This window comes from Xiphophorus hellerii, chromosome 21, assembly GCF_003331165.1.
Source record: "Xiphophorus hellerii strain 12219 chromosome 21, Xiphophorus_hellerii-4.1, whole genome shotgun sequence".
NCBI lineage: Eukaryota > Metazoa > Chordata > Actinopteri > Cyprinodontiformes > Poeciliidae > Xiphophorus > Xiphophorus hellerii.
The window spans coordinates 8,041,308-8,185,486 of NC_045692.1; the positions used below are offsets into that span (position 1 = coordinate 8,041,308).

The following is a 144,179-nucleotide window of genomic DNA, read 5'->3' on the forward strand; positions in this document are numbered from 1 at the left end:
ATACTACCAGCTCAGACAAAAACGTATTATGATAAGAAAATTACACTTTCTGGGTAAACTTCATTTCTATGTACTATTCGATGGGGCTTATTACGGTCTAAATTAAACCACTAAAACTCTTGAACCAAGGCAGAAATCAGAATGGTAATTTGCTGCAGAGGAAAATGTAATAATAATGTTGCCATTTTTTATTTATTTATTTTTTCTTTTCTCCGCTGCCTAACAGCAATAAGTCCCTCGTGAACGTAATGAAGCCCCCTTCGCTGAGCACTCCAGTGGATTAATGCGAGCCACTTTTGTCTGGCCCCCAACAGACGATGAGCTTTCTAACAACCCCCATACCAGCATCCTTACACTAAACCTTTATCAGGCACAACCCCATTTGATTTGCAGAACAGTTTGTCGCCCTGGCTCACATGTTGGAAGGGAGATTCAATAATGGGGACTTTACACATTATACTTAAATGGGGTCATTTGGCAGCCGGTATCTGCTCCACATGCTGTGTGCCTCCGACATGGATCTATAGGGCTCATTCTGTTCCATTGACTTTCAATCACGTTCCTCTTAGTCCCTCAGTTCCCAACGACTGCCAACCAGTGACTCATTACAGTGATGGGTAAGGGTAACCAGGGTTTCACAACCAGAGCATTATGGTGTGTACCGGGGTGTGTGTTTTCTTTGTCAGCCTTGTTCTCAAAAGTAACTTTCCTTTTCAGATAGAAAAGTCCAGATTATAAATTCAAGATTATGAATACCCCAACTGCCAAATGAGAAGAAATTATTCCGATAACCCCATCAATGCCATTCCACACAAAATGACTTTCTTTTGAGTATTTCAAGAAAGAATAGAAATATTATTTGTTGTCCCTCAATGGGGAAATTCAGACGCACTAGCAGCAGGCTAATGGTGAATGAAATCATGCATTCTTTAAAATTAAGGTAGAAAATACAAAGCAGAAATGTATAAATAAAAGACTCTGTGTAGTAAGAGTAATTTAAAAGATAGATAAAATAATACTGTACAGTAATTAGAAATAGCTTACTCTGATTAAACAAAATGTGAAACGGAGTAGGGTCATTTAAAAACCTTTTGATGCCTAGAGTCTCTTGGAGAATGGTACAAGATTGTCATATCTGATCAAAATATTAACAAATTAAGAAAAACATAAACAAAAAAACAAAATCAAAATGGAAATATCAAAATGGAAGGTGGCCCTCCTCATGAGTTGAACAAATCGTATCAAAAAAATATGAGATCATGATGCATTTACTTGAAATCTATTTATGTTTCCTGATAACTTAAGGAATGTTTGGTTATGGCAATTTTCATTAAAATAGGTAAAGAATTTCCGTTAGAGAGTTAAGTAAATCACAAGACAAAAATCAATTTAAAAATGAATGACAAAATTATATGTTGTTCAGCTTTCTGATTAACCTCGTGGACCATCCGGTTATCCACGAAAATCCCTGACTTGTAAGATGGAGTGGTAACCAAATGGGAAGCCGCTGTGGGAAGCTCATTTTAACAACACCCATCCCATCCATTCCAATCTTTCAGCAAAGAACATTCGGGTCCATTTGAGACGAAAAAGAAAAACTGATTCATCTCCTTTGGAAAATATTATGAGGCCTCCCTGACTATATGTACATAAGGTCCATCTGGTGCCAAGCACACAAACACAGATGAGATTTTATTGTTTCTCTGGCCTCTAATGTCGGATCAGCTGGGAACATTCCCACGTCCTACTCTTTCCTTCTTACTGTCTGTAATACTAAAAGAAAGGGGAAAAAAAGGTGACCGTTATTGATTGCACCGTTGTAGTTCTCCAAAACCATTATATGTACGATGCTTGGAGACATATTTTAGAATTCAGACTAAACGATTTACATTAAATTATGCTACGAATTTGAGATTTTAAAGCAGAAAAATGCAGCAGTGAAATTTGTTAAATCAGGTGCAGTTAAAGGGTTGTAAAAAAAAGTTTATTGGGTTTTTTTTTTAATCCAGGAAAGATTAATCTGAAATTCACAAAATTCCTATAATCTTCTAAATAACAACAGCCTTTAATGAGAAATGTCATCATATGCAAAATGGGAATTCATTTCTTCCCAGTGCTTATTGAGCAACCCAAGTCTGTTTTTCTGCCTTAGTTTTTGTATTAGTTTCCCAACCAATGCAAATGCAAATGGCTTCCTTCGAAGTCCACAATGTAGGCCCTTAGTGGGACCAGGATGGACATCAAACATTGGAGGACAAAGTACCAGTATAAAACATGAGAAATCTGCGGGCTCCATAAGCTTTGATGTCTGACCATGAAACTCCAGATTATATTAATCTATCAGGGTGGTAAGTGGAAGAAGGATGTTTTCCACTTGGGCTGTTAAAAATCAAATAAAACTGTAAAAAATATGTTTCATGTTCATAAATGTTAGCGACCATCATTTGTCTCATTTTGTTAAGTACTGTAGTTTCATGTTCCTACAACAGCGCAAACACGTGATCTGTAGCTGCAAACTTTGACCACAAGAAGGCAGTGTTGCAAATTTGACTCAGGGATTTTCAAGGGTTTTAGTAGTTTCTTAGTATTTCCTGTATTTGTGATAATAAGCAAACACAGATATTAGACTCAAATCATGGTGACAGGGATTTTTAAAGGGAACTTTTTCTGCAAATAATTTGTTAAATATGTTTGTGAAATAAGATCTAAGCGTTAATTTCATGTATTTCTAAAATTGATTGTACAGGCGGCTCGTACTTGCTCTGTGAGTTGGCAGAAATTGTTGTCTGTGTTCTGAAAACTGCACCAACGTGTGTTCTCAGTGTTTAAAGTGAATAGTAAACACTCCCACTGCTTTTGAACTAGTTGCCAAAGATTTTGTCCAAGTCAGTTTTCTTACTGCTTAGATAAAACTAAAGCAAAAAGGACGATTTTGTCCAATGTTGCCCCCACAGGCTATTAAGAAAACTGCGACTCACAAACACAAGTAATTGTGTACTGGGGCGCAACTCATCTCCAGTTTAGCTTAAAGCGAGAAAAGACACACACATAACAGCCTGAGCAACGGCCATGTGTCGGCAAGCAGACATATTATGTATTGTTCCTGTTGATCCACTGCGGGCGCAACTGCCCAAACTCAAACTATGTTGTGGGCAAGCAAACGCAGGGCTGTAGTCCAACGTCGTATAATAGTTAGTGGTTCCTCTTTGGGGGAACATCTGTGGACTAGGTCATTTGCCGCACAGTGAGACCACATGTGCCCAGCTGGCTGGTTTGTGCTACAGTATGATGTCATGGTGAAAAAAAGTGAGCTCTGAGCAGGACACAGTCACTTAGATAAAACTGAGACTGTTTACACTACCAGGAGTTTTTGCAAACAAAAACTTCTTGATTAACATTAATGTCATTAATCAACAATTAATTAAAGCCTGAAACAAAGCACATTTTCGAGTCAAATTTAGCTCCTATTTAATAACAAAGACAGGATGTAATTAAGAATAATTCAAACTCAAAGGAAAAATGTCAGTTCAGATGCGAGGATGCAACTCAAGAGAATCAAACTGGAGAAAATGGTGAACCGTTTCCCAAAAGAGAAACAGTTTTGGGAAACCGTGTGGTGTGAGACTCTCTGGAAAGGTCACAAGTTCATCACACAAAAAGAAGCATGTGCACGCCTACAGGTCATGTAAGCTAACATGCATGTCATTTAATGCAAATATCCGTGTTGCCATCCAGCTGGTAAAGACGGTACATGGATGGATGTTGCCCAACATAAGAGATTTGAAATAACTACATTTCTTAAAAGATACACACATATGAAGGGATTTTTCCAGGTATTACTCTGTAAACATGCAATACAAATTTGAAAAGAAAAAAGAGGAAACAGAAGGAGATGATGACAATATATCCTTGGCGTCAAGGATGTAAACATGAAGACAAGAGGAAGCTTCATAATCAGCTTCAGAATCAAAGCCTGTGGAAGAGGACAAAGCGGCAATAATCTGTTGAGGCAGTTTGCGAAGGATCCCAGCGCATGTGCTCATGCACGTTTTGCCTGTGAAGTTGATGAAGATTGAGCCATTAAAAGCATCATCGTCGTTCTGCTCAAGGGAACAATTGATGACGACTCAAAACAGCAACAGAACTGTTTTAACCTGTCTCTTCGCCATTCATCATCGTTAGGACAACAGCTGCAGCACTCTCCGTATCCCCATAAAAATCCCCCTCCGAACGTGTCGGCGTGTGTGTGTGTGCGCGAATGTGTTACTAAGAATCCCTGTCTCGCACTGTATGTTACACAAAGGAGGTAATTTACGGTGATGTGAGGGAGAGAGGGAAAAAAAAGAAAGAAAAAAGAAAAGAAAACCCTCAGTGACAGAGAGGCAAGCACAAGAAGCTGTTGGAAGCAAATTTGATCTTGGCCGGAAATGGGTAACCAGAGGGTTGATGGTGTTTTTGTGTTCCATATGCCCGCTGGAAAATGGGCTGTCATCTAGATTTCTCTGTGAACATAAGAGGAGACGGCAGGCTGGTCACAGCACATGGTTGATTCTCCCAGTGTACATTCACGTGCGTATGCTCTTGAAGATTTAGGAGTGTCCGGAGACCGGAGTCCAATTGCATCTTGCGTTTGTTTATGATCGGACGCAGTTGTCGGTGTGCAAAGTTGATTTCCCGGGGTCCGCGCGTGCTTGTTCTGGGGCCGCCACGTAGAGCGCCGAGTCAGTACATTTGTGTCACGCCAGATGTATCCTCCGCCCCGTCCCCAGGCTCTCGCTGCAGGCCCGCAGAGAGGAATTCAGTTGCAGCCAGCGGCACTTTGCATGATGAGCCTGGCCGATAGCCCCGATGAGGACTGATCGCACTACTTGGAGAGAAACGGGGAAGGACACGGAGGGAGGGAGGGAGGGAGAGAGGGATGGAAAACAGATGGGAAGGAAAAGCAGAGGAAGGAGGACTGTGGAAGAGATATAGATGGGGTGGATTGATGTAGGGGAGAGTAATGATGGGGAATGATAGGTTTAAGAAGAGTAATGTTGGTGTGTACAGAGTTCTCTTAAATTGGCAAATGGCCAGCCATCACTGACAGTTATCTTCTCCGACTTACAGCAGGCTCCAACACCTATCGTTACCCCGCTGAATTTATTATAAAGTTCAGAGGAAAATCGTCGTCTTCACAGTTCCAGTAAATCTTTGACTGTGGCTTCAGTGGCAGCTGAGTCCATGACATGTGCCATCCCAGAGCACGCTTAAAAAAAACACAAAACAAAAAAAAAACACTCAGTGAAGCAAGCTGCTGCAGGCAGGGGAGGAAGGGGCAAAGCAGGGGGTGCATCACATTAGCACTTCAGATCCATAATGCTGAGACTTATAAATAATTAGCAGTGTGGCACTATAGGGAACCAAGCTGGCTGTTAGTTAAAAAGCAAAAACAGGGGATTTCATTTACATCGGGCTCACTGATGTTGCGCACTATTCAGTCCCGTTTCAGAAAGTTGTCTTTTGATCAAAACAGCATGTGTAAGCTTGCTTAACATCAGAGGATTTTTTTATATTCTTTGCAAAGAATATAAAAAAAAAAACCATTTTGTTGTTGGTGTTTATGTCAGAAGGGGCAAGGCGCGTCGCAGAATGTGCCAGAATTGGCTCTTTTTTATGTTTTGTTCCCTTTGTCTTTAATTTACCGAGTTTGACGCTTGCACAGTTGCAACTTTCGGTTGAACTGTGCAAATGTTTTAAAGACTGCAGCTCATTGTTATGCATTCAAGTGTAATGAAGTAGTGTGAAAAAGTGTTTGCCCCCTTCCTGACTTCCTTGTTTTTCCTTTGCGTGTTCGTCACATTTCAGTGTTTCAGAACACCACTCTGATTTAAATAATAGTCAAACGCAGCATAAGTACGCACAAGATGCAGTTTCTAGATGAAAGTGTTTATTATTAAGCACAAAAAGAAGTCAAAACCTAGGTGTGGAAAAAGTGATTTCTAACCTACATCTACTCTACATACAACTAAAATCTGTGAATACATATGAGCTTCGATGAAAATGCTTATAAATGTCTATATTAAAAGTTCAAACACCAAAAATACCACAATATTCATTAATACGCAGCCGCTAACACTTAGTCTTATCAGTTTTTCTCTCTGCTAATGGGGCAACAGCCAATCAGCACCAAGGAAAGTGAATGGCATTACTGGATTGGCAGTCAATAGTGTGTCTAGGTATTTCAGCTTCCTATATATATTTCAGATATGCTCTACTAAAGTATTAAAGGCAAGTTGTATGCAAATAATCTGTGCAGTAAAGAGTGAAGGTTTAAGACAAGTGAGTTGGTCGTTCAAAACTCTAGTTAAACTGAGTAAAAATCTAACATTTATCAGACGTTTCCTGGTTTCAGACTTGATTAAAGGAAAAGGTTTGTGACCAGATGTTGAGTTTTGATCAGTGAGGGGACAGAAGGCAAGCAAAGGAAGAGGAATTTAGCTTCACGCCGCCTGGACCCGGAATCGGCAGCAGTTTCACCGATCACTGAGCCGACTTGACTTTGCAGCCCCACAGTTGTGTCTGTCAGCTCAGCTGATGGGGGAATCTCAGCAAAACAGCTGCTTTCCTCTGCGGAAAGTTCACCAGAAAGGACTGGCAGCTGTCCATTCTGGCCCCGTTCTTGTACGTTTTGGTGGTTCCCCAAATGAAAATCCTCCTAAAAAAATTTACTGACTGCTCCCGAGCAAATGTCAAACACAAATCACAGACAGCCTTAAACAAAACAGAGAGAAACGTAAGCATGATGCAAAAAAAAAAGAAAAAAAAAAACACATCACAAAGTAATCCTGGCAGCACAAGAAATCTTCATAGATTTTTCCCTTAGCAAGTTCTGAGATGGATTTAAGCAAAACATGTTGAGGTGGTTAAAGCATTTATATTTTGGAGATCGCAGGACACCAATTGTGTGGATATAAAAGATCTGGAACAGAAATTTTAAATAGATAAAGCATGGTGAAATGTCTAATTTGAGGTATTTTGTGCACTAAACACAATGCACAGCTATGTCACTTTTAACAGTGTTCTATAACAATAAATAAAGCCCATTGATGCTGAATATATGGAGAAGGGCTTGAATTGTGAAAATAAAAAGAATATCACTTTGTAAAAAATGCTTCTTTAGACAACGTAGTCACTGTCGCCTTTTTATCACTTTCCATCTGCTGCGCTTGTTAGCAGCCATTTTCATGTGCTTGAAGTTGTTCATCAGCCCTAATAATTTCTTTGATACCCGAGTCTGACGATGAACTTTTCACTGAGGGCAGATTGAGTCAGAGCTCGCTAATCAGGAGCTGAACACCCACTGACCTGTTACATCCACCTCCACAGAGGTTTGATTGTCTCACCCTCGCGCCGCTACTTGACATCAGGGACTGCTGCTGATGCGAGCAACTGCTGATGAAGGGAGAGGAAGTGCGGATGAGCAACAGGAAATCGTCGAGAGGAGACAACGGTAATGACAAAATTGTTTAGTTAGGGTTTAAGTCCCACCTGCCCCCTTTTTGCCACATCGCAACCTCAGTGGGTATTTTCTAAGGATGTTATGTCATTGTACGCAAACAGGAAGCACATAATCGCAAAGTGGCCCGTGGTTTTGTAAAGCTCATCTGAGTCAGTAGTCTGCGCAGCAGTCTTTCACTGCAATTAGCAGCAAGTTTATGGCAACTTTTCATGAGCTTTGAAACTCAAGGAATGCTAATAAATGTCCACTTTTTTGTAAAATGGCTTAGATTACAGGGTTGGCATCTGTGAGCACCACCTTTCAAGTCTAGCCACATGATTCTCAACTGGATTTGGGTCTCGACTCAAAACTGGAGTGAAGTTGGCCGTGCCTCTCTTTTTCAAATTACACAAAATTGGTGTCAAACGTTTGTGCAACAAAATTTCTTTGTTTGTGCCGCTGTCATTTTAAAGACATTAATCAACGTTTCCATTTTCTCCACATTTTGTTAGCCGCATAATTGCATAAGTCCTATCTTGAAATATAGTGTTACATTTTTGCAGCAAACACTTTTGTTTGTGCCGTTATAATTTTTAACCTCCCCGCAAAATCAAACTAAATTTGTGTTTAATTAATTGTGCTATTGCACTGTTCGTGATGGTTTGTGCAGCAAAAAGTTTTGCTGCTGATTGACTCTAAATTCGTTTGATTTTGAATTTTTTTTATTTTGTTTTATTTGGGGGCCCTCGGGTGGACAACTGGTTGACCTTTGATGACCTCTGGAAACATTTTTGAATATCTTTAAAGTGATAGTGGCACAAACAATCAGGTTTTGCTGCATAATTCAGGTTTGACACCAGTTTTTTCATTCAGGTCTCCCTAGTTTCAACTCTTCTCTATCCCCACTGGAGGAAATTCTCCCCACAGCATGATACAGCCACCACCTTGTTTCATGAGTAATATACGCCGACCGTTTTCCGACAAATGTAGCATTTTTCTGTGTAGGCCAAACAGTTTCATTTGATCTCATTTGATCATGAAGGTGAATATTTACCCCCAATAAAGCAGTGTTATAACTTTACTTTGTGCCCACATTCCTCCTAATTTGATTTAAAAATATATATATTCTGGAGCACAAGCCTAATCAGAGCTCTTCTGCGAACAAAGCCTCCGTCATCACACCTGTCATCAGACGTGGTCTGTGCCTCTCCAAATATCGCCACGCTCAGTTGCTCATGTTATGACCGCCGTTATGGGTTCCCGTTTTTGGAAATACCCACCACCGGAGACCTCGTTCCACTTCCCTCCCTGCCGCGAAGCAAATCAAAAACCGCTTCGGCCGATCGTCTTCGAATGCCATCTGTGCCACCTCATGATGACTGTGATATTAACCGTCGACGTGAGCTGGCCTCCCGAACTACCAACCGGGGTCCACTTCTGAGCGTGAGTCAGTCAGTGCAGAGGATGACTTCCTCAGCTGTCGCATTATCATCCGCGCACTTGCAAACCAGTGTGAATGCGTATGTGTTGTCGTTCAGTTGCTCAGAGACGGTTTGTGCGCCTCGCCTTGCGTAATAGTTATTTGTCTTCAGAGTTTGCTTTGCAGCGGCCGTGACAAGATTTTTGCGGCCAAAATGAATGCTGCTGTGGAGTTTTACAGTGGAAGCCAGCTTTCAATTTCTCTTCTTTTCATGTTTTGTCAGTTTTTTTTTAGCAATCATGTCTTTAAACTGCAGTATGTTGTGAATGATGGCTATTGATGGATAAGAAGCCAGCAAGGGCAATCTTACCAAAAATAATGGCAACAATTTACTAAAATATAATAGTTATTTTCTGTAAAAGAAGCTGAGTTAAGAGTGTGTCCAGCATTCACAGGTGCCAAGTGTGCATTAACCGCATTTAATGCCCAACTTTAACAGAGAAATGCAAAGTTTGAATTGTGTTGCTCAAGTAACACAACAATCATCATGGACTTTTATTTTGAAAAGTGAATAAATTAAACCGTGTGGGTTTAAAAAGACAAAACTAGATTGTTTTTACATTGCTCCAACTTAGTCCTGTGATTGGCAGGCCAACTATTGAAAATCTATTTTTTATTTTTAAATTGAGGCATCACATCAAGAGGAAATAGCACATTTTTGGCCCAATTTATTTAGGGTTTGTCAAAAAAAAAAAAAAGACATTGGGAAATTATTACAGATATGTGACATGAAAATTGCATTTCTATCTAAAATGATGAATCTATGCAACGTATATGACTGGCAAGAACTATTTCACTTTCATAGAATTTTTTTTTATTTTTTAGATGTACTTGTACTGATGTGTGTGCAGTGGCCCAGTCAAAGTCCATATCTCAGTCTAATAGAGAATTTGTGAAGATACTTGAGACTTGTTTCTCACAGATGCTTTCCTGGAACCAAACTTTTGCGTCTAACACAGAGTTGCTGCAAAATCTGTACTAGAAGACATTTTGTTTTGGCACATGTGAGGAAGATCAAGAAAATGTTTAAGTCTAAGTTTCAGAAACATAAAAGAGAAGTGATTGCTCTGATGCGTGCATCAGAGCAGAGTCTAATCAGTGCCTTGGTGTGCATTCTGCAGGGGGTTCTTCAAATCCGCCATTCTACACCGCAAACACTCGCCAGTCGTCGGTGAAATGTGCCGTCATCTCTCTTACATCATCATCTTAGCGGCTGTCTGGAAATCCCCCCTCTCTCTCTCTCTCTCTCTTCTCCCATTTCCTCAATGTCCTGCTTTAACTCCTCCGTGATGTCACACGGACAGACCTGGAGCGCTCTCCGCACCCTCGTTTGGTCAGCAGTAATTGGAGAGGCATGACATAAATAAAACACAGCTGGATTGGATTTTCACTCCAAATGCAAATTCGAATTATTTGAGGAAAGCATGAACCTTTTTTTTTGTAATTCTTTTTTTTTTTGTTTGTTTTTTTGCTCCAGGCATCAAACCTGTTTCCCGCTAATTCTCTTTCGTGATGTCAGTGAATTAATTGGAGCGGGGCTGTAGGGCACTTCGACCTGGTGATGCCTGCAGGTGAACACACATTAACAATGTGTTCCAATTATTACATTTATATACAATTGAGCATTTGTGGGGGGTTTTTAACTCTAGAAACGTAATTAAACTGCAGAAAAGTGGATCTTCTTGGACTTTGACTCACATGTGTCAAACTTAAGGACCTGGAGCCAAATCTGGCCCGCCTTAGCTTTTTATACGGCCCTCTAGACTCCAGAGGGACTCATAAATAGAATCTTCTACATAACAGATGTATGTTTACACATTACTTGTTCAAGTAGTTTTTGTCTATATCGTGCCAAATGACATCAGTCTCTGAAGTTTATAGAAGTTCACGCAAAATCAACAGGCTCCTGGATTTTTTGGGCGCTAACGCACAATTTTGATTTCACTGCAAGTTTTCCGTACAAACTGTCAAACCAATTGTGTTTAAGAGACTACTAACCCCCACCTGAAGGTGGCAGTGTTTCTTACCTCTCCACTTGCTTTATCTCAGGTTAGCGGTTCCTCAGACCCAAGAGGACCGGTGCGGATGTGACGTAAATGTGGATTCACATTTACTTCATTTAAAGCCAAGTTTCGCTGAAGTGCACCAAATACACTGTGAAAACTAAAGGGGAAAAACAAAAAATAAATCTGCTTAAGTTTGACACAGAACATTACATAAAAATGCTAATTTCATAAACTGACACAGCTCTAAACGTGTACCTCGCTCCTCTGTCCGAGGCCTGCACAGTTTTTATGACGGTAAAGTCCGTGTTGTGTTGCTTGGAAGCTTTGAACGGTGTTCTGAAGAATATCCTCCTCTTCCTCTAGTCCGTGGGATATTTCAGCCCGAAGTACTGACTGACAGGAGACGCAGCAAAACATCCTAGCGCCTGTTTTCTGGTTTTAATGAAGGCCCATCTCATCACAAACTAAGCTACAGCACCCCTACTGGACACTGTTGGTAACAGCTAATAATTAGCTTATAAAACGGAAATCTACACTGCCAGAAGCAAAATATCACATTTGCAAAATTTCTTGCAAATATTTCTCAATTAGCGCCACAAAATCTGTCATTTGAATTGCAAAGAAAATCCCCCCCTCCAAAAAAAAAGGGAAATCCTGTTGAGACTGATCAATGTGAAATAAATGCTCAATAACATTTAATCTTAAGATGTACTTATTGACTGCAGAGATGTGTATTTGTTAATATTAAGCAGTTTGTTATGGGGTTTTATCACTACCTCCTGGAACAACCGACCCCTGAGAACATCCATGATTTTGCTATGAACCAAAATGAAAATTAGTCTCGACACTCCTGCTTTGGTTTATTAAATCCGCATCTGAGACGAAGTAGCGAAGCACAAAATTGCATCCAAAAACCTGAAAACAACATGATCTTCTTCTCGTCTCTCTGCACTGGCGATCACCTGCAGCCGTCTGATTCGAGTCCTACGTTGACATTTGGGGTTTTTTTATCCTGCAGCCGAACTCCTGTTGGTGTTGCCTGCCCGCTGACTAATTGCAATAATAATTGCAGCTCCGGCTAAACTTGGCCGGAGCTGTGACCCGAGCCTGCTGTGAGCGGATCGGAGATAATGAAATAATTGCCCCTAATGCTGTTCCCCCCCCCCCCCCCCCCCCCCCCCCACCGAGCCGCCGCTGAAAAACCTCCAGCCTCAGACGGAGAGGCATCAACATTCATTTGGTCTCCATCAGCAGCGTTTTCCGCTTTAATTGAAATTTAGATTGTTGTTGACCCCCTGGGTGAGGTTTGGTGGACCGAGCCAGGGGGAGGCTGGATCTTGTGCAACACTAATGGGGTGGGCTGGCCAGAGAATGCCATTTATCTGTCATTGTGTGTCTGTGTGTGTTTGTTTGTGGGGGTTTTTTTTCATAAAAAGACAAATTTCAGGCCATTTATCTTCTCCCAGCTCTGCAGCCGCTTCTGCATATGTGTGTTTGTGATGATTAAATGTGAACATGCACACACACGCCCCCCTCCCCCTGGACACACACACACATGTTTATATATATATATATACAGTATATGCCTTAGATGTATGTGTGTGTGTGTGTTTTTAGTGTCGCTGCTTGGGAAAGCGTGCTCTGATGGGGATTTTTTTCTTCTTCTTTTTTTAAAGCTGTTCTTGAAAACAACCTCCGGGATGTTAGTGGAAGAAGTTCCTCTGGCGACGCCGCCTGCCTGCGCCGGCTGCCTGTCCTACACATCTGCCTCCCCGGCTAACGAGAGAGGAGGAATCGCCCCCAGCCATAGATGTAGAAAATAAAATCCAGCCTGTCACAAGTCTCTTTAAAGAGAAGCTCTTTAGGCATTTAGGACTTCTGAGTCGAGTTTGGCTGCATAAGGCGCACGGTTTCTATGCAGTCGTAAAATGTGTGGAGTCTAATTTCAGTCAATTCCAGGTTTGGATAAGTACAGACAAAAATAAAAGTGTGGATAAATATTTGTATTTCCAAACTTCTAGACAAATAGAATAGAAAGTCAAGTCATCTTCTTATGTCCATCCTTACGTTTTTCATGCCTAGCTTGTTTCATTCGTCTCCTCTTTGCATCCCTATGACCTTTGATTGTTCCTTAGTTTCTCCCTTTCTTGGGTTCTTCTTTCCTGTCTCTCGGTCCATTCGTTCTTCCCTTTTATCCTCGCTTCCTTTCTGTCTTTCACATGTCCCAACCTCCTTCCTTGTTTTCTACTTTTCTATACTTTTGTCTTTCTTTGATTCATTCCTACATTGATGCTTTGACCCTTTCTTCTTTCTTTCACTCTTTCTTCTATCCTACCTTTTGTTGTCTTCTGCCTTTCTCCCTTGTTTCATTCTCACTCCCTTGCATCCCTTCGTACTTGACTTCATCCTTTCATGCCTCTTTCCTACCTACATGTGTCCATTCTTGTGTCCTTCCATGAAATCATTATGCAGGAGCCCTGAACGTGCTTTGGGGCAAATTGGTCAAAGAGACTAAATTCATGTTACGTAGTCGGGCTAAATGATCCGCTCTGGTCGTAGCTACATTTCCTGGCATCTTTCAGGTTAATTTCCGAGTAAAGAGTCTACTATTTCCCTCTGCGCCTGTAGAAATAAGCCTCCTGCTTTAAACTTTTTTATTATTTCATTAACTTTCCAAGAATTCGTGCAGCAGCAGAGTGCAGTTTGTTGTAAAGAGAGCGGGGGCATTGTGGTCCTTATGTTAGTTCCCCCAAAATGTGCCACTTTGTTACAAGCTTCTGTCTTTTTCAGCAAAAATTCCACGCGTGGCTGAGTAATTACGCAGCTTGGAAGCTTTCACGACCAGAAGCTGAAGGAACAAAGTCATTCTGGAAAATGTCAGCCATTTCTTGTGTCTGCTGTCAACAGTGGCGGTTCTTGTTCGAACGGCACGCGGCCCCACGGTCCCTCCTTTCCCGTAAGACGCTCGTTACCGATACCGATAAAAGAAAAAAAAAAAAGAAAAACATTCATGGGATTTATTTTCTGTTCTCACAGCCAAAACACGACCGTGACAACGTGCTGCATCCAAGGGGAACTCTGCTCTGTTACGAGTTCAGTCGTTATTGAGCGGAATCACTGAGCTGGGATTGCGTAAACCGCAGAGAGGTTTCCACAGAGCTGGACCCACTTCAGACTCGCATCACATGGAAACCAATCCGGCGCTTGGGTCGGGATCAATATTTCTGGAGAAAAGAGACGCCTTTGAGGCGTGCGCTCCCTCACTCTCTCTCTCTCTCTCTGGAACAGACGCTGGTTGTGCCACAATTACAGTTATGAAAGCTGTCAACGCAGCATGGGCATTAGTGGACATGAATTCTCATCTGGGGGACTGCACCAGAACCAGCAGGCCTTAATTATTCACAACGTGAACTTATGGGACCGAAAATAAAACTAAAATAGCACTATGAAAACATAATATGGATGGGATGCAGGCTCTGATCTCTTATGCTATTTATTCAAAAATAATCATCTGTGTGACTCAAGTTAAACAGATAAAGTTGTCTTCTTCGGCTGGACATGTCACACGCTAATTTACAACAGCTTAGGTTTGTTTCTGTGATGAATTTATGTGTAATATATGGCCCCAATGCGGCCAGCAAGCAAAACATCCTCAAAAAAATAATTCACATTGTTTCAAATAAAGGAAAGAGACACAGAGTTTCTGTTCCTACTCCACAAAAAAAAAACAAAAAAAAAAAACGCTCCTCAGCCTTTGTCCTTAAGTTTTTTTTGCTGAACTGCATTTAGAGTCGTGGTCGCTACACTCTTCATCGCATGAATTAGCCTAACTGAGGAACAAAAGACAACTCAGCCCGGTCTGTTTTCTTAATTGCTTTTCGACGGCAAGCGCAGATCCTCAAAGATACGACCTGAAGTCGGTTGTTAGCGCGGCTACAGTTTTTAATTAGCCCCCTTTCACAGCGCCGCTTCCGTGACAGCTGAAAGCGCGAGCCTTCGACGAGCACAAACCGGATCCTTGGGTTGTTTAACGTGTCTTAACAGGAAGTAGCTGATGGCAACCGAGATGTTTAATCACCCACAGGTGATATTCATGGTTGGTAGGTGGCCTGAATGAGTGGCGCGAGCCTGGCAACATTTAAAAACAGCAAAAATGTAGGAACGAGAAGAAACTGACGATATCGTGTATTATTTGCATCCGAAGAGGTTAAATGACTGAGGGAAATGAAATCTACTTTTCGCTGAAGCAAACCAAGAAGAAGGGGCATACCAAAATATTGATAACTCCTCAACTTTTTCACAGTTTGTCACGATACAACCACAAATATGTTAAGAAAGGTTTTTGAGGCACTAATGGAGTTTATTCAACAGTAAATGAGTAGAGAGGGAAGGGGTAGCCTACATCAATTGGTTCAGGGCCAGGAATCAAAGTGTCATTTTATATATATATAAAATTAAAGACATCAAATTTGTATCCTCTTTTTATTCAATGCTTGCTCATGTATTTTTACAATGACCATTTTCATTCGAAACAGTTTTTTTGTAATCTGCTCTTACATCACTGAGGACTGAAATCCCAAGCACAGGGGGGAATTAACCAGTCAGCTGGATAATCATCTCCCGAATTTGGAAGGGATCCACCGTGCTGTGGGATTAGCAGAGAGATTAAAATGAGAGCAGGATCCGAGCCGCCTTCAGTCAGCAGACGCGAGGAATGATGGACGGGGAGTTCGCGTCTTCGGCTGCGTCGACTGTGAAAACACATCTCGCCTACTGATGGTTACAAGTCTGGGAGAATTGAGTGCCAATGTGTGTTTCATATTTTGGGGGAAAGACAAGAAAAAGAAAAAAAGCGCTTTGCCGGAGTTGTTTTAAACCAAACGTTTCGGCCCGTGCTCTTTGAGAGGTTGGGAAATGAGATTCTGCTGTCGTGTTTAATCCACCTCTGTAATGACTTCCTCGTAAGAAGGAATAGATAGTCTGAGCCCAGAGGGGGTTTGCTAAGTAACTCCGTCAGAGAGCAATGGCTACTCAACGCTAACGTAGCCCAACACCATAAACACAACCCATCGGGCATTTCACAGCTCCTCTCCAAGCTGTAAAAAGTAATTTTTCTTGTCACAGGTGAACACTTTTTTTTTTTTTTTTTTTACACTCAGCATAGATACAGGAACAAGTCAGAAAGTGACTTTTTTTTGTGTGTGTGATAAAACACATTAATGGTTTCTCATAAAGAGCCATCAGTTCCACGCAGCCACCGTTTTATCAAACCTGGCATGTAATAAAACTTTTCATAACGGACTCCTATATCAATTCATAAAGTCGGGCCGCAGTTTGGGGATGAAAATCTAATATTTCAACACTGATTATGTCACAATGAGTGCATGAGTGTTTTACACCTGGACCTCATTCTGTCCGATTTAATCTTCAGAAGAAAGTATTTATCTTTTGCAAAGGGAGTAAAGGAAAAGCAAAGAGAGAAAAGTGTAAGTCAGGAGGCGTTATGTAGTTACAAATGTTCACGAAATGTAAAATGGATTCGTCATAATTCAAAGTTGAATGTTAGGTGTATAATTTACAGAGGAGCCCGGTATTTGTGGAGCAGCTCTCTTGAAGCATCATCTAATTACAGATCCTTAAAGATTATTAGTATATTTGCATGAAAAGCCTTTCAAATGAAATTAACTTTAACACAAAAAGTTGAAAAAGAGAGAAAAAGAAAGTTTTTTTTTTCATACTTTGCTTTTATTTTTGATCAGATTGCCGAGGACATTTTATATGCAGACTTTTCAGTGTGAGGAATGGTTTCTACGACAAAAGAAGAAATTACTTTTAGGCCATTGAGCGACATTATTCACAGATAGAAAATAGGAAACATTTTCTTTCACATATATACACTTGCTAACAACAACAAAAAACTATCATGCTAAAATGACCCCCCCCCAAAAAAAAAGTGTGATAAAACAAGGTGGCTAATGTTCAGTCAGTGTGAAAGTATTACAGTTTCCTCATGTAACCTTTAATACTTCACAATTAGCCTCGGAGTTGAATTCAGCATCAATGACGGCGCTAAAACGACTGAGCATAGACGGGTGCTGATCCTTTCATCACACTGTCGATGGCTTTTACTGTCAAACTTTGTGGAATTGAAGACACAGCATTTATTATTGCTGCTCCGGAAAACGGTCTAAAACGTACTTTGTCTTTTTTTTTAGGTTACAGGAATAAGACAAAACTTGAACTTTGACCATTGTATGTGTTGCAGATTTTCAACCGAGTGGCTGAACCCTGAGGGCTTCTGTTCCATTTAGTCAAGACGACGCTATGAAGCAGATTCCAACTTTAGCGCATTAGCAGCTGGCGTTTAGCCAGTCGCGGAGTCTTTTTTTACAGTGCTTACAAATCACTCTACCCATAATCCCCTCTTTCCAAAATAGCTTTTACCTCATTTACCAGACGACGTCCTTCGCTGGCAAAACCTGGATAACATTTCATGGGTCAGACGTATACACTTATGGTGTGTATAACACTTGGTGTGTTTTAGCTCGTCGTTGGAGCCCATCGTGGTCTGCAGGTTGAACCGGTTTAGAGTTGGCCTTTATGCTGCCTTGGCACGTACAGATGAGGAGCAAGAAAGCTCAGGCGGTTTCCCGGCCCTTTAAAAGGGCTCCCCGATGGATGTCAAACTTTAGTCCACGGCAATGTCTCAAAATGTCACCGCAACCCACACGCGTCCAGGTGCATAAAACGATAACGGGGAGAGAGTTTTTCCCTCCAGAGTCCGCGATCACCACCGAGCAGAGAGATATAAATTGGAAAGTAAATAACCCAGTTGTACTCCATGCTGCAGGACGGACAAAAAACATACACTAGCAAACAATCGACATTGCCTTGGGACATGACTGAGTCACACTGAAGCACACAGTGGTCTCACACACACACACCCCCGCACACACACACACCCCCACACACCCACCCACACCCACACACCCACACACACCCACACACCCCCACACCCGCACGCCTGCGCACACTTGGAAGCATATTTCAGGATTTTCAGGCCACTGACCATACATCCCCTAACCAGAACACCATGTAGCTCTGCTCATCGCTGCTCCTGGTCAGCTGCTTTGTGATCATACAGTGCAACATGCGTAACATGCACTTTTGCATTTGACGGCCAAGGCCTGGATTCACACGCGGCTGACTGCTTTGTGGTGCTCCCTCACTTTCCCACAGTCCTTTTGTGTCTCTCTTTCCTCCGTCGCCCCGTTCGAACCCACACTTCCTTTCCTTATGTATTCCCTCGAGTCTCATGTCTACTTGGGAAGTTAAGCTGTTTGCGTTAGATAGGGAAGATTGCGGCTCTGTTGGACCGAGGCTCATAAAATCCCACAGATCTTATCCTAATTGCCTGAGATTTGAGGGGCAAAGTCTGCCGAGCAGAGCGGGGGGGGAAGCATGTCATTTGAAACAAACAGGGATCCAGACACCTCTTGTTTTCATCGCAGCAGGACTCAAGAGAAAACCTCGCACAAGCAAGCAGGACAGCGATGCCAGCAGGTGGACATGCAACCGACTTTCCCCAAACCAGTGGAAAACCCAAGCTTCCACTCGCCGGAAATAATTACAAAAAAGCACAAGAGACGAAGAAGCGACAGCAAAACATCTGGGCTGTGGCTTTAACGTTTTGGTGATTCCCTGAAATAGTCTACATTGCGTCTAAGTCTCTTGCTCCATCTGTATCTCCGTGAGCTGCGGAATCAGTGCGGGAAATAATGAACTTGTTTCATTTATTTATTTATCTTCTTTTCATTTGGCTCATTCTCATTCTGCTCACGCGTCTGTAAGAGTAAAAGGTCAAAATGAACATCTCGGCAATCAAAGCAAAAGAGCCACTCTACCCAGCGCAATATGCATTTCAGTAAAATCAGTTATAAACAGTCTGCTTCGGATCTGTAGCGGCGTGTTCCCCGTGTCTGGGTGGAAAACGGGGAATTCACAAGGCTTTACAAAGAGAAAATTGTACATATTGGCCACAAGAATGAGTGAATAGTGTATCTTTCTTGATAGTGATTTTCTTTTTGATATATAAATCGTTTAACATACCTGTATCTTAGCTAATAATATGTCAGTTTATCAAGTTGGACTAAAATTGGACATTTTCTCTCATCAGGAACCACTACAGACACTTATAGAAAAAGAAATAACTTGGAACAGCATTGAAACAAGGAAATGACAAGAAAACAGAAATATATTCTCTATGCTGCTATCCCACTGTTTTGTTTTATTTTGCCATGTACGTTGACAAACATATAAACTTCTCTGATGTGAGTCTAAATGTAAAGAAATGAAGGACTTTCTGAGAAACATTAAGTCTTATGATTTCACTTTTTGTAAGATAAGTCTCATTAGTTTAAGCAATTGGGCCAACTTCCTTTCAACAGTCACAGTTTTACTTTTAACAATGACTTAAAAACTTTGGTAAGACTTTATTTGAAGGGGTGTGGAGCTGAGGTTCTACAGTACGTCAAAGCCTCTTTTTTTCCTCAAGTATGCACTCAAGTACAAGCATTCCTTCAGAGGCTGAGATGTGGCGTTCCTCTATAGTTGGAATATATAATTTGCACCACCCTGTCTTAAACACAGGGACCGTCGTGTCAAACCAGTGGTACACCAGTCCTACATGCGACAACAAAGAGGCGTATCAACCACAGTATCCATAACCTTCCACCATCTAAGAATGCATTCTGCCCATTAACCTACTGCAGAACCAGTTATTGCTGGAGACCTTTTTTTTTTTTTTTTGTCTTTGGATTTGGAGATTTTCAAAGACGGCCTGCATTTAAAAAAAATTAAAAGGTCAGAAATCTGTACGGCGGTGAAGGTAAAATTGAGTCATGCATTGTCAACGTCTCTCTAGCAGATCCTTTCTCTCGCCTGCTTCTCACGTTATCCAGTTTTGAAAGGGAATCAAGAGCTTTGTTTTGTCACCAGTCAGCTATAAAACTTGACATAACGGCAGAGAGAACCTTTAAAGTAAAATGTCTCCTTCTGCATTTCCTACACAGCCCAAGTCATTTCTTGCAGACAGTAAAGTCTGGCGTTATGGTCTCGCTTAACAACCTTTCGAGCAATTTGCCCGGAAGACACAGAGGCTCCGTTGCTTGGTCCGTTAAAAGAAGATCATCATCAGAATGTCTTTAGGAAAATCAGGAATTAGCTGAAGTTCTTCATATGTGAAAGAGAAACCAAACTTTTTTTTTTTTCTTTTTTTTTGCACTGCTACTGTAATTTTCACAATGGCTAAAATTAAACTGACCTACATTTCTAAAAAGAAATGTTGTACGTGTGCGGTTAAGAGAACGCCATCTTTTACAGACTCGGAAAATAGTTGACTTTTCTTCGTGGTTGACAGCCGACTCATAGCGATGACTTATTAGCTTATCCGCATCGAACATCTCATACATCTTTCAGGGAGGTGGATAACAGTCAAGGGGAACGCTCCTTGGAATGCGGCCTCCCCAAAAAAAATGAGAAAAAAAATGAGAAAAGCGCATAATGTCTGGGTCAAGAAGCCAAGAGAAAATCTATTGGCGGGAAGGGAGTGAGGGGAGAACAAAGTTGGTTGAGAGAGAGCGAGGTCTTAAAAGTTTCCAGGCAAATTGCTTCTGAGTCTCCCTTCCCTGAAGGAGCAGGGGATGGAGGACATTTTCAAGCCCAATTCTTCTTAATCTACAAGGAGACAGATATTGATTATTTCTCTGAAGAAAAAAAACAAACAGCATGAGAAAACGAGCCTCTGGGTGAACCAAGACTATTCCGTCACAATCAAAACGTATCATTTATAGTTAGCTGGAGAGCCATGTTGGTTATCCCGAACTTCATAAGTGCCTGCTGTGAAGGAGACGAGGGGGTGGCGGGGAGGGCCAAATGCATTTTGCAGGCTGACCTAATCAATGGTGTGATTAATGGAGCTAATTTTACCTGGACACTGCGGGTCATTACTTCCTGTTTTCCATCTCGTCCTTCCTTGTGTCTATATAGAGGCCAGTGTGGATAATATGTTTGCCTCGCTAATGAGAGTCACGCATAGGCAGAGAGGACGGCCGAGGGTTGAAGTCACGCACGACAAGTCATCTGGGACCGCAGCCCCGCCGCTCAGAGATGCTATCCGCTGCAGCCGCTGACAGCGCCGACGTGGCCCCTGCATACCTGTCCGCTAACATAATTTCATTATTCCAGCTGGAGTTTGATTGACTGGATAGGCTGGAGTGCTGTCCCACGACGGATGAATGTTGGCTTTAGTTTCATTCCTTTCAGCAGCAGGCTCACTATAATGTGTTTCTGTTGCTTTGCGAGGCAACGTAGGCAAATCGTCAAAACGGGCGAAACCCCCCACCCCAGCCCACCCCAAAAAACAGCATCAGTTCCATGTACTTCTGGTGAATTTTATTGCTTGACTTTTTTTTTATTTCTTTTTTTAGGCTCTGATATCCATGTCTGGCATCTGAAATCTTACTGCTCTTGTACCACATTGGCAACACGCCTGCCATAATGGAACAGGTCAAGACAAACGACACAATTTAAACAGAGAAACAGGAATAAGCTTAAAATCTACCTTACAAACTCATCTACATAAGTTTGTATGTAGATGCTAACATTTGTTCAAGGAAATAATAAACATTTTACATTTAAAACACACTGAGGTCTAATATGAGCTTTCAAAGTGAATGAAGCCTCTCGCCGTTGGCTTTAAACGATGTAGGTTACGCCAGCTGGGTTTGCTGTTTCTGCTGCTTAGCTAACGTTTGTTGCGTTGGGTAAAGCAGACGTTACAAGAAGATACGTACATTGTCTTTTTAAAGACACTGTGTTTTTGCTCTTCATTATTTTTTTGCTTTTAGAGCCTCTGAGAAGTATGAAGCCCCTTAAAACATTAAAAAAGTGTGAGGAGACTCGCATTTGAAATCAGCAGAAGGTCAAATCCATTTTCCCCGAAGCCTTGCAAATGTGACATTTTGGAAAATTTTATCTGAGAGCTGCTGAAAGTAAATCACCTTTAGTTGACCTTGGTTGTGAATTCAGTTTCAGCAACTTTGCCTGTTGAATGATGCTTCTTAGGCTGAGATGGATTATAGTGTCATATGTGGATCCCTTTAGCTACTTGTGAAGCTAATCAGATCTATACATTTTGAAGTGTACTCTTTCAGAATGGTGCACCGTGGGTCGGTGGGCTTACCATGTAGCTAATGTTTGTAGCTTCAGTTAAAGCAGACGTTGCAAGATATGAGCTCATATGGCCTCATAAGGTACTTTTCTGGTATTCTGCTTTTAAATATTACATGTTTCTGTAAAGGGTTACTTTTGTAGCCTTTGGGAATGTGAAGTCCTTTAAAATGGCAAAAAAAAAAAAAAAAAGTGCAAAAGCACTTTGGTTAAGGAGGTCAGCAGAAGGTCAGGTCCACTTTTCTGGAGCCGTCGCTAACTTGACATTTCGGAAAATTTTATCCGACAGCAGCTGCAAGTAAAGCACCTTTAGTTGACCTTAGCCGTGAGATCAGTTTCAGCAGCGGGGGGCCATTTTTTTATTTATTTATTTTTTGTGATGTTGTTTCGTGCGAATTTTAGCTGCATGGCTGCGGAAGCCACTTGAGGCTTCGGCTTGAATAATGCCTAAAGACAAGGAACCTCCTGGAGGTTTTCTCCAGACGCCCACCACAAAGTTTGAACTTCTGACCCTTTGTGCGCCGAAGGAAAACATAACCTCCATTTGTTCAGGAGGTGAAGAGAGGGCGAGGGTAGAATTCATCTGAGCTCCATGAGTCTACCAAGCATTGAACAACCTCTTCTAGTCGCCTCACAAAGAGGACGCTGCTGCACGGTTCCTCGTTTAGCAACGTCGCACTTTCAGCAAGGCAGAGAAAAACGCAGCTGATCTTTTGCAGCCTATTGAAACGAGCTTATCTCGAGTGCGAGAAGTGTCTGCATTAAAGGAGATAGGTAATGTTAGCGATAAAGTGTTTTCTACTCATACAGTCGGTTAGTCTTTGAATGTTAGCTTTGAAGGCCGTCTGAACAAACAGCTAACATCTCTGAACTGCTGCCTGAAATGGTCTTCAGTTGGGAAAGTAAGTCAAACCGCAGGGCTGTCCTAAGTTTGATGAGTTTTAATTTTCGCTCTTCCTTCACTTGAGATGCCCTAAATGCCAACAGAGCCGTAGTTTAGGAAAACAAACAGCACAAGGGAGCAGGAGAAAGTACAGTAAAGAATTATTCCCTTACTTTCGTTGAGCTCTTTTCTTAGCTAAACCAATTTCCTTTTGTGAGTCAGTCCATTAGCCCCATACCACTGAAGTTAATGACGCGAGCGCCGGTATCTAACACAGCGGAGCAAGAGACAGCTGGAGAACGGAAAAAACCACAACGACTAGAAGGAACATGGTGGGGAGGCTAAACAAAAATGTCACCAACTACGACAAAAAAAAAAAAAAATCCTGTCAAAACAATGTTGAGATTCTTTCTACTAAACCGTAATGCGTCTCATTTGACTGTCTGGGGAATGTGCAGTCTGGCCTGGGTGTGTTTTCATAATGCCTGTAGGTGTTTTCCTTAGCGGAGTTCTCCGACACACAAAACAACATTTGGAACCAACGACGAAAATGATCGAGATCGGAAAGCAGATTATTAGCTCGTCTGGTGGAAAAAAAAACAAACAACAACAAAAAAACAAGCCGCGGTCTGAAAGCGCCATGATTTCGCTGTTCGTGTAATACAGCCCGGCGGAGTCAGTGATTCTTTCACTCGACGGACGGCGCTTCCGGCACCTTCAGAGGTTATTTTACCGCTCACAGATAAGAAGATAGTCTATGGCAGGGGTCTCAAACTCCAGGCCTCGAGGGCCGCAGTCCTGCAGTTTTCAGATGTGCCACAGGTACAAAACACTGGAATGAAATGACTTAATTACCTCCTCCTTGTGTAGATCAGTTCTCCAGAGCCTTAATGACCTAATTATTCTATTCAGGTGTGGCGCAGCAGAGGCACATCTAAAAGTTGCAGGACTGCGGCCCTCGAGGACTGGAGTTTGAGACCCCTGGTCTATGGAGAGACAGAGGGAGAGAGACTCTCTCCGCCTCTGAATGGACATGAGGGAGACTGGTAGATGTCTTTCATCTGTCACGCTTCATATGGTGACATTAACTTTTCTGTTTCATTTTCAAAAAGTGAAAAATCACAGCAGGGCCCCCCCCTCCCCCTCCCCCTCCCCCTTGCTCTTTGAAGGAGTGAAGCTCTGAATGGAGGCGCCCACATGAAAGCCTGGCATGCGATCAAACGGTGAATATAATACGCTGGACAGAGAGAAAAGTGCATGTTACATCCCAGGTATGGCTGGTTCAGACGCGTGGAGGGGGCTGAAGCGCTCCCCCTTGATTACCCGTAACCTTTGCCCCTCACCCCGTCAAACTAAAAGTAAAAGCTTGACTGTAGGGATTGCGGGGAACGAGGGCGCGTCACGGTCATGAACGCAACAGTCTCTGGCAGGAGCGAGGCGGCGACGCGTGACGTTTTCAAGCGCCTTCAATCGGTTGGTGGAGCGACGCTTTCAAGCGGAGAGACCGCTTGGTGGTTTCAAAAGGACGGCGCGTTTCCTCCAAGTTCACATGATCAAACTGTTTGTTTTGAGGCTCAGAGTCTCACCTGCTCGACCGCCGTCTACAGGGTCTCCGGTACAAAAAACCACGTGTCGTTAATATCGGTAACCAGCAGCGAGGGTTCCTTTAGAAAACCGCCGCCTTTCTCTATTTGCCTCGAGTCTTTTCAGGTTGTCTCGTGTCGTTTTGTTTTGTTACAGTCACATACATTTTCATCTCTTGCCACAGTTTTTCAGCAGATACGAGTCTGAACTTAGACTGGGCCAAACACGCGTCGGTAGACTCTGTTTAGGCGTCATTGTCCTGCTAGAAGGTCTTAAGTCATTCGCAGGATCATTCAACTCCGAGCAGCTTCCCTAACCGTGAAGAGATGTTCCTAATATGGTGCTACCGTCACCGAATACGCAGCAAACGTACAGGTTGGAAAAATGGAAGAAGGGGATGATGGGAAAGAAAGAGGGAAGAACACATTGAATCAAGGAAGGAGTGAAGAAGTACACTTGGAGGGAAGGAAGGACAAATGGAAGAACAGTAAGCATTTGACAAAGTAAGAAAGGAGGGACGTAATTGGAAAATTGGAAATACAGATATTTTTCCGTACTCTTATAAAATTCCCAACTTTCCCGTATTGTGTGGGACACTTTGGTCTTTTCATATCTTAAATTAGCTGCTAACGTAAGCTTCAGCGTCCAACTAATACAAACTTAGAAAAATCGAGTCTATATTTGTTTCATATATGAAATCCTTTTTTTCCAAAATATTTTCACAGGTTTTCTGAATGCGACTCCAAATGATTTGTGGAAAACTCGCCTGTTTTCGTAAAGCATTTTAAGATTTTTTGAAATGAAGTGCAGTTTGGAAAGATGAAATACCTTGGCACAATGCGACTTTCAATGCTGACGTTTGGAAAATCTGTGAGCCAGACAATGGTGGTGATTGGCGGTACCCCAAAGAGTGGCAATAAGGAAGACCGTAATTATTAACTTGTGTTGTGGAGCAAAGAAGGTTTTCCACTGTGCGTACGAATGCATACTGTGGCACGTTTTGTGTGTTGACTGTTAAAATGAACAGCGTGAGAGCAGGGCCCCTATCCTCCGGGGTCCACTGTACAATCATTGCATCCAGAGTGCATCTAACAAAACAAGATTATGGTTCATCCTTTTAAGATTTCTTCTATTTATTTGCCTACTTTTTTTTTTTCCAACTTACGCTACCACACATTTTTATTTCACAATTTCTGATGGGACAGTTTTTGCGTTGGACATGTGCGCTGTGTATTTACGGTAAAATACCTCTGAGGGACGGACATGGCGCCCGGCCGTCTTCTGAATGGCACAAAGATCAAAGAAACACACCGAGTATGTTTGAAACTGATAATGTGGCTTTTACGGACGATGCGTTTTGATGGACCTCTCTTCTCGGGCTATATATAGATATATATATGTATAGATATACTGTATATATCTATAGATAGATAGATAGATAGATGGGCTTCCATTTCATAAGCAGAGCACCGTAAAGAGTCAGGTTAAAGGAAAATGCATGACTTATGGTCCCGTGTTAATCATTCAAGCTCTGAGCCAACGACAGCAGGAAGAGGAGGAAGAATTGCTGACGAAAATAGCAGCACTGTAGAAAAAAAAAAAGGGAGAAGAGAGAGAGAGAGAGAGCTCTCTCCGAAGCCGGTCAGTTTGGTACCACAGAGAGAAGCACAATGGCAGCTGGGAGCACAGAGTTTACCCCAGCCTCTGTTTTTTGGGATGCTTACATGATATGCAAAAACTCTCGCTTGTTCAAAACGCGAGAAAAGATTCGTAAACTCTTTTTTCAGTGCAGATTTTAGAACTTCATATTCCTTCAACTGCAAGCCGCCCACCGAGGGCTGTTCAAGCAAACGAGCGCCTTCGCTACATACGCTGACGAGTGAGCCCGGAAACAGTGGCTGTAATGAGTACACAAACACCCGCTGCAGGGATGAGGGGAGGACACACAATGGGGAAAATCCTCGACAAAAAGCAGCGATCTAAACTTAGCTGAGCACATAATAGGTTAGAAAGAGGCAATTTTACTGCCAAACAATGCCGTGATGAGACCCAATCAACTGTTATCCCCAAGAGTGCAGTTCCACATCACGCACACACGCGCAGACCACAGTCAGTAACTGTAGCTTGACCTCACGCACCGTGTTGTCAGTAACTGTATGTCAACCGTGTCCCCGCAAAGCCAGAATCCACACTCTGCAGCTCCCGTTCCACATTCGGCCCACAATAAATAAATGCCACTGCCGCACCGCCGGGATCACACATCTAGAGCCCAGTTTTTTCTATTTATTTATTTATTTTTAAATCACGCCATTCCAAAATAAAACACAGTGCCACACAGCAACAAAAGAGGGGCCGCTGAACTCTCGGAGCCCGACGGCAACGCAATTCTCTGAATCAAACTCTGCTTTTTTTTTTTTTTTCTCCTTTTTTTCCGCGCCGACTAAAGTTAATCTCTGGAGTTGGGAGTGTACGTGGCGGTTCGAGGCAACGGCCTTTATTTACAGTGAGCCTGGGCTGAGGGAGGGCAGAGTTCAACGGGATCCCGCTCATGCTTTAGCAAAAACAAGGATTTTATTGCACGTCCGAGTGAACAGAGCTGCACATTTCCAGATATTTGTCTTAAGATGATGTTTGTCGCCGACGATGTCGCAATCCTCAACCGCTCCGTTGGGAGGAGGGATAGTTTGTTTCCGGTAGTTGTCTTGCAATTGGAAGGTTGCTGGTTCAGTTACAGCTTCCACATATCGATGCACAAAGGCACTAACCAGCCTGCCGGTGTATCAATATGTCTCTAGGGTAAGGCACTTCCAGTGGTCAGTATAACTGCAAAAGCCCAACAAACGTTCAATCCATTGAAGCACTGTTTGGCTGCACCAAAGTTGTACCCAATTGGATTAAAGTCTGAACTTTGACTGGGCCATTTTAACAAATTCGTACGCCTCGATGTGAACCAACTGTTGACGGATTTTATTCCAGAATTGGATGGTCGTGTTTTGGTAAGACTTGCTATGCTCTTTCCTATTTCATTTTTTTTGATGATCATTTAGAATCTCCTTCATTTCTAAAACATCTAATAATTTTTCTGCTGTATTTTCTCTTGGTCATCATGATACTGATCCTCCAACCTCTAAGTATTAAATAGACACAGATGCATTGTATTTTATAATTGGGTAACTTCTGAAGGGAATCTAATCAGAGTTTTGACTTCTGGATGACCCTTGTAGCAGGTCGAGCTAATCAAGCTGGAAATCGTCCGATTCCGAGCGATCGGTGCATTCCTCTACATGAACAGGTCTCCTATCATAAACACAGATTACTCAGCTGCCCTCCTGCTGCACAAACGGTGAGATTGGAGGCAAGTTTTCATCATATATTGATCAGTTTATTCATTCAGTCAGAACATGATTTCTTTTTTTCGAGATGTCCCACAGTCTTACACAAAGAAACCGTTGTGAGACATCCAACTGGACCATAAAAAAACTAAGGAAAAAACAAGAAGAAAAAAAAAAGAACAGAATGTGAGCATGAAGATGGACACACATTCAAAGACTGCTCGCCGACTAAAGAGGCCAATTCGACTTGCCGATCATCCGATTTCCTGATTATATCCCAAAAGGTACCACTTGAATATTTTTTTTTCCTTTTTTTTTTATATATATATCTCATTGTACCTAGAAAAGGGGGTAGGCATGGGAATTGGGACACACTGAAAAGGTACAAAAATAACAGCATTTTCAAGAGAAAAAGTTCCTTCAAAGACGACGGGTTCTGAAGCCACACGGAGCAGAACCGGCCGTTTGTACAGTAAATGCTTGCATGCACGTTGACACAGGCACTGATCTCGACTTGTCTCGCTTCGCGGGGCCCTACGCTACGAGACAAAAAAAAAAAAAAGCATTCTGGGAACTCTGAGCTCTCGTAAAACAAGGCAGTCAACTTTTTTAGAATTTTTTTTTGTTTCTTTTTTGTGTGTGTGTGTGTTTTCTGTTCACACATGACCTCACAGAACAACCACTGAGAAAGAAACACTTCATCGAACTGAAAGGGACAAATTCAGTGAGACGGAGGCTGCCGTTCAGCCTGTTTTTGTCATATGGAAGAAATTAAAAAAAACAAAACAAAAACAGTAACAAATATCTTAACACACAGAAATAGTGGCTTTACTCCATAACCTTCCAACAATACATTACTTGCAATACAGGGTGAACCTACTGTATATTGTAGTACAGAATAGCTCAGCAAACCAGTGCCGATTATTCTGTGTAGTGTAATAAAATCCAGAAAATACCAATCACGAGAAGCACTTATTTCAGCTTCTTTACAAAGAAACAAACCAAAAAATTTTAAAATAAAAGCAACATACAAATAAAAGAGGAAAAAAACAGATAAAAACCAAGGAACAGTAAAACCAAGCACAAGTTGTATGCTTTATATTTAAGGCGAGTTAAAATATTGCAGAGTAATTTGGCCCCTGTGTCTCAAAACAGACTGCCACAACAGTCAGAGCTCCCCGACTCTCAATCGCTGCAAGGATCCAGAGAAGGGAAATGAGGACGAAAAAAAGTAAAATGAAAACAAAACCAAAAAAAAAAAAAATAATAAAAATGTGATCCTCTTTGGAAAGAAATTAACTTGTTTTGGTTTAGTTTGGTCTCAGGAGTTTGTTAAAGGGACAGCTGAGGACTTTCATTCTTGGATTAAATCTATTTTCCTTCAATTACAAATTAAGAAACGGAAACAAAGCAAGGCGTTTGATGATTGGTAATAAGGTGATAAAGTCCTTGAAGGGGGGATGATTTGAGTGGGCCATCATGAGAATAAAAAATAGCTGTTTTTTCCCCCAACAACTCGATATGAGAGATGACGATGAAGTCCCGCCGTAAAAGTCCTCCCTCTGCCTGAAAGCAGAGAGGTCAGCAAAATTAAACAAAAAGGGACGGGGCAGGAAGTCAAGTTTCAGAAATACAAAGTGATGCTGACCCTCTAGCGTTTTCTTGTTTGTTTGTTTTTTTTTAAGTCTGAGGACCAAAGGTCTGTTCTGGCAAAGATCCCTCTCCCGCTCCCCGTGTTGTTAAAAAGGCCGGGGGCTAACAAAGTCAGCGTTAGGCTCTGGGATCTCCTGAATCGCAGTCAGAATGTCTTGGCCGTTTCCGCAGGTCTGAACAAAAGAATCAGACCGCCAGAGAGACGGAGGGAGGCATGGCTGTGGTTTGTAATAAAGCGCTCCAGAGTCAGCTGTCCTCCTTTTTGGAAAAGTGACGGCTGTTGTCCTGTTTCCGTTGTTTTTATTTTTTGTTGTTGTTTTTTTTTTTGTTTGTTTGTTTTCTCCCGCCAAGCGTCTCATCACCTCGCCCGCCCCCGGCTCCCTATAGTCTCTCTCGGCGGCTCAGACCCATTCCTGCATGGAGCGTTTGCAGTACAGTATGTGGCGCGGCGTGCCCTTCCTTTTGAACTGCACCACAGTGTAGACCAGCACCAGCAGGCACAGCGCGAGCACGCACGGGATGACGATGGCTATGGCCTTCACCGTGCTGGCCTCGTTGTCCAGCTCGATCACCACGTCCGAGTTGCCGTCGTCGGCCGGCTGGCGCCCGGGGTCCCTGGGCATCCGGTCGCAGCCCATGAAGTCCTTGACGAATGAGCGCGGGTATCCCGGCTCCACCCGCAGTAACTGGTTGTTGAACTTCCAGTACTCCTTTCCTTTATAGAAGTAGGTGAAACCTGACGGGGAAAGAATAAAAAAAATAAAAAAACATATCTATATACACAAAAAAACATGAGTACCAAGTCACCAATAAATCAATCTGATATGCATCACTTGCTGCTTCTTTAAAAACATCTCAACAGACAGACAATATGGCTGACACTACATGCTTGATAGGAAAAACTCGAATGGATTCACTAAAAGGTCACAGATTGCATATTTGAAATCGAGTGACTATTCTGATATCAAAAATCGGATTGTTTTCCTGATCTGTGAACATATCATGTTTACATGCCTCCAGGTGGAGGAAGAAAGAAAAAAAAACACTCTTCAGTATGGAGTTTATTACTGTAGGAAGTACACTCAGATTTAGATATGGACATTTATGAACTTTAAGAAAAAAATAAGATGTAGCTAGCAATTTAAAGTGAAACTGTCTTTATGTGTGCAGTTAATTAACGAGTGAGAGAGAGCAAGACTTGAAGCAAGAAGGCGAGAAGTTACTCCGTAACACCCTTTGTGTGTCAACATGCTATATTTCACAAATGTTGGCAGCCTTGTAATGATCTATTATCTGTAATGTAGGATGCTAAACACAATTTAAAATGTCAACGCTACAGTGTCCCTGGTTTTGTGTTAAATTTGACTGCTCTCTCTCGCAGTGGAGAGATGTCGCCTCTTGTAGCATTATTAACAATTGATGACCGCTCACAGCTGGGAGGATTGAAAAAACAATTCTTCAAAAGAAACCAGAATCGGCTAAAATTGCAATAGAAATGCAAGCTTTCCAAAAAACTGATCGGTGGATCTTCAGCCTTACCTCTCTCTCTGTATATATATATTATAACCAAGGTAAACTTGACAAAGCATACGGCTAAAACAGTTTCCAACACATTGTGCCCTCCTGCTTTGTAAAGCGGTCCTTACTGTCCCTCAGGATTAATTATTTTGGTCATAAATGCTAATACATAGTCAAGCTGAAGCCAGAACCGTCAGGAAGAAACACATAACACAGCATAAAATGTTACTTTTTTACCTTTGGTGATCAAAAAAAAAATGCATAATCTACAGTTGAAAATTTCAAGACTTCAACATTGCTACTGTTACGTATCAACATTTGATGAAAGGTTCTGGGTTTTGGGCTGACACTGAATTAAGTCTCTAAAATGCTTGTTTGTTGTTTATTAAAGCTGAGTCCAAAAGCATGGCTGAAACTTGAAGTTCGCCCACGTTCTCTCTGGCCTCCTTTACACTTTTTGCTTGGTCATTTATTATTCATGCACACAATTTCTTGGGGAAGATGAGGGGAGAAATGGCCTAAATTTCAGGCAAGGAAGGGCCTGGGCTTATTTAATCGCTTGTTAGATGGAGGTGTTCCTGGTGAAGCAGTGACGAAGCATGGGGTGAGTTTTTTAAAGATTGATTTCGGAGCGAGACAAAAATGATCAAACGCGCAAAGAAGAGAAAGAGCTGGAGATATAACATCAAACATGTCTTATTTAACCAGCACAATGCCTGTCCGCTAACCACGGTAACGCTGATAAAACTTCCACTGAACTGCTGAAACTTCCTGAGTGGAACTGAAGCTCCAAACTTTTCACAAATCAACCTCTGACAGTCATTGTCTGGCACACACGGTAGAATTACTCTGTAATTCCACCGACTCTCATTGTCCTTCCATACTCTGTCTGGGATTTCTCCCATAGAGCTCGATTTTTCCGGTTGAATTTCAAAACAGCTGCTCGGCTAATTGGCCCGAAATTCAACCCAATTTTGGGCCAACTAGCAAACAAAAGGAGGAGTTGTAAACAAAAACTTTGATTTTGTAATCTCTCTGTGGCTATAGAGTTGCAGTTTGGCAAAGTAAACAAAGGCATTCAGTCCATGTTGGCCACACTTTCAAATACAGACGTCTCGTTTGGTTCAGCGCTGGTTGTTGGATGGTTGTTTATAACACTCCAAGCTTCATACCGTCAAACTGGTGGATTACAGTTTGACTTCAAGGCCAAAAGTTAGCAATGCTGAGTCCACGCTTCCAGCGTGTAGTCGTTTCTCAATACGCAAGAGTCCAGACCCTCTGTATGAAGCAAAGCATAGAACAAGGGACTGATTTTTACAAGAGTGGGTTCTCAGTATAAAATTGAAGTATTGCCAAAATGACAGATAAGCACTTTGAGTAAATCTTGACTAGCTAGCTAATAGCCGCTAACAATGCTAACGTTTTGCTTCACAGCTTCCTATAACTAAAGGGTTTCATTCTTTCTGATCTGTTCAGGAATTTGGTGGCCTCAATAAAAAAAAATAAGAGACTGGTAAAATCTGTACTCAATAATTCTACATTCAACAAAGATTTTTTTTGACAGTTTGAGATCCGGGGAACATTTGTTCCTTCGGTGAAAATCTTAAGTCCAGCTTAGATGCAAAAAGTTTGAAAACACTTTGAGAATACCATACTTGGCTAACCATTTGTCACTAAAATTATTACAATTAACAACGCAGCTTCCTGGTGGTGCTAAACTTTCATTTCATTTTTAAAAAATTGGGTCTAAAAATACCTAAACTCAATATCTCTACACTGAACAGAAGGTCTTTAAAATATTTATGAAGCCATTATTTTATTCATGAAATCCCATTAACTGAGAATTTCAGTGTTTTATCATTAGGTCCATCTTAGAGTTAGTCAAACATAAAAACTCCAAGGTATAGACAGATTCCCTGACAGACCTGCCAGTTTTTCATTTGTAAAATTATCTCTGTTTACAAAAAATGATGATTCAAAGTTTTTCTAAAAAAATAAAATAAAATAACATCACTTTGTTCTAGGACAGTAGCTACCAAGGACTGCACAAGTGCATCTCACATGAATGCTGTTTGGTATTCATGCAAGATGTAATCTGTGGAATATAGCTAGGTCAACAATGACCTCAAGCCCTGAAAGCCTGCTGCCTCACTCATGTTGTCAATGGCTCCAGGATAGACATTATGCCTATTTGGGTCAACTGCGTCAACGTGATCCTTGACACACGGTATCCACAATCAGCCAGACGGGCTAATAAACGCACGTCGGCACAAAGGCGAGCAAAAACGCGCGCACGGATATGTCTGCTGGATACAAATCCACCCTTCACGCTCCGATAGATACCTGCTACATGACCTCGCTAGGACACACACACGGCCAAAGATCTGGCGGCAGATCCTCGCCGCAGATGGACCGAGGTTTCAACACCACCTGCTCTGCTTTTTCCAACTGTGCCGCTGCCAACGCCACACACCAAACCCACCTGGCATAATATCTACAGCAAAAGCTTTCCCCTTTTCCTAAGGTTATTTTACGGGCCTAGAGGTGAGCTCAGTGAGAGTTAAGACATTCCACCTCCACACCGCTGAAGAGGGCCAGGTGGCTCAAACCAGTGCCCAGCGGGGATCTTGTCCTTTCTACTTTCCATAGCTCTGCTCCAACTGGGTCTCGCTACAGTATGGGCCGATTATGAAACGATTTCCCTTTGACGCCATCAACAAACAAAGGCAGGCTTTTTGTGCGATAAAGTTATGTTAAACTGTTTGCCATGTGCAAACACTGTCTAGCTCTACTGATGTTACATGGAAGTGTGCCACCAGCTAAAAATCAGCGGGTAACTGGGGCAAATTTCAATCAATCCTAGCCTGGTTTAGCTCCCATGCACCATGTGCCGGTGATCAGCCAGAATCGATGTCGCCTGGCACATGACTGGTATTGTTATTGCTACCGAACCGTATTAGGCATGACAGAGATCGTACCATGGGCTTTGTCGACGAAGGCCCCCTGTGGTGAAGCGGGGACCCCCTTCCACACTGAGATGGGCTTTGGATAGCCAGGGTCCATGGTTCTCTTCTCCTCGTTGTAGCGCCAGTACCTAAACAGAAACAAATGATGAGCCACAGGAGGACAAAGCACAAGCTGGCAAATATACAGTTTAAACTGACAACAGATGGTGGAATATTGTCCTAACACATGTTGGGTTAAGGAGTTATTCCACCCGAATGCATTTCAAAGCCAGTTTTGAATATTCTCCGTCTTTACAAACACATCTATTCTTGATCTTTTTTTTTTCTGCTTTCTCCATCGTTCCCCACCTGTCTCCTTTGAAGAAATAGGTCTTGGCCACGTCCTCCCACCACACGGCCGCCTCGATGCTCTGGGACGGCATGCCGTGGCTAAACTGGGTGATGTCCCTTGGGTAATCAGGCTCCAACTTCGTGTCCTTGTATACCCAGAATTGCTTTCCTGCGTATCAGGAACAAACAGAAGGAATGAATAATTAAAACGAGGCAGACGGGCAGCAGCAAAACAATAGCCAAAAGCTAATAGCAAACTTTAGGGAATAATCTGCTGCTTTGAGTTACTCTTTTGGATCTGGACTTTTACCCGATCTTTAACAGGTGCTACTCTGGATTATACACAAAAGAATGTGAATAATGAGTAAAATTGCTTTGCTTTCACTATCCTATCAAGTATACTGTCGTCCCTGTTGGTCGAACGCCTTTTTCCACCACACTTTGCCCTTCTTCCTGTTAAGTAACTGGGTTAAGCAGCACATTTTTGACACAGTGTGACCCCAGGAAATGCATTTCTGTATCACTGGAGGAGTTGAAGGCCGGGCCGGGAAGAGGCTCTAGTGGGAGGAGGTGGACGTCCCAGAGAAAAAGAAAAGCACATTCCTGTCAACACTGGGAGTAAAAATGTGATAATATCGAAAACCTTTACACATCTATTGGTCTTTCTCCTCACAGTTTTGTTTCATCTCAGGTCAAGAGAAGTCCAAATGGAATGTTTTTGTATTTTTTTCCCCCCTCCACGTTTTATCACTTCACCCTGCTTCTTGAGGAGTAATTAGGTTGAAGCGCACACGTTCCGACAGCTCAGCAGTTGTTTGTGGTTTTTACAGTTTGATTAATATTTCAAGGCATAACACGTCTAAGCCAAAGAAAACAGAAATGTGTGTTCAGAAGAAAAATAGGAGTGTGAAAACTGAGGTTATTGCACCTTGCTAGTTTCTAAATAAACACCAGTGACTGAGTGAGATTAGTGGACATCCTAAACTCTTGCAAGCTCAGCATTAAAATTGCCTGAGCACCTTTACTTAGACATGCAGAAAGTCAGGCAAAATCCTGCTACTCAGAACTTTTCACTGTTATTATAAAGACTACAAAAATGTGGATTCATCCTGGAAAAACTGAATTTGCACTTAGAGGGTTTAAATGGAAGGAGATGTAGGACAGGGTGTTGCTTGAATATTAACGGGGAAGAATAGACTTCTATTGGAAAGGAAATTCCTGTCATTTCATGTTTTTCTCATACGGTTCGACGCTTATTGTGGGTCACGCTTCCCCTGACACTAACACACCACACCCTGAGATTAATGGAGTCTCCCCCCTTTACCTCCCAAAAGCAATGAGTTCAAGCTGATTCAAGCACCCCTGAAAACATGCCAGATTCTTTTTCTCTCTCTCTCAATAAATTCAATGTGAAATATGAGTTTCCTCTTTAGTTTTGGTAATTTTTTAAAAATGGGAGCTGACTTGAATCAGCCAGAGTACAGTCGAGATTCGTCTTCGAAGTTGTGAGGGTTGCTTTGTTGTGTTGACTCAGGCCAGTGACTAATTTCCCCTGCTCGACCTTAGCTTTGAATGGAGAGTGTAATGCGTAATGAAGATGTCTTACAAAGTCATTAACACTCCTTGAATCGTCCCATGTTACAACCACAAAGTTCTTTCGTGTTTTATTGGGTTTATTATAAGAAAACATAATAAAACATTTATTCACCAATCACCTCCGGGCAGACAGGAAGTTGGAGAAGTTTAAGGATGTTTTCTGGGGAAAATCTCAATGTACTATTTAATTGAGGCAAAAATAGAAAGAGTATGGCAAACCTACCGAAATATTGATGTCAAGTCAAATATGGGGAAGGAAAAAATTAATCACAATATCAAAACTGTGTTCAATATTTACATAGGATGGACTTTTATTTCCTAGACTTAGAAATGTTTTTGGCTAAAGTTTAATTCCCGAAGCTGACGTACATTTTTGTTCTACTGTAAGAAAAGAAGCTCCTTCTTATCATGTTTTCATTGCCAACACAACCACTATGTGACACAGTGCTGAATAACAGCAGCTAAGACGTATCAGAAAACACTTCTTATCCCAAAGGCAAAGAACTGTCGTTTGTACGGGGCTGCAAGTAAGCGGGAAGAGTACTCTGAATGTTTCTGCTATCTAAAGTTTAGCAGTTTCCAATCTTAGTCTTTACAAGAAATAAAGTAGAGGAAGTAGTAAAAAAAACAACTGAGGAAGCACGAGTTGTGATTTTGTGCTTTCAGGATTATTACTAGCGATTATTAGCCAGCTAAAGCTTGGTCATGATCACAACATGTGCCTCTGCCTTTAGTAACATGAACAAATGCTAAGTTCTTTGTGACTAATATGTGCCACAGTGTTTATTTTATTTCATACAAACTATTTCACAGTAGTATATGGCCTGGTAGACATGAAGGGGAGTAAATAAGTCCAATGGTGTTCTCTCTCTCTCCACTTTGGGGGATTTATAATGTAATGTGTGTGCTGTATAGCAGTTTTTGGAAGTCACAGATGCAACATTTCTTTTCAGCAGGTTAGGAATAAATGATATAAAACTACTTCATCTCATCAATTGTAGAAGTTGGAAGGAAAAGTCCAACTTTGGGTGTTAAAGTTTGGTAACAAGAGGGACTAGACGATGTTTCCTCAGCCCTCAGTCACACTGTTTCTTATTTTGCAATCAATTTAGGGATATCTAAATCTGCCTGCATAGTTGTAAGGTAATATATTTGGGTTATTGGTATAGCACTTGTCATGATTCTTCAGCAGTGTCACATAAATGTACTACACAGCTCAGGATTTTTTATGCTTATTCTGCAGCGTCTTTCAATGTGTCCAGAAAATCCATGGCAACCTGAATTAGACAATGACCAAGACGTACCTGCTACAAAAGCAAGTTGCATATGTATGCAAAGGCGCACTTATGCAAGGCCTGTTTCTGCTGTATTGCATCAAGTACAACAGAAAAGAAAAATAGAAACAGGGAAGCAATGACTAAACAAATGGCAGAGCATTTCCCTGTAGCAAAGAGCAACACATGCTGTTTCTAGGTTTAGACCAGTGGTGTTAACTGGGATGTTTTTAATGCACAAGGACATCCAGGATCTCAGTGAAACCCAGACTTCAATGACCCCATTGATGTCTGGGTTTTTGGGGAGAATTTATGAGACTTAAGAGCTGCATTTTATCTTTTTTTTTCTGAATTCTCCAAAATGTGGACAGAATAAGATTGTGTGTTGCATGACTTTAAATGAGAAATGGCATACTGTTAATTTGTATTTACTAAATCCATCCAGTCAGGCAGTGCGCAGAGTGAAGGAAAAGGCAGTGAAGTCCACGTTGCAGGGATTGTAGCACACGCGTGAGCCGTAGTCTTGCATTTCCAGGAATTGCTTGGGATTGAAAATAGAAATCCCGCCGAGAGAGGATTTGTAGTTTTCATCCCAGCAAACTTTAATGGCTTGTCTGCATCTCCTTGCATCACACCACCACCCTTCTTTTTTTCTTTCTTTTTATCCTTCCTATCTTCTTCTGTGAAGTGTGTGCAAATACACAGACTGCCAAGTTTGTTTGACGTATCTTTCAAGTGTCGTCTAGGCTCTTGACATAATTGGCTTCAAAGCTCTTTTACTGCTTGGTCTACATTTAAATATGTTAAAAAAAATCACACAAGCACAAAAAAACCCCACTCAAATCATGCATCATTAAAACGTAGCTTGCAGTAAAGATTCTTGGAATCAACAGCGATTTCCTAAAGCAATCCAAACGGGAGGATTTTTAGCTACGGTTGATGATTTTTACTGAATATACAGTTTATTTCCACAAGCAACACCAGAGCATAAGCATTATTTACAATCAGATGTGTAGGATTATGTTGGAATATTCCAACTAAGCTAAACAATCTTTTAATCTTCCCCAGATTTACAATAAAATCTTGTAGCGATTTGAGAGAGCGGATAAAAACGTCTTTCTTCTTGCAAATGTAAGCGCTCATAGAAAATTCTTGCAGAATATCGAAAGATAGGGGTGTACGAGCTTAGAACAAAAGAAAATGAACACAACACTCCCATGTAAACAGATCTTGAGGTAAAGCTCGCTGTTGCTAAACGACACACAAGAGAGATCTCATAAACCAGGATTACACAGACACAATATTTGCGTCGAAGTTTAGGATCAAAGCTTTCTGAGAAAGGCTCCCCACGGGAGAGGAGCGGTGAGGAAATACATGATGAAGGCAGAGATGAGTGGTGATGGAGAGTGAACGATGCCTCACCTTTGAAAAAGACGAACTTGCCCTCGCTGTTCTCGTAGACGGCGTCTATCTTTGATGGCAGCCCCTTCCAGAACACGCTGATGAGCATGGGGAATCCCGGCAATACAGAGTTGTCTCTCATCCGCCAAACCCAGTGGTCCTGAGATGGAAGTAGAAGATGTCGTTAGAGTATTAGAGTGATATTTTTAGGAATACTGTCTTTATATTCAAAGGTAGAAAAGGTAACAATTGTATGACTAAGGTTCTTTGTTTTTCTGCCCGTTTAGCGAAAGGTAATACATCACATCTCTAAGACTTTAAGACTCCCTAAGCAGGTAGTTTTGTGGATATTTTTGGCTCATTTTTCTACATGAGACACTTATTTAGGCGTGGATTCACACAAGCTCTTTTTAGTCCGCTTGGGGAAGTGGAAATGCACAATCAAAATCTGATGCAAACTGAGGTTTACATGTTGTTTCCTTCAGTGGTTCTTGGTGTAGCACCACCACTGGCGAGGAGGTGAACAGGTTTTCTTAAAGGGTTGGCTCCATTTCACACATTGTGGTGTGAACATGAACCGCACTAGCTGAAGAATCAATCAGATCCAGCTTTAACATACATTTTTAGCATGCGTTTGCATCATTCAATATTTGAACTAGAGATTTACAGTTGCGGTTCAGATTCTTTAAGAAAAATTGCTTTCACCAATAAGAGGCAAGTTAGCAGGCTGCTAACTTTAGCATCTTTAGTGGTAACTGTTAGCCAGTCACAGTTTTACAGCCATACTATTAAATGGTTACTGTTTCTTTTTTCTGCTGGCTATGCTGAGAATAAAGGCCTCTTCTTAGGCCTTTCACAACCACCTCTTGGTCAGTCTACCTGCTAATTTTACAAGCCTGCTTCATCAAACAACTCAAAAACTCTTTCCTCCTTTATTTCAAAATAGGAGCTTCAAACACAGACACGATATGTTAATTTTAAAACACCTGCCTCCACATCTGTGGTCAATATTTACAGCTAAGACAGCAACTATACCTACTTTACTTTGAAAAAAAAAGTAGCGATTTTAATGCTTGCACCACAATAAACTATAAAGATATTCACTGCCTCTCAGCTGCGACCAGGTTTTACTCTCTTATACTTGATCTGTCACTAAAAACTCATGCATGTGAAGTTGGCATGCTGAATTTCATCTGAGAAATATAGAAAAATCAATTATTAATCCAGTTTCTGTTACAGATTCTTGATTTCACTGTCCACACTGCTGTGATGCAAGAATAACTCAATAAACAGGAGCTTTGTAACCTATTTGGCGCTGAATCCTTTGCTTTGCACTGCTTAAACAACAGAACCTGCTGTCACTGATCAACTCTGGCTTGCCTGCTTTGACAGCTGTTATGCCTCAAAAGACACACTTCCTCAGGTTTCCTGGGAATGCCTCCTTTACACACGCAGACGTTGAAGAACACGCTGGGAAAACCATCACGTATCTGGGGGCGAAACAATAGCCGGGGCCTTTATGAGGGTCTGATTTCCTCTGGGGGCGGCAGGGGGACATGAGTAGCCAAGTGGAAGGTGTGTCCTTTTGATGTTGGGCGAAACGTGATGACAGAGGGCGCCGGGGGAGACCCAGCTGCGAAAGCCATTAGAGCCCGGCGAGATGTCCCACCCCTTTGGCGATGAACGGCCAATTGAACGTGCTCCGCGCTCGGCCCCAGCAGCCTGACCTCGTACATGCCGAGAGACACAGCGAGGGAGAGGAGACGACTCATCCTCGCAGCCTGCCTCTTTCACAGTCAAAGCTGAACTGACTATTCATGAAACGCGCCTTGCCCCGCTCTCTTTCTCTCTTCGTCTAATCCAATTGTTTCACTGGGACTGCACTCTCCCTGGACTCTGTCTCCTTTTTCTTTTTCATTTCCCCTTTGTCTCTCGATTCCGCCTATCTCCCCCTTGCTATGCCTGCTGCCTCCATAGATTTTTAACAGTGCAGCATTTTTCCTCTGTGCGAGGTTTGCCCGGTAATTGAAAACAGTTCAAACTGAGAAATCTAACCCCTTTGAATGCTTCTGACTGTAGAAAGGGCACACTCCCTCTCTGAAAATAAAGCTCGAGCAAGCAGACATCCCTTGCAGAAAAGTTTCTGCAGGCGCTTTGCGATTATTTGAAATATAATCAGGAAATTTCAGCTTTAGGTTCGTCTATGTTTTGTGAAAGTGCTTTCACCTGGGCTAGATTACCACATGTTCTCTATCAGGCTTTGAATTCTGCACTGATCAGTGAGATAAATTAACTATATCCGCCAACAAGGAAAAAAATCTACACAAACTGCAAAAAGCGTTATCAGACTGCAGATGACTTCAGCGCTTTGTAAAGCCAAAATCAATACAGCACAGCGCATTATTGCACAAAATGAGGTGCAGCGCATTTCTGATTACCAGAGCTGTGCTTAGAAGCCGTAACAGTGACATAAAGCCCCGTTACGACCACCATTGAAATCGATCCCAACGTGCGTCCTCGCCTGGCATGAATGTGTCTGAGGAAAGAAGTGAAAACGTCATTCATCGTTGTGTCAGAACTATAACGGTTTAATGCTGCTTTGTCCTTCAGCACAACATAAATGCTTAAAAAAACAATTCAAACAGATGAAGATAAAATTTTAAACCAAGGATAATATATCTACCACCTTTTTTGACCCAAATCAACTGAAGATGTACTGAAATGTCAAATGGTAACTGCACTGGCTGTGACTGATGCTACCAGCTGGAGGATGAGAGAGAGCAAATGTTTTAGCTGATAACGGGAAGGTTGTAACAACTACAGCAAATTCATAGCCTGGTAAAACTGCACTTTGTTTTTTTACAAGGCTATTGAGAGTGTACTGAAGTTTTAAATTTTACCCAATCGCTAATGTTCGTCTGTGACGTATGTAATGGTCCCGTTCGATGCTATGAACACTGTGACCATCTGTACTGCGAAGAGAGAATTAGCGAGCCAATTGAGATGGCTGTTGATGTTAATTCAATGCTTGGAAGCGTGGCAGACGTGGACTGAATAACTTTGTTCACTTCCTGCGATGTCATTGCTAAAACTACAGGCAAACAACAATTCAAGAACAGCACAGAAAATCAACATTGTCGTTTACAACTTCTTCTGTTCGCTGATTGGCTGGGTAAAATGGAGCTACTTAGCTCAACGGTAGAAATCCCAGACAGGAAGGCAATGACCAGTTTTGCTCTGTTTTATCTTTTTGAGCTTTCATCTTATGTAACATACCATTGGCAGACTTTTGAAAATTTCAGAGATAAGGATCTACATTTTCTGATGCTCTTTCTGTAGTAATAAGTCTGCTTAAGGCCTGGCTTGTTAATATTAGATGATAAACCATGGAAGGATAGAAAATTATATTTTCAATACAGTACAAATAATAACGCAAATGAGTAACTCACCTACTGGCCATGAATTCCTATGAAGCTTTCAGCAATGAAAGCTTTGTTACATCTAATGTCCTTTCTATTTAGACTCTAACCAAACCTGTAAAAGTGTCTGGGTCTAAGTTGTCACACCTTAATCAGAAACAGCTACACTTTTAGATTGTTGATAATGAAGCTGGGGCACACATGTTATAGATACTGTTTCAAAAAAACCCTAATGGGATGACTTCCTATATCGTGGCTTTCCATCTCCGTCTTTGCAGAGCCGGGAAAAGAGGAAAACACTACAAAGACGTGGCTACTGTGTTCTCATTATTGGACGTGGGAGTCAGAGCATGTCTCAGACATCACCAATCCTAAGCTGCAAGGGACCCCCCTGGCCTCCCACAATCCCCTGCTCTATAATTGTCCTTATAAATGACTGCTGAGAATATATAATGTATGTCCTGATCTAGTCTACGGGTCTCATTTAAGAGATTTTATGCTTGATTGAGATCTGGGTCATTGAGTGCAACCGCAACTCAATCTCTACTGGTTTGTGTAAGAAGCAACAGCAGCCTAAGGTTATTACAACATGCATCGATGGATGAATATTACAAAAGCTATCTATAAGCTACTGAACCTGTAGATTTTATTTCCTTTGCTTTCTTTTTAATATAACCACATCCCAATATGTGGTTATATGTTGGAATATAATCAACATCCCCTTATCGGCAGGAAATTTGGCATATTATACATTTTGTCAAGAAATTACATTTTGGCTAACATTACATGCACTTGCTGATCAAGACCAGTACTGGTGTCAGAAAAAAATAGACCTATTTTATAAAAAAAAAATAAAAAAATTTCAACTTTAAACTTGAGACTGAAAGTGATGGTTGAATTGTTTATGCATTTCAGCAATAAAATCTTATTAAAAGAAGGAACTGAATTGTTTGTATTAGCAATTTCTCTTCCAAATATTTCTTTCACTAGCATTAGTACCTACTACAGAAAGGGACAATTTTTATTCAATTACCCAAATAATCGTTTGAATAATTAATAGATAACATGATAGTTTACAGATTTAGTAACATTTTTAGGACATATACTGTGGTGATAATTCTGTCATTTTGTGTTCTACTAAGAACTACTGCCTCTATTGAGGAACGTCTGACACATTTAATTGTTAAAAAAAAGCTAAGTTTACAATATTGGGTGGCATGTTTGTGTTGAAGTCCTTAAAAAACAATAACTGGGCAAAATTGGAAATGGAAATAAATATCAGTCTATGAAAGCCTGAGTGTTACATCACTACTTATTTCAAAGTTTTGTATCTGCAAATGTAATTTGGAAATATTTCCATAATTATATAAAAAGAAAACAGCTGGTTCATTTGGTTTGTAGCGCAAATACATTAATGTAATCAAATAGCACGAGATAATGGTTGATTTTAAAATAAATGTTAAAATTATTTTTATGCATCACTTTGGAGAATTTACAACATTTTATTTCATTATAAAATCATTAAAATTGTCAAAATATGTGTGATGACCCATGGAAGCAAAGTACTGGCACATTTGCATTTTTATGTTTAGCCATATTTGACAAGATAAACTTGTGTTTATTACCAAACGATAATCTGCTGATTATTGAGAGCAAAGATTAATAGGGCAAAACGTGAGAAGCTGTCAACCATCATTTTTGATAAATAATTACATTTGAGAATATAACAAAATCAATAAGTACTGTAATGTATCGGAGCAATGTCACTTTCTGCTAGGTTTCATTCATCTTGTCGGCTTTTTGTTCCATCAAGAAAATATTAAAGCTTAGAGGAAAGTATGTTGTAGCAAATGTTTGACCTAAATCTCCAAATCCCCTGTATGGATTTTCTGGCTCTACGAACTGACAAGATATCAGTGAGCCATAAACCCAAAATCCAAACTTCAATAATAATGTCTGAGACTCTACATCCAAGTTTTACAGCAGCAAAAAAAAAAAATAAAGAAGAAAAAAAAAAACCCTGATGGAGTCCTGGAAACTTTTGCGTCTGGTTGGAGTCAGACGGCGTGGCACGGCGGTGCAGCACATCTGTGGAACAGCTGCAGGGAGCTTGGTTGCAATTAATGCAGAAGAAAAGAACTGGTCATGTATGAATCCATGCATATGGATGAAAGTGTGTCCTACCCCCCTAATTCCGCTGGGAAACCATATGGTTTGGGAGTTCATTGGGAGTGGGAACGGGAATAGCTGAAGAGATAAAGCTGGTGCCTCCGCAGTTTTCATGGGACATTAACTAGAGACGCCAAATCCAGACCGTCATCGGTGAACCTTCTCTGACCCCTTGTCGCCTCGCTCCAAAGAAAAATAGCCGACCATAAAACTACCGCCCACGCAGGCGTGACGGCCGGCCTGTAGGTTCAGATTAACGCGCCTCGTGTAAATTAGGCCTGAGCACGACTAGGTGGAAGAGCTGGACCCACATTTCATCCAGCTACACACTTATTACACACCTTGTGAGTGTGCTGGCACACTATGAATATTTCCCTTATTTGTCAGCTTACAACCACATGTTGGGGAGCCTGGCTATTTGGCACTGTAAACAGAGATACATGACATATCGGCAATAACATCGGGTGATTATGTGAACTTATGGGGGCTAAATACAAATCCGAAAAATTGAACAATGTATAAATTCCTCTACTTTTAAATTGGTGTGTCACAAATTTGACTGTTTGTGTGATTTGTGAAAAAGTTTTGCAAGCAACGATTTCCACATGGCTGTATTTACAAAATCTTGGGATATGTTGATCTTATCCTGGAAAATCAATGATAAGATCAAGATCAAGACAAGACATACTAACATAATTAACACCAAGAGGATCAACCTTTGGTAGGGATTGTGCGTGTGTACGTTTTTAGCTAATCCTTAGCTTTTCATGCTGTCGCTGCTTATCCTGATCGCCTACTGAGGCCCATCGCAGTAAAGTTTATGACCTTCGTGTTGCGTCTGCATGCGGAGCTGCTTCTGCTACGCTTCCACATGTGGATCATTTGAGTATTTAGGCAAAAATGTTGCCTAAATATTTTTTAGGCAAAAAATATTTGTTTCCTCCAGTATCCCTATCTCAGTACCTGAGGCGGCTGAGGGGCCGCCTCAGCTGCGGGTATAGTGTGCCGATACCTGCACCTGAGGCAGTATAGTGCGCTGATATAGTGCGCAGGTATAGTGCACTGATATTTCTAACTCTGCGAGGTTCAAATGTTGGAGCAGAGGGAAAACTGGCTCATCATTCTAAAGTACATACAGCTATTATCCTGGCACATTAAGAGGAAATGTTCTATTTATGTGTAAATGACTGTAATGTTAATAGGCTCTGATGTGCGTTCAAAGAGAGAAAACAATCAAGTGAAAATAACACCCACAGTTACGAGTCAATACGGCTGTGTTCATTAGAGCTACACTGCGAACGAAGCTCTTCTTTAAGCGTGGGGGAAATTTTCATTTTTTTATTTTTGCCTAGTTTGTTCTTCTCAAAATGCAGTTGTGCACATTTAAATGAAGCTGCAACTCATACATCCTCCTAATAAAACATGTCCGACATGACTTATACATGCAGAAGGTAAGAGTGGAAGTAAAAGCACAACACATGTCAACTTGAGTGAAAAAGTTGCATTTTTTTCCTACAAAAAGCAGTTTTTTTGCCTATAAAAAAAAACTTTGCAGCTTTCAGAGTATTTGCACCGATGAACTCTGAAAGTTCCCAAGCATCTGCAGTCTGCACCTACTGCTAAGATCTCTGCTGTAATGACTTGGCGGAGACCGCAATCCAGTCTTATAAAACAATCAAGTAGGATGGTGAGTAAAGCCGAGTGGCGCAGGCCAAATGGCTCGCAAAACCAACGAAACCAAGCGTATAATTCATGGACCCGACCAAGCACTGAGGAAATTGCTGTTATAAATGACAGCAAAGCAACACAGGATAAGCAGACACGAGACTGCACATCATTTCTGAAATGTAAGCCATCAGTTTAAGCTGGTCTTTATGTCTCATTTGTAGGCTTTGGCGAGTTCTGAAGGGAAATTTATCAGGGTCTGGAGTAATGCAAACAACTCTAATTATGAATCCAGATAAACTTCTTTATAGTTGGACCGCTTCCTGTGCGAGGGGGGAAAAAAGGTGTTAACACGATACGTCAGTCATTTCGGAGAAACCTGGCCACGCTTTCACCGAGGAAGGAGAAATATAAGAACCACCTGCTCCTCCGGGGGGGAACGAACTAACATTTTGAATCCAAGTCAAACTCCTTTGCCGGTTTTTGTGCTTCGAAATATCGCTCGACATTCTGAGACGGGGATTACGCTAAACAGGTGAGCAAATGACCGAGTCTTAATGTTGTTGGTGGTCCTAATGAGGTAAAGGTGGCAGAGCTTTACAGCTTCGTTTACGAGAGTCCTGCAACAAATCATCGCCGTCTTCCAGCGTTTTCGCGAGGATTTTGTTTGGACCTTTGGGAAAACGTGAGCTGGTGCTGCGGAAGCATTTGGAGCTGTGAGAAACGTGAGCCAAGCAGTTTCGACAACTCGGTCCGAAACTGGTTTGCTGACATTTGCAGCTGTAAATGCCTGAAGGGCGGGGGGGGGGGGGGGTTTCGGCACTTTCCACATCCACATGCCCCTTTCATCCATACGGTAAAGGTTGCGCTTCTGTACAACATTCACGTTGAGATCTTTTACACACAAAAAAATCTTATTTTTAAATACTTGGGTTACTATTTGAAACACAAATCAAGGTTTTTCTGGCCTGAAAATAACTTTTGTATTCAAATATAAAAAGGTGTTTCTTCTGCCAATCACTGATCCAAGACAATCAAGAAAATATTGGCCAACTTCAGTCCTTGGCTGATTGAATGGTGAATTTCCAGTTTACTGTATAATAAAGAAAGTCTTAAAAAATTGTGATACTACAATTGTGGGTAGGTAAAAAGGTTGAGAACCAGAAAAGCAAAGACTCCAAAGCAAAATCAGCTTTTTTATATTAGAGCTAAGTTTCATCTAACTTTTAAAATGGACTGTAAAAATGGTATTCTTTTAACAGCCCAAACTTTACTATTGTCTGGAGATTTTAGGGGATTTTTTAGTATTTTTTTGTCTAATTTCTTGAGAAAATATCTTAGTACACTTGAAATAAGATGCGACTAACTTACAAGTAACTTCTCAGCAACATAGGAGCTCGTTCCTAAGTCAATAATTGCTTAATATTGATGAGAAAGTTATAGTTCCACTGACATATTATTTCACTTGTAACAAGGGAAAAATGTTTTCTTATAAGTGAAATAATTTGCCAGAGGAACTAGCACTTCGTCAATATTAAGGAGTTATTGACTTAAAACAAGCTCCTACATCTTGCTGAAAGGTTATTTGTAAGTTAGTTTTGCCTCTAAGGTATTGGCACTAGAAACTAGACCAGAAATACTTAGTAAAATTTTGTGTTTGTATTCTATTATGCTACTTTAAAATTATTTCCTTGTTTAGACAATGTTTCCATGCCCTGAGAATATCACACTGGCACAAATTCACGCTTGAAATTGGCCAGAAAGGTATTAAGTTTAGAGTGATCTGATCTGAATTGGCCCACAGAACTGTGATCGTTTCATCTTTAATTTTACTAATTTTTTTAAGACTGTCTTCTTGACTTCCTAAACTCAAAATCGCCTGAAGATGGCTGAACATTGTCTCTGTCTCGAGATGAATAAATCCCATGATCCTCATCACTTTATCAGATCGGGCGCCTGCCCTCGGAGGCACTATAGGCTGCGAACATCATGTGAAAGAGGCAGGGAGAGACTTTAGGCTATAATGAAAAAAATAATAAACACAATCTGGGCTTTGAGTCTACCAGCTCCGTCTCACAGCCAGATTTATCTCATTCGGAGAGTTGAAATGAAAACCTTGGTGTCTGGAGAGTAAACACACAAAGAGGGTTTTCCATCCCTCCGTTTCACAAGCCTCCTTATTTAACCAGTGAATGGAATCTATTTATATCTGCTAGACAAATTCGCTCTCACATAAAGTAAGGTCACAACATCTCCACTCGGTGAGACTCACACAGGACAACTTTGTGCTGGTCTTAAGGTTAGAATGTGTTTCAATGCCTTGTCTTCACCGGCTTCCACCAAGGATGAATGTGTTTTTTTCTCACTCACTGGGGCGAAAGCACAGCACTGTTCATGTGTTTGCATTTGGTTTTGGTCAAATTTCCACTTTATCCAAATTTCTAAACACTGGTGCCCCGGATAGCCTCCAAAGAGCCCCAACAGGAGAGAAAAGCGTCCTATGTTAGTAGCTTTCACCATTTTTCTACATGAACTGCCAGCCATCTTTCCACCAAATGTTTGATATTACCTGCCCAGGCTAAATCTGAACCAGATTAGCAGAAATAAATCCCACCCAATGTGTATTTATGCAGCCCTCCAAGCTCTTAATGATCCATTCTTTATTCGCCTCCAGTTGGCAGAATCTGTTCTTTTCCAGGCAAACCTCAAACTGACAGACCATTCAAATAGTTCTGCGTTAAATCTGTTGTGGTTGTTTCAGGCAACAACTGATACATTTTTCGCCAGAAAAGTCAGGGAGAAGAAGTCTATCTCGAGGCGTGCAGGGCCGTGTGATCGCTCTTATCGCTGAGAGACTCAGACGACGGGTAAAAGGAAAACAGCTGCGAGGTTCGAAGTGAGCGAAGAAGGCCCCGGGTTTGTTTTGACACGACAGACTCTCCGTTTACCTTGAAGACGAACATCTCCCTCCTCAATATGGCCACCGTGTTGAAGCCTCCGTCGCAGATGTTCGGTATGGCGTTGGGGTGGGACGGCCTGTCTCCTGGGGGCAGCCTCGGAGGTCGCGTCTGCCTGTCTGGTTTGCGGGGATCCGAGGGAGGATGGGAGCGTGGCGGGGGCGCCGTGGGCAGAGGCTTGGTGGGCTGGGGGTTCCTATCAGGGGGCCCTGGGGAAAGACGGAGAAAATAAATCTCACTTGTCGTCACACTTTTAATCTGCAGAATGTTGTTTTTACCACTTTTTTCGACAAGCTATGGTGGAGGGGAGTGGGGAGAAATTGATGTAATAAATCCCACCTTAACAGGGTTATGAATGTAAAGTCAACATGTTCCCATGGCGTAGAGACATTATAAATATTTCATCTCTCAATGTTGCAAAAGAAATGTATAATTATTGTTTCTATCAGGATTTCACGTGGCGCAATTAACAATACCTTAGAAATTTTTTAAAATAAATATCAACTACAATTTTTTGAAAGGAATTCCAAACTTTTTTGGGGTTCATCTCTGTGTATATAACATTTTCTCATTCATAATCCGTCTTCCTGTTTCCCTTTAGGACACAAACATGACGGCCACTGGGTTGGACGAGAACCAACATTTATCAAACAGTAGAGTTTAGATTTATGTCCCGAACCTCGGGCTTCTGAGGCGTTTGATTAACTTGCAAATACATGCAGCACAGAGAAAACCAAATGATATGAAGATGTGTTAACATTTTTCTAACACAAATACAGGAGCAGATAGCTTAACCTGTTGAGGAAATAAAATAAGAAGGGTGCAGAAATGAGTTGGACTGTAACAAGCAGTGCAATGCACCCTGCACCGCTCCTATCAACCGCTCATCCCAGATGATTTGTACTTGACTCACCCTGCACTTAGAACAAACGACAAAAAGGAGGTGGAAGATGTTGAGCAAAAGCTAAATATACTTAAATGATGGTCTAAAAATAAAATTATTGTCTTGGCTCGGGCCTATAACTAAAGTTAATCTGTTGGGTCGAGTAGGATTGGATTTTTTAGGCTCGATCTAAACTCTGTCGTACCACACCACACAATAATCAGGATGCTATCATTAAGTGATATGAACATATTTATACCTTTTTTTTTAAAAATCTTTCATACTTGAAATTTTTTCTTTAGTTTTTAACATAAAACTGTAAAGGGGTAACACACAACAAGTTCAGTATGTTATAAAGTAGTGCTTGCAACTTTAACCATCTTTTTGAAATGCTAAACAGATGTCTGGAAGTTGCAGAACATTTTTATAAATGTAAGGTAATTATGAAGTTTGTTTTAGTCACATGAGACACAAGATGGTTTCAAATCCAGTCACCATAAGATCCAACACCTAAAGCGAGCAGATCTAATATTCTAAACTTATTATTTTGGGATTTCTTTTCTCACTGAAAACATGCAGAAAAATGAAGGTTACATTGTTTTTCTGAGTGAGGTTATATCACTGCCAAAAAAATAAAACAATGCAAGTCAGACACCATTACAAGGGGTCGCCATTAAACGTAGCCAAAACTGGATGTGCCAATTAAAATCAGTTTCAAACTAGGTTTTCTTGAGCTTTCCTCTTCTGGGAAGCATTCTTTGTGATGGGTAGAGATGAAAAAAATATTACTTTTTCCTCGCTGGATGCCTGAACACGGCTGAGTGCCATTCAACATTGATGAGGTACATGAGAGAAGGAGTGCGACGCGTTCATGGGAAAAACAGAGAGAGGAGAAGGAGGCCGAAAGAGCGCAAACAAGTGGGTCGTGCGGATGAATAATTGAGCAAATGATGATGCGTGAATAACACACTGTAACTGTGAGGATATGAGTTGCCATGTGTTGATTGGGGTCACGTGGGGCGCCATGTGTTGATGCGGGAATAGACAACCGTGATACGAAGGATGCAAATGTGACAAACGACCCCGTCCTGAAAACGCCCCCAAACGGCTTAAATCGCTGTTTTGGAAAAGTAAAGAATCGACTTAACGTACTTCTGACACCAAGAAAAGTCGGACTAGATAAATCGTGGGACAAACTAAAAAATGGGTGAAGCATTAATCTCGCTGGATTAAGATCCTGTCCAGTCGGCAAAACTCATCAGCTGATTCACATGATACCGATTCTGTTCATCGACTGAGTCAAATCCCCTGAAACACATCCCTAGATTAGTGGAGCCAGAGTGCTGCGCAGTCATGGAAGCGTGACATGTCGATAGTCATGTCGATAAAACTCGCAAATATGCACACACAACAACATGTTGGCGCAGAGCAGCGGCTGATTCACCGATCACACACGGAAACAGAAGACAGGAATCTGATCTTTGAACTCGGGTAGCTTACACACGGATTACACTGGCAATCTGTGAAATATGTTTGGATATAGCATATTTGCGAGGCTAAATAAATGAATGGAAAGACGTTAATGTGCGATAAAGAAAATAGTACATTGCACTGGAAGCATAACGAACAATGACTGTAGTGTAGAAAAACACACTACAAACATTCAGACTTCAGATCCAAATGTATCCCTGCAGAAAATTAACACAATATGGTTTTTTCACTTTAAAAGCATACATATTTTAATCAGCACTGTACTAGTTACATTTAAACTGGGAATGTGGCAGTTTTAATCTTGATCAAAACCATTAACCTTTGGAAAACCGTGTGCCATTAGCATTAACAAGGGTTAGAAGGTTCACTAGTGAAAAGTGGCTAAAATGGCCCAGTTGGATCCTTGGTTTTCACCCCATAAGGGGTAAAATACGTTGTACCCCTTACATTTTACAGGTACATTCTCTGGTAAAACTGGACTCTAAAACATAACAGAATATCACATTGATTTATATATATCAAAGCATAAGCGTAGCGTATTTACAATTTACTGCCATCATGACAGAAAAATAGCAAAATCAGCAAAGTAACAATCTAAAAATAATGTTAAGGTTTGAAAAATAGTTAGAAGTTATCAATATATTCAAATGAAAACTTGCCTTTTATTCACAATATACAATGTACTAATCATACCCAATTTACAGCTTCTTGGCCTAAATCAAAAGATGAGTTTCAGACAAAGTTGTAGGATATAAAGCTTAAATCACAAATCTTTGAGAAGCCATTTTAATATCACAAAATCTCATCTTACAAGATGTTGTGATCGGTGAATAAAAGAAAATGCACATAAAATACTATGATCTGAAACTCAAAACTTGTGATTTACTAGTAATTGAGATGAACATTGATCCAGTTCCTAATTTGGTAACATCTTGGTGTATCCTCGGTGAACTCAAGCATGCCTTTGTACACAGGATATGAGCAAGAATTGTCTCTACAGGACAGGAAGTCATTCTCTTCAAAGCCAATTGAGAAAAACATTAACTGTCCATGAATTAAAAGTAGGAAATAATTTTGCTTTAGATCTTCATATGATCTACGATAGTGATTCAAGTTCGACATTCATTCTACGAGGTCTTATCTTCATTGAAGATTGTAAGAGGAATATAAATTATCTGGAGAACAAAAACAACTGAGAGGCATTTCTTCCCGAGAGAGCAGACATAAGCTCTGGAATATTAAAGTCTCTCCTCACCGTTAGGCAAATCTAACCGGTGTCAAAAGTTGTATTCCCAGAGTTTCTTGTTTCCCCCTCGACACTCCGACAGACTACAAATAAAAGTCCTAAACCCCTCGTAAAGACCGTACACTGTCTCACTCCATTGCGCTGTCTTCATTTGGACTGCCTTCACCTAGTCAAGTCTTCTATTTGTAATCCATCGCTGCACCTTGTTCCTGTTTTGTTCCGTGAGTTAAATGGGTGTTGCCATGAGGCAGAAAAGAAGTGGGCCATCTGCAGCAGGGTAGAAACAAGGCGGAGAGGAGATGCCATCACTCATCCTGCCCTTCAACTCTTGGAAGAACGGAGGAGGAGGGAGGAGAAGAGACAAGTAAAACATGAGAGGGATGAGGAGAGATTTGATCGCTTGCCCGGGTCTGTCATTCCCACAGGGACGTGCCCTGACCATGTAGGCAGATGGCAGGTTGTTTTCCGTGAGTGTGTGCGTGTGATGCGTGTGTGTCCACTGAGTCGTCTCAGTGGAGTGGGACTAGTTTACAACAACGACAGCTGAAACTCAACACCATCACTTTCCATCAGCTCCACAAGTCAGACAGAATGGAGGTCGAGACGGCTTCAGCATTCGGGATAATTAACATCCATCCATCCATCCATTTTCTGTTCACCCTTGTCCCTAATGGGGTCGGGAGGGTTGCTGGTGCCTATCTCCAGCTACGTTCCGGGCGAGAGGCGGGGTACACCCTGGACAGGTCGCCAGTCTGTCACAGGGCAACACAGAGACATACAGGACAAACAACCATGCACACACACACTCACACCTAGGGAGAATTTAGAGAGAGAGACCAATTAACCTGACAGTCATGTTTTTGGACTGTGGGAGGAAGCCGGAGTACCCGGAGAGAACCCACGCATGCACAGGGAGAACATGCAAACTCCATGCAGAAAGACCCAGTCTAATTAACAGTAATAAAAAAAAATTATAAATACTTCACATTAGATTAAAGAGAAACATCTAGTCAGATGTTACAAGTATAAAATTAGGAACTTTGCTGGTTCTTACATAAATCCTTCACCGTTTAATTGAATTTCACACTTCTGCCCTGCAGCTCTGTGAGCTTTATGACAAGACAAAAGTCTCTGCAATCACTCTGTCAATTCAAAACGGGTGTCAGCCAAGAATGTGTAGAATAGGGGCTGCAGTGATGAAGCAGACAGTGGTCTTAAAGATAGATCTTTGTGTTTGATGTAACTTGTATGTGAAGAGATTTTCAGATCTAATGGTTGAAACCTAGCAACCTTACTTATGCATTAAGAGTGTTTTCACACCTGATGGTCCAGTAGACTTGGTTCGACTGAGGACCAAAACTGCAACATCTGTTACAGTTTCAAATGGTGTGGTTCACTTCCACACTCCACTGTGCCAAATGATCCAAACTAATTGAAAAACCTGTTCAAGAGACTTTCCAGGCAAATGGACTAGAGCTTGATTAAAGTGGACTAAAGGGGGTTGATGTGAATACACCATAAGAAGCAAGTTTAAGGATTGTAGCCTCCAAAAATGACTGTGTGATTGCCAGCCATGGACTTTCTGGATGAAGTTGGCATGTTGCACCAGTCCAGGTGTGGGTTCTCTGAAAGTTCTCTGACTTTCTCTCACCGTCCGCATGTTAGGTTAATTGGCCACCCCGAATTGACAAACCCGATCCTTCGCCCAGTCACCCGATGCTAAAGCAGGTAGAGAAAATGAGCAACTAGTCTGAACTGCATAATGCTGCACTAACTAAAGGATCTTTAAAAGGCAACGTGGGATTTACAAAACCTTTATTCTCCCTGTGAAAACAGAACTGAGCATTCTCAATGCCTTTTTTTTTTGGCATTAGGACCGCTTCGGGATTAGACGAGTATAAAAACCTTAATATATGGACTCTTAAGACCTGGACTGAATTACTGCAAACTGATTAACTATTTTCTAAAACACATTTATGGAACCAAACAAAAGGGGACTCTTAGTTTTTCCACCAATTTGCAGCCTCATCTCATTCTTGGAAGCCAGCATTGTGACGATACTTGCTTCATGAGCCACAAGTGTCGTCACACTCCTTGTCAGAGGGAAAGAGAGAGAGAGGCTGCCCATGAAGAACTAGATTGCCACTGTTTTTTAACTGAATTCATCTCGTCTCTAAAATAGACTGTAATCGATGCAAATTTAGAGTTGAATTGAATTACAGTGGACAAATCTAATATTCCAACAACGGCGTCTCTGTTAGCTCTGGCCTCAGCGTATATGGAGCCCTGAACCATCTGGATACCAACATCCAGATAGTGGAATAAACAAGCATTGATAAGAGATGGGTTCACTCAGGGATTTCATCCAAGCAAACCAAGTCACGTCAAGCAGAACTTTTACTTATCACACAAGTCTTCAGGGATTAACGGTTTGCAGATATGAATGGAAGAGGTTGAATCAACAAGATTTAAAACAAATCTCTCAATCTAAGGCGCTTGGAGAAAAATTATGACATCGGTATATGCTGTTGGCTCCCTTATGTTTGCCAAGTTTTTCAATTCAACGTGTCATCACACACCTACACCCTCATAAAGCAGATCAAAAATATAGATACAGTTTCAACCCTTACCGTAAATCTTCTGGATTCCCATCAGGTCGTCCATGGGCAGCTTGAAGTTGTCCGTGTCCATATACTGGTAGAAAGGCGCCATGATGGCCGTGGGATCGTTGGAGTGCTCCAGGCCCAGTGCGTGGCCGAGCTCGTGGACGGCCACCAGGAACAAATCGTTACCTGGGAACAGAGAGACGAGGAGGGAGTGAGCAGAGCGGAGGGAGCAGCTACCGTGTTCAGCGCTGCTTTTGGCTGCTGCTGGCAGTGAACTGTTTTGTAGCATCTTATGTCCCTCACAAGCAAACAGAGATGAATAAAAAATCTTGGCCAAGCTCTTTTTTGGTCACCTTGCAGCTTGTCAGGTTGCACCTGTTCCGATTGGCAGTGCTGGAGTAGCTGGTGGAAATACAGCCAACTTTTCCAAGTGCAGTATTGACTATTGAAAAAAAAAAGATGCTATAACAGTAATAGTTTTGGGTATTTCACATTTAGAAAGTAACACAGTCCCTGTATGGCTCTAAAGTGACCAAGGACAGATGCTGTATTTCCACTGCACTGATATCCTAAGCCTTTATTAGCCATATATGAATATATGCATAAACTCGCCTTTACTGGCAAAAGGAAGCACTTTACTTACCCTTAAATACAGGTAAGAGGACGACCTTTTGAGACAGTGTCCATTAAAGCAATAGATCAACACAAGACAATATTTTGTTTTTTACAAAAGTGTAATTTATTTATATTTGACAACACTTATTCTTAAACCACTAAAATCCAGTTACCCATAGAAGCGTAGCTTAGCATATTTAATAATTCAGCTGGTAAATACAACCATTAAGCTAGATTCGTTTTAGGGCTATAAGAGTACGATAACTTCTGGACAATAAGTCGCTGTTTTTTTAACACGCTTGGAGCACGGTGAGTCAAACATTGAAGCGGCTAATAAACGAATGTTTACAAAAGAGACAAAAGTGACACTGAGAATGACAACGAAAGAAGGGGTGAGGAAGTGTGAGGTTGTTCAATTCTGATATCGAAGAAGATAAACTTGCTGGTTTTAGTGCGGAGGAGGGAGATAAAAGGAATGATAGCGAAGATAAAGAAATGACTTTTTCAGCTTGGCTACTGCATTTTTTCTTATGAAGTGCTCTTGTTACAGGCACTGTTTGAAAAAAAAAGAAGAAATTTTTGCTACTCATTTCATTAAAGTTAAAAATGTTCTGTGTAAATATCCTATGCTACAACGTAGACTACTGCAGCTTATAGACCAGTGCGGCCTATTTAGGTACACTCTATTTTTCTTTTCGAACTTTAAAAACAACATTCAGATTTGCCCTATAGTCACTTGTTTCCATCTCGCATCCCTTATTATAAAATTCAGAACCGTGACGGTTGAGTGTGGAAATTTGATTGAACTTTCAAACATGTTGCCCCATCAGCGCTCTCCTGACTCCCACCTCGCCTGCATCTCACCCTCCTCCGTCTTTCTTATCACATTCGACAGGAACGGAAAGGAGAATCACTTATTTATGACAATTCCCAGTAAAGCGGGGCACTTATCAGCTGCAAATCTGTCACATGAATAACACATCAGCGGACGGACCCACCGGTTCACATCACTTCCAAGCAGGTACAGAATTTACGAACCGGGCCAGCTCACGCAAATGGCTCTAATTGGGAGGCTCTGAGTGATACCGGACTCCATAAATGTCAGCGAGTTTTTACAGGCTTGATGTCTTTGACAGTCAAAACAAAGTCCTCAGATGACGACAGAACATTTACACAAGCTTGTAATATCGAACAAGCATCTGGAGATGTGGTTTAAATCAAACAAAGAGAGGAAGCGACTTTTAATCTGGGGGAGCAGGAAAGCAGACATGCGTCTCACAGAGAAACTGTCATTCGTAGCGAGTACACTGAGACAGATGACTGGCTCACTTAATCACCAGTGACTGTGAAGCAAAACAGATACATTAGCCTCAAAACACTGGCAGATGTAATCAAGTCCTGGTGAGACAGAAGTAAAACATTTAGGAGGAGATTTTGTAAAGTGACAAAAAGAAAAAGAAAAACCACAGGGTAAATGTGCAGTCTTAAATGATGTCCTGGATTCTTTCACAGTGAAAACATGCTTTTGTTTTTCAAACTCAGATAGATGGGATATTTTTCAATTTAGAATAAGACGTGAGCCAGGCACCAAAAAAAATAAACCAACTAAAAAATACAGCCACAGTTTTTAAAATATTATAAATTTCTGTAATTCTTTACCTGAGTTATACTGGGTTTTCTCCAGTTATTAAACACCCGCCCACACCCGTTGCTGAAATATTTCAGCCAGCTGAAAATATCCTCTGAGGATTCGCCACCCATGTTTCAAAAGAAATGGTTGCACCAAACCATCAGCCATTATGTCTGTAATATTAACAACACAGGCATGCTAACCTCGCTAACTGACCAGTTAGCATCAGCCGTCCAGGAGCCAAAAGTTACTTTAAAAAAAGCAGAATGGCAGAAAACACATTAATTAAGGCACATTTACTATGGAATAATAACAGAAGAATAATTGATGCTTTAAATACAAGCATAAAGCATGACAGTGTATTAGAGCCGTGCAAGGAAAATAAAAAAATAAATAACATTCATTTTTAGTCTTTACTCTTGTAATATTATGACTTTATTCTTAAAACACTGACTTTATTCTCATAATACTACGACTTCAGTCTCATATTATTTAGACTACGTTGTCATATGACTATTCTCATAATAAAGTCTTACACTTCTCGAAATGTAAGACTTTATTCTTGTAATTTTATTCTATTTCATTTTTCTCTTAGTATGGCCTGAATGCTCCATCGTAAATAAGATAATGTCATACAGTTTTAATTTAAATTGCCTACACACAGTACGATTATGAATGAGCAGGGCTGAAAAAGCCATGAATAAGACTTGCTGTTAGTCACAATTTTTATTTATTTAATTTTTTAAATCAACGAAGTACACATCCCAACACTGTAAAGTCTGATTCTACACTGGCTCAGGTCACATCAGTGGTCCAAACAGATTGATGGCCTGCCTCTGTCGTTCTCCATCTCAGCCTCCTGTCAGCCTTGACGTCTCGCGGGTCAGCTTTGAGGTCGGCTTTGTCGCTGTGTTTCACTCGCTTACGTAGCTCAAAGCGTAGACAGGTTGTCACGTCGGCCCCCCGGGGCCATAAGTACAACTAATTATCGACTGGTGGGTTTACTACGTGGATGTGACGAGCACAGAAGGGTGGGTGGAAGACGAGGCGGATGAAGGAAGATGAAGGCACAAAGAGCGAGGGGACTGTAAACAAAAGGGATAAAACAGGAGGAAAAGTTTGGGATGCAGAAGCAGATAAGTGGGAGAAAAAGATTCTGGAGCAGATGAACTAAGAGGTACAAAAAAAGCACGTGGCGTACACTAAGTCTAAAGGGCGTTGGGAGTGATGGTTATGTGAGGAGAAGTGGGTGAAAACCTGAACAAGCCGAGAAGAGGAAAATGATAAGGCTCGGCTCGATTTATCTTGTGCGAGGTTCCCATGTTGCCGCAGATCGCAGAAGATGGAGATGATGAATTATACAACGCTAACCTTTGACCGATGCATTTATAACATCACCCTGCTGTCAGGGAACCCAAACACACACGTAAAGCAGAAAACAGAGGCTACATAAACAATGCATGACATGAAATACATCGCAAAAAGCTACTCGGGGGGCCTTGTGTGGCAACCCACTCAGAGCAACGTTTTTCTTTTAGTTGTCGTTCAGAAGCAGGAGCGCTTATCACACGGTGATTCATCATACCCGTATCTGCTGGCTTAGCATAAAATTTGCTTCTATTTAAAGCATGAAAGCTATTTTTGAAGAGGAAAAGTGGTGGAAAAGGACAAAAAAAATCACCTCTGGGTAAATTATTATTCTGGAGTTTATTTTTTTGTTACATAAAGTGGGCAATGATCACAGTGGCAGCCCGAGGCAGATGCAGTCTTGCAGAGACTCAGCAAGGGCTAGGTCAAGGTTGCTGTTAATGAGATAGTGTGGCTGAGTAGAAAGGAAAAAAAGAGGAGAGATAAAGAGGGGGAAGATGGAGTAGAAGAGGAAAGAGGCTGGAGATTTATGATCACATGTACCTTTGCTTTGCCTTTCCCCACCGGGTTCTCAGCAAAGCAAACAGGACTTTTGATTAGAAACCTGAACCCTCTGGCTGGCTGTTCTCCATTATTTACCAGCACACCGCTGCGAACCATCAGCTGGTTGGAGGGGCGCGCCTGACATGACAAGACTGGATATGAGACATAACCGCACAAATAACAACAAAGGAATCTCACAAATCACAAGCAGGGGCTCTTGTTGATGCTGTTCAGCGGCTGTAATAGCGCAGGCTGTCAGCAGGTGCCTTCAGGAGCCCGTAACACTGTCTGACACTTGGCTGCTTAACTAAGCGGCCCCCTCGGTTCACCTGATACATGACATCTAACAAAAGAAAAAAGAAAAAGAGCAGAGGCAGCCCAGCAGGATACCCCCGCCTCTTGCTTCCTCTGAACTTGTTATCCTTCGCTTTAAAATGCTCAAGGTCACACCTTTGTCTTTTGCCTCGTTTGAGCAAATTTGAGGAGCTAGTTTCCGGCGTCACTTCCTCCCGTGGCATTACCATCATCTTAAAGACCCTAAAACAAAGTAGCTACAGCTCCTCCTCTTCTGTCTGTTGTAAAAGTCGGCATCCAGCAGAGATGAACAATGTCAAAATCCACCACGCTTTTTGCAGCGAGAAACAGCTTTAGCTGCTAGCCTGCTTCACGTCGCCCAAGAGTTAGCAAACATAAGCACTCCCTTTGTCCCAGAGGAGCTCAGATGTTTTCCCCATTGTTCAGCTCCCACAAGTCCCTCTGCAGCTGACGCTGCGCTTTCAGGAAAGGACTCGGAAAAGGCTTCCAGTGTTAAATGATTTTTTTTTCCCCCTGCGAGTGTAATACAAAAAAAATGAGACGTGTTTCTCTGGTGTCAATCAACAGATAAAGGAGGAAATGGTTATAATAAATTTAAAAAAAACACACACACAAAGTAGTCGGGGTGTTATATGCAGAGGCAATATTATTGTTAAGTAAAGTGTCTATGGTAAATCTGTCATTATAATGCCTATAACACTCAATTAGGTCTGGGCAACAAGATGGGGTGAAGCTGCTCTCACAGCTAGCTAATATAGGTGGGCGGCATCAGCTAACTCACTCACTCTTTGGTAAGCTAGCAAAAACCTTCAATACTTGAAATTGGAAACAACCTTAGTTGAAGCAGGCAGCATCTTTGAGTAACTCATGCAGCAGCAATTTCAGGTTTTACCACTGCACCTCAAAACATCTAAATACATAAAATACAGCGGCGTGGAGGAACAGGAGGAAATGAGCACAAGAGCTCAAGAGGATAAAACTAGAAAGTTCCCATCACCAATTTGGCAGTATTTCAGATACTTCAAACCAAAACTACTCAATAATTATCTATATTGACTGACATGAAAAACTTGTATCTTGCTACATTTTTCGGCCATTTTGTCCTGCCCTGGAGTCCATATGGTCTTATAGCATCTTTAGTGACTATTGACTGAGTAACGGTTTGGCTTGGGGGTTAATGATATGTGTGACATTAGATATTTCCACTAAAATCTATAGTTAAAACTGCTGATTTTCCGTGTGTAATTTTTAATTTATAACAATACTGAAAGTTATAATTAATTTCCTCCTTGAAGTGCAATTGTAAAGTCAACAGAGAAGTAAACAACATAATTCTGACAAATTACAATATAGTTTATAAGAGTAATACAATTTTTTTTTCAATGTTATAGTTTAACCATACCAATGCTACAGTCATGTGTCTGATTTTACCTTTACTGTACAGCAGAACAGAGAATGAATTATGTTCACAGAGCTCTTACAATCACGTGTGACTGTATCATATGCTGACAGATAGTTCAACAATGTGGCAGAAAAAGGAAAAGGAAGAACCCGGAGAAAACCTGCAACACTGACACTAGGTGTTTGTTCAGGCCGGGACGTCACGAGAAATCAGTGCAACCTTGACCCTGAAGCAAGCTGGAGATCCCGTTTGCCAAGCGAGGGGGAAAATCAGATTCCAAAGGTGGCAGCCCAAAACAGTGAGCCACACAGGACAGTCTGTGAAGGAGCCCTGGGCTGTCCAGGAGTGCTGCGCTGTACTGAAAAGCAGCCAGGGGATCTCAGCCCAGCGGTCCGGCGTTTGGCTTAGAGGGGCCCGAGACACGCACTCTGCTCACTGTCCAACCAGAGCTGTGCGCCTGATTTGACAGAGTGGCCATTGTGAAGGATTCAGCCAAAGTACAACGCTCGCATTCTGCTCCTTTTATTTTCACGCCTTCTCCGCTTCCAACAGCCCCTCTCAGGACAGAAAAGAAACACGCAGAGAGCCATTTGGTGCATTTTCCCAAATTAACCTGGAACATCACCACTGTTCACACGGGAGGCTTTCAGATGTCATCTTCCTCCTAAAAAGATCTAAAAACTTGTTTTCCCCTCTGAACACGTACAACGAAATCGGAATTAGTTTCCGAAAATTTGGCTTGTTTCTATTTATAAGAAAATGTTGTACTGTTTACATACGAATGCATGCTGAGTACGTGGGAAAGAAAGCAATCTGTGGCTCCCATTTCTTTTCTGCGCCCGTCGTCTCGCTCTGGGCTGTTGACACTGATCGAGCGACACTTGTGCTGCCGAATCTATTACACTTAATTCTCACGAGCTTGTCAGAGAACAAAACAGCAGCTGATGAAAGCCCCATATGCGCACCGGAGTAATTATTTATTTACAAAGACTGCTGCAGAATGGAACCCGGTGAATGGAAAGCTGCCAGGCGTTTGAAAATGTGCCCGTTTCTGTGCAATCACGGTAAACAAATTAAAAGAAAAGAGCTACACGATGCTACAAGGGAACACAGGGCTTTCAGCTCCTCAGATTTTTCTTAAGGGCGCACCCAAGACAGGCATGAGTGTAGATCTACGTCGGACCATTAGTCTTTATTCATTCATTTATCGTGGTAAGCTGAGGGATGGTTGGTGTGCATTTATGCACATCAGCAGTGGTATCCAGTTACCGCAACACGAAATGGTGGGATAAATGTTTTTCTGAACATTGTATCACTGCTCTGTATAAGACTTAATGTAGAAATTCAAAAACAGATCGGCCAATCATTGAGTTGATAACTGACATTGTCCAGTAAGAGTGAACCAATTTCTCAGCCTGCTGATTTATGGGTGCCTATTTCCTTAATTTTGGGAGATTAGTGAGCGGCCAATACTTAAATGTGAAGCAGATCTTTTCCCCCGATGTTATTTACCTCAACAAAGGTCTAAAAATCAACCACTGTCCTCTTCTGCTTTCCTGTGAGAGAAGTTTGACTGACAGAATCTTATTTTACTTAAAAACATTGTGAAACAACCTTGTTTGTTTATCAGTCAGCGATCTTTCATGGCAGAGCAAAAAGGAAAAGTAGCTGACTTTCTGGCTTATGATCAGAAGGTAAGATCAGTTTCACATTTAAGTATCGCACAAAATTAAGAAAATCTGGGCGGACCTATTGGTGTAAAGTAAGTGAAAACATGTAAAAGCTGGTCATCGATTATAGATGGAGGTTTATCTTGTTATAAAATAGATTTTTCTATTAATTATTGAGTGGAGGGTTTATTTTTACATCTCTACATTTTTTATGTGTCCCATAATTTGAGATTTATTTAATACTCAGGTCAACATCATGTTTCCTGGAATGTGGGATGTTCCAGGAAACATTTGTTTACATTTTAACAGCAGATGTAACGTTTCTTCGATAAACAAGTTGGAATTAGGTTGGTTTTATTCAAAAATTCATGCGCTCCGCGGCTGTTACCTAAAATAAATATAGATACATCCAACCACTGCAAAATTTATTGGACTCTCTCCTCTCCATTCATGAACACTTAAAATAGCACGGGTCTCTTGAAAGGCTTCCACCTCAGCTGTCACTTTTAGTTTCTTCAATAATGTTGACACATCTGATGCTTTAAGCTCTCCCGGAGCAACTAATGTTTTATATTTCTGCAGCTTTTTCAAACGTTTCGACTGCAAAAATAAACTCCTCTATTGTTTAACCTTCCTGTCCAGTTAGGTGGACAGGAATTCATGTTTCCAATAAATATTGGATCCAAAGGCACATTAATGGTACCTGTCAAAAAGTCTCCAAAATGTCTAGCTTTGCTGCTTAAGTCCTTAAAATGCGTAACATAAGTTGAATCAAAAATGATAATCCTTCAAAAGTGAGAAAACTGCATATTCACATAAAATCACCTATCCTCGGCGGGGTTGTTTACACTTTTTGTTCACTAAGCGTAATGCTCAGGAGGATCTGAGTGACTGGTAGGAGGCCTGATCGAGTCCCTGAAATGTGCACCTCTGACACAGTGTGTGTGCGCCGTGCGTGCGTGTGTCAGTGTATTCATGTGCGGGGGCAGAAGAGAGGACCGCCACCCACGTGGAAAGTTGATGCTCTTGCCAGTGGGCGGCCATCTATTTCTAGTGGCGGCCTGGTGGGCGGGCGCGCATGGTGATATCTTCGCTTTTGTTTCTGCTCACTTCATCTCGTTTTCAGCGGGGTAAAGTGTGAAAGCAATGATCTAAATCCATTTTGTCTCTCCAAAACCGGCAGTCGGAAAACGCGGTTATGTAACTCCTGGAGATATAAGCAGCCACGATAAACAAGGTGTTAAAAAACGTCAGTTTCCGGTAAATTCGACTAAAAGCATGATGGGAATAGATGAGGGACTGTTATTAAACTCTATTTCTAAATATATTTATTCACCTGAAATCCCACCAGAAAGAATGTCTTTAGGTATCCATTGTTAAGTTCCACCAAAGATATAAATATTTCCTCAGCAATATCAATTTATATAGTTGTTATATTGTGCTTTAAAACCCTAGTTTTGCAGAAACATGTTTTCCACAAATACAGGTGTTGCACCAGGCTTTTCTGTTGTCTGTCATTTAGACTGATGAAAAAAATCTCGTCATAATCTATTTTTACCCGTTATCTGCTGCCACACAGCAGACTGGAATTACAAGCAACACTTCAACCAAAGTTTTGAAATCAGGGAACATTTCCAAGTGAAAACTCTTGAGGTGTTTTTGTGATCCTCTGCACTGGTTTCAGTGGGTGGAAATCCCACAGAATACGCTGCTTTTGAACTAGTTATTCAGCTGCACCGTTAGTTGCATGAATTTTGGTCTGTCAAAATGACAGATGGCCTTTTTTTGTCACCATGAAAGAAAAAAAACCCAGTAAAAACCAGAAAATATTTACTTAACGTGTCCCCTGCACAAATTTAAAAAAAACTTGTTCCCTTAAAGTTTTTATATTTCAATATCTGGAGGGAACAAAAACGATCAGCACATACTGTATTGTTTTCTTTTCACTCTGAGAATTTTATACAATCCCTTGCCTTTATCCAATTGTGATTAAACTGAAAAATGTGCATCAAATTACACTTTAGTTGATCAGTCAATCAATAAAATTTTATTTGTAAAGCACATTTCAGCAGCAAGGCATTTCAAAGTGCTTTACCTCATAACAAACACAAAAACACAAAGTCATGAAACATAGAATCAACAATCAAAACATGACATTACGTCAAGTGCCAACATTAAATTCGTAATTGATTAAGTTTCAAATACAATTCTAAACAGGTGGGTTTTTAGTCGAGATTTAAAAGAATTCAGTGTTTCAGCTGTTTCACAGTTTTCTGGAAGTTGTTCCAGATTTGTGGTGCATAGAAGCTGAATGCTGCTTCTCCTTGTTTGGTTCTGGTTCTGGGGATGCAGAGCAGACCAGAACTAGAAGACCTGAAGGGTCTGGAAGGTTGATACAACAACAGCAGATCTTTAATGTATTGTGGTGCTAAGCCGATTTATAAACTAACAACAGTATTTTAAAGTCTATTCTTTGAGCTACAGGGAGCCAGTTAAAGTTAGTTTTGATATATTCATCTCGTTGATCAGAACCAATCACTGGTTGAAAATATCCCCCACATACACCTGACCGTCATTTGAAATCTATTTCCTATTTCTACATTGTATCAAATAACAATGCTACATCATACAATGTCAACTGTCACAAAGCGTCCTTAGAGATAAAGTCCCCTCTCTGCAGTCTGTTCTTCCAGTACCCTTGCGCTCTGCTTTCCAAGCCATTTCGCCTCCTTTTTCCTCCCACAAGCTCTTCTACTTGCAGTCACTAAGCCATCAGTTCTGTTTCAGCTGCCATGCTGGATGCTGTCACGCCCATACATGTGTTTTTACTGAAAGATGTGGATCCGCCCTCGTAGTAAGAAAAGTCTTTGATTCTCTGAGTTCATATCCTCTGAGAGGTAGAGAACCGGAGACAAAGCGGAGGAGATTGAGACAAAGATAGAGGGAGAATGTAATAAGGAAGATTAAAAAACTTTACTGTATCTGTGCCGAAAGGGAAATCTTTCTGAGCACCATAACCTGGAAAGATTGAGGATTTATTGCCTCTGCAAAAGAGGTGATTAAGCCGAGGGACTGCTGAACTAAAAGACGAATTTGTGGGAATTCTTTCCTTGACTATATTTACCCATTTAAATATTTTGGTGATTTTACATTTAAAAAAGTCTAGAATAAGTCAAGTAATGTGAAAAATACAGATGACAAGCTGATTTTTACTAATGAATAGTCTGAACTGACCCTGAAAATTTGTTTTAAGCTAAAAAAGACACAATGGATGATGTGGCTTAGAGTTATATTATTAAATAAGGAAAGGTCTACACAATGGATTTTCACATTTTTAGTGGTGATGCTTTTATACAGTATATAAAAAAACAACAAAACACTGTAAAAATCAAGTTTGTTTTTCCCCTTGAACAAATTTAAAGCTTTTAGAGGTTTGCAACTTCATCTAATGAAACGCTTACAATTTTCTTCCTTCAATGGGAATTACATTAAAACAAGAATCAAATTTCTAAGACTCAAAAACTCATTAATAGCAAAGAAAATGCATAAATTATCAACGTTTTGTCTACTCCCAAGTTAAAACATCAATGTAATACAATTACCAATGCAAAAAATAAAAATAAAAATGAAATAAGGCTCAAGACTGAAGAAAGCTTCCCTTTACTAAAATATGATACAGTTTTGCAAGTATTTCTAAGGCTCAGCAAACATTTCCTCAATATTTAAAAGGATCTAGTCAGTCAAAAATGTTGACTACTTCACATTAGCAGGCTATTTCCTCCTCCATGTCTGCGCAACAATACAGGGCCTGACACCATAAAACCATAGACAGTCACAAAACACTGAAAGAATGCAACTATTTGGCCCAAATTACACCTGAAAAAAGAACCATTACTTGCTGGAATGGAATGAAAAACCCAAACACCAGCTGGACTCATTTGCAGACGTGTTGGCTAAAAAAAGGAATCGATAACAAATCTGAATGCATGACGATGCACAGACAGAGGAACCTCTCTGCCTAGACACGGACAACTTCCTAAAGCTTCGTCCAAACAGCATACAGACGCATTCTTTCCAGCACTTGGAAAAACATATGCCGCAATCCTGACATCTGGACGACAACGCAAAGTTGCTGGCTCCTAAATGTTGCAATATGTTGTGAAAAAATTGAAAAACTAATTTGATTCAATTTAACTAGTGCAAGGCATATGGAGTTCATACATAGGTTGCCGTTATTTCTGATGATTATAGATTATAAGTAACGAAAATCAGAAATTTAGTTTCTCAGAAAATCATAATACTACCTGATTGAAAGTTAAGTGGAAGAAAAAAGACAGTGGGATTGAAAAAGGAAGCTTGGAAAAGAAAAGGCAGCTTTGAAACAGTAGTGAAGTAAAGCTCATTTAAAGGTTTGGGATTGATTGATTGATTGAGTGGCTATACAGTTCAGTTGGACATATTTTTCAGTTGCTGACATTTCTTTTAATTAAAAAAGTAATTTTCAGTTTTTTTGAAAAACAAAACTTGAAGTTTTTATTGGCTGTAACCCATAAAATCAATAAAAAATAAACATAAATAAACAAATTCATGAAACATAACTTTTCAATGACATTCTAACGTAGTGGGATTCACCGCCAATCAATCAAGTATAACCAAGTTTACAGAAATACATTTTCTAGCTGTTTGGTGGTGAAATCTGGTCAGCATTTGCATATCTGGATTGTTTAAGTTTTAATTGCGACAGTTTTGAAAAATGGCTGAGGGGCATCAAATGTAATTCCATCTAAAGGCGCCAAGCTCGGGGAGAAGATGTGAAGCAAGGCGGAGTGAGGAATAACAGAAAAACAGAAACAGGAAGGAAAAGACAGAGAGCACTGCTGCCTCCTCATCGCTCAGTAGGAGAAGCAAACTAAAAATAAACCTGCAAGGACACCATATGCTCCTCTATTTCTCAACAACTCTTTATCTTTCCTCTCTTGTACTCTCCCGTACTCTAGTATCTCTCATTTCCTCTGCACTCCTCTCTGTCCCTCTCCTTGATTTCTTTTTATTTCTTGACTCCACGGAATATGTGCCCCGCTGAGAAGCTGAAAATTTATCCCTTTCATTGTTGGGAGGCTAAAAAAAACCCAACAACAACAACAAAAAAAACATCCAAAATGACAGCTGCTTTCAATGCGCCATCTAGTAAGGGGATTGGACGTCAATGATAAACCGTTCTGCCAATCGACGTCTGGGGAGACGAGCTTCCTCCTGCGACCATCAATCAATCAGCTGATGAAAGTCGATGCTGTTCCGGCCTCCTCGCCGTGGCCAATCCCGACTCTTGTCTGGTGCCCCGGCAACCCAGCTTCTGCTGTCCAATCCTGCTACCTGGAAACATAAATTATTCCTTTCTCCCTTTTCTCCAGATGGCGAATACTTGCTTTCCTAACCTCTCTGGTTCATTTTGCAAGCGCGGGTGAGGAACATAATAAAGCCTGTTAAAAATATTTTTAAAAATCTCTCATTTCCTGTGTATGGGATGCTACATCGTTTCCTCTGATGGAGGACCTTCCAGGTCTTAAACGACCTCCTTGGGTGAACCCGGATGCTTGTGTGTAGTCACAGTATGTAAGTGATGATGATTTCTTTTTCTGGTGCGTAGTTATTTCTGTAAATAAAAAAAAATAAAAAAAGTCTGGAAGTTGGAATAAAAACCAGCTTATCTGTTCCTGCATGATTTGCTTTGGTTTCGCGTACAAACACGGGCACCTCATGCACAGCAATGACCTTGTGATGCTGCACAGATCAGTGCTGGCTTGTTTACCTTTTCTGACTACCAGGAATAATAATAATAAAAAAAAAACATTAATAAATAAAAAACGGGCAATCCAATCATCTCCATGTCCAGTTCCAGTCCTTTGTTTCTGCCTTATCCCCAGTTCCCGCCAAATCCCTCCACAATCCTCTCCTTTCTGCCCTCCAGCACTTCCGCCTCAGCATCCCAATTTCTTTTATGCTGTGATGTTTCAAGCAATTATTCTCCATCCTCTTACTCTATTAAATCTCTCCCCCTTATCGTAGCCTGTACATTTAATCTTCCATTTATCCATCCATCTATTGATCCCTCAAAGCTTTTCCACTGTGGGCCTCGAAAAGCAATAGTCGCAGCGTTCTGAAAAGCTTCAGAAGCTGCGGGGAGCATCTTTTTTGATGTCGCTTTTGCTGATTGCGTGAATGCTAACAAAGGAAGCCAGGTTGCATTTTGTTTGCTATGTCGTGCGCTTTATTCCAGCCTGGCGGAGCAAAATTTTTAGTACACTTCAAGTGACGAAAATTTTTTTTATAAAACTACTTTCTGTATAAGAAAAAAAAATACTCATAACTTAAACCTCTATGTTTTATGACTAATTTGTTTTTATTAAATAAAATTAAAAGGAGAGACATTTTCAACGCAATTAGATTTTAGAGTGATTTTGACAATCAACAAGTCTTGCACTAACTCAATATATTCAGGATTTCCTGACCACTTTGGGCCAAAAGGGTAAACACCCAATAAATATGTTAAATAAATATTAGCTAAACTAATAAACTAATGCTGCCAGTCTGAGATACTAAATTTTCATCAGTGCAGACAAAGCATCTGTGCAGGGCAGCAGTGTTTTGTGAAGTATATGTACAGTGTAAATATGTACATATGTACAAATGTACATGTTTCAAAGTAAAATTTTCTAAAAATAAAATAATTAATCTGTGGCACCATCGCTAAGATGGTTATCAAACTGTACATGTTATGATATTAGATACATTTTAAATGCAATCAGGCATAATTATGTCATTTAGCCTGTTTTATTGATGAGTATTTCATAGACTTTTTACTGTTTTGCCAATGTTGTTTGATTTTTGTAGTGTTTTTCACCTTGCTGCAAGGAAAGTTTCCCTAAGGAGACAACAATAAAGTGATAATGATACTGTTGAGCTTACTGGTGAGGCTGAAAACCCCAAAAAATGTAAGCCTTTTCTTCGAACCTCCAACTCATAAATCAGGGTTCAATATAAAGATTTAACTCATTAAATCTTGCATGTTAGGAAGTCTAATACCTCTTTCCCTGGAGATGTTGATGTGATTTACTCCGGGTTCGTTTTGTTTCCTTTCATACAATGTATTCCAGACTTCTTAACCACCAAAGAGTCGCAGCAAATAGCCGTTCAAACAGAGTCCAGGGTTGGTTTCTGGTATGGATTAATATGTAGAACTTTAAGGCTCCGTAATCTGATATCGTTAGACTGAATTGAAATGAATTGGTTTCTTCTGAATTGGACTTTCAATTAATTGATTGTATATACAGTAGTTTGATATAATCTGGACATGTTTGACTGAAATGAATTGGCTTGAATTGCTTAGTGAAAAAAAATCCTCAAAGAAAGCTGCTGAAAAATACAAAATAATAATAATAATAAAAAAAGACATCAAGCTCTAAACTATACTATGCTGATTCTGTTGGTGTCAGTTTTTTGTAGCAGCACAAGTAACACATCTCCTTCTTTCACAAACCTGTTTTGCTGTAATTGTTACATAGAAAATGATTCAAGCTACTATATTAAAACATGCTTACGGTGTAATGAGATGCTAACAGTGATTCGTAAATTAAATACAGGAAATGTTTCTTCATGTGCTGTATGTACTGATCATGTAAAGCCTCTTCCTGATTGCAAACTCACACCAAAAGTTCATTCAATCTTTTTAGCATGCAAGCAAAAAGGCGGAAAGCAGAAGCTGAAACTTCATCAGCGAGCCGTCATGAAGAAAAGACGTCTGAAAATCTTTGTAGCAAAAACTCTTTACTAGTCTGCTTTCACACACATAAAGGGGTCTGAGGATGCTGTTTGGCATGAGTGATGTGATCATGAAGTCGGCTGTCACCCATGACTCTCGACTCCCAGACCCCCTACACACACACAAGCAGCATAGATGAGAGCAATCAGCGTAAAGCGGGGAAGAAAACACACACGGCTGACTGAATGTTGGGTTCAGCTCCTTGGAGTGTTTAGATCTTTTCTCAGCCCTGACACACACACATATAATGCCACTGTTGCAGTTACGAAAAAAAAAAAAGTAAATGGTCCTTTAAATCTAATAAGATGTTATTAGCCGACACAGCTGATGAATTGCTGGAAGTAGAGTCTTGACAGATGCTCAGCAGCAGCTATGTTATGTTTACATGCATCAAAAGACTACAGCTGGTACTCATTATTAATTAATCTGCCGAGCATGTTCTCATTTAATCATTTCCCTGTAAAATCACCCAAAATATTTAATTTGCAATTACGTAAAGCCCGAGAAAAACATGCATAGAAATGCAATTTTCTTTGATCGGAGCGCTTCTCTGCCATTGCCTTTTTTGGTGCCTTTATCCTCTGCACGTGCAGCAGGCGGTTTCTGTTGCTCGGCATATCCAAGTCTCTGAGAAAGCCATTAGTTAATCCTAATAACTACACGCATCATCCTGTGCTGTGTGCTAAAAATCCCTTTGCATGTAAGTTTGGCTTAATCCCCTATCCTCAAAATGCCTCAGCGTGAATGAAGGTGCAGAGAAAACAGCGCTCTCGGATGGGCGTGCACTTGTTTATCTCCGCGCAGACAGGAAATAATCCTCTAGTGTGCACTAGTGACATCACAATCAAGCACAGCATCTACGACGCGACGTTGGCAACGGACACCATGCCGACTGATCCTTGTTGACAACAGAGCACATGGGATTAGGAAAGACAGACATGGGGGGAGGCTTGCTGGACAGCAACTCATCCAGTGTGTATCTAAAAAAAACAAAAAAAAACAAACAAAATAGTAAAAAAAAAAAAAAAACAGAAAAAAAACTGAGGGAAACGAGATTGAAAGGAACATGAGGGAGAGACAGAGACTGTGTGCTGCTCTGAGCTAAAATTACATCACACCCAGCTGTTGCCTACAGAGCTCCCATCCTGACAGAGGGGGAGCATGGGATGAAACAGAGTTATCATGAAAAACATCTAAAAGCAGGAAATATATTTATTTTTAGAATGTAAAATAATTACTTATGTGGTTGGTAGAAATTTTGAAGCTTAACAACTCTGTCGGCTGTAGCCGTATGTTGTAGTTGCCTGCTTAATGTGAGTGCTGTTTATCGCTGGTCTGTAAAGTTCTGAAACATTAAAGCTTCCTTAATAAGAGTCCAAATCTCTAAGTTTCCACACTTTGACAGTGCATATGCTTCGTGACTGGAAATACAAACAGACATGTTTGTCTTTCTCTTGAATGAGGCAGAAGTGCCTGAAGTTCAGCAACAGATGGGGGAGGGGAAGTCGTGTATTATCCAAACTGTTAACTGGTCATTTTTGTGATTTTGTGCATTTAAAGTTTCATACCTGTTTTGACAACCACCAACTCAAAGTAGTTTCTGTAATATTCTGAATGACGTTATATGACTCCAACAACACTTTGGAAGGCCTGGCAGACTATAGTGAAGAATTGGTCACTTTGAAATATTGCCAATGTATAACTTCAGGGTTTCCCTCAGTGTTTTATAAGCCTGGCGGGCCACCAGGCTTTACCTGTGCCCCCACATGACTAACCATTGCTTATGTATTTAAGTCTTTTTAAAATGTTTGCATTTTTTAACATTTTATAGTTGGTGTTCAGGTGTTAATCTTCCAATCTTTCAATAATACATAATTATCAAGTGATATTTTCAAATTTCCTGTCAACTTTGAACATTTTTTAACTCAAAAGCACGACGGGCTGCTGGATGAATGACGGCCCAGCACCCAACCACCAGGCTTAGCAAGTTTTCTGGGGGAAACCTTGAACTTTGTGGTATTGATAATTTTTCTATCCTTTTTTGTGTAAAAATGGCGCTATCTCTACAATGAATGGTTTATAGAGATAATGTCTAATGAACCTGCTTGGCGAATGTTTGGCAACTGACAATTCAAAATATCTTCATATGTTTCGAAAATAGGTTACTGTAAGGACATGGGTTTTTAAAAGTCCAACAAATCTATTATCAGAATGACTAAATTATTTACATAAATCCGATCAGGGGTGATAACTTCTAGAGGACTGGGTGTCAAACTCCAGTCCTCAAAGGCCGCTTTCCTGCAACTTTTAGTTGTGCCTCTGCTGCACCACACCTGAATAGAATAATTAGGTCTTTAAGGTTCTGGAGAACTGATCTACACAAGGAGGAGGTAATTAAGCCATTTCATTCCAGTGTTTTGTGCCTGTGACACATCTAAAAACTGCAGGACAGCGGCCCTCGAGGACTGGAGTTGACACCTGTGCTCTTGAGGATCAGAACCCAAAATAACAGACTGCCATACAGGGTAATGTAATATGGCACTAAATTAAATGATTACCGTTATTCAAGAATTTTCTGACAATTAACTTCGTCATTTATAAAAATAACTGAACTACGAAGAACATTTAAGTGAAATACATCAGTTTAGGTCCATGGGCGAGTAATGGTATCTTTGCAGGTGCAAAAAAGAAGCTAAATGGGCTTAGTGACCTATTGATCTTTATATTTTCTCTACAGCTGCAGAAACCTTCAGTCACATTGGCCCTTTTGTTGACATCTTCATTAAAAAAAACTTTGCATCATAGAAACATCATGGTGTGAACCTTTGGCTATTTTAAAACCTTCCCTTTTTAAAAGTGTGGTAAACCTCTGCTCTGGTTACCAGTCGCTGCCTACTGCAAGGTATACAAAAAGCTAACTAATCTTCATTCTTACACAACTTTGAGTTTGACATATTTTCTAAATTACCCTGCATATTTAAGCATAAGCCTTAAGCATAAGCTGATGCAGAGGCTGTCCAACCTGAAGGCACTTTGATCTTTAACTTCATATCAAAGCGTCCTTGGCCTTGGGCGTTGAGCCAAGCGCTTTCCTTCATCTGTTCTGCAGCCTGAGAGTGGACAACAGAGAAGCATTTCTATAAATTACAGTATAAAGGAAGAAATGCAGAATGCGTGTGTGTGTGTGTGTGTGTGTGTGTAAGATTGCGTGAGCGAGTAAATACGGCTGGAATGTTAAGTGCTTTGATTGCGAAGCCCAATCACTAATTATTACTTCCTCTGTTCAGTTTTCAGTATGCAAATTGCAGAGCTGCTTTTGGTGCGGTAATACCACTCTATGATTAGCTTTAATCACAGTTTTAAATAGGGAGCAAGAATGCATCTCTATATAAGGGTAATAGCTGGAATAGTGTTGATGTTTCATTCATTAATTCTAATTAATATCACACACTCAGACACTTCTTGGGAATTTGATGTTTGTTGTATTATAAATGAAGTGTTTGAGTGAACATCCCGTACCCCCACATTCTATATTGTTGATTTATTCATCACTATTATTTTAGGTTTTTATAAATCTAAACACAAAAGCAAAATCTTACATGTAAAGTTTTAAATAATTAAGCGAGCAAAGGCTAAAGGTGGTTGAATGAAAACCTGGTAGCTGGAAAACTACTACTGCAATGCCAAAAAAAATAAAAAGAAAAGAAATCTAGCAGTAAAACCTAATGTCTGTATCAGATTCCTGGCACATGAAACCCTGTTATAATCAGCTTCTCTATGCAACGCTGGTTACTAGGAAAATGACTATATGCAACAGTGAACAGTGAAGATAGAGCAAGAGCATGTTCGCATTTGGCAATGGAGGCCAGGCATAGCAAAACTGCATGCATTATGGGATGTTTTCACAAGAGAGTAGGCTGTAGCAGCTCTGTATTAATATTGCATAGGAAGGCTGGAAGAGAGGTTGACTGTGTGTTGGATTGCACTGAAAGGAATGCAGGGAGTGAATCTTAACTCTTGACGATTGCTGCTGCTTCTCCTTCCTAAAAGACATCCACAGCACTGAAAGCAATATAATACACTCTGTATGGTGTGTGAGCTTTGCTTTGGCTGAAATTAGAAGCAACTCCCTTTTTACTTTGAGGTTAAAGCTTGTTTGTCACAGAACAAAACATGGACTAACAGCCATCAAATTACGTTTTATATGCTGTAAACGCTATGGCTGTAAACTCTTCAACATTGCACTTAGCTTGCTAACTTACATCATCTCATATGCTAAAGAGTTAAGGTTGTTATTGTCGTAGTTGGGTGATGAAAATCACGTCATTTTGTTCTCTGCTTCATGTTGTCCGGCCCTTCTGGCGAACCTTTCGCCTGACTTTGCATTCACAACCATGGTGTGATTGGTCATATTTCGTTTGTAGGGACAGCAACGTTGTCTTGCTCTGACCACTCAACTTCGAGAAGTTGAGAGACCACTCAACTTCGAGAAGTTGAGTGGTCAGAGAGCAGAATGGATAGTTTTGAGGAACAATTGTCAGGGAATACACTGAATTCCCCCTGTTTGGTTCTGGTCCGATGCTCAGTAAGTGGGATGACTTTACTTGCTGTGTGTTGATTGTGAGTCATCTTTACCTTAATGGTCTGAATTGCACCTCTGGTAAATGAGGTAGGTTCTACTTTTCTTCTTCTTTGGAGTCTGGACAGGACATTGGTGCTTAGTGACATAACATACTGTTTGAGCAATTGGTGAAATAAGATTGGGCCCTACTGCATTGGCTTTATTTGCAACATTAATGTGCTCAACTGATATCCGTCGGTGTGATCAATCCATTTAAAATCCTCGCATAAACATCTAGCCTCGTGTTTAAAATTCTGTCAAGTTCTTCACTTCTAATTCCACTGCCTTGTATTCAACAGCTCCCCTCTCATTTCTGCTCTCCTCCTCAAATATTTTTACTCCCCGCTATGCAGCTCGCTCAGTCTTCCTCTCCGGCTGTCTCTCCTGCGAGCTCTTCAAGCTCCAATATTTGTCTAGAGATACTCTGCCATTGTCTCTCATCATCTCTTACACTCTCTGTTATCCCTGCTGCTTTCTGCTAGTCAACTCATCTGTTTTTTTCCCCCCTTTTCAACTTCTGTCCCTGTCTCCTTATGACTGACAGCTCTGTCACAGTTTTCACTCGGTAGCGATCATGCGTCCCCTTCCCTTGCCTCTGGACTGCGGGTAAGGTTGGCTCCCATAATGTCGCACTGAATCCAAAGACATAATTAGAAATAAACTGTTTTTAAATTCTGAAAGAGATTAAACTTTAAAATAAATATGATACATTAAACATTGTATGTTCTTGTGCTTTTGAGTGAATAACACATTTCAGAGGGTGATGTGACACAGTTTGCATAGATTCACACACTGACGCTGAGATCTGTTGGAGTTCAAACCACAACAAGCTGCTCAACTTGCTATCTAGACCTCTGCTAAGACTCCCTGACAAGCTGAAATGCTCTGAAGACAAACAGTTGGTCAGGGCAGAGGTTTGAGGTCAGCATACAGTGAGAGGTCATAAGTTTAGGTCAGCAGAGGAAGTGCCTCAAAAAAGCAGACCGCCGCAACCAAAGTTCAGCAGCAGATCTACCCCCTGCAACAGCATCAGGCAATACAACAAAGCTTCAAGCCCCGTGGGAGCAATCAGACCACACAAAACTGGATTTCTGAACAGCGATACATTTGTCAGGTTTTTTTTTTCACATTTCCATCTTTCACAATTGTCTTTTTATTCAAATATAAGTTGCAATAAGAAATTAAAAACACTTTTTTTAAAAACTTTCAGCTTGAGTGGTCATTCATTTTTTACATTAAGAGCATCTCAAATTAGCAATTAGCGAGGTTATGTCAGCTAGCATGAGTTATCCAGCAGTTTCCAGATGTTTTTTTTCCCATAAAAAAGTGTTTCTTCTTTTTGCCTTAACTCTGAGATTCCAAAATGTTCCAGGCAGACGAAGGTTGAAACAAAGGAATAACATAAAACCCATTTGCTATAGTAAATTCAGCCTGCCTGTTATGTGCTGGAAATCTTGTTCTCCCTTGTTTTCTTGGAGCTTGATTGAACATGTTAAACAAAAAAAGCTAACTTTGAGATTTCCTCCAGCCGTGACACATTCCAAACGATAAGGTATCGTTATCTCCACATAATATGCTTAATGTTTGTAAAAACTAGCCGTACTCAGGTCAGGGCAGATCCAACGTAATGTTTCAGTCAATGGATCCTATTTCTAAATTTACATATTTTTGAAAATATTGCGATACACAATAATCATTTTGTATGAATTATGAAGGTGAATTATTTGATGTAAATGAAATTCAACACTGCCTACCGTCATGGTTGGGGTTTCCCAGCGTCCACGGTTCATCAGAGTCAAAGTGCGTGTCACCTCCTATTCCAGGCCCCGGAAAGTAAGCATGGGCAAGAAAGCCTCCCTCTCCGTCAAAAGGGGAGCTGTCGCCATGGAAACCCGAAGCAAAGATGATGGTGATGTCCACGTCTTTCTTGGTCCTCTCCAGCTCGCTGTAGGGCACGGCCTCGAAGCGCAGCGGTGTCACGCTCTGCCACACGTCGAAGGCTCGCCGAATGGCGTCGTGGGTCTCGTCGGCGCCCACTTTGGGTGTCACGTTCTTTATGCTGCCAAGACATGAAATGAAAACCCAAGAGGTTAGCATAGAGACACTACAATGTTAGAATCATGCTTTCACTGGGCTAAGTTACTGAAATTAACCTCTTCTAAGTGATGGGATGGTACCAGCACTAAGGTATGTCCTGGTTTTAAAAAAAATTCTGATGTAGCAAAACTAAAGACAGTCATTTTGAAGAAACTGAAAGAAAAATGCCAATTATGTCCCATGAGAATAAAAAAAAAAAATCAATACAAAAATCCCGCCAGCAAGGGCTGTCAACTTTGATGTGTTAATGAATGCAATTAATCCAAAAAGTTTAATGCATTAATCTTACATAATGCAGTTTGATCACAATATCTGTCTTGACATAAAAGCCTCTCTCTTACGGAGGGTTATTTCCGTAACGGTCTTCAGCACGGCCTTGTACAGTGGTCAACAATGCAAAGTCGCAAACACAAGTGAAAGAGAAAAGATGATTTAAAAACAAAATGACTTCTGCTAAACCTTCCTGAATATGAATACCAAAAAAACTGAGACAATAAAACATTTCCTTAAATATTTTTTTGAAAACGTGCATTTTCGCATTTCAAACTTACAAAGTTGAACTTAGTGATTAATCACGATTAATCACAGCGCTAGAGTGGAATTAATATTTTTTAATCGATTGACAGCACTAGCTTTTACTCAAAGCTACAATGCCCATTTCTAACACTTTATCATCGGACGAGGACCAAGAAAGAACACCGGTGCTTCTCAATGTCCTGTACTTCAACTTCATCTCATGATTCAGAAGAATCTAAAAATAAATAAATAAATAAGTACTGTCGTTATCCCGGCTTGGTGCTATTTTACGCTCATCCGGCTCGCCAGCAGAGAGCTAAATGGAGCGATTTGTGAAAGAACACAGCTGAGCTCTCCCCTGCCGGCTTTGAGTTGCTGCAGGTGTGCTAAGAACGAGACAATTTCCTGCCACTGGAATTTATTTTCTAATTAAGGATTATCAACAGCCCACTGCCTGCTGAGAGCTCCGGTCTGGTTTAGGCAATCAGGAAAAAGTTCTCACCAGTTTATTCGCTGCGAAAATATCCTAGGGTCATACTCTATTAAATTGAGGTTTTTTTTTCCTTCCTCCAAGGATGTATGGATAGTCGTGGTTTAGATCACAGGCCTGGTTTGTGCCTATCACATGGCGGACGTCTGGAGAAAGCAGGGTGGCTGATGTTCAGCCGACAAGCACAGAGTGTATAACAAAGTGATCAGCTAAACAGCGCTGTGCCAGATGCTTTCTCCCACCATAGTCTTCACGTTACAGCCTTTCGAGTTTATTCAAGATCTCGCCGTTTTTCTCTTTCCTTCCCACATCTCTTCTTTGTGTACACTGTGCCACCTCCTTGCTTTTGTTTCCATTTTTTCTTTCCAACTCTTCGCCGTGTCTATGTTTGCCTGTCAAGCTGTCATTTCCCATGATGGCAGTAAATATTATCAGGAAGTCTTTGTCTACCGCTGGAAGGCACATTTACATGCTGAGTATTTTCAATTCATGTTAGCTGACGCTCTCCTCTTGGCTCCATCTCTAAATAGGAATATTTTAAGGCTGATTATTAACTTGAAAAAGCATGGGGATGAATCAACGGCACTGTCCTCTGAAAATGCCCTAATTGCTACATCCAAATGATAATCTTATTTAGAATATTCCTCTTTCAAAATGGGTACACTTGCATAGAAATGTCCTCACATCATCAAACAAATGTTTAGGTAAATATTGAAATGCAAAAAAAGAAAAGACAAATATACAGTTACAGTTACTAAAATCTGTACTCTGTTGTTTCTGTCTTCTTCCAAACCAGTGAGAAGATATCTGAAATCAGATGCTTCTGCTTTTCTTAACTTACAATTGATCTCAAGAAAGCAAACATTAACTCAGACATTTAATTATTTGCATGATTACACATTACATATTAGAGAATATACAAAGGAAAGAATCATTGTCTCCTGACTACGTACTTAAATGGGATGTTTCATATTTATAGTTTAAGAAATGCCATCAAGACATTAAAGTTAAGGTTTAGCATAACTACACAATGGGGCTGCAGCAGTGCCTGTATGCATACTGAGTCATCTCGATACAGACGTCATTCATGGGTGCAGGTGTGTTATTCACCAGCCTGAGGTTATCACCGCTGTCATCCAGGACAGGACACACACTTCCGCTTCTTTGGCATCGTTTTTAGAGTGATTACAGAGAACAAGGCCACTGGATTTTTTTTTCACAGCAAAACTTAAGTATAAGTTGGTAATGTTGGCATTCAGTCAGGAATTCTGTGATATGGCAGCAACAACGCAGAGCGGGTTGAATTGACAAGTTTTGAGCTTGGTCAGGCCGGGTTGGTGATCAGCTGATTGAAAACAAAACTGCGCGTCTTTTTCTTGATTATTGACAATAGCTATGCGCTACCAGGTCCCCATGACAACAGATGCAACCCAACACAGAATATTTCTCTTGGTAGCTTTATATTTACTATGAATTATAACTCAATCATTAAATAATTATAAAAAGCTCATATGTCAACCTTTGCTAAACTCCCAGGATCAAACAAATTTAAGCCCGAGTGACTTTTAAGATAATTTTGTTCAGGCATGGGCAAAAAAAAAAAAAAAATCACCCTGTCAGATATACATAGGCGCATGACTGATTATTAGCGATGAAATAATCACCAAAAACTGCAAAAGTGCTAAATGAAAAGAGCCAAGACAAACATCTTAAACTCCACAGGCACAAGTGTTTGCTGGTTAGAGCAGCCGCAAATCATCCCCGCCTGATTCAGACCACATGGGGACTCCGAACAAATGTCCACTTTGTCTTTTAATGGAGGATCTTCAAGCAAACAGAAACACAAGTGTGATGAGTACATGAAATGCTCTCCAACACCACCTGACTGCGACAGACTTGGTAAAACGTACAAATGCGATTTCCGAGATGAAATTAAAGAAAGGCTCTTCTTCTTTAGCACCTTGGTTCTCTCCACAAACACATGACTTGCTATGTTTAAGAGCCTTAACAGCAACAGCAACTGCAGACCCTTGCAGATATAAAAAAAAAAAAAGCTGATTTTATTTGAGTCGGTAACCCAACTCGCTGCGTGCTCGTCCTTCCATAAGGGCAGGGCGGATAAAGAGAGAACAACAAGCGGAGAGAAGCTGTGCAACAATAAATGAGAAGATTCCCAGACTCTATCGGGCCCATAAAGGATATTAAAACGCCACGGTGCGAAGTGGTGATGCTTCCGGATGCAACACATGTGCTGTAATAGCACCTGCACGCAGGGAGAGCGGTGGGGAGGCCAAAGCTAATTAGTGCCTCCACACAGAGACTACTGTATGTGGCTGCGTAGAAACTGGCACACACCTGGGGCGATCATGCATTTGTTATGCTTTCCAAATGCCAGCAATGTTATTTAAGATTATTTTAAGCCTAAGAGTCGGAAACAGCAAGAGGGAAGTTTTGGGAGGGGAGACTATATGAAGGAAAATTGCTTCCATGCAACCATCAACATGGGGAGTATCTTAGCGGGGTCTAATATATTCCTTTGTTAATTTTTTAATAAGATTATCAACAAAAAAAAAGAGAAAAACATAAAAACAGGTGACAAGTCGATTAAAAACAGCCATGTTTAACATTACAAAAGTGCAGACACCAACTGAACTTTTTTCACATCTTGCAGCATTACAACCACAAACGTCAACGTGTTGTACATATCTTTTATGTGAGAAAGCAACACCACATAGCCTTTCATCTTGAAGGCAGACACAAAACAAAACACGGTTTTCAAAAATGATTGACAATTCATGATTCAAAAACTGTGGCACGCATTTAAATTTAGTCGCATGGAGCCAAGACTTTGTGGCGCCACTTTTTTTTGCTACCGATACGGCTGGAAAATCCTTTTGGAGTATTCCTCTTCAATCCTTTCATGACATAAATCCGTACTTTTCCAGAATTAACTTTCCACGGTATTTGGTTGTTTACTTAAGTCCACTATGAATTTATGACAGTGGGAAGGAGGCTTTAAGTATCCTGAAAAAAAAAAAAAACAGAAATAGGAAGGAAGGACTCAACATAAAACATATAAAATGAAGTCTGGGAACAAAATAATTAATTTGTTCATAACCTAATTTTCCTTTTCTTTCTTGTCCAGACTTGGAAAAAACAGAAATCAAAATCAGTATGTTTCAGGACTATCTGTTGACTATTACTTTGATTTTCCAGTTAATATTTGAACAGCAAATGATGTTTAATCGGACATTTTTGTTTTTATTGAATTTGAACCAGGTGAAGCTAATGCCAGCTTTTGTATTTTCTTTTTATCTTAAATGCAAATTGTTGGTTTTTTTGCATTTAAGATAAAGATAAAAAATCTAAAAAAAAATTTTTTTTACATCTGGCCATTTATCAAATGTTCTTCTTGTAAATGGCCTTTTTTAGTCTGTATTGTCCAGTTTAATGATTAATCAATCACTAAATTATTTAACGATTTCATTAATTGATTCATCGCAATTAACACGTTTAATCATTTCAGCCCTACCATCTGAGCTTTGATGCGTCTCTACTTGGTGTTGCTCAATCAAATTAAATCCCCCACAAAATACGTTGAAAGCTGTGGTTATATGACAACATCGCAAAATTTTAAGGGCACGAATGCTTTCACTAGGCACTGTAGCAGGAGATTTATTATGATTAGGAAGATTTTTCCAAAGTGAGATTCTGGAACTTTAAAGAGATTAAAGGAATTGGAAGATGAATCTGCTGCACCAATTGGAGATAAAAAAAAAAAAGAGCAGCTGCAGGCACGTCCGGTGACCGACTTACGTCCGCGTACAGCAGCAGCACACCGGCGGACGTACGTGCAGCCTCGCAGATTAAAGATCCTTCAAACTTATTACATAACTCTTGGGCTTCAGAGAGCCCTCTTTGGCCTTCCACCAGGATTTCCTCCTCATCCTTCCTCTCCTAAATGCCTTTCTTTCTGCAGCTGCTTCTCCTCCACGCTTTCCTCCCTCCTCATTTTTACACTCCTCCGCTCTTCATCAAGCCTCGCTCATTTGCTTCCTTTCATTTGGGCGCCCACGCAGATGTGCCGCTCGTTCGCCGGACTAATTTTAAACCCGGTCCCAGCTGAGTCTCACGGAACAAAAAAAAAGAAGAGAAAAAAAACGCGGGCAGTTGTGCCAACTGTGATGTAAAGTTCCACTCGGGCTGTAGGTTGTGATGCACAGATTAGATTGAGTGTGCAATACCGCCTATTCAGTGATCTCCGAGGTGGAGAAGAAAGAAAAATGACAAAACAAAGATCAATTGTGGAGGATTATTAGATGAAGCATGGAGCTGGGGGTAAGAGACCCTCTAGCAGCAGAAAAATATTACAAAATATGAGCTGCTGCCCTCACTAAATCAAAACAGCAATATTTTACACCCATGCTGTTCTATACATTACTGTTCATGGAGCTGGATTTCAGAGAGGAGGGGGCGTTTCTGAGTTATGAGACTGGAGATGAGCTCTATGGTTGGAGATTTGTCGTGCAGACTGCTTTCCTGTCTTGGTTTTAGGGCCGGGCAGGGATAAGCTGGCTCTTTCACAGATTGACGTCCTAACGACACGGCTTTTTGGCATTACGCGAACTCAAACTTTAACTGACCCTCCGTTCTGTATATTATGAGTTCAAATCGCTGTCAGTTCTGTCTGGCTGGCGCTCCTTTGATACATAAGTTGGAGGATTTCACAGTGTCATTTGACGGAAACACACATTACAAAGGCTTTTACAGTTTGCCTTACAAGTAGGGATGCACCAATTCACTTATTTTTTCACTTCATAGTAACCAATATCTGAGATTCAGTATCGGCCGATACCGATCCGATACGGAAAATCTGCAATGAATTGACTTAAAATGTTTCTTTCTTTTTTTTAAACACAGATATAAATGTAATGAATTACAAATATATTTCGTAACTTTGCATCAGTACAGCACACTTATTTACATTTGTGACCAAACCCTTCTAAAGCTTGGTCAAAAGTGTAAAAACAACAACTTTAATTTGTTTGGTCAGTGCAATTAGGAGCACAACAGCCAATGTAAAATATATAACACAGAAACTGAAACCCACAAAAACAACAGGTTTACTACCTTTCTCAAACATGCAAAAATAAACTGCAGCAAACCTTTCAAATGGTTTAGAAAGTGCAATTAGGAGTTCTAAATATCATGTAGAATAAATAAAGCGTGATGTCGCTAAGAGCACAAAGTATAGATTTAGAGTGCATAGATATGCTGAAATGGATTGGGCACATAGTCTCAGAAACCCAATGTAGTACTTTTTAAATATCGGGACCGATACAGATATTAAGATGGGATTGGTGCAGTATAAGGCTTATGATGCAAAGATCATTTAGTGAGTGACCATAAGGTTATTATTTAACCTCAAAGAGGTTCACTTGTATTCTTCTAGGTGGAATACAACTCCACCTAAAAGATGAAAACTTTCTGTAGTGAGGCTTCGACTACAGCACATAAGCTTCCGTTTATGAATTTTAAATGTTAAAAATAACCTTTTCTGATAGCAGATAGCATAAATATAAACACCTTTCTTAGTTACAGTTCTAAAAGAGAAACAGGACAGGTCAAGAGGTAAAAGTTTGACAAAATTCAGAGAAATTGGCACAAAGTTTAGATCAGTGCCTCTCTCATGAGAGACTCATTGGATCACCATAGGACAAAATGGAAAATGCCGGTTCTGACTTTGGGGAAGGAAAGAAACAAAAAGACAAAGGAGCAAACAAAAGCTAGATTTATTCTACGTCACCTCAAGAAATCCAAACCCACCCACCTGTATGTGATATGTTTATGTTGCCACTTCTGGCCAGTGAGGGCGTATCGTCGTTTCCTGACGCTGAATCTGGATGCGCCGCTGATCTCGTCGGGAACCCCACACCTGGGCCTCTTCATCCACCTGCAGGATGGAGGTGCAGGAACCACGAGTCAAAACTCAACACACATTTTGTTGATTTTTGCCAAGTTGTGCAAGCTGGGAAGAGTAAAGTCCAATCCAGGGTAGGACATATTGACCCAAAAACGATAGCACACAATTTATTGAAGTTAGACACATTTAACGCCTCTCTGCATACACACACTGACACACAAGAGGTGCCTCACCTTATGGTGTTATCGCTACATCAAGCCAGAGAAGCAGCAGGGGGGGAAAAAGCAGACAAACTGTTAGCTTATCATATTTTACTCTGTTTCTGCCTTGTGGTTGAACAGATGTTCATCCGCTGGCCACCGGATTGCAATCTTACAGTTCAGTGGCCAATCGGAGCTCATTTGCTCTTTGTAGCACAGATGGTATTTCACCGTCGGTGAGGAGAGATATCAGTGAATGCAGTTTGCAGGTAGAAACAAATAAAAGTCAAGTCAGGATGCCCCAGTTAAAGATAAGGCAACATTTAGTTTAGGAGCATAACAGTCAACAGACCGTGGCTACGTCTTATGTTTTTCAATGAAAACCATTTTAGTAATAACTGGTTTAAAACACCCCTTTTATTTAAGGGAGGGACATGTGGGTTTGCTCTCTACTTCACACTATTCTCGCGATTTTAAACAAGACATGTGGCTCATTTCCTGAGGTCTGACTGATTGAACGAGGAGCGACCAATCACTGTCCCTTTTCTTCTTCTTCTTCCTCTGCTGGGCATTAATACTGAGGCACTTTGTATCCTTTGATCTGACACCGGAGATGAACTGTTTGCAAAGGGTCCGTTTGATCAAATTAAAACACCTCGCTTAATCTGTGTCGGGACAACTTTGTGTCTGGCAGAATGCCTCCTCGCCTTCAGAATACAAAGTACAGCTGGAACGAGGAGTGCAGTAACCATTCGCATCCCGGCTTGAATGTGAAATCTCATCAAAATGCTTGAAATGTTTTACCCAGATGGTTTTGTCTGAGACATGGCATAAATTTAAATAAGACCTTATCTGTACGTTATATCTTTAAATTGAAGTGAGGAAAGGACATCATTCTATTTGGAGTTCACATCTTAAAATATGAGAGAACCATGGCTGGTTCCTGGTTAATGTGCCACAATGTTTTGTCAAAGGTGTAGCAGTCTCTATCTATATGTATATATAATTTACACAAATAGAAAGTGGCAAAAATTGGGAGGCAATTATAGGTGTACAAATAGGTTAAGCATAAAATTCACTTATATGACTATTATTTCACAAATTAAACTTTCTATTACTTCCGAAGGCATTGCTCAGGAAGCACAAAAGCGTGCATTACTTACTCTATAGTGTTGCTGTCCAGATTCCCTGTGACATTTAGGCCATAGCGGCGCTGCATGGCAGCGATAGCAGTATGCATGACTCTGGCAGAACGCAGCACAGACATTCTGGGGTCTGCAGGAGGTAGGTAGCCATACCTCTGGAGCCACACCTAAAGGAAAGAAAACACCAGAGCAAAACATTATTATTTAAAAGATGTTTTTAAAACATTTGTTATCTTGACGTTGTAACACATTGGCAAAGAAAAGCTAACAGTGATGCTAAAGCTAAGAGATAATTAGCTCCGCTTAGCAGTGGTGGAACCAGGGGGCATGGTTCTCCCAAACTTAAAAACGTCAAGTATACGAAAATATTGGTTCACTTACTCCTACTTTTTGCATATTTGTGGCAGATAGAAAGGGTATCTCAACTCTTTTTGTCCTGTAAGCTTAATTAATCCTTCATAGGTTTTATAGGTGACACAAGTTAAATGGAGTGGTGTTGGCTGTTCAAGCAAAAGGAATCCCTCTCCTTAAATATTTTAGTCACAGTAATTACAGTAATGTTTTGTTTGATATGACAACAGTTTCTAACTGGAAATCTTCCTTGCTAAAAATCGTTTCTTCATTATAGTAGCTCATTGTTCTATAAAAACATACATTAAAAATACATCAGGCTGTTGAAAGCTTTGTAAATAAAATTTTACATGAAATGATACTTTGCATGTAGGTATTTTGCAATGTGGTATTTGTTTCAACGCTGGATTGTGGGCTGTTGAACTGAAGCAGAGAAGCAACATCACTGGTGTGACTGATTTTTCAAAGAGTTCTACACAAAATAATGAAATATCAGAAATCAACCACGTGACCAGAGTAAGTATTTGAGCTAGATTTACAAGATAAGAAATGTCAAGATGCTTTAAGCTCTCAAAATCTCACAGAACTGGATCTTGGTGACACATTACAAACAGAAAGCCTAAATAAAAAAAGCAGGTTTATAAGAAAGAAAGATATAAGAGCAAATATCATAAAGCAAAGGTGGTAGGGATGGGTGCTGGGGACTTAAACGGGCTAACTTCTGCTCCCAGTCCTCATCACAAAAATGCCAAACAGATTCACTAAATTCTGTTCAAACACAACAAAGCCAACAAGTTTGTTCTGGCGTCAACGAGCAACAACGTCTCCGAGTCCCAGCGAGCCAACGAACCCAGAGCATTCCTCAATTCAGCAGATCAGTACTCAAAATCGAAGCTCTACTACGCCGTAGACAACGATGTTGAGCTGTTTCTGTCATCATGGTGCCCTGCTGTTCGGGACGGCGCAGGATACACTCTGGCAATAAAATCCACTAAGCAGTGAGGGAAGCTCGGCGAGCGACGGGATGGGAGGGAAGGAAAAACCATTACTCCTCTTGGGCAGAAACGTGACTCTACGGATTCACTTACACTGAGTGGGAAAACGAGCCGCAAAAAGGAGCACGTCAGAAGCTTGTTTTATGATGTGGTGTTGATATTTGTAAATGCATACAATGCATGTTTGTTTCTTTGTTTTTTTTACAGTGAGGTATCATACTCTGTAAATATGTTGATAGGTCTTTACTGAATTATATGTGAGTTGATACTTGTAAAAAATAACCTTTTTCTTTGCATATGGTGAAATGAGGACTATGTGATCTGATTGCTAAAAGGTATGAGATTAACACTTCAAGGCAACGTTATGTCATCCATCTTTTGCTGCTTTAGAGTAGAAGAGGAATTATGCAGAAAGCCCAAAGAGCGACAGATTCACCGTCGAGCTTTGCAGATGGAAATGTTTATTTCATTTCGGATAAATGTACAATCAAAATATGTACATCCCAAATATTTAAAGTAAAGTTGGTCAACGGAAAACTGTGTTTTTAATTTTTTCTGGAAACCTTAAGTATTAAAAGACAATTAATTTTTTAAACTTGGACAAACGGATTTAGGCACTTTTATGCATCATAAAAAAGCAAAATTCTCTTTCACGCATGTTACTTTACATGTAATTAAAACCATGAGTATTGATAAACGAGACAATAAATGCAGTAAAAATAGGGATTTCCTGGATATTCCAGCTTTAGAAGTTTCTGAGCTCTGAGCAGATTATAATTTTTTTCCCTAAGAATGTAAATATAAAAAATAAAAATGTGATGATGCATAAATGAAGGAATAATAAGACTATACCTGTTTCTTGCATATGTCCCTGGCCTTAATTTTCCTTTTTTATATACTGACAGAAAAGTACATTCTGTTTGCTCTTGAGTTTCATAGGCTCTTAGATTTAATGCAATTAATGGTGAGGAAGGACAGTTTTCAGTGTTACACCAACTGATCAAGGGAAAAATATGTATATCTAATATCTAGTTGATTACTTAAAAAATCCATCATTTACCACACTGGCATATCCCTGCATTACAAAAAGCCAACAGTCTATTTTAATTCATTCTCTACTTGAAAATGAACAACACCACAACCAGGCATTTCTAGAGTTGGTTTATCTGTTTTGACTGTAACAGAAAGAACAAAAAATAGTTGCAATCTATTTACTGAGACCAAAAGTCAGACATTCACATATTGCTGCAAGCAGTCAGCATACAGTCTAGTCCAACTTCCACTCATATTGTTTTTCCATCTCAAGTACTGCTCCCACATATTTCTTTGTCTTTTCTCATGCATCTCTCTGTTTCTGTCTGCGCTCCTGTCAGCTTAGCGGTGAGAACATTACAATGTCTGTCAGGTTCATTGGTGCAATTTTTATTCAGCTGCTCAGCTGCTGGAGCTTCCCTCCGCCACCTCCTCCCCGCCTCCCCGGGCAAGCTGGCACGCAGATGCACAAGCCCCATGAAGCCACAGACACGAATTCAGCGTGAAGATGTTGCAACGAGATGCTGCAAGCGCCTATATGGCCACAGAGATTTTGATGTTTGTTTGAGAATTTACAGCAAAGATATGGTTCAAACAAGTCGCAGACATTATTTTACCGTGAAGGCAAGAGGTGTGAAGCTGTACTTAAAAGTGTCTTAAAACTATATATGAACTAAAATTAAAAACAACAAAACAAAGATAAAATTTGCTCAAAATTCACATTTAGTGTTGGAATTTTCTTCTTGGTTATGGTTTCATAATTACAAAGAAAGGAGCGACACTAGTTGCATTTCCATTAACTCCAAAAGCGCAAACTGGAATTACAAAAATGATTTTGGCTCCAAAGTATAAGGAGTTTGTTGCGCCAATGCCTGAGTAATAGAATAGAATAGAATAGATAGCATTTATTGTCATTGAACAGAATTCAACGAAATTTCCATTGCAGCTCCCGTGCAAAAGGTCAAATATATACAGTATAAATAAGCAAACACACAATAATAATAATAACAATATATACAACTAAATTAACTAAAGGCACTCAACCATCCAAAGAAGTAGCAGCAGGTCCAATTATGGCAAAGTACAGATAATGTGACAGTGCAAAGTGCAGAACAGTGTGGCTGTGTGGGGGTGGGGGATATGTATGTGTGACTGCGAGGTTATGATATGTGTGGGAGGGGGGGGCGGCAGGGAGTAATGGCTCTGACGGCTGTGGGGAAGAAGACGCAAACATCTCCTCTGATGGCTGACGATGAGCACTGGTGTCGTGGCTGAAATATGAATATATCCCCTGAGAGTGTCTGTCACCGCTGTGATCACATGATAAATGACTTATCATGCGATCGCCCAGGTGTGGTTTTAATTGCATTTCCTATTTAATGGAAACACAGCAATTGCGAAATTGTGTCTTTTCTGACATTAGCAGAATATTGAAAAAGTTTTGCATACATTTGTAATGGAAACGCAGCAACGGTTGAGCTTTTCATCATGGCACCTGTTGCATATTTGAAGAAAGTCAGTTTTGCTATCTGAAAGTTGAAACTTTGGAATAAAAAATGTGAAAAATCCACTGTAAAAACACAAAGTACTAGTAAACACAAGTACTTTTTGTTTAAGTTCTAGTGCAAATATCTTTGTACACTTGCTAAAAAGTTACTTTTTCTTGCTAAAAAGCTACTTTTTAGCAAGAAATAGAGGCTCGTTTTAAGTAAATAATTTGTTAATATTGATGAAAACGTATTTGTTCCTTTGGCAGATTATTTCACCAGTACTTTCACAAGACGATGACCAGGTCTGGACTGACAGTTGTTGCGTCTGATGCTCCGACGGTGTCAGGATGTCGGACGGTGTCAGGGCGTGCGTGGGAATTGAAGTGCTCGTTCGGGGTCCGACGTGAAACCAAGACATATACATGGAGGTAGGATGCGCAGGGTGTAGCTGTCAAGCTGGTTCTTTATACACAACGCCACGGGGAAACAACCAGGCAGAGCAGGCGGTGATTCCAAGGAAATGTTCTGCACTAGCAGCAAATGCAGTAAAGCTAGTCCCTCTGGTCACTGTGTTTTTTTTCTTCTTCTTTACACCGGTCTTGGAACTTTAGAATAAAAACTCTGACTGCAGAAGTTGGAATCTCAGGATTTAATACGGTTTTACTGCAAAATCAGAGGCACACCAATGAAATTTCAAATCATTTCTTCCCTTTCATGGTCTATAAGCACACCAATCAAGAGCACTTTTGTGGTAAATAAAACAGCTAAAAGTCAGAACGCGTCATTTTCTTGTTCTGACTTTTAGCTGAATGAGAAGGCCTAAAGCATGCTATGTTTTACACTTTTACATATGAAAAAGCGAAGAAAAAAAAAATGGAAAGTTGTCAAAGTTGAAATCAGAAGAACAGTCATCATCCAAAATTGGAAGCCGGTAGTCGGTGGTAGAGATGTGAATCTTCCAGTGTCCAGCGATTTGATTTGATTTGATTTTTAGGGGCACAATTAAATTCAGAAACAATTTTTGATTCAGAAACCAACTTTTCAATTCAAATGCTCCAGAAATTCTCTTTAAATTATGTGACAGACGAGAGTAAAAGACTATCTAAACAAATAGAACATTTACTTAAAGCAATTCTGTAAGGTTCCATCAACTTTTATTGAAGCAAAAATAGAATAAATATTCTGTAACTTAAGTTGCCAGTACAAGATTAGTTTAAGTGCCTGGATTTATTACTCAAAATATAATTTTACCAAAAATTAAGAAAACTAAAATCAATTTTTGAACATTTTGAATCGATTTGGAATTCCCAGCCTAGGAATTGCGATTCTCTAAATAATGAATCTTTTTTTCAGCACCTCTAGTTGGTAGCACTGTTTACTCGTAGCAAGAAGGTTCTCAATTCAAATCCTAACTGGGGATCTGTCAGGATGTTTTTCCTGCAGGAAAACTTAAAACATGCACGCAGTAGCTGTGCCTTCAGAGCCAGACTCTCCAAAGCTCAAATGAGAGAATCAAAGAGAATCGTTGCTGAATGCTTAAACGTGCTGACATAGTGCAAAATTTCAAAGATTAAATCTTAGCCTTTAATCTTTTCATCCTTCATTATGACAAAGATTATAGGTCACGCAACTAGTTTTACTTTTTTTACCATCCTGTGACCACTTTAGGAGTCCACAAAGCGCACATCACATTGTCAACACCTTAATCCATCCCAACATGATAACGACAACCTAAGTTTCCATGTTGCTATAGTCTTATTGAATAAGAGAAGACCACTTTGTGCAGTCAGAGAGCGTTTCTTCCGTCTTTTCAGTATCCAGTCACTTCTTATCCGTTTCTGTTTTCCTCCTAAATCCTTCCTTCTCTGCTGCCCACCTGTCATGCTCATCGATTCACTCTTTCATACAGTGATCTATGGCTGCCGGCATTCTGCAGATGTGAGGATTCCTGAGGCTCCGGCTCGACAGCCTCATTCATTCGATCCGACAGAAATTCCTCCCCGTCCTCAGTCTGCAAATGGATGGAAATGAGAGCGAGGGAGAAAGGGGGGAGAGAGCGAGAGCGAGAGCGAGAGCTTGTGGAGCTCGTTCTGTGTTGGACTCCTTGGAAATGCATTAACCCTCCTGTTATGTTCGTTTCTAGGGTACAGCAAAAATGTTCGTGGGTCAATTTGACCCGGAACATAACAGGAGGGTTAACAGTGACTGTAAATGGGGAAAACATAAAGGCTGGGAAGGGGGTTACCACTGCAGGAACTTTAAATCTAAACACATTAAAAGTACGCTAATTAATCCAACAAAGTCCAGAAAACGACTATAGATCCTCTCTATGCAATTAAATCGTATTATTTTAAGAGGTCTGGGCGCACTGTGAGCGCAGAAAAAAAAGTGTTTAATGAGTTTGAACTTCTGCAGATACTCAGCTACTGTTGAAGAGAAGAGAAAGAGTCCAACAATGATGCTCCGATAAACACGAAACTCCTGGAAATGTATCCTCACCTACTTTAGGGGGTCTCTGCACTTCATTTCACTTCCCCTCCAAATGGATTTCCCTTACAGACTAATATATGAGAGGAATCTAGTCTGAGATCACATACACCCACACTTTGTTTCTTAGGGCGCTCTTGCAGCTTTATTTCAAAAACTGTACAGCTACTACACACACGAGTACTTAAACTGAACGCATATCTGTCGAAAAATACAATTGATATTTTCCCCAAACCTATTCTCCAAATCTTAAACATCGTTTGTGCAGTGAAATAAAAAGTAAAACCAGAGTCAGCATAAGACTAAGCTGCTGCAGGTTAACCCAAGATGGTGACATAAGAACTAGGGCATGAAAGTGACTCAGACGACTTGTCCTTCCACCGATGCCTCACACCGCTACTGAACCGAGGCAAACTTCAAGCCCTCACATCCCATGGTCCCTCTCTATCAGTAAAGCTGGTTGGCCGCACCGGACAAATAGAAGGCAACCCGATTAGCTGAAGTGTGCCACAAAAAAAAGGGGGACCTACTTGTAAGGCGGCCTGATCCGCTTTATTATGAATGAGATGCGAGTCAGGAAGCCTGGTCAGCATGGCAACGCGCAGACAACATGTGGTAGCTGGAAGTCATTGTCATTTGTGACCAATCAGCTGATAAGACCTCAAGTCACCTCGAGTTACAAGGGACCACATGTGTGTTAATAGTTCATGGTGAGTCAGGGGCATGAGTGCGGTCTCAGGTCAGGACGGAGTGACATCAGGGGAAAGATCATATGACGTCTTCAGGCAGGAAAGCATTATGTATGATACCTCAGTGTTGCTGTATTGCTGTGTGGCATAAAAGCACATTATAGAGTAATTTGCAGGTTCAAAAACCTAAATTAAAGGAGTGGTATTATGTATTTTCCAACAAAGTAAAGCCATTTTTAATTAAGTAACTTTGTCCTCTTTAATTGTTATGAAAATGCTGCATATATGACTTTGACTTTATAATTTAACGCATTGCAATTGAGCCTCTGTCTCTTTAAGGAACTTTCCAAATATGTTGTCGATCAGGGAATATCAGTAGAACATGATGTAAAGCGATTTTACACAATACTGCCCCTTTGAGGAAATGGTGACTAGAAAAAATATTTGTCCATAGGGACACAGCATCCTGTTTTTTGTTACTTACAATTATGAAAGTTTAAAGGCCCAACAAGAAATCGTTAAGTGACAATTTTTAGCTGAAGTGGTCATGACCGACAATTCACTGGTGAAAAACAAGAAAATTTCTATTTCTGATCAGTAAATTGACTTAAGCACTATAAGGAATCACTAAAAACACTCAACAGTATGCATATTGTAACAGAGTGAAGAATTTTAAGTATAATTATAATGTTTTCATGTCCACATTTCTTCGAGGATGCGGACGAGTGGGAGAAAACATAACTTTTCCAGCAGAAAGGAAGGAAAGAAATTTATTACAGTGAACTATTCCTGTTTGGCCAGGAATCTTTGTCTGTCTTGGAACACCATGGATTCAGGAGTTTGTCAGCCCTTTTGGAAACTCAGAGTTAAGGTAATGGAACTTAATTCTCTAGGGAGAACCTAAACGGGTTTGTTAGTGCACCTGACACCAGCTGATGCATTACTCTTAGCAGCATGGTACAGCACCGACTACCGAGCGAGGTAGATACGCCGCCTGAAGGTTTCAAACTGCCAACAGTTTCCACCACAGGCTTGTACTAATCAGTCACGTTGAATACACCTACTGAAAGTCCCTCCACTTTTTTTATTCGGGTCATCTATTCAGTGATGGATTTCTGTCTATGCAGGAATGCTGACGGGAAGTAGTTAGCTCCCTGATAGGAGATAAATTCAGGTGGAAGACTTTGCGCCGAGTCTTTTTTATTCCTCAAAAATAGGTCAACCAATTACTCAAAGGTCTATTCGGCCATTACTGGTTAAGCACATTCAGTCATTTGATACATTAAGCATTCATCTAGCAGCGATATGACATTAAATGTCCAGTGATTCTGCTCCCCATTAACCTTCCTATCACACCACAGGTGGTAACGGGAAAAAAAACAACAACAAAAAAAGCTCCTCTGTTTGTCCGGTAACAGATTTGAGACGGAGCGCTGTGAAACAACGGTGTTTTTTTTTTTTTTCCAGGCACAGGTGAACGGTCGCAACGTGATCCCCCGTCCTCCAGGGGTTGCTCCGCCGCCTCTGACCGGCCTGAATTATTTATCCGGTACACGCCAGACCGCTGGAGAGTGTGCCAGGGTCGTCAAGGCAACCGCTGCCGTTTTTTTTTTGTTTTTTTTTCTTGCCCACACCGATAAACTACAAACCCACACAGACACATGCATGCATTAATTCAAGCTGCTGTACTTAAATTCATACTATAGAATTTCAACAGAAAAAATTTTTTAAAAAAAGACTTTTAATGAGACACAAACCGTGGTGTGGACCTCGTGGCCTCTGACGGGGTGTGATTATTGCAGAGGCTGAGCAGGGCATTGCTGCATCTTAAGCCCCGGGCGCCTACAGATTCACAAACACACACATTTGTTTTATGCATGCCATGTCTGCTATCTCGGTGGCCCCATTAGGATAAAATGCCACAAAAATGTCACCCAAAAATGTCACGGTGTGATCATACATACTGAATAGCGACTCTACAGTAGACGGTCTTTGGAGGTTTTAGGGGCCTAAAATAGAGATCAGAACCTTGTGGCCAATCTCTAGAGCTGAGAATGTTTTGATTTCGTTATAGGAATATTAATAAAGATAAAAGATATAAGAACAGTCTTGAAGTTATATATTTTTTAGTTTTTTGGCTCTTAATGTTATTCCACCTTGATCTTTGACAACCGGATTGCAAAACAAAGCTACAATGATTGCAATGTTGACATTCTAAGCTTTCGCTTTCCCTATGTTAGTTGTTAGCAATAATAAATTAACAATCTCTGTTTTCTCTTTTCTAGAGAAACTTTGCTTTCTAATCCTGACGATAACTGTGAAGCAACCCGAACATTGCAGACATTTAAAGATCCAGGATATTCCATGACAAAGATTGAAGTACAAAAAAATATGAGCTCTGATCGCCTTTGCTGTTATCGGCGGTCTTGCTCTCTCCCGCTTTCTCACAGCCTGATTAAATCAAAGTGATGCATCAACAGTAAGGGTGGGAATCTTTAGACATTTAGTGTTTCAAATTCATAAGGCTGACAGACAACTAAATCTACATCTATTATGCAGACCAATTTATTTTAGTTAGCCATGCTTTGCATGGGTAGCTAAATTAAAATTCATTTTGTAATCTGTTATTCCTCCGGTACATTCTTTTATAGTTTATTTATAATTACAGACAAGGGTCTCACAGTGATTGCTGATGTTTGGTGCACACATGAAGTTAGATGTGCTGCATCACAAAACATGCAGCTGTTTTTACAAAGATCTGCAGGCATTTTCTAACTATTTCACCTTCATTTAAAGATCTCAGGATTTTTTGTATTCTGAACATGAAAGCCCTGGCTCGCAAGTACTAAATAAATCATTTGTCACAAAACTTGCAAGAAACAGAATTCGCTACCCCTGTTCTATTTTAAGGAAAACTTTGACATCACTGCTTGATAATCCCGTAAGCTCACAGATAGATTTAGCTGGTTTTTTTCTTCATCTATTGTAATATTTGTAATACTGTCTCTCATGTTTATTTCAGAATAGTCCAGCTTAGTTTTTCACAGCATGCATATGGTGTGCCATCTTGCCCAGAGGATGATGGTTGCATTACTTGTTCAATCATCTCCCAGTTACTCTGTCGTGTTACATTGAAGCACTTCAGAGGTCTGCTTGTTGCATCACTTAATATTTGAATATAAATTAACATCAACATAATGGAGTAATCAGTCCATAGTACAATATTAGCTTACATTTCTGTATTTCTTTGACATCACTGAGACTGAAAGTAGCTAACTGGGATTTGGACAAAAGACGGAGTTTCTGACTGGACAGTCACCTGTCAAGGCCAATAAAGCAAAAGAAACTGTACTGGTCACCATCGTTGTTGGTGCATCTCCAACTTACAGCAACGTGAAAAAAACAGTCAAATAATTCTCGACTAAGGCAAGGCATCAACTTGACGGTTTTATGACGACTGTTGTAGTTATTAAATTTGAAGTTATGGAAAGAACAGCTTGCAACAGTTCACCGTGACTCATAAAACGCTGCGTGTAAAAGAATCCGCACACACTCATACTTGTGCTTTAGTATTTCTTCCAGAGGCTAAATTTACAGCCCCGCATAGGACGTGGGGCGTCCTATGCGGCAATGCGTAACATTGCGATCATCAGTCATATTAAAGATTTAACACCCCGGCAAGCTGTGACCAAAGACATGTCTCGGAAGAGGAGAGAACGTCTGTTCACCCACAGAAAGGAGGACATGAAAGAATACATAACAGTAACAAGTGCTGAGGAGTGTCAGGTTGTGCTGAGGAATGTTTTAGGTCAGTGAAGGTGTTGTTGTATTTGTATCTGGGTGAACAGACTGACACAGACACCCCAGTGGTCCAGAAATCTGTTATCCTACCAAAGCCAAATGACGCAATCCACATGAGTGCTCAAAGACGAGACACGCCGATAAAAATACACCAATACGTGCGCCTACGAGTTCTCAGACACTGCCAGTTAAGCGCCTTCCTATATTCTGCACCGTCTGTGTGGAGAAATATAGCTAAAGGCAAACGACAGCAGCAAACTAATGTATTTACTTTGTTTAAGATGAGAAAATCCAAGAATATAACTTCATGCAAATAAAAAGCCCAGTTGCATTTGTGATTGATGGGATACAAAGGCAAACCTAATCGCTTTTACATTAACTGCCTTGGGAGTGAGGGGGGGGAGAGCCCCAGCTGCACAGGAAGTGATGCATTTTCAATTTTGGGCTATTTTGCTGAATTGTGTAGAGTAGATAAGTAGTTAATACCAATGCCGATAACCACCGTGCCGCAGGGAGGGAACAAAACATTCAAACTTCATTAACAGAAAGTTCAAGGGAAACACACTGGAGCACAGAAGTACACTGACTGACTGCCAAGCAATTTCTGGGAAATGGCACAGCAAAAACACACAGCGGGCGAACACCTATCATTAAAAATAGCATGCGAGATCTATTAGCCCAGTTATCTGTTTTAGGTAGTTATAATCCAGTCTGAATTAAAGCGTCTAGTGACCTGCAGGACTGCTGCGGCTGCACGCAAGCAAGTGAACTCGCCCACCCTTCCAACCGACACATGCTCGAGACATTAAGAGGAAATCCCCAGAAGCTGGAGAACCCACACGCGTTTCAAAGACACTCACACACGCGCGCTGCTTCACATTAGTCGCTTTCGAACGTTCAGGTGCCACTTCAGAGGCTGAACATGCCGACTGGGAAGACAAGCTGAGACGGTGATGAAAATGCTGCCATTTCTCACGTGATGTCCACAGCCCCGTGTCACGCGCCACAAAGACTCCCAAAAGCAAAGTGTTTTTCAGGATATTTCCAGCTTGTAAAAGTACAGTGTGTTTAATAGACACAGCTTTGACAGATATCCCAGCCAAAGTCATAACAAGTAAATACGCCAATAATTTTTATACTAAGCCTTGAATAATATATAGCTCTGTCTAAAATTTGCAAGTTCACTCATTTACTTGTTGTTCTTTCTTTTATTAGTTCACTAAAATTCATTGTCAACATCTTTTATGAAGCTTACTACTTACTGTAGGATGGTGTTATGTTGGGTAGCAACACCTGACTACAAATTTAATTCACTTTGTTATCAAGTAATGCATTTTTCATAACTCAAGCATGTATTATATTATGTACTGATTTTAAGAGTCTTAAATTTAATGAATACATTTGCAGAAACTCTGGAGTTAGTCGCACAATAAAATTAAAAATATATCATCTGACCATGTAACAAGGTTTCCCCCAGAGCACTAGCTAAGCTCGGTTGTTGGGCGCTAGGGCTGTCGAGTTAAAAAAAAAAATTAAGTTAGAGGAAATTTGAAAATATCACTTGATAATTATGTGTTATTGAAAGATTGGAAGATTAATACCTGAACACCAACTAGAAAGCTTTAAAAAAATGCAAACATTTTAAAAATATTTTTTTTAAATGAGCAGTGCTTAGCCTGGTGGGGACACAAGTAAAGCCTTGTGACCCGCCAGGCTTATAATACACTGGGGGAAACCCTGATGTAACTACCTTTGTGTTTGTTCCTATTTCAATTACGGCTTTAAATACTCTTGAAAACGCCTCAACTCTCAGGTATAATTGAACTTAGTGATATATTATTATTATTATTATTATCTGAGGATTGTATTATACTCTGTTTCTTTTTTTATACAACTTATCTACATTTGGGTTAATTGACACTCATGAAATAGGGCAGATCATGACTCATGGTCAAAATGACAATTCTTACATCTCTAGTTCAGGTAAACTATATTTACTGAAATGTAATGATTCCATTCTGTAGAATATTAGTAAAGAAAATTACTTTCAATTTGTCAAAATAGCTACAAAATAATCCACCTGAAAATACAAATCAGTATAAAGATGGTGCAAAAGCTCCTGTAGCAGACAACTCACGTTTTTGCATATGGGACCAAAACTGAAAATGTCCAACATAGAGAAAAAAAACAAGGCCAGGATTATGACCTGTTTTTTTTTTTTAAGAAAAGTCATCAGTCAATGTTTTCCTCTCTTTTAGACTCAAAAAGACAACTAACAAAGCCACTTACTGAAGATTTTAATTCACCCAATAACTGAAAGGTTTGTCTCAACACAGCAGACACCTCAGCATTATCTCATTTTGTGTTGTGTTTCGCCCATCATGGAAACGATCTTCAAGATTTACATGGAGAAAACGATTACCAGCGACTCATGAGCAAAGTTTACCTGAACCATAAATTCACTCATGCATTCATCTGAGACAAGATGTGTCAACAGATGGGAGAACAATTTCGCACTCTCTTTGTTGTACAGCAGATTATCTCTGACTAAGCAACTCCGCTCAGTCTCTGGTGAGCACAGAGGCATGACTCAAGCGCTTAATGTTAGTCAGAGCACAGCACTGCACCTGATGCCTCTGTGAGTAGAATCAAGCCGGTGCGATGCTCAGGAGGCTTTGACATGTCTACAATGTGTTCCTTGAGCAATGCTTCATCAGCAAGACAAACAAAAGACGAATCTAGGTGGATCAAATGTGAACAAATCTTAATTGTACAAATAACTGAATTAGTAAAGCAGTGAATTATGTTTCTTTTCTGTAAGCAAATGTAGGCTAACCATGAACTAATTTACCTTGATTTAATAAGGAAAACCAAGGTCTTAAAAAAAGGTATGGTATCAAAAACTGCAAAAGAAATGTGTCTAAAAGTTTTAATCTTAATCCAGAGAAACGAGTGGAGTGAGCAGTTTTCTCCAGCTGTGTACACTTGCCCTTCCCCCACCCGTTGCTTAGCTACATTTTAGCACCAAGATGCACAGAGAAATTATCTTGTAGTTTGAAGTCCATCCTCTCTTGGGAACATGTTGGCAAATTAGCAAAGTACCAAAATAACCCGCATCCATCTTCAAACAATACCAGACTGAACGTTTTACTGTAAATTAGCTTCGTTTTATTCTTTTGAGATTTCAACATCTGCCAAAATGACATGCAGGATTTAGAAATGCTAGCAGACTAAAAGAAAAGGTCTACTTTCTTTATGAATAAATCACATAAAGACTGATGTCTGCAGCGACTAACCATGCTAACTGCTAATACAAGATGCTAATGTCAAACAATGTAAATGATATACTAACAATGTTTTACCTTTCTTTGACGATAAGTAAAACAACATTTTTAAATAACTGCTTGTTCACACTGTGAAATTGTCTCCTTGTCTATAAATTAATATGATTAATATTAATCAATGTTCACAGGAGGGCCATAATTTAATGTCGCTTAATTGTAATTGTCAACGAGAAGTTGGGATTAGCTATCAGTAGGAAAGCACCAATATTGATATCTGACAATAACATTGTTGTTATGGCTAATATCTAATATTAAATGACTTTATATACAGTATATCTATATCTATGTACAGGTTGACCACACCACTTGCATTGCTTCTCTGATTCAGTTAAACACCTCATAATCCTGTGCTGCATCACTAACACTGACTGAAAAAATTCTCACATGACCAACCAAAACCCTTCCTCCTCCCAAAACACATAAAATAAATAGCAACAAGATGGAAATAAACATTGGTTGTTAAAATCAGTCCAGTTTTACTTATTGGACCAATACCAATATGCTAAAAAAAAAAACAGGCTAACATGAAGCCCTTAAAATCTGTATGGGCAGGTCAGAAACTGGTCACAGAAATCTAATGGGTCCAACTCAACATGAAACAATAATATAAGAATGTCATACTATCTTTTCCCATTTTAGTTGGTTGCTATGCCAACTGAAATTGCAAAAACGAAACCCTAATTTAAATGGACCGTATACTAGCATTGGTTGTTACATCACATTTTCAAAGTTCTTCAGGGGGAAAACAATTGGATAACCAGCAGCTCATAACGATTCAAAGCACAGACGGACAGAGATATAGTGTTAATTTAAGTGTTAGAAGTTGGTACAAATTACCATTTTATCACTCCCTGGCAAGCTGCATGTGCTGTAAAATGTAATCCAAGAGAAGAGAAAAGGGGAAAACAATGAGAGGAGTGTGGCATTCTACATTAATTAGTCCACAAAGCTGTCATTGAAGCTGCCACTCAAAGAGGTAATGTTTTCTAAAAGACAGCAGCCTGCCCAGCGATTACAGGGCAGTGGCAAGATGAACTTAAACCACTCCTGTTATTTGGAGGAAATACTCACCTCTGCCTGCATTATTACCCTCTACAACCTGTGCTAGAGGTATGGGAGACAAACACGTCTATCCTCGCCGTCATAACAAGTGCAGAAAGCGGCTCCGGTGAAACTAGCTGAGTTTCCACCGTTTTCCTTTTTTTTTTTCTTGTTTGTTTACAAGCCTCCAGACGGACAGGAAGACAAGTCATTCCTAACTACCTGAAGCTAAGCTCTGCAAAAATGCATTAAAATAATGAGACAATGCAAATGCACAAATCAAGCTTTTTTTTTTCTCCGAAGAGTTTTTGCAGCGCTAGTGGCTCGTATTTTTTTCCACAGTAGGCAGACAGGAAGGTCGTCAGGACCGGGAGTCGAACCCGCGACGTCTGCGTCGAGGACTAAGGCCTCCAAACGTGGGGCGTGCTAACCCCCTGCGCCACCACAGCACGCCCCACAAATCAAGCTTTTGTTTGCCAAACACCTAATTCCAGTTTACTGTATGTTAGCATATTGACAAAAAAAAAGTGTCATTCATATCTAAATGAGAAATTAGCAGAATTACATAACAAGAGGACCAGATTGGTCAGTGAAGAATATGTTACTTTTCTGATGCATTCCTGGATGAAATATCAAATGTTTATTAGAATCAGGAGTGAGGGATTCACAGGTAGATTACTTTTACGCTGGAGTATTATTTACTTAAAGCACCTTATTGTTCTATTAAACTATAGAGAAAATATGCATGCAGATGCTTTACATGTATAGAAAAAAAAATCATATTATAATATCATCCATAATTCCCTAATTGGCTCTGATTCAAGTAGGAAATTATGGTGCATCTCCAATTTTCATGCTCTGATTTTGCCAGATTGTAGCTATATTATTGTTTATTTTTGTGTCGTTTTTTTTTCTTTTTGAGCCAATGTTAAAAAAATGTCTTCACACCTGAAATCCCCAAGGTGGCAGATAATGAACTTTACATGTCTGCTAGTGTGTTGTCGTTTGTTTTTTTTTTTTGGATGGGACAGAAAGGAGTTTAAAAAAAAAACAAGGTCCACATGTGTGGAAGCTTTGCATCATGTTGTGATGTCAGGAAGCTCAGGGATATCAAACTACTGAAACCGTATTTATTCAACAGGGCAGCATAAATACTCCGACAAACACGTGCTCAGCGGTTTCTTTACAAGACGCAATCAGTGTCGTTCAGTATTGGGATAGTCTTGCTTGTTCGCTCGCAGAAACACACAGTTCTCAAATATCTTCCTTTGTTCATATGGAAACACATAGCTCCTTTGTCTCTGACTAGATGCATAATTCACAAGGACATACGCACGCTCAAGTCATACGGGGGCTGTACACTGCTTTGCTATATGTTTGAGATTTCTAAGCAACAAGTCGCAGAATCATGGCCGTGTTCCCACTAAAGCATTTCAAGGATGCAAAGGCTTGTTGGAGGACAATAAAATTCGAAGAGGATGGCAGAGTAGAAGGGAATGCTCTAAACCACCACAACAATGTTAATGTGAAAATGACACTTTTTATTACATTGTGAATTGTGTTGTGCAGTGAAGAAATTTGGGTTAAATATCACAGAAAAAGACGACTTTTTCTCCTTCAACATAAGACAGAGAAATCTCTGTCAAACAGCAGCTCAGTCCAAAATCAGTTTCCAAGAATTATGAACGACTCTCGTTCCAAATGAAGCCTGAATCTGTTGCCAAAGAGAGCTGGTTCACAAAGCTTGTGGACATGTGACCGCGAAGCTTGAATGGCCTTCGGTAAACAACATGCCCGGACGATCTCGTGTGGTGTTCAGATGATCGATGAGATGATTTACTCTTAAAAAGTTGGATGTGAAGCGGGCAGATCAGGCTTTCTCCTAAAATCTCATGGAAGTGCCCTTTGCTTTAGTCTCCAGAGATCTCTTTCTGCTGAGCACATATAGTGGGAGGCTGAAAAAACACAAACATCTGGCATCCATCCAGCTCAAACATTTGCTCCAGTGACCTTTGTGAGGTCTTTGCTGATGTTGAAATCGCTAAGTTGTGCCTCTTTCACATGAGGCCGGTCAGAACGGGAGTTTCCATTCTTGAACATGACATGAACCACCAAGATATCTCAAACTGGACAGGTTTTTGTCTTGAATGATCTTTCTGTAAAGATCAATACCTCTTAGGCTGTATGACAAGTAGGGTTTTATCTTGTACATATGTTGCTGATTTCATCATTCTCTTACAGCATGTGGGAGTTGCACTAGTTCTACTCTAAAGTATGGCAATCTGTTTAACCCCCAAACAAAGAGTGCTGAATGCACTAACTAGGACAAATCCTTCTTTATATTCAGCTGACAAAGACTTAAAAGTGGTGAGCAAAGTACAGTACACCGGTCTCATCATAAGCAGTGATGTATGCGATGATGGCAGCGTGCAAAGGCAGTGCTGCAGGTTCTGCAGGCGAGCTCATATGTTGCCACTTAAATTTTACATGTGCAGGTAATGTCACAGTAGCTGCGTTTTACAGCCTATTGTGCTTCCTTTTCACACAGCTCACTTGTAGCAATTACAAAGCCAAAATGACAAAACATCCAGCTGGCTTTTTACAACGCGTTAAAATTGAAATGTTTGACACGAAGGAGACGCATTCAGTTAAAACAGAGATGCAGCAATTCTTCCCTCTTGCTGCTCAAATAAGTGAATGCAGTGATTTATTTATTATTCTCTTGATTTTTGATGAACAGGAGGAAAAATGTAGAATAGCTCTAGAAGCTCCAGAGTTCTCAGGAGCTTCTTGGACATTTCTGCAATTCTGCTTTAAATAGAATAACACAAGCACAGCAAGCTGGTAATTTGTACATTTGGCGATCCGCTCAGATCGCCAGCCTGCAGCCCGCTGCTTTACAGACATGTCACTTGTCGTTTGTAGTTTTAAAACAGCCTTACTTTATAAAAGTGATGGGTGGGGCTCGTTGTGTTTTCACAACACTACTGTCTGTGTTTGTGGCAACAACAAAATCCTTCCAAACACCCACAGTCTTCTTGTCTTCCTTGTAAAAGATGGGGGGGAAAAAGCTGCCTTCTTTCAGCCAGCCGAGTGGCAATGTGCAGGGGGGCAAGCAGTTAGAGAAAAAAATCCCATCACTTTTTGATGGGAGTTCAGATTTGTTAGAAGGGAAACTATCGGAAGGTAAGGGTTGTAAAAAGACAATGTAACTTCTATAGCCTCTTGTACCTTGATATGGGTACCTGACACCTGCCTGCTTTCACATTGACGTACACTAAAGAGATAAATCTGGTGATTACATCATATACAAATGAAAAACACATCATAACAAAGAAAGGATACGACAGAAAATATTAGCTAACATCAAATTATAACTTTCTAAAGCCTTGGCATACCTAAATACCAGCAACCTATCAATACCTTGTCTAGTAAAAGATGCCATGTTTAACCTGTGGCGCTTACGCGGGTTGCTTTATTTCATTTTATCTCGTGCACATGAGGGGCATTGTGTATTAATGAACATGTTGAACAACACAACGCAACAGCAGCCAAGGTTTCTCTTAGCCTTTCTTCTATCGTTTATTTTCTTGGGTTTTTTTTTTATGCCTATACACATAGAGGGCGATTTGATCAAGTAGAGCTACAAACCAGTTGGGCTTTTCACAAAGACGCTGTTGTTATTGTGGGAACAGGAGCTACACTCCGCCTGTAATACTTTTTTCGTTTGCTGTTATTATAGGGATAATACAGCCGCACAAAGGAGCAGGCGCGTTTCTTCGTAGGTAGAGATGCTGTATTTTTATTTTTTTTTTGCTTTTTTAAAATATATATATATAAATAGATACCGGTCCGGTTCTTACCTCCACGCTGAACGGCTGCTCCTCTCCGTTCACGGCACATAAAATCCACAGCAACAACTGCAAGCATAACGTCCCCATACAGCGACTATTAAGACATCTCCTGCTGCGGAGAGCCAATAAAACCATAGTGAAGCCCGTCGTTGTTGTTGTAGCTCTCTGTCCGTGCTCAGCTTTATTCACAGTCTATGCACACACACACACGCGCGCGCGGCAGCAAATCCTAGACGTTTAGCAGCAACATCGCGGGTGTCTCCTTGCTTTTCTTCTCTTGGCGGGGCTGAAATTAAAGCTGGAGGAGATGTTTGAGATGGGAGAGAGAGAGAGAGAGAGAGAAACGGGAGAAGAAGCGGGTGCGTGCGGCGCGCTCTCCTCCTCCTCTTCCTCGGCTGCGTTTCTTTTTTTTTTTTCTTCTTTTTTTTTTTTTCAGGGAGGAGGTTTTCCCCCGGAGGAGCGGTCACCTGTCAGCAGCCTCCCGGTGCAGCGGTCCCCGGGTCGGTCCTCCGTCGCAGCGGCCGTTGTTCCAGGCGGACGCCACCAGCTCGTTCTCTGTAGGCGCGCGGCATAGCTGCCCGTTTTCAACTGCGAGTCCAATCGATTGCGCATGTGCGCACTGGCACCACTCAGCTAACCCTCCCTCTCCATCCCTTCTCCAGCCAGTCTCCAATAAAAACAACTCGCATCCCGGCAGCTCTCTTTGCCATGTTTGACACAAGCTGAACACTTGCAGCCTTTTTTTTTTTTTTCCAGTTTCTACTGTACTCCATTTGAATGTAAATAAACACTTATATAACCTCACAATACTTAGTGGAGTTTCGGTTTGTGTCTTTTCCCCCCCAAGATGACAAGAACCATTGTTATAATTGTTGTACTAACAAAATAAATACACAAATAAAACACTGCCGCTACTTTAAAAATGCACAAAAAATGTACTTATTCTTTACTGCACATACAACGAGGTATGTAAAACTCTACAGAGGGTCCTAAGAAATAATTGTTGCTGTCCCTAAAAATAAAAAAAAAACCCATAAACTTAAAATATATTTAACAGATTTAGATATTTTTTTTTTTATTTGTCTAAAGTTAGATTAACCTTATGTTAAAATAAATAAATACACGTTTCATTGCATCTGTTTGGAGCATATTTGAAATAAATTCTTCGCATAACCAGTAGAGGGCGATGACAGGACCGATCCTGTTCAAGATCACATTATTCAGCAGAACTGTTTAGAAGATGCTGATACTTACAGTCAAGGAAAATTAAGCAAGCTGACCTGCTGTTACAGCAGGAAGAATAAAGTGTTCAGCCCCACTCTGTAATAAAAATCCTCCTCCAGTTTGACTAATCTTTTAATGAAGACAAAGGGTGTTTTAACAATTCTGGATATTATGCAGGTTCATTTCAATATGTTAATGTATTTATTGAGAGCGCATTAAAAATGTTTAGTCATTTTATATAGGTTCATTTTACACAGACTAAAATTCTTCAAGAGCTTACTTTCAGGAATTTTAAGCAAATGAAAAGTGCAAAAATAGCTTCTTAGACATTTTGAGTAACACAGTAGACCGATTTTTAATGTAGAGATTTTGCGCAATGGCCTAAGTACTCATGAGGAAGACTGTCCATTTGACAACTGTCTGACACTTTGTGGAGTGGTGTATCAAAGCATATCGATGGAAAGTTTAAAGGAAGAAAAAAGTGTAGAAGTTTAGTCAAAGGCTCAATGGCAACTGAGATTAAAGGAGCTTTTAGAGAGGACGGAAATCATATCGATTAGTTTGGCGGAGATTCACATGGAGTAAATATTACCTGGAGTCAATACATCAAGACCAAAAACACACACAGATGTAGTGCATGAGTGTTAAGCAAAATACATCCCAGTGTGTGTAGAACTAGATCCATAAAATAAATTGACTTTTCAAAAGTAATCTAATGTACTGAGTTGGACCTTTAACTAATCTTCTGACAGTTTTGGATATTATCTGATACACAACCTTAATGCCATGTAATTAAGAGCTTTCTCTCACTCGTAGAGTTCAGGTTGAAGTTCGTCCGATTTAGTTTCGTTTCTTCTGAGAATAACAAAAAGCTGAATGTGATGAGCCAGGTCAATGTTTTTCTGTTTAGCCTAACTCCAAGGGAGGATTCTGGTAAACGGCTGTGTCATTGTGTGTCAGAACAAAAAGTCAGACGGACTCCAAAATACACACATCCCCTCCCATCTTCCTCCGAGGATTTTTCTCCTTCAAAGCTGCACTGAAATTTCTACATTTTGGCTGCAGTTCAAGTGCCTTGCAAAAAGTCTTTTTTTCTTTTGAATGTTTTATCATATTACAACCGCAAACCTGAATGCCCTGAAATATGCACATGCTTTGTTAAAATCCATTATGGCGGAGGTCTTAATTTTAACAAAGGTTTGAACCTCCGCCATAGTCTCAAATCTTTTGCCGCCTCCAACAGCGTTTCTTCCAGGACTACCCGTTATTTAGCTTGAAGCTGCCAGTGCCATGTTTCAGGATGAGCAAAGACGTGCTGAGGGTGGCATACTGTAAGTTTTCATATGTTGCATTTTGCATGTAGGCAAAAGCACTTACAGTTGTCCTCTTACTAGACTCTGCCACCTAAGCTGTGCTCTCCTTGTCCGTTTTTATGGACGGCCATGTTTGATCAGTCGTCTCTTCAGATGACTGACCAAACGGCGCTCTTGGAGGTTTTTAGACGTTAAATATGGCTTTATAATCTCGCCAAGCTTTGAACCTCTCCACAAACAAGCTTTTCCTTGTCCGCTGTGCTCATTGTGCTTAAAGGTGCTGCTGGTTCGCCGAAGTTCTCTAACACACCTCTAAGGATTTTCGCAGGACATCTGGATTTATAACGTAAGATCAGAGCCAGGCTAAGAAAATGTTTAAAAATAAAAAATTTTGAAAACAATCAGCTACAAGAATAAAATAATAATATTACAAGAATAAAGTCATTGCATTATGAGAATGAAGTCAAAATTATCCAAGAATAAAGTTCTAGTGTTACATGAATAAAGTCATAATTTTCTGACTTTATTCTGGTAACATTATCACCTTGTAGGAGATGTATGACTTCCGACAAATGCTAAAAAATGTTTAAAATAAATGCTGAATGTTGTTGGTAGAAAAAATAATTCTGGAAAAAATAATATCTCTACAAAGATAATACTCAAATGAAAGATGTTTTTTTTTCTTCCGTAAAACACTTGCGACACACAGTCCCAGTGAAAAATATGCAAACCTTTGTAATATGCAGGAATTTTAGAGTGAAATTAACATAAAACCAATAGCATTGATACAATAAAAAAACAAGTGTTTGAGCAAATTAAAATAAATAAAAAAAAATTGTACATAAAGGTTCAAGTAAATACTGACGCACATACACCCCTACAGATCCAAACTACAGCTCATCAAATAGTTGCCTGAAGCCTTCAGCAAGGTCTAGGCGTAATTATGACGGGATGTTTGCCCATAACTCATGCAAGGTTGGCAATGTTTTATTTTAATTCGCTGTTTCAGTCCACAGACTTTGCTATTAAGCTTAATCCTCAATTCACAGTAGCAATAAGATCTGTAACTGCGTTTCTTATTTAATGGAAACACAACTGCGAAATTGTGTTTTTATTTTTACATTAGTGGAATATTGACAAAGATTAGCGCACATTAGCAATGGAAACACAGCCACTGTGACCACTAAAGCACTAAGGACGTGTTTATGTTCCGACTTTAAAAGCGAAAGTTGTACTCAACACCCATTATCTGTTGACGCCTCCTAAAGTGCTGAATATCCTATTTATAACAGAGGGCAATGAGGGAAAACAGAGATTGCTGATATATCTCATCAGTGTACGCGGCAGAGCATAAATTAATGAGACAATTTATTACCAAGGAGATGATGATAATGTGTTCCTGTCACTCAGATCAGTGGCTTCTCGTGCGAAGGGTCTTCCTGTACTATTAACTGAGTTGCAGGGGGTGCAAGACTCAGCTTAAGTGTAAAGCTTTCAGTCTAAACAGGCATATTCGGGCTTATGGTTGAACTCGTTTTAAAAGACAACCTTGATTGGCCTCATTTGTTTTTGCGGTTAATGTTCAATTTACGAATAATAACCACGTTATTACAGTAACATTTTCCGAAAAAGAATGAATGAATCTAATATTTGATTATTTCAACTGTACTATAAGTTGTGCAGAAGTTTAAGGCAACGTCTGCCATGTAGCTCCAGAAACGGAGGGTGTCTTTTAGGCTTGTGGCCTTCACTACCCAGTAATGTTGTTACCTGTTCACTTTCAAAAAAAAAATGTGGCCACGCAGAAACGGTGATTTACTGACCAGTTATGAGGAAAATCCACATTTTAAAGGAGAACTACAAACACCTGCCTAATGTTCAGCTTTGTAAAATAATGCTAATTACATTCCTTGCTAATCTCTATAGCGCCTTACAGTCCTCCAGCAAGCAGTATGAGTCATTGTCATCGTTTTATCATACTGCCTATTAAGTGCAAACAAAAAATAAACAAAAATCATCAGGAATAACAATAAAAACCCTCATAAATAATCTCCAGATGTATTGGACTGCTTTTCTAACTTCCTGTATCGGCTGTGCTGTAAAATATGAGCAGAAGATACTATGTTTTTGTCTTCAGCAGAACGCAATGGCAGAATGTTAATAATAGATGGATTTTTATCATGGTGGATTTTAATCACCAACATTAAAGTAGCAATAATTTAAGTTGTTGAACATATGACAAAAAACAACAACAACAACAACGAAACACAATAAAGATGGCAACAAAAAAGAGAGAATAAATCTTAAATAAAACTTGGACTTCTAAAATAGTATTTTGTTGGGATGTTAAATTGCTACTTTTCTCAAATTTGAAACAATTTGCTTAAAGCCTCCAAACAGAAACGGGGACCAGAAACTTTTCCAATAGATGACTTGGAGAAAATTGTAACATTATTTGAGAGTCTTTTACTTCTTTGCTGGTTGTTGTTTATGACTCTGAAAAATCCTTTGGTCTACCCGGAAACAAAGCAGAGGAACGGCAAAAGTCAGACATTCAGAAGAGAAAATAGTCTTCTCAGCTGCTTCCTTTCACATATTTCAGGAGAAATTTCAATAAAGGATAAAAAACGCGGTAAAAATCAATAGGGTCATAACTCAGGTTTTGTTAAGTTTTTGTGTGTCTTCAAGCACCCGTAAATCTTAATTTTAAATGGCGTATCAGTTTTGCTTTGATTCAGTTATCATCAATGTTTGCATAAAATTTGCTACATATGAACTCACACTGAAGAGATTTGCAAAATATGCACGTTTGCAGAGAGTTTGACAGGACACAGTCAGAATCTCTGCAAAACAAGAAGGAATGAAAAGAGATCATTTATAGCTACATTAATTTGCGCAAGCAATGAAATTGAAGGTATGTTCTTCATCTGTATTCTGCGCTGTCCTTCCACTCGTGCGGCGCTTTTGCCAGGACTCTCGACCGCCTCTCTCTGCAAAGCGATGCAGCTCCATCTCTTCACGGCTGCATCTGCTCCCGGTCAGACGTCGCTCATCTCCTGGCAGCATGAACCCAAATCGTTCCGTCTGTCTCCCTCTCTCCAGGAGCAAAGAGGTTAGCGGAAAAGATACGACGAGGAGAGGCCTGCAGTCTGCCGAGGATAAATTGCTCCTGTTTTAAAATCAAGAGCTCCAGAGATGGCGTAAATAAGGCGTGGTGTCCTGGAGATGAACAAGTCGTTCACATTTCTGATTTGGCTGGACATTTAAAAAGAAGTCTAAAATCTCTTTAGGTTTTGTGGCGTAAAAGAAAGACAAAAAAATCATCAATGTCCAGGTGTTTTGTTCGGATCTTATGAGATGGAACCAACACAAAATAGTGAAGTGGTAAAAAAAAAAAAATTAATTCTTAAATAATTTGCAGTGTTAACATTTCTGCGTCAGCTCTGCAGATCTAGAGACTAAAAGTGTTGCCTATTCTTCAACGCAAAGAAGCTCAAATCCAACAGATTGGACGGAGCACGTCTGTGAACATTAATTTTCACGTTTTGCCACCAGGTTCCCAATTGGACTTATGTCTGAACTTTGACTAGGACAATTCTGTAACTACTGTTGTCTGCCTGTAAGGTGAACATCAGATGCGCATGCAGTCTGAAGTAGTTTTTTAACCCCCTAAACTTTTTCACTACCTTTTCCCTGATAACATTTGTTGCCCCTCATCATGGTGTCTTACAGAAAAGCTCAGGTGGACTGCCTTCACCAATTTACTTCTTAAGGAAAACAGTTGCGCTGAATTTCACTAAGTGAGTATCACAGCAAACAGGGCTAAATCCACGGAGAAGAAGTAACACATAAAATACAGATTCTTCCACTTTTTTTTGTGTGTGTGAGAGAATCCCGTCTTAGGAGGCTTTGTTTCCTATATTACTCCTGTGTCTGGGTGGGATCAGGAGCGGATCGCATTTCCTCTCCAGATGTTGCTTTGAATTCGGCTCGGAGCTACAGCACAGGCTGATCGCTGCGCAGTGAGAAGCAGCCTTTTCGACAAGGCCAAAGACTGACTGATGTTTAATCAGCCAGCAGAGCCCAACTAAACAGGTCAAAAAGCTCAAGAAAAGCTCTTCATATTCCAACAAGTATTTTCCACAGTTGGATGGTTATTTGGCTCTAAATCCCCAGTCGATGCAGAGTGGCTTAAGTTTACATGCAATTTTTTTTCTCTCTCTCTATCTCTATTTCTCTGACTATTGTTTAATAGTCAGAGTCTGTTAAACAACAATAGACTCTCACTGTTGTTGTTTAAAAATGAATCAGGAAGTCTAATTTGGCTTTTAAATGAACATTTCTGAGTGCACATTTAGTCATGCGGTTCAAAAATTTTGTTTCCCAGCTTGTACAGTAGCCGCCTCCTACATATCAGAAACAGCCTTGCCAAAAAACTGTGCAAAGAAGAAGAAGAAGAAACCCCCGCTGTGATTTTCACCAGCGTGCATCCCAACTCGAGGAGCACATCCTAAAAAATCCGGCTTTGCTGTCCGAAACCTTTCATTTTGTCATTTTCAATCACGCCTTGGCTGAGCTCTGACGACCAAATGACACAGGAAATGCACACATCTGGGGTCCCTGGCTCCGACCACCCGCCCATCAGTGATGTAATTGCGCTTGCTTCCTGGACGTTTTAACACAAGGCAGAGAGGCTGCTCTCTATTAACCCAGCCGTAATGCCCTGCCATGTGAAGCTGTGCGCTGGCTTGTTTAAACCTTAGGCACACACACGCGCACCCCCACGCACGCACACAGTCAAAATGGGGGCCTGTTTTGTATTAAAACAGCCTGATTACATCCCACACATTGCCATCATTGGAAAAAGAAGGAATATTTACATAATGTGCTCGACTTTACACCCGCCTGGAATGAGAGGTGTGGGGCGGGGGGCTCTCTCAGTCATGGGTTTAGGATAAAAAATTAAAAAAATTAAGCAACTTGCAAAACGCAATTCTATTTACCGCGAATCAGAACAGAAAGAAATCAATGAGACGAAGAAGCTCAGTTAGTAGAATGGGTGGTTGATTTTGTTCCTAAATTAGCCGGGGAATCTTGTGGATGACAATGGATTTCTCTGGTTTTGAAAACGGGCTGGAAGTCTTTAAAAATATATATTACACGTAGAGCTTAAAAGGAAGCTGCAGCTGTAATAATCAAAGCATCTAACTGGTGCTAACTCTTTGAATGTTTGTTTTTTTAACATAATAATTTTAAAAAGAGTTCATTTCTTTTTCTTTTCTTCCAGTAGCAGAGCTCCTGGTGAATCGTCTAGGAAAATCTTTAGAAATGTTTAAAAGTAATTCACCCACCCAAACTATGAATATAGTGATACCAGATATTCCAAAACATTTATTTACCACCTATTTCCTATATTCCCTATTTGAAAGAGCTTTAAGCCTGCTATCCTGTGTCTATGTCTGAGACTCTTATTTTGAAGCAGGACAGGAAGTAGAGTTCCTTCCTGTAGAGTTTTGTTGTGTTGACAGTTTGTTGTGTCGGGTTTTTTGAGGGATTGACTGACAACATCCAGTCAAAAAAGGCATTAAAAAGCCCTCCAGGTTGTCAATCATGCCTGTGTACGCGCTGCTCAAGGTACTAATGGCGAAGAAGCGGATTACTGTTACAGGAAAACTGTTTATCTGCCGACTTTGGTAGCTATGCTAACTAGCCTGAGCATTACAGGCTCTGCTGTGGGGAAGACGTTGCAACATAGCATACAGCAAAGGGGAGGGCATGAGCACCATTTACACAAGCATGATAGACTCTGCTAAGACCCTCCTCTTGGGTCTGATTGGCTGTTTCTAACAGAGCTGTGTATTTTTGCAGATTGCCCTGGAAGAGCTACATTTTTTCACAGATTATTTGTCTCATACTCTACTGCGATGGCATGGTGACAGTTTTAACAAATATGTAAAAAAAGAAAAGAAAAGAAAACTTCAAAAAAAAAAAAGAAAACTGACATTGCAGCTTTAAAACTAAAAACATTTAATAGGTGAAGGGAAAAGTAAGGGTCCATATTCTGAGGTAGCGTCACAGTGAAAATGACACTGCACAGACGTATCCATTTGAAAAGGGTACAAATCCCTGCTTCTCTATTTATGAACTTAATCATCAGTTTCTTAATCGTCACAGCAGAGTAAGAATTTAAGATAACAGAATTCGAGAGTTTTCTTCTGTTTTAAATCCTGTCATCCCTTCTTAAAGGTCTCTTTCATAAAACGTTCACATTAGACCTCTCCTTAGAAAATTATGACTGATCTGAAGCTCAGGAATTACCTCCAATCATTCTTCTCAAGTCTTGAGAGAAGTGATAAATCTACAGGGATCATAAGTTAATCGTGTTTCTTCCTCCCGGGCTTTACACACTGTCATACTCGCAGTTGTCTCTTCCTGCCAACTCTTAATAGCATTGAGATAATTCAGGGGATCATATCCTGTGCTTAGAGATGGTTTAATTTATTTTTATTTTTCTATGAAGTCACACTGTAAATTTCTGGTTCTGAAAAGACTAAATATCACAATTCTCCAACTGCTGCAAAGTACTTTGAAGGAAAAATGCTTGAACATAAAATATCCATTTTATCGCTTTTAGTATCTTCGCATGCAGACATGTTAGAAGAAGAAGCCAGAAGAAATGAGGCCAGATTCATGTTTCTTTCTTTTTCTCCCGCTACCCTCTCACCAGGTTGAAATTTCAGAACGTGGATGTCCTGTAAAATGTTGTCAATCTGACAGATTTTTAATAACGTGTATCAGCCGGTATATCGAGCTTAGATAGTTCGTGTAATAGCTCCTCGGAGAGACCTCTCATAAGCCTGGAAACTGTAAGCTTCAAAGACGGAACGGGGGGAAAGTAATTCACCACGCTCGCACACAAACAACCTCCGGGGAGATTTTCCCTCTGATTGGACGTGGTTACAGTATCACAGAAAACTAGAGTCCCCCACACCCCCTGCTCCCCTCTGCACCGAAAATGTTCTGAACGTTTCCTGTAGGGAGCTAACAGTTCTATACGCTGCACGGTGCAACTACCCCTTCGCTTTTAGACCTGTGACTGATCCTCAACACGGAATTGGAAGTGGGTCAGATTGTGCTTCTGGCAAACGCTCTCTTTCTCTGGCTAAGAGGTCAGGCAAGAGTTTATTCCTTTTTAGGCTTGGGCTCGTGGGACTGCAGCAGATCGTAACAGAACTGTCAATAATTTCAGTGGGAGAGGAAGTGCAACACCAAAAGAGGGAATAGCCACCCGGTCTCCTGTTTTAAGGTTGAAGCTGCAGTATGTAACTATTACAAATAAAATATATGTTAAAAATGTTTCAGGTGTGACAATGTCATTACTGTATATTATGTGATAGATAATCTGTGGGGGAAAAAATAAATAAAACTCCTCTGCCTTTGTCCAGTGTTAACTACAGAAATACACAGCTCTGTCAGAAATAACCAATCACAGCCAGCGGGAGGGTCTTAGCGCTGCCAATCATTCTTGTGTACACCGCTCATGCGCTCACCCTTTTGTATGCTATGCTACAGCAGAGCCTGCCAAGAATGCTCAGACTGTTTACCTGTAACAGTAAGTTGTTTTTCCGCCATTTAGCGTATTAAGCTACATGTTCACAAAAGCATGACTGACAATGTTAAGACCCTCCTCCGGGCTCTGATTGGTTATTTCTTCAGACAGCAATAGTAGCACTCGAGGTGGTGGAGGAGCTTAATTTTTTTTCCCAGATTATTTGTCTCATGCTGTCAGGATATAGTACTAGTTCAACAGATTTTGTAAAACAAATATATTATTTTATTTTTTTAGTTGCATAGCCAGGTTGCATAGCCGGAAGGTTATAGCTTCCAGAGTTTTGTCTTCAATAAAATCTTTGATTTAGCTTCCCAAGTTATAGCAATGAGCTGAGTGGGTTAATTTCTGAGATTTGTATTATCTTTTATTAAGGCTATTTCTGCTACCCACAGCTGGGGAGGTTACAGTCCAGTTTAAAAAAACAAAAACAAAACAACAACAACAAAAAAGCATTTATTTGTCATTGAACTGAAACGGCACACCAAAATACAAATGGTCCAAATGATGAGATTAAAAAAATAATAATAAATGCGGACGTAAATAAATAACTTCAAATACAGTTATGAAACATTTTAACTACATACTCTAAAACGGAGCCCAAATTCATTGTCCCTGATTATCACAACTTCTCCTAAGTTAAAACCCAGAAAACATCCAAACATTTTTTGTGGACCATCATTTACATTAAGGCTGCAGGATTTGGTGTTTTAACAAGGATTATGTTCGGGAAGCAGAAAGGATCATTCAGCATAGAGAGAGAGAGAGAGTGGAGTCGCTGCAGCAAGGTGAGCAATACCATCAACGCTCTACTTTGAGCCATTATAATTGATTATCGTTTCCAGAAACAGTTATTACGCCGGTCCTCGCTGATTGCTGAACTGGTTCTTGGCTCTAGGCAACGCGTCGTCTTCCTCTGAACCAATTGGAAGAGCCGCCTGCAGCCCGGAAAAGTGGGTTAGCCAAAACCGGTTCACAGAAAGAAGAAGAAAAAAAAAAAAGGGCATGGATTAATTCTGTGATTCACTAGATGAGTTTTATTCTTATTCTAAGAGCGACTTCGGTAACCCAGCTGTCGGAACAGATTAGACCTCAGTGTGAATCGGCTGAACAGTGAACACCTTGAGTGTCTCGATTATTGCTGACGCTCGGGGCCAGTCAGCCACCCAAATGATTTTTCAAATGTGTCTGAATTGTAGCCCAGGTTCATAAAGTGTGAAGCAGAACAAGACTTCACAGACTCAGTTTCTTTTTTTTTTTTTTACCCCCCTCCTCTCTCTCTCTATTTCTCTCTATTTCTTCTTTTGTCACTTCAGCTCAAATGTTGGAGGGGAAAATGCGCTCCACAGAAACTAAAGTCATTTTGAACTAACCTCAGGTCAGACTCTGTTCTGCTTCAATTCAAATTTAGATTTTGAAAAGTAAAGAAAAAAAAAAGTTAAGTGCCTCACTGTGCATAACACATTGAAAGGAAATGTATTTTTCATTTTTGTTTCGTCAGTTGGTTATAATTGTGCAAAGATAAAATCCATAAAAAATGTCTTTGTTGGAAATATTTAAAAATATATATTTTCCATACACATTTTTTTTTGCTTGATTGCTTTGTGATTAATTCAGTAAGCAAGCTTTAAGTTTTCTAGGTTGTTGGCAAATTAAAGGTTTCTAGTTGCAAAAAGACATTTGAAATTTGGGTAATGTGAATGTATAATCATATAAATTAGTGTATAAAACCCATAATATTACATAGGTTGCCTAAGTAAAACTCTTTCAATGGCATTTCTTGAATGCTCTTCACTCAGCTATTCTCACTCTACATTGATACCAATTTATAGCCCATATAGCCTTTTTTTTAACCCCTTTACTCGTAAGCGAGTTCCTGTGATCACATTTCATCTCATTTGATGCCAATTGTAGACCATAAAGTCATAAAGTTTACTGTCTGGGAATTTTAAGGAGCTCTTTTGGTCGGCTGGCATATTTATTATTTATCTATTTATTTTTCTTATCAACGTCCAGATATAACATCTTCCTGCCTCGGCGTTAAAACGGCGAGGCTTTCAAGCTATCGCTTTTCACCAGGCGTATGAAAGTGTAAATGCGCGAAACCGCAACAAACCAAATGAGTTCAGGGCCGGGAACAATCATGTGCCACGGGGGGAAAAAAAACACCCGTTAGCCTGCACACGCTTCTCAGTTGAGCGATCAAGATAAAATAAAGGTGTTATGACAGTAGAGGCCTTTTTAAAATGTTAATTGTAAGCAAAAAGCCCAGGGCCGTCGTTGGCAAATTGGCTTCATCAGCCGAGAAGCACTTTGGAAGACGGCTATGTTGCAGATGTTAAGTGGATATAAATTGAAGTCAGGAGGACATTTTCCTTTTAAATGTTATAGGAAATCTGTCGGTCATTAAGCTGGGGGTAGCATACTGATGGGGATGTGTTCCGTTTCACTGACAAGAACGAGTTTCCAACCGGCGGTGCAGGGAAAGGATGGAGAATTTCAGGACTACTCGACTCCGGCTCACGCAGCCTCATTTAAACATTTTTGTGAGAGTGCATCTGAAGCTAGGGTGATAAATTATGTATCCATAAATTGCATCAGCGGGCAACTACACTTCATCTATTGTTTATTTCTTGCCTCGCCCTGTTGTATTTAACATAAATCCCTCATGGTGTCGTGATCATTTTGAAATAAGAGGAAAGAACAAAGAGATCTGAAAATGTGCTGCCGCTGCGTCTTCCAACAGGATAATAATCTGATACAAAGTCAGCACAGAAAAGGTTCAACAATCAATATTTCGACCTAAATCCAATAGATAAAAGGCTTTGTAAGCTGAAGAGAACTCTGTATTCTCCCACCTTCTGTAAGGTTATAGGAGAAGACTGAGTGCTGTCCTATTAGCAAGATGTAGTTGTTCTAAGACACCAACAAGTGTGCAGTTTTGCTAAAAACTACTATTTCTATTTCTGGATTTCTCCCAGTGAAATTTCATCAACATGACCTTTGCGAGATCTGTGCAGCCGTAATAAAAGATGAATTAACTTTAAGCCTCTTTAGACGTCTTTGCCAGGGTAGCCGATAAATGTGGCCAGCGCTATAAAATACTAATAAATAATACAGTACACATTTCAATTCCCAGCTCTCCACGAGTTTGTCAAATTTGTGACAAGTGAGCAGTATATCAAAACGAATGCTAAGACACTTCGCCGACTTCCACAGCGATCAGCGGAAATTTCAACAAAACAGGGGACAAACGGACGGGGTGTGTGTGCGTGTGTGTGTCTCTGCACCCTGGTCCCTGTCCAACACCATCCTGGCAGCTTCGCCGATGAGACAACATGTCTTTCCTGGCAGGGCCCCGGCCCCCCTACACACATATGTGACAGCATCACAGGAAGCATACCTGCTGTTTTTGACCCTGACTCATGAACCACACTGCCAACTAGGGTGAGGATGATGTATAATGTGTTTATGTGTGCCACACCAGTTTTTTTTTTCTCTCTCTCACTCTCCGCACAGAGGATGTAATAGGTCACATCCTGTGATATTTACTGTATGTTGACCTTTTTCCTCTTGAGTGCGATCTTCCGATGGCACGTAGTTATGAAGTTCTCACGTAGTCTATAGTGCCGAGAGAAAGGTCCGGAACGTGACATTTTCCATCACGCGACAGCAAAGACGCCCAAAAAAAGGAAATACCAGCAGCCTCTCCGATCGCGAGTTTGTGCAGAAGTAGCGATTAGCGTTCACCTTCAAAAAGTGTTCACTGTGCATTAACGAGTTAGATGAACACTGTTGACTGGAGGTTGGGAAAGCAGGTTTTTGTTGGGTTTTTATCCACAGTTCATGATGTGGGCCAGCAGTCTGCCCCATTGGGGTAAAGGGCTGACCTTGATAAATACAGTGATCCACATCACAGCTCAATTCCACTGTCTCTATATAAAGAGGTACAACATTTTTTCTTGATAAGCTACTCATTGCTCTGGAAAGGTTTTCAATACCCTTCATATTTTAGTGTTTTATACTGGGATTTAATCTAACAGACACTAGTACATCACTGTGAAATGGAAGCAACATAATAGATAGCTATATACAGTAAATATATTACCTAAACAAATTCAGAAAAAGTTTGTTGTGACTGAGCAATTTTAAAACATGGATCTTCTTTGATCTAAACTACAGCAGCAGGCTTTAATCTCCGATGGCGTTGCATAAAGTGGGGCTCATTGTTACACACATGGGCTCTTTGGACCAATCGAGTGAGTTATGAAGACAGCGGGTTGAACTGGTTCTTATTTAGGGGTGCCAGAGTAAAAGTGGATGAAGACAAACGAGTGTAGACTTACAAAATGCTAAAAATCACATTCCATTTTCCTTCAGCGTTTACAATTTTGTGCTCATTTCTGCTAGTTTGTCAAATGAAACCCACCAAAAATAAATCAGTTTGTAGGTGTAATGCAACAAAAAAAATGTTAAAGGTTTAAAGTACTTTCAAATGCCATTGGCAAACTTCATATCTATATACCTGACGAGACCTGAAGGTATTCACAAGACGATCACGTATTTGCTAATTCCACTGCTCAATGACAACGATTTCTCTGCGCAGATAGAGTCGGAGTTTGCAGTAACGCTGTTTATTTCCTCAGAGGAAAGCCGGGGATGTATACTGAACAATATGCAGATAATAACTCGTGCTGCCTGCTCGGGGAATGGAGGCCCCTCAAGCAACATTCTAAGCAGGTTCCCCTGTCTGATGCTGATTTCTTTGCTCTCATCCTGTCTAATGAGCACAGGGATGACTCACATCATCAACATACAGCCATTCCCCCACCGGTTTGTTGTTGGATGTGATCTCACAGTGCGTTCTGTGCGTCTCCGTCTGCACCCTTGAAGGACTCATAAAACCCCCGCCGCGGTTCTTCATCGCCATTAAGCCGCATTAGATGTGCAAACATTGCTGCTCCTGTTCTGTTTCGCAGTGAACCCATTCCAACGTCACCCACCTCACCAGCGGGCCAGCGGACGATCCAAACAGCTGTCGGCGTCCGCTTGCTGTCTGCATGTCAAACCCTTTGCGCGCCGCTGTTATCATTCGTTTGACCCAGTAAAGCCTCGCAGAGCCCTGGCGCTAAAAGCCTTATCTAAAGCTGCGACGGGCAATCTGTGCAAGCTGTAATCAACGGCTAATAACCATCCAGGCGGCTCAGCCAATTGTTTAGACAGCCAGGTGGAATTGGATTAGCTGATTGGGTCGTTCGCAATTTAACTGCGAGGCTGCGGGGTTAGATGCTCCAAGTAGGAACGGCGCAATCGCTCTGTCGGAACGGCGCAATCGCTCTGTCGGAACGGCGCAGTCGCTCGGTCGGAACCGCGTGTCATAAACTCAAGAACGGGCGAGCAGAGACGCGACCCGGAGATAGCCTCCAAAATGGCTGAGCAATTTCTGCGATTTGATTTGTGGTTTTTAATATTTGGATGCCTAAGCTAAATGGTGGCAGGGTCATCGTGGGTTCTTTAGATGTGAGAGTGACTGCAGATTCTGTTATTAAAAGGGAGATAATGCCCGGTGTGGCCCGTCTAATTCACTTGTTAGTTGTCGTCATGAGGAAAGCCAGTCGGAACAATGAGTCTGTAAGGCTTGCAAGTACGAAACAAAGTAGTTATGTTGCATTGCTAACACTCTAAAAAGTAGCATATTCTATGTAGTGAGTCATGTGAATATTTTCTGCAGATAAAACTTTAAAAGGGACATATTATGCAAAATTTCCATTTAACACATTTTTGTATTTCCATTTGGGTTTCTACTGCTTCTGAAAATAGTCCAAATGCTGGGTTAAGTCTTTTGTTTGGTTCTGGAAAATGAGCCGTTTCAAAAAGAATGTAACGTCACAAGTCAGCAAACACTGCCCCTCACCTAACACAATCTGCTCTAGTGGGCCAGTTTCACGTCCCTAAGTAGCCTGTTAAAAAAAAAAAGGAATGCGTTTCACCCAACTGGAAAAAAAAAAACTGGCCCAGGAACAGATCAGTGGTACTTGACTTATGTATTGTATGTGGCGTTTGAGTGCAGGAGTTGTAGTTTCTCATGACTTTTCATGTCACAGACATAAACGTTATATGATTAAGTGCTACGCACCAAACTGACATTGTGTCTAATGATAAGGTGAAATGAAAATGATGCATCTTTTACATTGGATTAAATTCTTCACTTTGAGGTGTCCAAAATTCTGAAATCGTCTAGAATCATTTCATCTGTTCAGCATGTTGCTGTTTTTATGCGTTTCTCTAACTATAGTGGCCCCAATGTCAAAGAAGAAAGACACGTATCTTTTTAATTTTGTGTTTTTAAAAGCAGAATAATTGCTTTATACTCTATACAGGATTTTTGTAACAACTGAAGATAACATAGTTACTTGGCAGTGCTATAAAACAGAATCATGTGCCCGGACAACAAATAGTACTGCCCCTTTAAATAACCCAGTTCAAGTTTGAGAAGTTTAGCTGTATTCTGGTTTGACCAAGAAATGATCAGCTGCAGGTTAGCCTCCTTCTACAACAGAAAAATAACCTTCACTGTCAGAAGCTGAGAACAGGATTCAAATTTTAGCCATATTAGCCGTCCATAATACTCAACCACATTTCCTTACAGTAGTGACACCAGACAACACAGTTCCTCTGCTGTCTAATGACTAGACATGCAGATAAGGAATGGAAAAGTTGACAGATACACATATTATTTGAAATCCATCCTTGGGTGTTAGCCATGTTAGCCACATCAAAAATCTTCAGTCTCAGCATCATGCAGGCCCAGAAAGATGCTTTTCAACAATGTTAGATATGTAACATGAATCTTCACACACACACACAAAAAATGTAAAAATAAATTCATGACCCTGGCCAGAGTCCGGATTCTATGTGAGGAAATAGGATGTATCACGGCACATTTCAGGGTATTCTGCTGGCCAACGAGCAAAGCCAAATTAGACTGAAAATAACTAAAGAAACTTGAAGTAGAAAGTAATTTGTCCCGTTTTTTAGTTTTTGTTTCATGTTGTAAATCGGAGCAGAGCAATTCGAAATCCAGTGAGAATATTTCCACACGTGAGGGAGAGGTTAGCTGTGCTCACACGCTGCGTGGAGCGAGAGGGTGAGGCGCAGAAATCAGCCGGCAGAGGGATTAAGAGAAGCGGCGTTGAGCAAGAAAGAGGCCGCGCGGCGGCATATAAACCGCCGGCAGCAGCTCTCAAGCTGTCACTCAACAGCTGCTGAGTGAAACCCAATTGGATCAAAGTTCAGACAGTTTTCATTAAAAAATAAAAATTCCTAAGACGGTCGTTCCCTGTGTTGCTAAATGAAAATTTGCTCACAACAGCTGCAGAATCTGCTTAATGGATCGAATGTTTGCAAAACAGGTGTTAAATTGGATTCCATGCCAACAAGCTGGGTTTTTTTTGGTTTTTTTACGCATTGGTGTGTTCAGCGTCTTACTTTGGGATTTTTGACTCTGTCTTTTCCTTCTGTCCGTTTCTCCACAACTGGCAGTCTCTTTGATTAAAATGATGCTGTCATCTGCTTTCTGTGTTACTCACCCTCAGAAATGGGACATGTCCCACCCACTGCAATCTGTCTCTGTTACATAGCCGACATTGGGGAGGGACTCCGGTTACTTCGCGCGTGCGCACACACACGCCTACACACCCACGCACACACTTATCCTTACACACCCACTTGTCATTTGGTGCCCAGATGGAGCCCAGGCAGGCAAAGCAAGCTAGCTGTGCACCCTACTTTTTACAGGAGGATCTGCCTCAGGGCATGGATGGTAAAAGAAAAACATCAATGAGTAACTGTGATATTCTATATGCAGTAGAGGAAGCAGCAAAGGTGGTAAAACTTAGAGTTTCCTTGAACAGTAGCAAGACCAGATAATAACTATGTTTGCATTCAAATTTGCAGGAACGTATTAGAAATATCTGTAGGAGTTTAATCATAAAGTGGATAAAGTTGCTCTCAAAAGTTTAAACACGTTCTGTTAAAAGTTTTTGCAATTTACCAACACTCTGACACGTGACATATTGTTAGAAACTAAATTAACAGGGGACAAATAAGCAGCTACAATAATTAAATGCTTGCATTAGCATCATGTGACTTCACATAGGTCGCCAAGTGTCCCAAAGTTGCTTTGCTGTATGTTTTTAGTTCTCCCTCCAGGTACCGAGGGGAGATCCTTGTTAAAACTCGATGGTCTGATAACTAGGATGCGCTAAAACCACTAAAAGCTTTGAATACAGTATAAGCACCTGAAATCAATTCTTAAATGGACAGGTAGCCAGTGTGGGGACTTTAATATTGATGTGATGTGAGCTTGCTTTCTGGGCCTCATTAGTAGTCTTGCAGATGAATTCAGGAGCTATAGATATTGTAAGATCAGAAAGCGAGGCATTACAATTAGCTATTCTAGAAATTTTTAAAAGCCTTACCGTCCCTGGATTGGACGCGGAGAGAAACAGCTACACTCTGGCAACGTTTTCTCAGTTGATAGAATGCTTTTTGTGACATTTTTGATGTTCTGTGTGAAATTAAAGTTGCAGAATCTGAATGGTTCATTTCCAGTGTTCCAAGTTGGGTTGCAGGTTTCTCTCTATCTGAATGTCTGTTTCAATAACCAAAGCTTCGGCTTTGACATGATTTAGCCAAAGAACATTCGATGCCATTAATGACTTAATAGGAAAAATACAGCTGAAATTGACTTTTTTGAGCTTTATAGCATGTTATAATGTTATTCCCTTATCAAAAACACATCTGGAGTGCTGCTCTGATCCTTTCATGTATGATTGAGAAATCCTATCTTCAATAGAAACCATTAAGCTGTGCTAAAGGTGGACTTTGTGACTCCCCCACTCAGCTCCTTCAGACTAGCCAGCAGCAATCAGCAAACGCAAGACAGAGTTTCATTGAGCACAAGAGATTTTTAGAAACAGACACCCAATTTCCAGGCGTTGAATTACAAAGTCAAATTTCTTTTAAGTCATATTTGATAACTGCAGCATTTTTTGAACAACCGAAGGCAACATAACAGAGTTATTTTACTGTGCTGCCCCTTTGAAAAGCGCGTCAATGGATCAATATGCCTGAGGTAATCAGACTAGATGACAATAATCAGAAGAGCTGTGCAGCAAGAGGAGAACATAAAGCTCTGTCTGGAAGACCCAGTACTCTTAGTAGATATAATGCTGCGACTTGTATTTCTTGTAAGTTGGATAAGTGACAGCGATTAATCTGAAGCGTACTGTTGTGCACCGAATGCAGTTTCCAGGAAAGCTCAAACACATTAAACACAAGAGCTCAAAGCCCGTTTTGCCGCTGCATGCAGAGAAGGCCACTGCTGACCTGGACTGTGACTCTGGATTGGCATGAAATATTTCAGAGCCGTTTTTGAACTACATGCAAACAGTTACACGGTGATCCCAGGGGAGTGCAAGATTTGTAGTGTAATGCTTTCTGACCATGAAAATTTGCGGAGTTATTGTTTGAGCAAAACCTTCGGGTAAAATTGTACAGAGCTAATCAAGGTCACTTATATTAGTAATTCAAATAATACACAAGTCAGTCTGTGGCCTTTTTCTTACTTACCGCATTTAGACATATTGATATGTACAATTAAGTTATACATATTAATTTCATAATATGTATAGAGCTAATATATAACTTTATACATATTAAAGTTACATATTAGCTTTAATATGCAGCGTTTCCCACAGTGTATTATAAGCCTGGAGGGCCACCAAGCTTTAGTTGTTTTTTTTATTATTGGCTTTTTTAAGACTTTATAATTGGTGTTTATGTATTAATCTTCCAGTCTTCCAATAACGCATAACTATCAAGTGATATTTTCATATTTCCTGTCAACTTTAAACATTTTTTAACTCAAAAACATGGCTGCCGACTGGATAATTGCCCTAGTGCCCTGAACACCGGGCTTAGCAAGTTTTCCATACTGTGGAATTATGCCATAATTCCATGATTATTCCAAAATATGGAGTAATTCAAATAAAATGCAGCTTTATAAAACATTTTAGAAACAAGTTCTGCTGGGTAAAAAACTAAGACCCTCATATTTATTCCCACTTAAAGTTGCATTAGTTATCTATAGGTGGATCACATCAGGAGGTCACAGTAAAAAACAGTTGATGCCTGACATGTTAGGTTTTATAAAGTGGAAGCATGTCCTACTTTTGTTGTTAATTTTTGTTTAGTGATTAAAACTAAGTACTTGAATTTAAATCAAGTTCTTTTCCAAAACAGAATTTTAAAAAAGATCAACAATTCATATGTGAACACTTTTTTTTCAAAGGAATTGAATGTCTTTATATCTTTGGACATCTCATCACTCATGCTTTCCCTGACCTAAAAAAAAAAAAAAAACACATTTAGTGCCCCGTTTTTGCATTTTGATTTATTCCCATTTTTGGAAATCGGGGGAGCGAACACCGTGGCTCTGCAGAGTCCGGCCTACAGTCGGTCCTGTTGTTGGGGGAAATCTGTGGTCTCCTCTCTGCAGTTGGCCACCACACAGAGGATGCACGTTTCCCTTTGAACGAGGACGCTATCGGCGCCGATGCCACACGTGCTACTTGATACTGGCGGGGAGGTGAGTCTCTGAAGAGATGAAATGCACTTCAGCGTGTTGTCAAAAAATGAAGAAAAAAAAAAAAACACCAGAGGCCTGGCTCAAGACTCCCATCAGCCAGGAAGCGGGGGGCTCGGCTTGGATTACAGGTTATCCTGAAAATATATCCTCCCTCGTGGTCTGCAGAGACATCAGCTGCACACTCAACCTTCTCCTGGAAAACTAGTGTTGTACAGACTTATTTTCTCACTCGACAACATGCTTGAGCGGAGTTAAGTCAGCGATCCTGACAGCAAATATTACTACAGATGCATTCAGTGGAGCCAGTAGTTGACACTTGCGATTAAATTGGAAAAATCCCGACCTTACACATGCCACAAAGACGGATATTTTACTTCTTATTGGCTTTTCCTCAATGATCTCTGTAGAGCCATTCCCCTCACAAAACGTTAGCTTTTGTTTCAGTTGTACGTCTTCCATTTTTGTCCGATTTAATTTTCTGTAAAGAAAGTTTGGAAAACGTACCAGATTAAATTTGGATAATTAAACTAAGAATGACTTGCAATTTCATGCTACCTTCTGGGTCAGAGTAATCAGTGGTGAAGTCAGCTTTTGTCAAAGTCAACCCAAAGTCCACAATTTCAACTCTGAGATGATAAACTCTTGGCATTGAAGAATGCTGTCAGATTCTCCAATAGAAGAACTCCTCTTTCTATGTTTCTATGACTTTTTTTATTTTCTTCTGTGAGACTTTAGTGAACAGTTGCTAGGTAACTTGTATAAATTTCCTAGAAGGTCTCAGGTTAAATGATTAAAATGTCCAAAGTGCTTGCCAATACCAGTGTTCGTGGTTATATTCACAGTATCCTATTTCATTAATTTGTCTTGAAGGACCTTTTCGTTTCAGAAAGTATTGGAAGGATAATAACGCAACAGGTGGCAGTTATCTATTTTTCATAACCCCCCTCAGGCAAACTGTCTAAAATCCTTTTTTTTTTTTCAGCAGCACTGTCTTGCAAATATCATTCCTGCTTGTGTGACATTATTGGACAAACTTTCCCGATGACAGTGCACCTACAAGAGCCATAACAATAAACCTGATCTTAATACGCAGAGAAATTTCATGAAGACATTATCCCGTTATTGTCTGTGCTGCAGGCAGGCACTATGAAAGTGGCTAGAAGACAGGAAAATCACCTAATCATCAGCGTCCATAAAAACCTAATGCTTGTCTAGCAATGCCAGTTATGGGAGGACATGAAGATTTTATGGAGTTAGAGATGACTGGGGCATAAAATTCAAGCTGGTAAGATTGCCTTGAAGGGGGGCTTTTATGTCCAAACTGTATGAAACTTTGAAAAATTGGACACGTTGGATGGTGATGGGCGTTACCTACTCCAGACACTCCACAGGAGCCTGTCAAGGTTTCATCGGCCTCCCTCTGTTTCAAGCCTTGCCGTACTGCACGTTTTCACCCAGGTCACAGTGCATCGGCAAGAAGAAGCAACGGATAAATGTCGATTCAACCAGCATGGCGGTTTCTGTCCAGGAAATGCCAGAGTCTCAGAGGGAGGTTGGCCGAGACAGCGTCAGCGGTGTCACCGGAACAGTCTGTCAAAATTTTGTTGGGTGCAACATGCCATTCAGTGTCGCTGCAGCACATTGAGACTGCGCTTGCAGCACTTTTCTGTGTGTGTCAAGGCTGGTTGGTCAAGGGCAAGCTAGCTGTAAATCTAATTGGGAGAGTTGGATCGCAGAGCCTGTCACTTAGTCCTGCCAACAGCTGTGCCCTGCCTTTGACTTATATCCAACATAATTCTGATGAGAGGATATGACCTGTCCTCTCTGTTTAATCTTCTTCTTCCCCTCTTTTCCACTTTGTTCGCAACAGCTAAACCGAGGGGAAAAAAGGTCAAACATTCAGTCACAACGTCACATCTTACCCGAAGCTTTGATGAATCAAACTCAACGGCTCATCCTGAAGAAAATCTCTGGTCATGGAGCACCAGTCTCATTAGGCATTGCTTAGATGTTCTTGTTCATGTATTCATCTATAACGGCTGAGTTAATTGTGCCAATGAGGGATAACACAGCTTACAAAACTCTTCTTACATACGACTCCCTCAGTGATGCGAGGAGAGCTAGCTCTCTACTCAGAGGCACATTGGGGTGAACAAAAGGACAGATACATTGAAGAGACGTGCACGTGGCATCAGTTCATTATCTGTTTCCTGAGGCAACCTTGGCACATGACAAAACAGTATGTTCACTGCTTAATTCAAGGTGTCCTGATTGTGTTTTCATCAGTCAGGAGAGGCACTCTAAAGAGAAGTCGTGCATATCCATGGTTCTCAAACAGTGCCACTTGTTGGTACTCTGCTAACATTTTACGGTCCTCAGAAAAAAAATTGGTGGCAATCAACAGTTTTACAGTGTAAACAAAAGGCTAAATACAAGACGATGAGAATAATTGCTTTAAAGAACTAGAAGAAGTCAGAACATAGATCTGGGAATGACATCATTTCCATTTTAGCTGTTTTCAGCAAGATAAGCTATTGGGTGTTGGTAATGCTAAAAAACCCTTATTTCCTTAGCTTTAAACCCATATGTGCAGAAGCCTTGGAGTTCCTGCAATTTTGCTGACCAACCTAAACAACTGGAGTGCCTCTTGCAGTGTTTCAAAACCTTTCAGCCTGGATTGATTTAGATCTGTATCTGTACTCTTTGGATCCCGACAAACAGCGCACGTGTTTGATTCTATCAGCATCGTTGTTCTTTACAAGGAATGTTCCAGGATTTTTCTCCATGGCCAACACGGAGACATTTTACACCGTGTGCCTTTGAGCTGTTTTCTCTTGTTTCGCCTCAAACATTCATTCATACCGTCAGCCGGCCTTGACGTTCTGAACACACTGCATGGGGTCTTTTAATCAATCTGTGCTTACCTGAATAAATGAACACATTATGTTCAAAGTTTTTTGATCTTCATGTCAGTAGGGAACGTCCAGTTTCCATTTTTAATGTTGTTTTTTTTTATTTCCCCGTTAGCTCAAGAACACAGCATCATTATGCTCCGATCTCTGCACAGGTTTCCAACTTCGGTAAGAGTTTTTTTTTTGTTTCTAAGATAGCAGCACAGTGTTTAGAGAGAGCTACTATTGACAATCCAGGAGCATTCCCAGTGTTGGCTTTAAAAGTAGTTTTAAATCAGTAATATTTTAATCAAAGCTATAAGATTTTGTAGGAAAATTCTAAATATATTTTTTTCCCTTGAAGATTTAAAAGTTTGGACGGAAATTATCTAAGGATCCATCCAAATTTGTGTGTGTTGTAATTCTATGAATTCCTTGTCATAGCAATCTCTCGCTGTTGTTGCCAAAAGACGGAAATTCAAATTCTTATGAATGATAAAACTTACTGATGCCCTGATAGATATAGAGTATATCATGCAGTCTAAAAGGGTCTAAAAATGTTGTATTCCAACTTGTATTTTCAGTAAGAAAAAGAACATTTGTTAAAGCAACCATGTTTTAAGGATTCTGACTGAAACACTTGGTGACCTTAACCAAATCCTGTTAGCTTCTCTATTGCATTGATCCCTTCTGCCTTCCTGACCTAAAATATGCACTAATCGTCCCAGTAGATCAGCCAAGGCCATTAGATGACAACTGTCTTCAGTTGACTGCTGAGCTGTTAATGGAAAGACCTCAATACTCAGCCAGTAGGACTACGTTTTAGGCTCAGCAGGGCCTCTCTGAGCAGGTGTTTCAGCTTAAAGTCAGCAGACATGAACAATGGCAATAATGTTGAACAAACACGCAGAGGATCCTTCTGCTAGAATGGTATTTCCTTTTTTTCCCCCTTTCAAATCTGGAAACCATTTTAGCCAACTGGGTTTGCCAACTCCCTCTTTTCACCACTCACTGGCATGTGTTATATGGCAGCGTACACACACACACACACACACACCCCACACACACACACACCCCATACCTGCTCTCTCCTTCTTTGTGGTCTCTGTAGCTTTCAGTATAGAAGTCATTTTTGATTGATGGGATTCTGTTTCATAGACCCATCTGGGCCCTTTGATACTCAGAAGAAAGATGGAGGATAAAAAATGGTTGAAAATACTTCCACGATAAGATAATGCTTCCAATGAAAGTTGTCTTCAGTGTGTATGGATTTCATTTTTGTTTTTAAGGATGGGTAATACCACATCGAAAGACTGGTGCTTTGAATAGTTTTCCTGAGGTTCGCTTAACCGTGAAATCATCAACATGAAGTTTATTATTTTTGACGAGACATCTAGGATGTCTCCGCAAGGTACTTCTGATTTTGACCATTCTTGCCACATATCTCCAAGGGTCACAAGAATAGATTTTTTTAATTTTTTTTAAATTTTAATCCAAACTTTTAATGTAAATCAGCTGGAAACTGAGCTTGACATGCACTGAACAAGAACAAAAAGCGTCTCACTGGTCCCAATTTAAAATGGGAAACTTTCACACAGTTGTTGCCGCCGCATTCTCGTGGGGCCGAGCTGACAAACACGACAAGAAAAATAAATCTTTAAGAAAGTCACACAAGACGTTAAGTTCTCAGACAGGCAGAAGCCGATTTGTCAGAGTGATGTTCAGTTGCTCGCATGTTGTAATCTGTGGGAATGGGTGGGAAAGTCCTAGCTGTGATTGATTTGCGTTGAGGTTTAGAAACATGACTGTCTAGGAACCCTGCTGTCTGAATGTGTGACTGTCCCCTAAGCAGTGTTGTATAAAGTACTGAAATCTCAGAGTCAAGTAAAAGTACAAGTACCTCTCCAAAATATGACTTTGGTAAAAGTCGAAGTCACTGACTGAAATGTTACTTGAGTAAAAGTCTTAAAGTATTTGAAACTTCTTGTACTTAAGTATGGAAATTACTGTAAAAATGGATGTACTCAAGTAATGTAATGAAAAGTACAAGTAAAAAGTAAAACAAAGCAAATGCAGTTTGAATGACATTTTTTATATTTTGGTAAACTTGTCAAATACACTTAAAATAATGTACACAACCAAGTGCAGGCAAAATTAAACCTGCTAATAGATATACCTGCAGGCATCATTTAGTTAAGAAAATTAGGTGCTTTACCTATAGCACAAGGTTAACTTAACCTGCTTTACAACTGAACCAGCTTCTTAGTATACCCTCCAGGACAGAAAATACAAAGTTTTTGTAAGCCTTAAGTTTTCCCTTCAAGTAAGATCAGTGCTGAAAATGAGAAAAATAAATAGTACAGAAAATGCGGCCAACATGAAGAAAAAGAGCTGTTACGATTACTCTACTTCACAAATCAGTGAATCAGTCAATGCTACAGTCAGTAGGTGGTGCACACAACTGGTCATTATGCAAAAGAAAAAAAGAATTGGGAGGGAAATGCAGCTTATTGGCATCTGTAAACCTGGTTTTGAACTTGCATGCCTTTCCTATATTCGTTAAATTTAGTCTAAATTGCTATTGCTATGGCTTCTGTCCCCCCTTGAACAGAGGAGTCTAGGTAGCCTGCTACAGTCAACATTAGGCCTAAGCTAAATACACCACGTGTGGAACTGAAACAATGCCAAACAAAGTTCATTTATGGTCAAGATTTCACAGTAGTGCCTAGTGACCAAGCTATAGTTACTGAAACAGGAGGATTATAACCATTTCATAAGAAGTTACCTCGATGTGTTTCTTCAAGTTGGACGGGGAGTTTTTGTAAGATAGAATTTCCATGTGACTGCTACTGATTGCGAGACTTGCTTTGTGTTTAATGGGAGAAGCGAAACAGGTGTATCCTAATTAAAAGTAAAGAAATCAAGAAATGGCAAAAAATGTGGAATGAAGATAAGAAAGGAAGAAGATTATATGAAGTACAAAAGTCAGTTTGAATTCGAAGCATTAATGAACGAAACAGAAGAGAAGAAATAATAATTAGTAGATTAAGAGTAGGTCATACCTACTTAAATGACATGCTTTATAAAATAGGGAGGAAAAATAATGATAAATGTGAGAGATGTGGAGAGAAAGAAAATGTAGAACACATATTGATGAACTGTAAGTCAAATGAACTCGAAAGGGAAGAATTAAAGAGAATAGTTAGAAATATGGGGCATGAATGGAATCTTAAAGGTATATTAGGAAATGAAGGAAACATAACAGATATTCACAAATTAAGGAAAGCATTGTTTATTTATCTTAAGAATACAAAATTAAAAAGTAGAATTTAATAGATATGAAGTAATGCTTCTACACACTCATGTACAGTAGGTGGCGGTATGCACCTTAAAGTTGCTTGTGATCCGCCATAATAGAAAAGAAGAAGAAGAAGAAGAAGTATCCTATTGGTGGTGATGAACAAGCCCAGGCAAGTAGGCTACCGACTTTGTTCGGTAGCCTACTTGCTACTTGCTAATCAGTAGGTGGGGTCAAAACACTTGCGTTTCTCTCTCTCGCTTTTTTGTAACGAGTAACTAAACCACACATTGAAAATGTATCGGAGTAAAAGTACGCAATTAAGTTCGGAAATATAGTGAAGTAAAAGTGAAAGTCATCAAAAATTTTCATACTCCAGGAAAGTATGAAGTACTCCAAAATATACTTAAGTAAAGTAGTGAAGTATTTTTACTTCGTTACTTTACAACACTGCCCCTAAGTGGTAACAAACCTCTCTGACATGGTGTCAAGACAATGTTTGCTTTGTGTGAGTGCCTGGTGGTAAAGGGGGGGCTGGAGACTCTGCCGAAGTCTGTATGCTGTACAATGTAGCCGGACTGCTCTTTGGGATTTTTATGAATTGAGCCTCCAGGGGGCGCCATCTGCAGAGATTGTGTCACGATACGCCTTCAGGGATGTGGTCACCCTACCCCTTGAGCTTTGTTTACTTGAGATTGACTGCTGCCTTAAGCCCAGTGTGTTTTGGCAGCAAATCCTATCAAGACATTTATTGTACTGCATGTCTTGAGAGATGGCATAGTAGAGAAAATATGTGCTGGATTTAACAGAAAAAACAGAAGATATTAACTTATTCAGAGAAAATTGGTGAATAACAAATATTTTGATTTGTAACACATGGTCCAGAAGTGACCTCCCACATTACCTTCTCATACATGAACTGGAATTTTCCATGCATTATAAAATTAAAGACGGAATGTGCAATTTTGCAATCTTGAGATTTGTCATGTGTCAAGGAGGCTGAATGAGAAAAATGTTCTCTATTATAATTGATAATAGATCACGTGGATCTGATCATAGATCCACGTGATCAGATCACCACATCTGATCACGTGGTGACGATCCAAGATGCAGCATCCAAACTCCTTTTCAAACCTTGTCTATGTTTGAACTATTTTTTAATACCACACTAGAATTGAAAATATCCTGCCTAGTGTACACCGTTAATTCAAAGTAAATAGTTCATTTTTGTTTCTTTTCTGATTGTTTTAAAGGTTCATTTATTATTGCCATTTAGGTTTGCCGTATTCTTCATTCCTCATTCATTCATTCCTACGGTTTAAGTGCGTAGAAGGTCTCACCATATTTGTCAATGTTTTTGTTTCCCAGTTTTTCTTTGTACATTTCAATTTAGTTTCCTTAAATTAGTGTTTGCCTTCTCCCCTTGGTTTATTGCTTTTTTATGTCTACTTCAGCCTCCGTTGTGTTAATTTGTCAGGACGTAAATAAAACCGTGTTGCTGCTGATTTCTCTGAAAGATAATGGGAAATCTTACTGAAAAAGTAAGCTAAGTGTGCGTTAATTAACTTTCTTTCTAAATTAAATGAATGTAGCTTAAAAATAAAGTAGCTGAACAAAGATAAATAATGGAAAAAATACTGAACACTTTTTGTGGTTTTACCAGCTTATTTAGTTTGTTTGCTCGGTTATTCAATTCGACCTATTTTTTTCACTAATTTTGACTTTTTCTGGTAAATTCAGATCTTCTGCACTTAAAAATGTAACATCCATACTCTAGGATAATGATCACTGTGTTATGATGGTTTTTTTTTCTAATTTCAGGAAATATTCTATCAGTAGTATACTCAACCTCTTTAACTCAGAAGTCATCTGCTTGCAAGCTTTCACTAGCATCTTTATTCTATACACCTCACACTAAAGCCAAAAACTCCTTGGCAGAGGCTAAAAGTTGTTTTTTTTTCCTCCATCTTTGTAATTGCATTCAAGTTGAGATCAATATTTACGGCACATGGACCCCAAAGCGCCAAAGGACTAAGCATTTCTTCTTTTTTTCCGGTCTTTCATTTGATTAAGGAAGACTGCAGGCAGAGCTAAAGCATGCCTGCTGATTAAAAGCTGAAGGAAAGCAGGGGTTATTCTCTCCTGGTAAAAGGCGTCAACCTTTGACCTTTCACTGTACCTTTAGCGTAAATATGGTTCTTAGGAGAAAAGCGGTTTAATTCGGAATTAGTCTCACCTAACACGATTGAGATTTAGGCAACTGACAATAAATCAGACACGAAAAAAAGGTGAAACTGAGTAGAGAATTTATTTATAAAGAATAAAGTGAGTAAGTTGGATGGCAAAAAAGACAAAAATGGTTGGTGAAGGACAAGAAACACAGAGAAATGAAGTCTCCAGAGTGTGAAAGGCCAACGTCCCACACTGTGATTCCATCTGGCCTCCATCTCAGCATGTGTGTGTGCGTGTGTGTGCGTGTTTGGGCGGGTGGAAGAGCGCCAGAGCGAGAAATGACCCTGTGTGTGTTTGTGCACGTAAGCGCCAGGGCTGCATTTGTGTGTTTTTGTGTGATGACATTCTTGTGGGTCTAAGCATGCAAGTGTTTTTATTTTGTGTGTGCGCGCATGTGTTAGTGCGCACTGCCTCTTCTTTGCCGTTGCAGTGTGTGTCATTACCTGACCTGCTTACAGAAACTTAACTAAGCCAACAGGGAGGCATCTGTGACACAACAGGACACGCCGTTACCGGGACGACTGGAGGTGATTACGGAAATCGCCCATTTGAATTTTAGAGTTTTGCTGTTTTGAAATTCCCAGCAAACAACCGTGTGATAAGACGAGTATTTTTGCTTCACATCAAGCTTCTTGCCTGGCAGCCATTTGAGTGAACTAAATACAAGTGAAAAACCAGTTAGGTGGGTGACGCTATTAGATGAAGCTCAAATGGTTGGAAGGAAAATCTGGAAAGACTCATATGAGCGCCACTTGTTACTCAGAGTTGTCCTGAGTCACACTCATTTTGGTTATTAAAATTGCAGTGGTTACATAAATCACAGAAAATACTGTTTGTGACTGACTTTTCTTTATTTCCTACCAAAATAAAGAAATATGTGCCTCACACACTAATTTTGACCTATTTTAACCTTTTGTCAGGCCAGTAACAAATGGATATACTCACTATAAGCATAGACCCTTTACTACATCAATGTCAATGTTTTGAAAAGTCATCATTTTGAACCGTTTCTCCATTTTTTTGTAAAGTGCCTTGAAACGACGTGTTGTCAACCGGTGTTATTTAGAGAAACTGATTTGAATCAAAACTGATCAAAGTCTTTATTACACCATTCCTGTGGCTTAAAGACATTCATTGTGATGGACCTCCAGCCGTAAGGCTAGTGTAAGGACCCATAATGCACTACTTTCAGTGTCATAAAGCTAACAAGTAGCTAAGCTACATTTGGCTAAGGGCTACAGCATTCCAAATGTAGCTTTTCCTGCTCCTGCAGTCAGCTGTAGCGAATCGCTGACATTGATAAACAACGTTGCTATTTGGACTCAAGAGATTGTTTAAAACAGCAAAACATTAGCGATTCTCTTCTTTAAGCATGTGAGCAAGTAAGTAATTAGATTCTATTTCACCTTCCAGACATGTAGACCACAAAGTGCTACACAAAGGCAAAACTGTGAGAACAAACAACAAAAAAAGAACGTTAACAAAAAGCCTGCCTGAATAAAAATGTCTTTAGTTGTTTCTTAAAAGAGTCTTTGCGGCGTAGGGCCAGTGGGAGGGTATACCAAAGTCTCAGAGCCACCGCTTGAAAAGGGTTTTAAAACCGGTCAGATGTACAGCCAACAACATTTGACTCAAGTACCTCGGAGTCGTAGACGGAGCTGGAGGATCCAAAAGGTCCAGAATGTACTTAGGACATTGGCCGTGGATTGCCTCGAAGGCTAAAACCAAAATTTTAAAATTAATCCTCAAGTGCACAGGAAGCCAGTGCAGGGAGGCAGGGATAGAAGTTATGTGTGATATTCTGTGGGTTCTAGTCAATAGCCTCGCTGCAGCGTTCTGTATGGACTGAATTCGAGCCAGAGACGCTTTATTCCAACATTAAAAAGAAAAAGACCATTACAATTGTCTAAGCAGGACGAAATGAAATCTCTAGCTCAGTCTATGACACAAATGGTCGGTATATTTTGGTATAAACTTATCTGATTTTGTAAAAACTAATTTACCTAGATTTCCAAATTCCTCTGAAATAAATCTGGTTTCTTAACATTTACAGTTCATACTGCGCTGTGAGGTCATCAAATCATTTTATTGGTTCCATTTTAATATTTTTCCTGTGTTTACCTTTTGCAGTTTTATCAGTTTCGTCATTCTCTTTCTCAGTTTAGTAGTTTAGTTGAGTGTAACTAGTTTAGTGAGTTTGTTGATTGAAGTGTAAGGTGAATTATTTGTTAATTTACACTTGTACATTGGAGAGACATTGTCTGTGTTTACTCCATGCACATGTGTAGCATATTATTTTCCAGGGAATGCCAGAGCTGGACTTATGTCTCCATTTATTATTTTAAAAACCTAAGCCTCATCAGGCAGGTATTTCTAACAGACTTAACTACTTTGCTACTATTTTCTCAATTACCAAGTGGTGCCCTGACTTGGTCATTTTAATTTAAGTGACCAGTTTTATTTATCATTACCCTAAGCGATTATTTAAAATTATTACTAACCAAAGTAGGCTTCTCTGTGGCACAACAAGTGGATGCCAGAAAAAGTGCGACACTGTCCAGATTCAGAACCGCCTGCCACTTTGGAACAAAGAGTCATAAAACTCAACCATGCGCTAAGGGTTAACCTTAAGCTGGACAAAGAATTGTCTCTTTGGGCTCGGCACAACAACAGAGCAATTGGGATGAGAAAAGAAAAGGAAACGAATAAGAAAAAGATGGAGAGGAAGAGGAAGCGGCGGGGATGGACCGACATTAGAGTGCCAGATGCACGTTCATTTGAAAGGTTCTCCAGGTTACACTTCAAAGGTTTGAAAAGCCTTCTCTCCATCCAACAGAATGCAACGGGAGCAGATCAAAGCTGTGTGTCTACATAAGAGGCCAGGTCTCAAAAGACAACTCTCATTGGTCCAACTTTGGGTTTTATAGCGGTGGTCAGTTTCTTATCAGTGACTCAATAAATGCTGGGGAATGCGGTTCTGTTAGTCCATTTGAGTCAAATGGATGATTATGTTTGTGTTCCTCAACAGGTCTTGCCATGTTTAATTCCATTGTTATTGCTTTGGTAATTAATTTGTATTTAGTATCCTAATTTGTCCTGGTGTTCTGCTCTTTGTGCGTTTGATTTTTTTTCTCCTTTTGCTTAGTGGTTTTTTTTCTCTTGCCCTTTTTTGTAGTTTCCTGGCGTCCCATCTGTTCTCCAGTGTTCATTCACCTTCCCTCAGCTTGACCGCTTGCTCGCTCCCACAGCTGTTTTCTATCTCGTGATTTTCCTCTGCCACCGCTCTCCCTCGGCTGTTTCCTATTTTCCTCTGAGTAGTTTGTCTGGTTCCACTGTCATTTGCCACCGCTGCCTCTATGTTTAAGCTTCTGGACTATCATTGTTCTTGACTCCTGCTTGCATTTGGGTCCAGCTCCAACCATACAAAACATGACATGTGGAAGGTGTTTATTGCAGATTTTGGCTTTAATCTATGTATTAATATTGAAATAAATTAATAGTTTAGTTCCATTTTTTTCTCTAACTTTGCTATTTTCATTGAACGCAAATGAGGTGCAACGACAGAGATCAAATATTTTGCTTTATTTTTTCTGAAAAATAAATATTCAAAACTAAAAAACAGGTAAATAATATCAGTAGCTGCTAAAATTGTACATTTCATTTAAAATAAATGCAACACACACGACACGTATTTGAAATTAGCTCAGTCAGTGTAAGGCGATTCTGCCGATGGCGGGTTCTTGGAAGCTCTTTGCGGCACCTATTAGATTAAATGTAAAGAAGCCATCAGCAAATTCCCTGCAGGTTTGCCTCGGGAGGAACACTAATGTGTCGGAGCCTCCGCTGTAGCCAGTGGGTAGCGAAATGTGGTTTATGCAAGGGATGAAGGCAGACGAATGAAGAAAATTACAGTCAAATTAAAAGGTAATTTTAAATTGAAACTAAAATATTTAAGTCTGATGTCATAAAATAAGGTTGAATCACATCAACAGGCAGACAAAACCTGAAACTGCGCTGAACTGTCTCAGATGTAGCTAGCATAGCAAAATTACTGCAAGACTCGCTCGGTTTGTCTCACTTTTGCCTAAAATCGTCTTAATGATTCAAGACTTTAGGGAAGGTTCGTGTCCCACTGAATCTGGTGTGAAACAATCACGGCAGTTTAGAAAAAAAGAACAGCGTGCCGACTGTCAGGCATAGTGGCGGTAGTGTGATGATGTGGGGCTGCTTGGCTACGTCGGCTGACACGACCATGAACCAATTCGCTACGCGAACATCTTAAAGGAGAATTAAGAAAATCGGGCCACCAATTTGTCTCCGCAGTGACTTAAAGCAAACCTGCAAGTTCACCTTTGAATAGCTCAAAACAATAGAATACAGTTGTGGAGTAGAATAATCCAAATTTTTGCATACATTCTAGACTTCAACTATGCCATTCATTCCTTGATGTACTGCAGCCTGGCCTGAAGCAATACATTTGTGTTTCAAAATCCTTCTTAAGTTAGTAAATCAAAAGAACTTAATCCATAAAACAGTTGGAGCAATGATTTGAGAGTCAATTACTTTAGCACGTAAGGCCGAGTTGCTGTGGATAGCTTTTCATCTGTAGAGCATCATTTGAAAACCGTGTTTTATTATCTGTGTCTGTATATTGACCTCCTGATGTAATATTGCTGATGAAATTTTTGACTTGGATTCATTGCAATAGGAGAATGTGGCTTCTTCGTAGGGCGAGTGGTCAGATAAGAATGTGGGGTCAAACAAGACAAGAGAGGAAGTGTGCAAAGGAAACTCGCAGAAGACGTTGTGAAAGAAGACAGACAACAGTTAAATCCTCGTCCTGGTAAGAATAATGCACAGAGCACATGAAAGGACATATAGATCTTTTTCAATGAGTGACAGCAGCAAAGCAGAAGGAAGTTTGCCCCATAATTACATCGATTGTGCTTCAACATCAGCTCTTTTAATTCCACCGGTTGTTGTGTAACTTATACTGGTTTTCGAAACCAGTGTAAGATCTTTTGCAGATCTGCTTTTCAAACTTTGACCGCTTTCCCCTTTATAGCTCCCTGAACAATCCCAGCTTCCTGTGACATCTGCACAGCCCACATGCACGGCATACATACAAGGTACAATGCAGCTCCCTGCACATTAAACCAATTACATACCGATCTCTTGTCTGCATGTGTACCAAATTACATTCAAATCAAATCTCCCCCTTCCCCCCCCCAAGTTTCTTGACTTTTTTTGTTGTTGTTGTCAGTGAGCGCATATGCAGCTATGGATACCTTCCGTGGGTATCAATCAGACATCTGAGCATACGTTATGAAGCACTGCAGAATCCGAATCTGATGCTTTGCAAACCTTGAGTAGATGGGAGCACGCCTGGAGTACTCTCCAGGATCTGACAACAAAACATCAAGCGATTGTTTTGGGGTTACTTTTGGGTATCATCTACGCTTATGTTAGCTCAAAAGAGCTTCTACTAAACGCAAGAGTCCGCTTTTTGTATAGAGAGCATATTCTCTCTGTTTCTTCAGCAAGTGTTGGTGGAACAAGTCAGAATATCTTGATTTTATAAGAGTTCTCTAGTTCGCTTGTTCTAGTAAGGAATTAATAATCAATGTGGTGAAGGTCCAGAAAGCAAAAACAATCGCTAAATACATTCCCAAAAAGCTTTTTATGTAAATGGATTACAGTCAGTCGGTGACCTCAAAAGTATCTTTTTGCATTTTATGAAGCGTTGCCCTTTTGGCCTAGACTGCTTAGCAAAAGCAAACTCCATATAGTGCTAAAAAGAGTGATAAAAAATGCAACCCCAGCAGTATAATCCTAACCGCCTCGCTAACAAATGGTGATGAAACAAACAGCTCCATAAATCCCTGTGATTCTTCCCTCCTTCACTCCCCGGGCGCTCTTGTCCCTAAATATCCCCTGACCCACTTCAGGCTTTTGTTGAGGCCCAGTTTAGTTAGTCTTGCATAAATTGTTGTCTGGAGTTGCTGGAACAACTCCAGACAAGTGCCTGATCCACTGACAAAATGGGGCGGGGGTGGGAATAAGTTTGGCACCGTTAGAAAAATCTTGCTTCATTTTACGGGCAGATTATGTGGGTTAAATAAGGAAATGAGAGGGAGTTTGGAGGCTTATTCATTTAAACGGCATTAGTTTGCATTTGTCAGAGATTCATTGTACAGTAATTATGGAGTCAGTGTTAAATTATCGTGTTGTTTGACATAACAGAGTATGGCAAAGCTGTAAAGCAGAAGGAACATTTTAAAGAGATATATTTGTAAAAAATCACAATAAAAATCTGAATTTCAGATACTCCGAAATGAAATCTAGTGCAACTAACTGTTCTTGGTAGTCACTTTATTGATAAACAGAGTCTGGAAATACACCCCTCGGTCAGAAGCAACCAATCAGGAGGCAGGAGAAGGGTCTTGGTGCCGTTCATCACTCTTGTGTACGCACACAAGAGTGATGTGCGCGTACACAATATTAGGTGATATTAGGTGTGTCATGCAATGTCCCAGGAAAATACATTGAACTTTCTGGTTGTGACAAAATGCGAAAAAGTTGAAGTGGGTGGAATAATTTATCCAAACGTCATTTCAGCATTTGTTTTACAATCCTTCTAATTCACCTTGTAATATCAGATCTTTTTTAACCTACAGTAAAAAAAGCTTAACTTTCACCCCCCCCCCGTATTCAGTTTTGTGTAAACGGAAAAAAAAAACAAAAAAAACTGGAAGTTGTTTCCAACAAAATTTCATCCATGAAAAAAAAATGAGACCCCTCTAAGCCCCTCAATGTGCCTCAGGCTGACCTTTATCTATTCCAGTTTTTTTTGGGTCTCCGCGGGTCAAAGTTTCTATTTTGTATTCTAAGGCTTTGCTGCTTCATATTTGAGTTCCAGGGATGAGAAGCGAGGAAAAGATTTAAAGAGGAGAGGGGGGGGAAGTGTGCACGGAGACGTTCTGTCTGTGCAGAAGTGGCCTTTGACATGTCTTTCACAGCCACATGAAACGACGGGATGAGCACATATTTAGAGTGAATTCAATGAAATCTACAGACTCGTACCAGCCAGCCAGATGCAGCGGGGAAGATCTTTCTTATTCTGCCTGAAGGATCCAGACGGAGTGGCCTTTTACAGCGCTGCAATAAAGAACGCTGGCCTCCTCCAGCTATTCATTATCTTAAGTGTGTCTGCAGCAGACTGTGAGCAGGGAGCATTCAGATGCACAAGGGAAAGGACTGCTGAAACAAGCTTTTGAAAAGAGAAAATCTCAGCGGACGCTGTTAATTAAGCAGAGGATGTGATGGCTCTGACTGAGAAGGCTGGCATGTTCGTCCTGTCAGCTTGTTGTTCAGCAATGTTTGACTCGCTGCTCCATTACTTTAAAAGATAAAAAAGAAAAAAAAAAAAAAAAAAGCCCGCAGCCTTCCTGTTAAGGTCTACTGAAAATGTCTGTGCAGTTTGTAAAAGTAGTACTCATAAGCTGTGCCTGAATAGAAAAAAACCCCCAAAAAACAATGCAAAAACTTTAAAAAGATTTGCAGGGTACATTGAATAAAAGTCGGCATCCTGAACTTGTGGCTGGAATGAATTTAATATCTTCACAGATGGTGATCAGCTGGTGCATAAGGCTTTAATATTCTATCATATTTAACCAAAACTTAGTCGTAGTGTACTATAAAAAAGGGTTTCTTAAACTATTCCGAGACAAAATACCTTTCGCACAATATCCGTTGATTGAACCTTGCCGACGTATGACAGCTATTGCTGCGTAAAGTGAGGCGGTGTGTAGAAGAGTGAGCCAAGTTGCCAAGCCAACAATAAGTGTGCACTTTTGATCATCTAAAATACAGAAATAGGTGAATTCACACCAGCCCCGTTTATCCCTCTTTAATCAAACTCTGGTTTGTTTGCCTAAAAAGTCCCGTTTGTTTGGGGAGGTAGGAATGCGCAGTTGAACGAACCAAAAAAAAGAGAAGTCTGGTCCACCCAAAAACCTAGGTGTTGGTTCTGTTTAAGTGACCGCCTGTGCGACACGAATGCATGTGTGGATGCAAGCGGACCAGAAACCGCACCCAAAGCAGGAAGCAAATATAGTGTAGGGAATGCTGGGTAAGAGTCTCACACTATCGAAGAGAAATGGGTCGTGGTCTTTCACCAAAGACAGAGGAGAAATCCTACGGTAGCTAAAATCTGACGTTACTCCATTTTTGTTTGCATTTTGCAAAGAAGGGCGTTGCATTGATGTCTTCTTCAGTGGTTTTCGTGTCATTTCCTTCAGGAGGTCTTGGTGCAGCGCCACCCCAGGCGAGGCGGTGAACAGGATTTTCAAACGGTTTGGATCACTAGACGCAGTGCAGCATGAAAGCAAACTGCAACACCTGAAAATGAAACAAATGTTGCAATTTTGGTCCCCAGTGGAACCGAGACAACCGGATTATCAGATCTAAAAACAGCCTCAGTGCTTATTCATTCTTAAAGATTATTTCTCCTAATTTGAGTGTTTTCTTCCTCATTCATCTTCTTTTAGGAGAACTGAAATCAAATCTCAAGATATTGACACCGCATGCATTTCACTTTGTGAGGGGCTTTCCAGGGACTGATATCTCTAATCTAGACATTAAATGACTTATTTTAAGCATTTTTAATAAATGACAAAGGTGGGGTGATTTTAAGGGAGCTGGGATTGCCGTTGAGGTGGAAAATGGAAGAAGAAACCTTCGTGGTATGTGAAGAAATGTCAAAAGACTATCAGCGTAAACAAGATGCGACCATACCAGGACGAACCTGAACCAACAGCTGGTACGAACCAACACCTGAGTTGGGAATGTGGAACGGAGAGAACCCATTGTAATTTGTAATGTACGACTTGTGGATTTTGTTTATTAATAGGAATTTCTGTTATAGTAATTATGTGCAGCACATAGCTGAATGACACAAGCATGTTATTGCTTGAAATAATCCCCTTTCGTCTCGTCTGTAAAGACGTCCTCCTCTCCATTTGCCTCTGCTTTTCTAAGTCTGTATAAGAATTTGAGCATGGGAACTAGTACTCCACAGCCGCTATAGTAAAATGTATATTATCTTTCTTATATCATTGCTGGTTGTTCCTATATACAAAGCAAGTGTTTACTTTTTCTGAGGCAAGAAAGGATTAAAGCTTATAAGTTTTGTCTTCCTCATATACTGGGCTCATAAAAGAAATACATGAACACAAGGAAAGCAAGCAAAATGTGGTGATGCGACAAGTAGCCAAATGCAACTAAAGTCACTCTATTTATCTCACAGCATCATCTGACTGTATAAAGTCTAGACACAGCTCAAGAAATACTGAAAATTAATGCATTTTTAAATTATTGTTATTGAACTGTTTCAATCTGTCTTTTGAGCTTTGAGCCGGTGCTTGTAAAGAACGAACCTGCGCAGTTTTATAAACCTTCTCCCTGTACGATCATGTAAGATTTCTCTGCTCTCAAATGCTAATGTTACGATATACTGGATAAAAATTCTAAATTAAAACAATGGCATTCTTTTTCTTTTCTTTCCTTGTGTTAATACTGTATTGAGCAGCAGGGAAAATTTGCATTGGCGGAAAAAGGTTTTCAAAAAGTGAAACGAGAAAAATAGAAATTAATTACTCGTGCTAATATAAAATACTAGCACCAGTTTTTCACCTTCGTTAAACTAGTTTTGATTTGTTGTTTTTTTCCTTTGTTTTAGCAAGTACAGTCATATCAAACGAATTAGGCAACTGAACATTTCCTTTGTTTAGATAACTCAATTCAAGTTAAGTGAAGCAGATTAATTTGCACATTGGCTGATGCTTTCAAGCTTTTATTTTTATTAAGTGTGATGATTTTTCACTTCCAGCTAATGAAAACGTGACATAAAATTTGACTTCCAGAATTCAGAACTGTTGACTTAATAAACAGTATGTTTAATATATATTTAAAGGTTGCTGTTCAAGGCGTATTTCTGAGCTGGCAAACGAGCCTCACAAGTACGGTACTTTAATTTACCGAACACAGCTGTAAACATGGGAGCCAATTTGTTCTTTAGAGAGATAATCACCCTGGCTAGACATTCAACATTTTCAGGCATTCATCTTTTTTCTTGGCACAATAATGTGACATGAGTCAACGAATTATGTTCTTCTTCTTCTTTCTGAAACGCTGACTTCATTACATTTTTTTTTTTAGCATTCTACAAAACATCCACCATTTCTATAAGAGCGTGGCCTCAGGCGTCTTGTTTAATTGGTTTTAAAATATTCAGCTAGCTGTGCTGTGGGCGGTCATGGAATTAATTTACTTTTCTTGAACGTTAATTATCGTTG

The 144,179-nt window shown here is 40.3% G+C and overlaps 1 protein-coding gene across 2 annotated transcripts; it reads right to left on the minus strand.

Moving 5' to 3' along the window:
• Positions 1-28,022: 28,022 nt before the first annotated feature.
• Positions 28,023-105,211, minus strand: mmp16a (matrix metallopeptidase 16a (membrane-inserted)). Of its 2 annotated transcripts, XM_032551205.1 has the most exons (11): positions 104,616-105,211; positions 85,541-85,689; positions 84,411-84,425; positions 84,085-84,207; positions 76,906-77,210; positions 55,193-55,354; positions 48,934-49,151; positions 38,754-38,892; positions 34,480-34,630; positions 34,144-34,259; positions 28,023-30,383 (listed from the first exon to the last, which is right to left on the minus strand). In XM_032551205.1, the coding sequence occupies exons 1-11, from the start codon at positions 104,739-104,741 to the stop codon at positions 30,049-30,051; spliced, it is 1,839 nt and encodes a 612-aa protein (XP_032407096.1). In that variant the 5' UTR covers positions 104,742-105,211; the 3' UTR covers positions 28,023-30,048. The 2 variants fall into 2 exon arrangements, with proteins under 2 accessions (XP_032407096.1, XP_032407097.1); XM_032551206.1 differs by lacking the exon at positions 84,411-84,425.
• Positions 105,212-144,179: the final 38,968 nt, after the last annotated feature.

Coding starts and splice junctions, on each gene's coding strand:
- mmp16a (XM_032551205.1), bottom strand. CDS start 104,741: ATGGTTTTATTGGCTCTCCGCAGCAGGAGATGTCTTAATAGTCGCTGT. Junction 85,690..104,615: donor AGCAGCCGTTCAGCGTGGAG/GTAAGAACCGGA, acceptor TCTTTCCTTTAG/GTGTGGCTCCAGAGGTATGG. Junction 55,355..76,905: donor GGGAAACCCCAACCATGACG/GTAGGCAGTGTT, acceptor CTCTGTTCCCAG/GTAACGATTTGTTCCTGGTG.